The sequence below is a fragment of the Saccopteryx leptura genome, chromosome 3 (genome assembly GCF_036850995.1).
Source record: "Saccopteryx leptura isolate mSacLep1 chromosome 3, mSacLep1_pri_phased_curated, whole genome shotgun sequence".
In the NCBI taxonomy this organism is placed as follows: Eukaryota; Metazoa; Chordata; class Mammalia; order Chiroptera; family Emballonuridae; genus Saccopteryx; species Saccopteryx leptura.
Genome location: NC_089505.1, coordinates 217,195,200 through 217,339,378, shown reverse-complemented (window position 1 = coordinate 217,339,378; position 144,179 = coordinate 217,195,200). Strand labels below are relative to the sequence as shown.

At 39.2% G+C, this 144,179-nt stretch overlaps 1 protein-coding gene across 2 annotated transcripts; it reads right to left on the bottom strand.

Annotated features, from left to right (window-relative positions):
* Positions 1-54,547: 54,547 nt before the first annotated feature.
* Positions 54,548-118,064, bottom strand: MRPS9 (mitochondrial ribosomal protein S9). Of its 2 annotated transcripts, XM_066377515.1 has the most exons (11): positions 117,884-118,064; positions 110,283-110,462; positions 97,630-97,692; positions 97,515-97,545; positions 75,520-75,599; positions 65,357-65,442; positions 64,447-64,522; positions 62,046-62,214; positions 61,015-61,123; positions 57,039-57,208; positions 54,548-54,826 (listed from the first exon to the last, which is right to left on the bottom strand). In XM_066377515.1, the coding sequence occupies exons 1-11, from the start codon at positions 118,016-118,018 to the stop codon at positions 54,735-54,737; spliced, it is 1,191 nt and encodes a 396-aa protein (XP_066233612.1). In that variant the 5' UTR covers positions 118,019-118,064; the 3' UTR covers positions 54,548-54,734. The 2 variants fall into 2 exon arrangements, with proteins under 2 accessions (XP_066233612.1, XP_066233613.1); XM_066377516.1 differs by lacking the exons at positions 75,520-75,599; positions 97,515-97,545; positions 97,630-97,692.
* Positions 118,065-144,179: the final 26,115 nt, after the last annotated feature.

Sequence of the window (144,179 nt, the reverse complement as noted above, 5' to 3'; positions counted from 1 at the left end):
AAAAATCTGTGAGCATAATAAAATGGTTGTTTAATGCCACTAAGTCTGAGTCATTATTTTGTAGGTAACAGGTATATCAAATAATAAGCAAAAATAGGACAGATTCAGTGAGACAGAGTTTGCCTTTAGGAAGTTAGTCTCTCCAGGAGGGATCAGTGGGATATCAGTGAACTAGAAGGTTGGGCTCGCTGAATTCCAAGCTGTACTCTGCCCCTCCTAGCTGCATGATCCTAAGAAAGTCCTCGTCTCTGTGCCCAGTGTCCTCATTTACAAAATAAGAATAGCAATAGTTCCTGCCTTACAGGCGGGCTGTAAAGAGTGAACACACGTGAAGCACTTAGACCATGATGAGCTCCATAAATGCATGTTATCATGCATGTGGGATACCACACAGGACAAAGGGCTCCTGAACCTGGTCACATTACCAGGTGGTATCTGATTCAAGAAAAGTAGATGCATGCTCTATAGTTTTACAATAAATTCACAACAACTTTCTTAAAATCAGAGTTTTACAATCTTTTTTGGACTATGACTCACAGTGAGAAACATATTTCTTCTTGTGACCTAGTACACACAGCTCCTACCTCTATAAAACCACATTAAAAGTTTGATGAAACCCTTACTATTTGTAATGCACTCTGATATTTTTCATTCTATTCTATTTTAATTTTTCAAAATCCATAACCCTGGCCAGTTACTCAGTGGAGTAACTGGCATGTGGACGTCCCAATTTTGATTCCTGGTCAGGGCACACAGGGGAACAATCCCAACTACTTCTCCTCCCACACACACCCTCTCCCCCTTCTCTCTCTCTCTTCCTCTCTCACAGCCAGCGACTTGATTGGTTCAAGAGTAGACCCTGGGCACTGAGGATAGCTCAGTTCATCTGAGAGTCAGCCTCGGGCACTGAGGATAGGTTGGTTGACTCGAGCATTGGCCCCAGGTGGGGTGGTGCCAGGTGGATCCCAGTTGGGGAGCATGCAAGAGTCTGTCTCACTATCTCCCTACCTCTCACCTAAAAAAAAATATCCACTAAATTGATTTTATAACCCACTAAATGGGTCAAATCGGTGCCTTAAAAATAATTTTTATATGGTTTCCTTGTCCTAAACTTGTGCTGCTTTTTCCTTTGTTCATCTAACTCACTCTCCATTTTCCAGAGTCACACTTTTTCAGAAGGCCCAGGTCTGCCTTCCATTCAGGTGGGCAATTCTGAATTCCAGCGGAGCCTCTATCCGGTATGATGCTGACGTCCCGCAGGGCGTGTCTCTGATGGCTCTTTCAGGGCACTCCTGCTGTCCCCAGAGGAGCTAGCATCCTGCTGGCACGTGCCAGATGCCAGACAGAATTTTTTATCTTTTTGTTCATGTTTTATGTGTGCTAAGCATTTAATTCTTAGATGATTTAAACTTTGATGTTACTGATAATGATGTCACTTGAGTTCCAGGGAGGAGAGATTTGACTAGCATCTGCATTCTGGGTGTCCTGGGCAAACTTTGAAACAGTTCCAAATTGTAACCCTGCTCATAAGGACTGTCTTTCTTGAAAGGTGTTTTCACTTTATAACCACAGGACATTTAAAATCGGACTCCAGGAAGTGCCGCCCAGTTAAACTGTCACACTGCTGCAGCTTTCGTCTCTGCCTGCTGTAAATAATGACCCTAGCATGTGCTTTGTTACCAGAGCCATTAGCCCAACACAGCGCTCCGCTCACCTGAAACGAACCATATATCTGCTAACGTGACTCTGTGGGTAGTCTTTTCTGTACTCCCCCCCCCCCCCCGAATCTGAGTATAATCAATAAAATGAGCAAGTGAAAATTTTGGGGAAATGCAAATTAGAGGTACTGATCCTTCAGAGGTGTCTACATTTTGTTCATAGCACAAAACATTTTGTCCACGCTTGGGCTGCTGTACCAACAACATGTAGTTGTACCAGCACAGGGGTGTCCTATATTAATTTCATTTTATCTACAGGTGAAGAAAATCACCTTCTCCTCAAGGGGATCATGATGGAGAAGAAAGAGGTGGGCTTTGGTGTTACACAAACCAAAGTGTTGAAACGCTTCTCTACCATTAGCTCAGCAACTAGAAGCCAGTTGCCTTAGCTCTTTGAGCCTCAATTCTTTCATCGATAAAATTTGGAATAATAATGTACCTCTCAGGGTCATGGTACTACAAAAAAGTTCGTATAACATAAAGTGGTGAGGAACCATTTCTCGTTCATGTGAGTGATGCCTATCTTTTATCGTGGCATTCTGGCTTCCTGGCCAAATTGAAGGACCAAGCACTGATGGCCATGCCAATAGCAGCTCAGTAGAAGCTGGCTGGTGATCATGCCATGCTGGGGCCAACTACAAAGCCCATAGATAGTGATGGAGAGGCCAATCAATTTAATTTTATAAATAGGTTTATTTGAAAATACCAAAAGGGTTCAGATAGTGGATATGACAGAATAATTGCAACCAAAGATGTTCATATCCTAACCCCTGGAATTTGTTAATATGTCAAGTTACACTGGTAAAAGGGGCTTGCAATGTGATTAAATGAAGGATCTTGAGATGGGGTGATTATAGTGGATTATCTGGGTGAGCCCCCTGTAATCATGGGGGTCCTTTTAAGAGGGAGGGAGACAGAAGGGCAGAGTAAGAGAAGATTTGAGGACAAAGACAGATTCAAGTGATGTGGGGCATGAGCCAAGAACTGCAGGCCGCCCCCAGAAACTGGAAAAGGCAAAAAATTGATTTTCTCCAAGAGCCTCCCAAAAGGAAACAGCTTTGCCAAAACCTTGATTTTAGCTTGTAGAATCCATTTTTAGACTTTTGATTGCCAGAACTGTAAGCTAATGAAGTTGTGTTGTTTTAATCCACTAAATTGTGGTAATTTGTAATAGTAGCAATAAAACACTATCTGGGCCCTGGCCAGGTAGCTCTGTTGGCTAGAATGTAGTCCTGACATACCGAGGTTGCAGGTTCAACCTCTGGTCAGGACACATATAGGATTCAACCAGCAATGGCATGAATAAGTGAAACAACAAATTGATGCTCTCTCTCTCTCTCTCTCTCTCTAAAAATAAAAAAGAAATCAATAAATAACAAATAAGTTATCTGGATGAAGGAAGGGGATTGTTATGGGAAAAACATACAAGGTCTGGTGCGCTCCTAAAATGCTGGTCATGTTCATGTTCTTGTTCTTGATTTGGGTGATGGTAACATGAGTGTTTAATTTATAACTATGTATTCAAGGTTAGATATATGTTATATACACTTTTCTTCATGTAAGTTGTATTTCACAATTTAAAACATAGTTTCAATGTCTTTTCTTATTTGGGAAAATGTGGAATGTAGCAGGAAATAGACAATACCGTCAAACCAAGTAACTGAGGAAAGTTTAAAGAAACAGATATATACAGAGGTGTTGCTAAAGGTTGGAGAAAATAATCGGTAGATGGAAGTCATCACCACTGTCAGGGCTAGAAAAGAAATGGAAGAGGGTGGTCACCACCAGACCCCAGAAGAGCAGATTTGTGGAGAGGATTTTGACAGAACTGCCAGCGAAGGAAACAGCAGTGGGGAAGGTGGGGAATACGTAGTCCAACCTTCGACGTCTTGCTGGTGCTGCCTATTGGTTGATCTAATCTAAAAACCTGAGTACAATGAACCTGGTTGATGCCTGTCAGCCATAAAGTAGGGTGGAGAAGGTGGAGTGTGGTTGTAAAAGGGCCAAAAGAAAATGCCCTGTACAGGCTATCCCCTCTTGTCTTTTGCTCAGGTAAAAAATTCATGGTCTGCACGGAGGGGACCACAAAGTCTCATCAGATATCATCATGGGCGATGTCAGCTCAGCCATATGCCCACATATATTTTAGTCCTCCCAGTGCTCGTCATGTATTATAATGTAGGCAGTGGAACAGATGGAGAAAGAAAACAATTTATATAAACATTTCTGCTACTCATTCTCTTCTGTAGACGGTGATGAGGCATAACTTGGCATTAGAAGCCGATTGCTCCCTTCTCCCACACGGTGTCCCTTTCCCTCTCTTCCAGTGCCTCAGGTGGATGAGGAGGTTGCATGATGGTGACACAAAGCTTTAATCCTGGAGGACTGGAGTCCTTAGTGGCCTTGATTTTACTGCAGTTGTCTGTGGATCAGAACTGTTACAAAGGATGTCCTAAGAGACTGTAGCCCCCAGGAATCCCTTGAGCAACCCACATCATCTTCCCTTGCCCTGCTTGTATAGCAACAATCCAATTTTTTTCCTGGTAATTCAGATCAATCACCCTTCTCAGTTCAGTGATCCTTTCTAGGCTTTTTGGTTCCGCAGCATAAGGGACCCTAAGTGGATCAGTTCCAGTATCAGCTTCTAATAGAATAGTGCTGTGGTGATATTCCCTAGTGACATGGTCTTCTTGTGGGCTCGAAGACTTCCAGATTCAACAATTTCAAGGTCACAGGATGAGAAGCAAAATGTCCTTCAATGAGTTTTTGGGTGCGATAGACTCAGGGACACTGCTGCCTCTACCTGTTCAATTCTAGACACATGTATCTGGCTATAGGAAGAAGGCACCACACATTGACCGTTGGTTGGAGGCAGATTCTGAATCCTGTAAGACAGCTTTCAACAGCTCTCAGGGTATTGCCTCCCATCTGCTACCATATAAACTTTCAAAGGCGATTCTACTATTCCATTAAAGCTGCTTCTGGGTGGTGTGGGGCATGGAGTAAGACTGGCACCGTTCATGAACTTTTATCATCATAAACATATGTCTCCTGTTTGGAGTCGGTGTTGTAAGGAATATTATGGCTATGAATAAGAAATTCTTTAAGCCACAGTGGTGGGTCTGGCAGGGCACTGAGGAAAGAAAAGGCGAGTTCATATCCAGTTTATAAGTTTATCAATTTGAAGAGAGATTGCTGCCTCCTCCATTATAAAAAAGTAGGCATTGAGCCCTGGCCGGTTGGCTCAGCGGTAGAGCGTCGGCCTAGCGTGCGGAGGACCCGGGTTCGATTCCCGGCCAGGGCACACAGGAGAAGCACCCATTTGCTTCTCCACCCCTCCGCCGCGCTTTCCTCTCTGTCTCTCTCTTCCCCTCCCGCAGCCAAGGCTCCACTGGAGCAAAGATGGCCCGGGCGCTGGGCATGGCTCTGTGGCCTCTGCCTCAGGCGCTGGAGTGGCTCTGGTCGCAACATGGCGACGCCCAGGATGGGCAGAGCATCGCCCCCTGGTGGGCAGAGCGTCGCCCCTGGTGGGCGTGCCGGGTGGATCCCGGTCGGGCGCATGCGGGAGTCTGTCTGACTGTCTCTCCCTGTTTCCAGCTTCAGAAAAATGAAAAAACAAAACAAAACAACAACAAAAAAAAAGTAGGCATTGATTGAGAGTGATTTGACTTTGGGTGATAGGCACACAACATAATCAACAGTTCAAATACCATAGAGAGATTCACCTGAAACCTATGCACTCTTATTGATCAATGTCACCCTGTTAAATTTAATTTTCTAAATTAAAAAAAAAATAAAAAGAATAGAAAACTACAACTCTTAAAAAAATTCTGATGTCTTGACATCTGGAGCCTTGCTGACTCTAGGGAGATTCCATTTCCAGAGTTATCTAATTCCTAGAGAAAGTAAATGGCTTGTGAGCATGCCTGCCAATCCAGAACCCATCCCTCACCTGCCTCCTCCATTGGCTCCTATATGGAGCCAATATTCCTCTGCCATAATCACCCAAGGGACACACACCAGACAACTCAGAACAGCCCTTACTCCACAGAACCCAGGGACATTATTCAAATTAGTCTATCTTAATTTAAGCCTGTTTACCCTGCCTCACCCATTCTTTTAAAAATAAAGGTCCTTTCTCACATCCTCCAAACTTCTCTTTGTCACTCTGCTTCCTGATTAGCCCTGTGCTCTTCTGTGTGGCTTTGCATGGTGTGGTATGGCCCCTCCTCTTGGGAAATGCAACACATTATTTTTTCAAAGACAATCATTTCTTTATTTGTTAATATCACTATACCTGAATAAAAATAAAGCCTACATTTAAACCAGATCCCACACAGCATCAGACTAGGGGGCCCACTTTACAGCAAAGCAGTGAGCATGGAGTAAGTCCATGACCATGAACTCCACCAGTGCAAAGCACATCACCCAGAAGCTGCCAGCCTGCTGAAGAGATAGTCAAAGCACCAGCTCAAAGACAATTCTGGAAAGGGGAAGTGCCATCCTTCAGCATGCAGTATTCACATAGACAACCTCATATGGTGCTGTGTCCCCAATGGTTAGAACATGTAAGCACACAAGAACTTTATTTCTTTATTGTTTTTTTATCTTATTTTTATTAATTTTAATGCAGTGACACTGATAAATCAGGGTACATATGTTCCGAGAAAACATTTCCAGATTATTTTGACCTTTGATTATGCTGCATACCCCTCACTCAAAGTCAAATCGTCCTCCGTCACCTTCTATCTGGTTTTCTTTGTGCCCCTACCCACCCCCCCACTCCCTCCCTCTCCTTCCTCCCCCCTTCCCCACCCCTCCACCCCACTCCCTGTTACCATCACATTCTTGTCCATGTCTCTGAGTCTTATTTTTATGTCCCATCTATGCATTGGTTCATATAGTTCTTAGTTTTTTTCTGATTTACTTATTTCACTCCGTATAATGTTATCAAGGTCCATCTATGTTATTGTAAATGATCCAATGTCATCATTTCTTATGGCTGAGTAGTATTCCATAGTATATATATGTACCAAAGCTTTTTAATCCACTCATCCTCTGACGGACACTTGGCTGTTTCCAGACCTTCGCTATTGTGAACAATGCTGCTATAAACATGGGGGTGCATTTCTCCTTCTGGAACCATTCTATGGTGTCCTTGGGGTATATTCCTAAAAGTGGGATGGTTGGGTCAAAAGGCAGTTCAATTTTCAATTTTTTGAGGAATCTCCATACTGTTTTCCACAGAGGCTGCACCAGTCTGCATTCCCACCAGCAATGCAGGAGGGTTCCCTTTTCTCCACATCCTCACCAGCACTTATTCTGTGTTGTTTTGTTGATGAGCGCCATTCTAACCGGTGTGAGGTGATATCTCATTGTGGTTTTAATTTGCATTTCTCTAATGATTAATGATGTTGAGCATTTTTTCATATGCCTATTGGCCATCTGTATATCCTCTTTGGAGAAGTGTCTATTCATTTGCTTTGCCCATTTTTTGATTGGATTGTTTGTCTGTCTGGTGTTGAGATTTACAAGTTCTTTATAAATTTTGGTTATTAACCCCTTATCAGACATACTGTCAAATCTGTTCTCCCATTGTGTAGTTTGTCTTTTTATTCTGTTCTTATTGTCTTTGGCCGTGCAAAAGATTTTTAGTTTGATATAATCCCATTTGTTTATCCTGTCTTTTATTTCCCTTGCCCGTGGAGATAAATCAGCAAATATATCGCTGCGAGAGATGTCGGAGAGCTTACTGCCTATGTTTTCTTCTAAGATGCTTATGGTTTCACGCCTTACATTTAAATCTTTTATCCATTTTGAGTTTATTTTTGTGAATGGTGTAAGTTGGTGATCTAGTTCCATTTTTTTGCAGGTTTCTGTCCAATTTTCCCAACACCATTTGTTGAAGAGGCTGTCTTTATTCCATTGTATTTCCTTACCTCCTTTGTCAAATATCAGTTGTCCATAGAGCTGTGGGTTTATTTCTGGGTTCTCTGTTCTGTTCCATTGATCTATGTGCCTGTTCTTATGCCAGTACCAGGCTGTTTTGAGTACAATGGCCTTGTAGTATAGCTTGATATCAGGAAGTGTGATACCTCCCCCTTTATTCTTTTTTTTTTTTTTTTTAAGATTGCTGAGGCTATTCGTGTTCCCTTTTGGTTCCATATAAATTTTTGGAATATGTGATCTATATCTTTAAAGTATGTCACTGGTATTTTAATTGGTATTGCATTGAATTTATAAATTACTTTGTGTAATATAGACATTTTAATGATGTTTATTCTTCCTAACCATGAGCATGGTATATGCTTCCACTTGTTTGTATCTTCCTTGATTTCTTTTATCAATGTTTTATAATTTTCCGAGTACAAGTCTTTAGTCTCCTTGGTTAAATGTACTCCTAGGTATTTTATTTTTTTTGGTTGTAATAGTGAAGGGGATTGTTTCCTTAATTTCTCTTTCTGATTGTTCATTGTTGGTGTATAAAAATGCCTCTGATTTCTGAGTATTAATTTTATATCCTGCCACTTTGCTGAGTTCATTTATCAGGTCCAGTAGTTTTTGGACTGAGACTTTAGGAGTTTCTATATACAATATCATATCATCTGCAAATAATGATAACTTCACTTCTTCTTTTCCAACTTGAATGCCTTTTATTTCTTCTTCTTGTCTGATTGCTATGGCTAGGACTTCCAGGACTACGTTGAATAAGAGTGGTGAAAGGGGGCACCCCTGCCTTGTTCCTGATCTTAAGGGGATTGCTTTTAATTTTTGCCCATTGAGTATGATGTTGGCTGTGGGTTTCTCATAGATGGCTTTTATCATGTTGAGGTATGTTCCCTGTATTCCCAGTTTGCTGAGAGTTTTGATCATGAATGAGTGCTGGATTTTATCAAATGCTTTTTCTGCATCTATTGAAATTATCATGTGGTTTTTCTCCTTCCTTTCATTTATGTGATGAATAACATTGATAGATTTGCGAATATTGTACCAGCCTTGCCTCCCCAGAATAAATCCCACTTGATCATGGTGTATGATTTTTTCCATATATTGTTGGATCCAGTTTGCTAATATTTTGTTGAGGATTTTAGCATCTATATTCATCAGGGATATTGGCCTATAATTTTCTTTCTTTGTGTTATCTTTGCCTGGTTTTGGAATCAGAATTATGCTTGCCTCATAAAAGGAGCTTAGAAGTCTTCCTTCCTCTTGAATTTTTTGAAATAGCTTGAGAACGATAGGATAGGAGTTAGTTCTTTGAATAGTTGGTAAAATTCACTTGTGAAGCCATCTGGCCCAGGATTTTTCTTTTTTGAGAGTTTTTTGATAACTGTTTTGATCTCATTTGGTGTAATCAGTCTGTTTAGGTTTTCTGATTCTTCCAGACTGATTTTTGGAAGATTGTATGTTTCAAGGAATTTGTCTATTTTATCTAGGTTGTCTAGTTTTTTGGCATACAGTTCTTCATAGTATTTTCTTACAATCCTTTGTATTTCTGTTGTGTCAGTTGTTATTTCTCCACTCTCATTTCTAATTTTATTTATTTGAGTCCTTTCTCTCTTTTTCTTGGTGAGTCTAGTTAAAGGTTCATCAATCTTGTTTACCTTTTCAAAAAACTAGCTCCTAGTTTCATTGATCCTCTGTATTGTTTCTTTAGTCTCTATGTCATTTATTTCTGCTCTGATCTTTATTATTTCCTTCCTTCTACTACATTTAGGCTTTACTTGCTGTTCTTTTTCTAGTTCTTTTAGATGCAGGATTAAGTTGTTTATTTGAACTTTTTCTAGCCTCTTAAAGTGTGCTTGTAGTCCTATGAACTCCCCTCTCAGTACTGCTTTTGCTGTGTCCCATAAATTTTGAGTTGTTGTATGCTCGTTATCATTCGTTTCTAGGAATTTTTTTGTTTCTTCTTTGATCTCATTCTTAATCCATTTGTTATTTAACAATGTGCTATTTAGTTTCCGTGTGTTTGAGAATTTTTGAGCTTTTCTGTTGTGGTTGATTTCTAGTTTTATGCCATTGTGATCAGAGAAAGTGTTTGATATGATTTCAATCTTCTTAAATTTGTTGAGACCACTTTTGTGCCCTAACATGTAGTCTATCCTAGAGAATGTACCATGAGCACTTGAAAAGAATGTATATTCTGCTGCTTTAGGGTGAAAGGTTCTGTAGATATCTATTAAATCGAGTTGATCTAGTGTGTCCTTTAAGTCTGCTGTTTCTTTGTTAATTTTCTTTCTTGAGGATCTATATAGTGATGTTGAAATCCCCTACTATTATAGTGTTGCTGTTGATCTTGCTCTTTATATCCATCAAAGTCTGCTTTATATATTTAGGTGCTCCTATATTAGGTGCGTAGATATTTATAATAGTTATATCTTCCTGTTGGATTGCTCCCTTTATCATTATGTAGTGGCCTTCTTTATCTCTTACTATATCCTTTGTTTTAAAGTCCATTTTGTCTGATATAAGTATTGCTACCCCAGCTTTTTTTTTCATTTCCATTTGCATGAAATGTTTTTTTCCATCCTTTTACCTTCAACCTATGTGCATCTTTTGTTTTAAGGTGTGTCTCTTGTAGACAGCATATGTATGGGTCCTGTTTTCTTATCCATGCAGCTACCCGATGTCTTTTGATTGGATCATTTAATCCATTTACATTTAAGGTTATTATTGACATGTAGTAGTTTATTGCCATTTTATTCTTTAATGCTGTATTCCTCTTTTGCTATATTCTTTTCTCACTTTGATCTGTTTATACCATGCCCCTTAACATTTCCTGCAGCATTGGTTTGGTTGTAATGAATTCCTTGAGGTTTTTTTTTGTTTTTGTTTTTTTTGTTTTTTTTTGTCTGGGAAACTTTTCATTTCTCCTTCAATTTTAAATGATAGCCTTGCTGGATAAAGTAGTCTTGGTTGTAGGTTCTTGTTCTGCATTACCTTGAATATTTCTTGCTATTCCCTTCTGGCTTCAAGTGTTTCTGTTGAGAAGTCTGATGTCATCCTTATGGGGGCTCCTTTGTAGGTGATAGTCTTTTCTTCTCTCACAGCTTTTAATATTTTCTCTTTATCACTTAGCTTTGGTATTTTAATTATGATGTGTCTTGGTGTAGGTTTCTTTGGGTTTCTTTTTAGTGGAATTCTCTGTGCTTCTTGAATTTGTGAGAGTTTCTCCTGCATTAATTTAGGGAAGTTTTCAGCTATATATGATTGAACAAAGCCTCTATCCCTTGTTCTTTCTCTTCTTCTTCAGGAACCCCTATGATGCGGATGTTATTTCTCTTTATATTTTCACAGAGCTCTCTAAGAGTTTCCTCAGAATTTTTGAGTCTCTTTTTTTTTTTCTTCTCTGCTTTCATGCCTTCATTCCAGTTGTCCTCCAACTCGCTGATTCGATCCTCAGCTGTATCCATCCTGTTTTTAATTTCTTCCATTGTGGTCTTCATTTCTGATATTGTATTTGTCATCTCCTACTGATTCTTTTTTAATATTTCAATATCCTTTTTTATTTTTATTTTTTGTATTTTTCTGAAGCTGGAAATGGGGAGAGACAGTCAGACAGACTCCCGCATGCGCCTGACCGGGATCCACCCGGCACGCCCACCAGGGGCGACGCTCTGCCCACCAGGGGACGATGCTCTGCCCCTCCAGGGCGTCGCTCTGCCATGACCAGAGCCACTCTAGCGCCTGGGGCAGAGGCAAGGAGCCATCCCCAGCACCCGGGCCATCTTTGCTCCAATGGAGCCTTGGCTGCGGGAGGGGAAGAGAGAGACAGAGAGGAAGGAGGGGGGCTGGAGAAGCAAATGGGCGCTTCTCCTATGTGCCCTGGCCAGAAATTGAACCCGGGTCCCCCGCAGATCAGGCCGACGCTCTACCACTGAGCCAACTGGCCAGGGCCAATATCCTTTTTTATACTTGCTATTTCTTTATTTAGGTGTTCATGATGACCATCCATTGTTGTTCTAAGATCCCTATGCATCCTTACAATCATTATTTTAAACTCCGCATCCGGAAGTTTGATTATTTCCATATCACTCAGTTCATCTCCTGAAGGTTTTTCTTGTGGTTTCATTTGGATTGCACTTCTTTGTCTTCTCATTGTGCCTGGGTGTCTGGGTGTTTTCTTTGTAGAGCTGGTTGAGTCTAGGCTTGGTGTTGTCTGCCTCTAGTTTTTACTTGTGTTGTTTCTAAGTCTTCTTGGGTTGGGATCAGCTATTATTTGTAATCCACTTTAGGATTTGGACTGCTTTGAAGTCTTGATTTGTTTGTTTTCTTAAAGGTGATTGTCTGATCTCAGCAGGGGGCTTATTTGAAACTGTATCCAGGAATGCGGTGGGTGTGACCTGAGGCTCTGAAGTCCTCTTCTGCCAGTTAATCTCTCTGGGGGTGGGTTGCTTTCTCAGCTTCAGTAGGGGGAGGTGTATCTCAGATTTCCAAGGAGACCTGAGTTACTGCCCCTCCTCCCCACTTCTTGTTTTCAGCTGTGTCTTCTTGCGCTGATTGGAGCTGGAGAGATGTCTGTATCTCTGTGACCTGGAAGTACTTTTGTATTTTGCTTTGTGGAAGGATCAGCCCCTCCCCCAGTTATGGCCGCCTCCAGCCCTGAATGAGTCAGCTTTTATGTCATCACCTATATTCCTCTCCCCCTCACCATCTGTCTCTCTCTTTCTCCTTTCTTTTTGAAAGACAAGCGGGCCCTTTCAACACACCTTGTTCCCTGGTCACCAGGTAAGTGGTTGTGAGCAGTATATACTGCTCTTTTCCTTGGAAATGAGAGCCCAGCCTCACCCCCCCCCCATTCCTGTAAGCAGGGGAGATTCAGGTGCTCTCTACCAGGTTTGTTGTGGCTTCTTCTTTGCTCCTTGATTTTTGAAAGCTTTTCTTGTAGTCTAGATTTGTGTAAGGTATTTTTCCCCGCCGAGAAGGAAGGAAGAGGGCCAGAGCCACAAAGTGTGGAATAATAAACGGCTTTATTGAGTACAGAGCGCACATCCCGCCCGGCAAGGTTCCCTGGCCCCAAGGAAAGAAAAATAGAGGCTAGGGAAGTTGCGCAGATTAAACCCCATGGGAGATATTTAAAGGGTCCCTCTAGGGAAGTGGAGCTACTAGGATGTGGTGAAATTTCACTGGCTGGCAGACGATCGTTTCTTTCCAAATGGTTCCTGGGAAGCTTCCTTTGGAGGGCTTGATTGTGGGCGGTCCTAGCCAAAGTGGGCGGGTCTGAGTTACCCACATGACCATCCCTCATTATCCACCAACCTTACAATTTGGTTTTTCATGCTGATTGTTCATAAATTAGTTTATAATCCAGTTCAGTGGTGTGAGCTGGAAGTCTGTGCGTCTGCCTACTCCGTTGCCATCTTCAGGTCTTTCATTTGTTTAATATGACTTTCTTCTTAATTAAAACTAGCCTTGTCCAGTCTAATAGGGTCATGTTTCACTTGCCTCCTTTCATCCAGATCCCTTCACTTTGTACATACTGCTGTCCACTTCTTAATCATTAAGCTCTCAAGACATCAAACTGTCTTAAGAATGAAGTCTCAGGTCTATTGACCATGAAAACAGAGTTTTGATCAAACTAAAGATAACATTTTGACCTCGGTTGTGTTTCAGCCCTAGGACCCTGAAAGCAGAATGACCCTTCTGACCACACCCTTGTGAAGGCAGACAGAATGACTACCTGACACAGTGATCAACTCCTCCCTCCCTCATTCCCAACCAATCAAAAGAGCCCACAACCCCAACTCCCTCAGACCCCATGGTTAAGAATTTTTCCTGTACATAATTTGTCCCCGTGCAAGCAGGCCATCTGGAAGCCAGGTCTTAGGCAGTAGCTCACCTGTGTCTCTGGGCCTGGAACCATTTCTTTACATAAACCTTTATTTTCTTTGCTGCAAACTCTTTTTCACATTTGATTGGATTTGATGTGTGCAGGCAAGTGAACCCCTTTGGTTCAGTAACAAATACATGGGTCCAAGAACCAAGAAGGAGTAGAAGTAGTCCCATTGACCATCTTTTCAATAACTTACAGAGGAACTTTGTGCTTCCTGTTCTTACAACTCTGAGCTCAGTAGGGTTACAGGTCCTAGTCCCCAAGTAGAGAACATAGGAGACACAGCAAAGGTCCCATTGAACTACAAACCATATCTGCTGCTTTAGTTTCTCTGTTTCTAGTGACCGCAAGAAAAGAAGGTAATTACGTTTGGTAGGAGTAGTTAATCCTGATCATTAGGAGACTCAAGGCAAGTTCTTACACAATGAAGGCAGGGAAGGATGTGCAGGGAATCTAGATGGTCCACATGGATTCTTCTTGGTACTCCTTTGCTAACTTTGACTGTAATTGAACAAGTACAACCACCTTGGCTTGAGGAAGCCATGGCAGCCAAGGGCCACTGAGGTCAGCAGAGGTGGTAGTTGAGGGTGAGAGAAACCTAAGTGCTGTGAATTTAATGTTTGTGTCCTTCAAATTCAAATGTTGAAGCCCCAGTCCCCAATGTGTTGATATTTAGAGATGGGGTAGTTAGAAGTTATTTAGGTCATCAGGTGGAGCCCTCATCATGGGATTAGTGCCCTTTGAAGAAACTACATGAAAGAGCTTTTTTTCTTTCTCTTCTTTGTCTCTGTCTTTGTCTGCCATCTGAGAAATAAATATTAAGTCACACAGTCTGTGGTATTTTTGTTATAGCAGCCCAAATAGACTAAGACACTAAGCAAATGACAAGTATTAGTTGTGGCTTTGAGACCAAATACAGTAGTATAGTTCTCACCTACTTCCCTCTTCTAAGCTTCCTCACAGGGATAGAGATCCCTTGGAATCTCAGAAGGGCTGTTTCCCTGACATGCATAGAGAGCAGGTATATGAGCAAGGAAAGGGGTGACTATGACAGATGTGGAGATGTGCCACTTGCTTCATGGTAGCACCTGTGCCCAGTGGGGGGAGCATGGGAAGAGGAGAGCTGCCACTCATCACCTCCTCTGGACCCATATCAGCTGCAGAGAGCCACCTTGCCTAAGGTCACACCCCTATGATGGCAGCCCTTATCTGGTGACTGAGTGAAGTAGAATACGAAGGCAGTTGTTTTTTGATCCTGGTGAATTTTTTCTGTTCCTGAGTCCCTGCCAGGTTAGCTGAGGGTTTGTGGACTTACATTGCAGTCCAATTTCTTTCTCTGGGACCTGTCTGGTTGGCTCAATGGGTAGAGCATTGGTCTGGTGTGCAGACGTCCCAGGTTCAATCCACAGTCAGGGCACACCTGAGTAGTGACCATCTGCATCTCTCCCCCCTCTTCTCCCCTCTCTTTGTCTCTTCCCCTCTCACAGCCAGTGGCTTGATTGGTCAAAGCTTTGTTCCTGGGCGCTGAGGATGGCTCAGTTGATTCAAACATCAGCCCCAAATGGGGTTGCCAGGTCTGTGCAGTCCTGGGCTTGTGCAGAAGTCTGTTTCACTATCTCCCCTTCTCTCGCTTAAAAAAATTTTTTTCTCTACTCAATCCTTTCCCCTCCCATTCACAGGTGCTGGTCTCTGTAGTGGTTGTCTAAGGCTGCCATAACAATGTACCAGAGACTGGGGAGAAATACACCTAAAATGTGTTTCCTCACAGTCTTGGAGGCTGGAAGGCCAAAGCAAGGATTTGGCAGCACTGTTTTATTTTTGAGGCCTCTCTTCTTGGTTCATAGATGGTCATGTTCTTCCTATTTCTTCATGTTGTATTCCCTCTGTATGTGTCTGTGTGCTAATCTTCTTTTCTTATATGGACACCAGTCATATTAGATTCAGGCCCACTCTAATAACCTCATTGTAACTTCATCACCTCTTTAAAGCCCCTATCTTTAAACACTGTCACATTCTGAGGTACTAGGGATTAGGGCTTCAACATATAAATTTAGAGGAACATATTCATGCCATAATAATCTCTAATGAGCATCTTGTACCCCAAGCTCCATCTCAGTATCTGTTTCCATAAAATCCAGTCTGGTATACTGAGCCAACACACAAACCCTGATTCTCAATGTTAGTGAACTTAGCCAGATGGAGTCTAATATTTCTTCCCTTTGGTCTACTGCCCCAGCTATGCTCTTGCCCCTCCCCTACACTCTTTTTCTCCTATAAATTAATTTATTAAAGTTGATGAAATTGCAGTCTAAACTGTAATTTCTTCCCAAGAGCAGACACATGAGACGGAAGGTAGAAGAAGAAACACATAGACCCACAGAATAAAAATGGAGCCAGTCTCAGGAGATGATACAGCAGAGTAAAGATGGCATTACAGGTAAATGGGCAGTGATTGACAGATAATTGCAAGTAATGGCAAATCACTAGGTAACAGCAAGATTTCAAATCAAAAGAATTTGATGATTTAAGAATTTGAGGCCTTGGCTGGTTGACTTAGACAGAGTGTCAGCCCAGTGTGCTGATGTTCTGTGTTCGATCCCTGGTCAGGGCACACAAGAGAAGCGACCATCTGCTTCTCTCCTCCTTCTGCTCCCCCTTCTTTCCTTTTTCCCCTCTCGCAGCCAGTAGTCTGAACGTCAACCTCAGGCACTGAGGATAGTTCAGTTGATTTAAGCATTGGCCCCAGACAGGGGTTGCTGGGTGGATCCTGGTTGGGGTGCATGCGGGAGTCTATCTCACTATCGTCCCTTCTCTCTCTTGAAAGAAAAAGAATTTAAATTTAAAAAAACCTACAAAATAATTAGAAGTTAATGTAAGTGAAGAGCTCTATGGAATCAGTATAACTATCTTTCCAAAATGCCATGAAACTCAGAAGCCATAGAAGCAAACATGGTTGCACTTGGACATATAACAATTATATACATTCTTGTAACAAAGCTGCCTCCTTCTGAAACAAACAACCATGGGTGAAGCCTTATTGTCTTGATCTTAATATTAATATCTTAATACTTCTTTAATTTATCTCTTTTCTATTGCAGCACCACTGCCTTCATTAAACCCATTGTGGTCCTTTGCCTGGTGTTCACCCCAGCTCCCTAAGTAACCTCACTGTCTCCTGTCTTGTCCAGGTTTAATTCATTTCCCATGCTGCAGCTGAGGGATCTTTCTGAAAAATTCTGCAGTCATATTATTTTTGTGATATTAACTAATGTGTCTTTCCTTCCATTGAATTTGTGGCATTCGGAGTTTGTAAGAGAGGCTGAGAAATACCTAGAAAAAGGGATATCTGCTTAGGTCTACAGGACAAATGAAAGAAATATCTTACCTCTATGGCAGGAATGTATTCTTATAAACCTGGTTGGAGCGAGAAAGAAAAGCATTATTTGTTTTAAGTTTCCTTCTCTGTTTCAAAATTGTTCCATTACACATGAGGAGCCAAGCTGAGATTCCTGAGCACAGAGGGTGCTGAGAAGAGTATCAGCCATGCAAGTTCTCACATGGAAGCTGTCCTGGCTGCAGGACCACAGAGAGGTCTGCAGGCAGAGAGAGCAGAGCAGGAGTTCAGATGTGGGATTCTCATTAACTCTGGCGTTAGTCCTAAAACCAGAAAATGACCCGCAGATCTGGCCACTCATTGCCATGAAAACCAATTACATGACACAGGTGCTGGTGCAAAGGAAAGAGGTTTATTTAAACGCTGGCTACCTAGGAAGATGGGGGGCTTCTGTCCTCAAAAACCCATCTCACTCTTTTGGTGCAGGCAGGGGTTTTCATAAAGAGAAAGATAGAGGAGGGAATGAACAAAATAGAACAAAAGAATCAAAAGGAGGAGTTTGAGAGTTTTTTGGTGAAAGGGGTGGGTGGGGCTATTGCAAGCTAGCTCAGAGTGTTTAGCTAACAAATTAAAGGTTACATATCTTCTGGAGCTGGTATATCTGAAAGTTGGAGTCTGTTCTTTCCTTTAGTTGTTGCAGCAACTGAAGCTAGCAAGTAACATATAAACTAGGGTTTTTGTTTCATGCAACAAGTGTCCACAGATTCCCACAGTCAGGTTATCTTCTTGGCCTTGAACGAGATTAAGAATTGCAAGCTTCAGTGTGGTGGCAGTGAGGAGACGTGGTTATTCTTCTTGCTTGGATGCTAAGCCTTGATGTGCATCAAGTTGAGGGAAATAGGCCTTTTAACTGTATCATGAAGTTTGCCAGAGGTGAAAGCACAGTTTTGATTATATACTTTTGATTTGTTAAAGAATACATAATAAAACTAATAATTCTGGATCATGGTTAAAAGAGCAACTATATAGATTTAAAATTTTACAGGAATCTTTTCATAAACTTACTTTATTAGTACATTCTTTTTTTAGTGAGGGTGTGGGGGGCAGACAAGGATACACAGACAGACAGGGAGGGAGAGAGATGAGAAAGAAAGACAAGAAGCATCAAGTCATAGTTGTGGCACCTTAGTTGTTCATTGATTGCTTTCTCATACATTACTTGATGGGGGGGAGGGCTCCAGCTGAGCTAATGACCCCTTGCTCAAGCCAGCAACCTTGTGCCCAAGCCAGTGACCTTGGGCTTCAAGCTAGCAACCTGTGGGCTCAAGCGAGTGGGTCATGTCTATGATCCCACACTCAAACCAGTGACCCTGTGCTCAAGCTGGTGAGCCCGCGCTCAAGCTTGTGACCTCAAGGTTTTGAACCTGGGTCCTCAACATCCCAGTCTGATGCTCTGTCCACTGTGCCATCACCTGGCTAGGCAGTCCATTCTTGTTTGGATCTGTTTTATGGCTAGTCAGACTAATATCAGTAAATCAGTAATAGAGCATATTTATTCCTGGTTATAGTCTCACCCACCCCCACTAGAAGCTTCTAGACTGCTTTGGAGGAAACCATAAAGCAGGAAGGGTTTCTTTTTCATCCCTTGGGCACAGGTTTGTGACTAGAAGAACTCTTCCCGGTGAAGAGTAGAAAAGAAAGGCTTGCAACATAAATAATTTTTGGCAAACTGACTTTCTCTAAAAACAAAGAGACTTTTAGGAGAACTTACTTTTTCTGAAAGTAAGTTACTCCCTATTGGCCTTGAGGCTGGTTTCCCAGGCTGTGGCCTTGGACTAGCTTTGCGAAGTAGCAGGTCTTCTCAGAACTAACCCTATAGATAAACATTGTAAAAAAGCTTGTTTCATTGCTTTGTTTTACTGCTATGCTTTCTCTCCTCCCCATTCCTCAATCAGTATGTAATTCTCCCTATAAAACCTAACTCCAAACTGTATTCACTGCTGCATTGATTTGAACAATTTAGGTTTCCATGCTGTCTGCATAGCTGGCTAATTAAAGACTCCTAATTTCTTAAGTTGGCTAGTTGATTGATTGTGTGGCAAGATGTCTTATCTCGCTGTTCCGATACAACACCGGAAAGTACTAGCTCCTTGTTCCCATTCGTGGCATATGAAGGAAAGAAAATGGCTGAGAGAAGACTGAAGAGCCCCAGAGTCAAGGTGAGCAGGTCTCCTCATGGAAGAGGTTGAGTCAAGCTGTGCATTTGGGTGGCTGTTGGCAGCCTGATGTCCAGAGTGCAGACCAGAGGCCTGTGTCTGTGACGCAGAAGAAAATACGTGCACCTGAGGGCTCTCTTCCAACCCATGGGAATAAGAGTTGAGCTGAGCTTCCCCTGCACCCAGATCATGTGGGGAGAAGGGAGAAGCGAGATGTGCTGAGAAGAGAAGCTGGTGGAAGGGCACTTCCAACTTGGGCAAGTGCTTCCTGCCTCCTGTCCCCCATGGTCAGTCCATCAGTGGGAAGACAGAGGACAATGAGGGGTCAGTTACAGAAGAGTTTCTCTCTGCCTCCCACCTTCTCTCTGATCTCTCCTTCCCACCCTTACTGCCTCTCTCCCTCTCTTTCCCTCTCTCTCTTTCTCTTTCCTCTTTCTCCCCCTTCCTTTTCTGTCCTTTTTTTCCTTTTCACCCCTCAAACTGTAATTCAAGGGTAAAATTTGACCCGTTTGATAGCTGCTGATCATGTCAGTTTCCTCCAAAATCCTTCAGTTCTCTCTTAGTGTTAAAAGCCCAGCACATGCCTTAGCTAGCAAAGAAAGCTGGGAGAGTGGATAGTAGATTCACAATGTCTACAATGGAAAGTGCAAAGGAGAAGGAAGGTGGGAGGGATTGTGGTGTCTGCTACAGAGAAATTGGTTTGCCAGGCCTGACAAGGGGCATAACATGGTTAGATTCCAGGAAGACCCAGAGGTGCCAACGCAGAGCAAGCTGTTTGCTCCTGGCTTTGTTTTACCCAATGTGCTCACTACGGGGACAGATTGATTATAAATGTGAAAATTGTTGTGAACAGACTCTACGCTGTTCTCCCAAGATCCCTGCCTCCTAGCATATAATCTGGTCCCCTTGAGTATAGGCGGGACCTGTGCCAACAGCTGACAGGGCTGGTCAGGGAGGAATGACCAGAAAAGGAATTATTCAGACCAGGAAAAGGCCATCTTCCTGGTGGCGACACTCCGTTTCCTGGATATTATCAGCAGGTACTATACTTGCTCTCAGAGGATGAGCAGTATCTGGGGTACACAGAGAACCCAGGAAGCCCTGAGAAGCACAGGCTGCCCTTGCCTCGGGGAAGAGAGTGAGAAGTCGGTAGGCTAGAAGGGTGTCATTTGTCCTGTCAGGAATCATACTCCCTGTCCTCTGGGCTGAGATGTTGGCTCAGGAGGGGACCTTGGGACCCAGGGGGGCAGTTTCCACTTTTTCCATTAGATATTATCTTATGACTCATTTGTTTTGTCTGAACTGAATCCTCAGACTATCAAACATAACCATAATCCTATGTAACTACAAGTCCACATTTGAAAGTCAAATATAGAAGGTTTCTGGATTTATATCATTTTTGCATTATACAGGTTTCTGCTTTCCTCCACCAGAATGAATAAATAAGGCTTGTCTGAGAACAAAATAATTTTCTGGGCAAAGCAGAATAATGTTAAAATGAAGGGAGGGAAATTATCTGACGAAAAAAGGTTTTTACCCAAGATTGTGCTGGGAGAGATGGAATCTGCTTGTTTCCAATTTATATCATCCAGCCTTTTTTATCTAGCTAATGAGAGGGACGTGCAGAACATGATAGAGAGGAGAAAGAAAGAAAGCAGGAATAAACAGCAGCGTTCACCAGTTAGCGTCAGCGGGCACCGCCAGGTTCTCGGACAGGAACCTCAATATGCATTAGGCAATAATCAGTTCTCTTCAAGGTGCTAATCAAACTCCTTTTTATGAAGATCAAATTTGTTTTGATACCTTAATTAATTTTCAGAGAGAGCTTGAGAAGGAACCCCACTTCCAACCCTGAGTTAGCTGGCTGTCTTTATTCCATCTCCTCCTTCTCTTCCCAGGAAAACAGGAAAGATTTCAACGCTCATGGAATTTTTGACGCCTTCTAAAGAGAGGAAAGAGAAATTAGAAAGCCTTTTCTCTTCTGACAACTTGATGTTTCTCATCTTTGATTATCTGAGAATTTGTAGTTTAAAAAAATGGTTTGCTTGGTAACATTTATGTAAAAATTAGTTCTATTTTAAATTACATATATGTCTTTCTCTTGAGAGAAATGGAATCCATGGATTGAAATAGCAGTATTTTAAATAGGCTACTTGGGTTTTTGCTGCTTCTTGGAACAGAGGGCACACTTTTTATAATGAAATATAATATCAGCCCTGGCTGGATAGCTTGGCTGGTTAGAGCATTGTCCTGAAGCACAGAGGTTGCCAGTTTGAGACCCAGTCAGGGTACATGCAGGAACAGATTGATGTTCTTGTCTTTCTCTATCTCTCCCTTCTTCCATTGCTAAGATCAATAAAAATTAAAAAAAAAAAAAGAAATATAACATCCATTCAGACATATGCAGTTTAACAGATAAATTAAAAGTGAATAGTAGATATAATGAGTGCCTGAATCAAGAAATAGAACATTATAAGCCTCCTCTGGGCTTGCCCATCACCGTAACCCCTGACTTCACCAACCATCATTTTCTTGTGAAGGGGTTCCAAAGACTCCCCCTAGATCTGCCACTTTGGCACGTGGATTATTTGAGCTGAAAGAAATCAAGACCATACAGGTTCAGGAGAAACTTTTTTTACCTCTCTTTTAAATAATTTAAATTAGGGGCCTTGCTCATAATGCGTTATCACTAGAATTAACTCTTTATAATCTGTCTATAGGGCAGGGCAAACATCTAATCACTGAACACCTGCTCTTCTCATCACCCTGTGAATGATATCTCTCCCCCTGAAGCCCCAGGTGCTGTACCCCATCCTTAGCTCAGAGTGTCATATACACCCCGTTTTCCCTTTCATGGATGTGGGGTTCCCATACATCATTCTGAAATTAAATGTTGATATTTCTTCTTGTTAACCTGTCTCCTGTAGATTTCACTATTAGGCCAGCCCAAAGAGCTTTGAGAGCAGAGGGGCATTTCTTCTTTCCCCATAGCTGCCTTCATGTGTTCATTTCCTACACGTGGGTTCCTGAAAAAAGACAATCCCCCCATCCTTGTCCTGTAAAAGCCAGTGGACCTCACATCTGTTCCACACCTTTTTTACTCAACATACTCTCTTCTCCAAGCAGGGATCATTCACTCTCCTGACTTCAAAGACTACCTGCATGCCTCCAAATCCATGTAGCTGGCTCTAACATCTCTCCTGGACTCCGACCCTTCCCCTCTCCACCTACCAGACATTGGCACGTGTTTGGCACAGTGATGGCCTCCACAGAAATACTGGCCCCCTCTTTAACTCCTCTTTCTGTCCCCCACCCAACCTACAATCCAATTGCCAAGCATCAAGATTCTATCTTCCAACCACCTCTCCAGGCCCTCCTGTTTCCTCTGGAGTATGTGTGACACTGATTTGTAATAAGAAATATATATTTGGTCTTCATTCTTGTTTCTGGCACAGAGGTCCTAAAACCTTGGGATTTTCTAAGTGATGAGAGCCCTGAAGATGTCTTTTGCTATTCATAAGGAGCCCCCTTTAGCACACCTGAGTTATGCTGATCAGGTGACTTAGGTTGGACCTAGTTACGAGAAGGACCAAGTAATTTGAAGATTGGAGCTTCCAGCCTCACCCACCAACCTTTGTAAGAGGCAGAGGGTTGAGGGGCTGCAGATTAAGCTTTAAGATGACTCTTAAACAGTGAGATTTGATGAGTGTCTGAGTTGGTATATGTATCCATAAACCTGGAGGATGTAGTACCCCAATGCCATGGGGATAGAAACTCCTATGTTGAGGACACTTCCAGACCTCTCCATTTGGCTGTTTATCTGTACCCTTTATAATAAACTGATAAATGTAAATAAATGTTTTCCCATGCTTTGTTAGCCATTCTAGCAAACTATCAAACCCAAGGAGAAGGTTGTGAGAATTCTGATTTTAACCAGGTGATAACCTGGACTTTTCCTTTTTTTTTTTTTTTGACAGAGACAGAGAGAGAGTCAGAGAGAAGGACAGTTAGGGACAGACAGACAAGAAGGAAGAGAGATGAAGCATCAACTCTTCATTGCCGCTCCTTAGCCGTTCAGTGATTGCTTTCTCATACGTGCTTTGACTGGGGGGCTACAGCAGAGTGAATAACCCCCTGCTCAAGCCAGCAACCTTGGGCTCAAGCCAGCGATCTTGGGCTTCAAGCCAATGTCCATGGGGTCGTGTCTATGACCCCACACTCAAGCCAGTGACCCCACACTCAAGCTGGTGATCTCAGGGTTTCGAACCTGGGTGCCCTGCATCCCAGTCCGATTTTCTATCCACTGTGCCACCACCTGGTCAAGCGATAACCTGGACTTTTGATTGGTGTCTGAAGTAAGAGCAGACTGTGGAACTGAACGTTTATCTTTGGGATCTGATGCTATGTCCAGGTAGACAGTATCAGTGAAACACCCGCTCTGCCCATTGAGAATAGGAGGATTCTTTGATGGTGCTGAACAACACTTTAGAACATGCTAAATCTTCAGAAAACCTAGCAATTACAGGACTTAGTATTATTTGCAATTATTGTATTCATGAACTTTTAAAATAAGTACTGATTATTTATCTCCATTATTAAAATAAGCTCCGTGGGACAGAGACCTTGCCTGGTTTATAAGACATAGTCTCAGCACCAAGAAAACTGCCTGGCAAAAAGGAAGGGAGGGAGGGGAAAGGAAGTATAGAATAATGTGTGATCAAATTTATTAAGAAGAAGAGGAAAAGCCAAAATTTTTCTTCAGATATGATACAGAAGAATCTAGTCAAGCATGAGGAGGTGTGGATATTATCAAGGGCTTTGAGTGGCAAGGCCCTGGACACTAGATTTAGGCTACATTCACCTAAACCTTTGTGGGACAGAGTAGAGAATTTGACTAGATAACTTACATGCCCTCTATTACAATAAGTATGTTTTTTCCCCTGCTTCCACATCGACCAAATATACCCAAGTCAATTCATCCCTCTGGGTTTAGCTTTTCCTTTTTTTTTTCTTTTTTAAATTTATTTTATTATTTTTAGTTTTATTTATTTATTTGTTTTTTATTCAGTGAGAGGAGAGGAGAGGAGGCAGAGACAGACTCCTGCATGCATCCAGACTGGGATCCACCTGGCAAGCACTCTAGGGGGCAATGCTCTGCCCATTTGAGGCATTGCTCCTTGCTCAGCAATTGAACTTTTCTTAATGCCTGAGGTGGAGGCCATGGAACCATCCTCAGCATCTGGGGCCAACTTGTTCCAACTGAGCCATGGCTGCAGGAGAAGAGAGAGAGAGAGAAAGAGAGAGGAGCAAGAGGGGGAGGGGTAGAGAAGCAGATGGGTGCTTCTTCTCTGTGCCCTGACCAAGAATCGACCTGGGACTTCCACATGCTGGGCCAACACTCTTCCACTGAGCCAACTGGCCAGGGCCTGGATTTAGCTTTTCCATTTCTTCCCGGTAATGTGTTCCATAGCACCTATCACTCCAACTGTAATTGTCTGCACCCCATTCACTTGTAAGCTCCCTGCCAAACAGATCCCACCTCCTTGGTTCTCCACGACATCTGATTACGGTTCCTGAGCCTGGCAAGGAGTAAATGCTTAACAAAATTGGAGGAACCTGAAGGTCAGAGGTTAAAGTACTAACCCAAGTCATGATGGTTGTAGGAATTTGAACTTTTATAGTAAAAACGATACTCTTTCTTCTCTACATGGCTACCAGTTCTGTGCACTAAATTTTAAATATTCGCCGTTCATATTTTCACCAGCCCTACCTACAGCAGACCCACCTGTTTTTTGTCCTGTCTTATGAGTGAATGGTAACAGGGGAATCATATAAATACAGAATTTGCATTATTTGGAATTCTCTTACTTTTTTTCATACTTTGGTTCAAGATGCAAGCTATCAAGGTAAAATGGAAGTTGTTACCCAGATTTCTCTGAGACTGTTTCTGACTTTGTTGCTTTACTCTTTGTTTTAAATTGTATTACTTTTCAAAATATTCACACACATCTGCCCCTCACCGCTTTCCTGTGGGAGAATCATACTTCCCCACCCCACTGAGGTCAGATGTGGCCACAGGACATGCTTTGGCCATGAAACCTGGAGCTGAGTCACGTGTTGTACTTCTGAGTAGATGCACAAAGCATGTCCTGTGGTTCTCTGCCATTTTCCCCCTCTGCCACAGGGCCAGCCATGTCCCAGGTAGGAGCTGCTCTGCCAGCTGGGTCTGCAGCGGAGAAGTCTTGGAGCCGTGGTATGGCCAACCTGTGATGGCCACCTGACATGAGTGAGCTGCTGGGAACCATGAGATTTACACTCATTACTGTAGTATAATATAGTGCATGCTCACTGATAACGCTTTTACAGTTTATCTTATTTGTAGTCAGAAAAAATAAATTTTGCCAAGTGGCCCTTATCTCCTGTCTCAAAGCTTTTTACCTTTAGATAATGGGATAGAATAACAACAACTTAGCATCCATGACTTTCAGCAGCAATTAACTGTGTGTTTTCTCTTTGTTGATGGCATTGGGTGCTGCGGTACAGCCGGAGGGATTTGAGGTTCAGATTCAAAATCTTACATTTAATGTGTGGTGTGACTTTGAGCTTTAATTTCTTCTTCTCCTGGAAGGGTTAGTATGAAGACTTTCTGCACACTGTTAATATACAGTATGTTCATAATATATTCTGGGCATTCTTGAGGGTGGAGAGATTGAGTTTCCACAGAAACTCCAACTTTCACTGGGCTCATTCTATCATTAAGTTATATTTTTATTTTTTATTTTTTTGTATTTTTCCGAAGCTAGAAACAGGGAGGCAGTCAGACAGACTCCCACATGTGCCTGACTGGGATCCACCTGGCATGCCCACCAGGGGGCAATGCTCTGCCCATCTGGGGCGTCGCTCTGCTGCATCCAGAGCCATTCTAGCGCCTGAGGCAGAGGCCATGGAGTCATCCTCAGTGCCCGTGCCAACTTTTCTCCAATGGAGCCTTGGCTGCGGGAGGGGAAGAGAGAGACAGAGAGGAAGGAGAGGGGGAGGGGTAGAGAAGCAGATGGGCGCTTCTCCTGTGTGCCCTGGCCGGGAATCGAACCCGGGACTCCTGCACGCCAGGCCGACGCTCTACCACTGAGCCAACCAGCCAGGGGCAGTTATATTTTTCTTAATTCAAAAATTTACCTCTTCTAAGAAACCTCCCTTGGTTAATATTAATTACATTTGAAACTTTCCTTGTCTTCCACTATCCCTTAGTCCCCTCGGCATGTTTGAATAGCACTTACATATGTATTCTTATGCAATAATAGGACTTCAATAGAAATTTGTTGTACTAAATTGACTTTTATGTTTTACATATTCATGTGAATAGTGTGCATATATGCATCAGGTGTGAATATAAGTCATCAAGACTAATTTTTAAAGACAATTTATTGTGTAACATTTGATTTATGGAAAATAATTTGTGTAATATATATTAATAATAATAAAAAAAAACATTTGTCAACTCACCATCCAACTTCACCAGCACATTCCCAATAGCATCAAATTTTATATCTGCTCCTGGCCCACCCCCAGAGGTGATTACTATCTTGAGTTCTATATTTATTATTGAAATATTTTGTCAACAAACATGTCAGACATTACATAATCCATGAGTGGTCACCCCTTCAAAATAATCACCTCATACTGCTCAAAATATTTTTGGTTGTCTTTTATGGAATTATTTTAAAATCCTTAATCATATTTTTTGAATGTACTCACAAAGATTTAATTTTGAAAACAGTCTAAAGCACTAAAATACTGGTTATCCTTTATTAAACATTTATTATGTGTCAGGCACTATACTATGCCCCCTGAAAATATAGTTTCCCTAGTCCTCACCTCTGAGTCCATTCTCAGCTAAGCCAATGAAACTCAGCAAGGTCAGTAGCTCATCCAAAACCAGCTTGCCAGTAAGAAGAATGGCTGGGCAAGTCCTTCACTTGTGAACCTTTCTAATTACTGCAGTGATTTGCAGACACCAACTTGTAAACAAAGTAAAGGGTGGGAGGCGGTATCAGGATAGGAAGTACCATCTATGATTAAAAACAAAAGCAAGACTCCTCTAGTTTGAGACTGATTTCCTCCAGTGGTCCTGGTTTTGCAAGAAAGCCCACAGAAGGGGTTCAGGGTTTAAGAAATGGTCCCACGGTGACTGCCTGGAAGGGCTCAGCATGACTTGAAATGTTAGCATTAGGTTGGTTAAAGTTGTAATACCATTTACATAGCTGTTCCACAATATGCTCACCTAGTACATAAACCACTCCCTTTGCTATCCCAGCACTTCGTGAGAAACTTTTGTTGATAAAGAGGAAAAACCATACAATGTTTGATCCCTCATAAATTAAATAGACAACTACTATGCCACCCAGCAATTAAACTCTTGCACATCTGTCCCAGACAAATGAAGACTTAGGGTCACACAGAAGCATGCACACAGTATTCACAGCAGTTTTACTTGACCTCAAATTGGAGTGAAAGACATTTTAAGCTAGAGGAAAAAAAAATTAATTAGCCATATTCATCAGCATTTGCAAAAATAACCCAACCCCACTTAACAAATTAAAATTAGTAGCTAAAAATGCCTTTTATGAAATTCCTACTTTGTAGATGAAGCAAATTAGTGGATGATCAAGACAAGCTCTTGTATGATAAGAAAGGAAGTTTTCTATTTAATTTATTAATATTCAAAGGAGATATTCTAACACTTAAGATGACTTTTTTTTTTTAGAAAGGTTTTTTTTTAGATTTTATTTATCCATTTTTATTGGAGAGAGAGAGAGAGAGAGGAAAGAGAGAGAGAGAACGGGGGAGGAGCGGGAAGCATCAACTCCCATATGTGCCTTGACCAGGCAAGCCCAGGGTTTTGAACCGGCAACCTCAGCATTGCAGGTCGACACTTTATCCACTGCGCCACCACAGGTCAGGCAAGATGACTTTTGAGAGATAGAAGGAGAGAGAAATCCCTCTGGTTTACATGCAGAGGCTCTGCAACCTCAGCTCAGAGGGCCACACTTCACCCTGAAAACACACTAATGCCTCTTCTTATTTAGGTAAATCATTAGAAATTACCATGTGGCTTTTTTCTTGCTTTTCTCATTAGAAAAATCCATAAACTTTAAGTTTTACTTATGCTTCTGTTTTTAAACAAACTTTACTGTCATATTTGCATAATATCAAACTATTGTTTAAAATCTTACATGCATTTATCTTAGTTAATTTCAAGCTCAGAGATACATGGGTACTAAGATGAACTGAAACCCTCTGTGATCCCCACAGCCCTCCTCTCTGAAACGTGGGTCTCTCTGCCTGACATGTAGACACATTCATTACATTGCTACTCACAATGCCAACAGAGGTGGGAGATGAGCTCAAACCTACTAGCATGTACATTATTTTGAAGTATTTCTCTCTCAATTTGTTGCTAAATCAAAGATTTGTACAACCTACTATGTGGCGGGCACTGTTCTATGCATTTTATATATGTTATTTCTTATAATCACCCTATGAAGTAAATAATGTTTTTCCATTTTACAGACAAGAAAAGTGAGGCATAAGGTGGCAAATAACCCGTTCATGATCACACAAATAGATGGCAGAGATAGAATTCAAACCAAGCATTTCAGATCTAGACTCAGCTATGCCTCCTGCCACTGGAATGAAACAATGGATGGGTGATTAACAGATGGATATACACACAATTAAATGAACACATTTATCTAAGTTGCCAATAGCTTCTCCATTGGCCTGGGAGCTATTCCAAGGCCTGCCTGGCCTCTGCATGTCAGTATCTGGTCTCGTTCTCTGCCCAGGACAAGCTTTTCATGAATACCATGGTTTTGAAGTATATACAGGAGTTCAGGGTTGGGAGACAGGATACCTGGGTTCTTTTTTTGGCTGTGCCACCAACTTGCTGCATGTTCTCAGGTAAATTGATGACCTATTTCCCTATCAGTAAAGGTGAGTTCAACTAGAATAATTTCTAATATTACACAATCCTATGTTTTATTTTGTCCAAATGAAACTCCATCAGCAAGACCAGAAGGACAGGAAGACAAGGTATTTGAAAGCCTTGCAAAGTCTGAGTGTGGTTCAAATTTACAGCCCAAGAGAACACAGTAGTGTCATGTGGCTGCAGCTCAGGGAGCAGTAGAAGAGACGAGAACAAATGGATTGAGACAGCCTTAGAGGCATGGACCACATTCTTTAGCATTGCAGCTTTGTGGTAGTTGGGGAGACATTGAGGGTTTTTAAATTTTTTTTTTTTTTTCTGAAACTGGAAATGGGGAGAGACAGTCAGACAGACTCCTGCACGCACCTGACCGGGATCCACCTGGCACGCCCACCAGGGGGCGATGCTCTGCCCCTCCAGGGCTTCGCTCTGTTGTGACCAGAGCCACTCTAGCACCTGGGGCAGAGGCCAAGTAGCCATCCCCAGCGCCTGGGCCATCTTTGCTCCAATGGAGCCTCGGCTGTGGGAGGGGAAGAGAGAGACAGAGAGGAAGGAGAGGGGGAGGGGTGGAGAAGCAAATGCGCGCTTCTCCTCTGTGCCCTGTCCGGGAATCGAACCCGGGACTTCTGCACGCCAGGCCAACGCTCTACCACTGAGCCAACCGGCCAGGGCGAGGGTTTTTAAAATTTTGATGATAATGATTACATAAATTTTACCCTTTTGACCATTTTTACTAGTACAGTTTAATGGTATTGAGTACATTCACATTGCAGTGCAACTGTCACTGCCATCCATCTCCAGAACTTTTTCATTTTCCCAAACTTAAACTCTGTCCCCATTATACACTAGCTACTAATCCCTCCCCAGCCCCTAGAACTTCCATTCTACTTTCTGTCTCTATGAATTTGACTACTCTAGGGACCTCATGTAAGTAGAATCATACAGTAGTTGTCTTTTGTGACTGGCTTACTTTACTTAGTATAAGCTCATGCATACTGTAACATGTGTCAGATTCTCCTTCCTTTTTTTGAGTGGGTGGGGGAGGAGAGAGATGAGAAGCATAAACTCATAGTTGCTTTACTTGAGTTGTTCACTGATTGCTTCTCATATGTGCCTTGACAGAGGGGTTGGAGGCTCAAGCTGAGCCAGTGACACTTTGGTCAAGCCAGCAATCTTGGGCTTAGGCCAGTGACCCTGGGCTCCAAGTCAGCAATTTTTGGGCTCAAGCCAGCAACCTTGGATTGTGTTGATGATCCCATGCTCAAACTGGCAAGCCCATGCTCAGGCCGGTGACCTTGGAGTTTCGAACTGGGGAACTCAGCATCCCAAGTCAACACCCTTATCTACTGTGCCACCACTGGTCAGGCCAGAATTTCTTTCCTTTTTAAGAATGAATAATATTCTGTTGTATGTATAGATCACATTTTGTTTTTCTCTTTATCTGTCAATGGACATGTGTTTTTTGTGTTGTTGTTTTTTGTTTTTTTTTAATATTTTGGCTATTGAGAATAATGCTGCCATGAACATGGGTGTACAAATACCTGTTTGAACTAAGTGGCTTTGAGTAGAATCTCAGTTGGATCAGATTTTTTCTTTAGAAGATCCCCTAGTGGTGCAGATGATGATGATGATGATGGTGATGACAACAGCAACTAACATCTATGGATGCTCAATATGTGCCAGGTACTGTCCCAAGTACTTGACCTGTATTGATTCTTCTAATCCTCACCCCATCCTCACACCTACTCTTCTGAGGTAGATGGTATTATTGCCTCCATCCTCCATATGCAAAAATGGAGAGACATCAAAGAACCTGCCCAAAGCAGCACTGATAGCTGAAGACAGAGTGTAGTTGAATATGGAAAGTCCCGGATGACGTCAGAGTAATGGTAGAGTAGGAAGCGATACCGATAAATCTCCCCCAAAACTCAACAAGATCTTCAACCAGAAACAGAAAAACCTATCCTTGGAGCCTCCAGATGTTTCGCAATACACCCAAAGGTATGATCGAGCGAAAAATTGGCTAAATATATAACCAAACCCCGAAGGAAATAGGGAGTAAGAAATGCTCTGCCTTCCTCACTAACCTAAACAGGGCGATTTTCACTGGAAACTGAGAATATAGAAACTAAGGCGGGCAAAGGGGGTAAATAGATCCAGGCCGCGGCACAAACGGCCGAACCAGGCTGTGGCATGGAGATCTAAGCCAAGGAAAAACTGTTCCTGTGACAACCTGGGCAATACAGCTAACACTCGCGCCAAACCCAGACAAAGAAAGACAAGCGGGGCAGCCATTTTACCTGATTCCCTGGTAGGCGCATAGTGGGCAAGAGATTCCTTCCAAAGCCCCCGGAGGGTACGCCTGTGTTACTCCACAGAGAGGCAGAGTCAGAGACCTTTGTGTGGGCCGAAAGCCTCCGGGCTGCCCCAGCACCCGGGGAGAGCCGCACACGGGGAGGAAGCTAGAGCTGATTCCAACACTGGAACTTTTCAGTGCGGGCGGGAGGTTTCACTCAGAGGGCGAGACTCCGGCCTCACATCCTGGTCTGCGTGGAGAGTGGGAAGGAGACTCCTCCCAGCACCTCCAGAGTGGGAGCCCGTGTTGTCCCACGGAGGGGCAGAATTGGGGGCCTTTGTGTGGGCCGAGGGCGGAGTCACGGGCTGCCCCAGCACCTTGAAAGAGCGGCACACGGGGACAAGCGAGAGCCAATTCCAACATTGGAACTTTTCAGTGCGGGCGGGGGGTTTCACTCAGAGGGCGAGACTTCTGGTCTAACATCCTGGTCTGCGCACACAGACCTGCCCATGTTACCGGACAGAGTGACAGAGCCAGAGGTCTTTGAGTAGGCAAAAGCCCCGGCTGATTATGCTAGCAGCTCTGACTGACTGAGCCTTACCCAGAGCCCTGTGCTGAGTGGAAACAAGAGTGGGGAGTTACCCACTCTTTGAGCCTCTTACTATCCAGGCAGAGGCAGCAGCAACCCCATAGCTGGATTCTCAGGCTGCTGGTTGAGGAAGGAAAGACTAGGAGAAAGGCTCCTGGAACACAGACTCTCTCACTGTCGGAGCCTATAAACGCTAATGAGCCTCGACTGCCAACGAGACTGAAGCACAATACATGACATCGCCATAGAGACTTATCAACTGCAAACCTCTACCTGAGCGTGCCAAAGGGGCAGAACCCGGGGTACAGAGTCGCTGACCAGGAAGAGGGAGAGAAAAGAAAAAGCAAGAAGATAACCTCTCAAAATCAGAATAATCCGCAGACTTTATAACCTATCCCATTTTATTATATTTGTTCGTTTGTTTCTCTTATCTTCATCCTTGATTTTTTTTTTTTCTTTTTTTTTTTCCTCCTCCAATTTGGTCGTTTAACTCCCTTCCAGTCTTACTCTCTCCTCTCCTTGAACTACACTACCCATAAGTGTTATATCTCCCATTATCTTTTCTTTCCTCTTCCTTTCTCTCTATGAGGGTTGCACTCCAAAACCCTTAACTCTCTCTCTCTCTCTCTCTCCTCTTTTTTCTTCTTTTAGTGGTTCCCTCTTTTTTTCTCTCTCTCTCTCTTCTTTTCTCCCTCTATATTAGTTTCTTCCTTTTTCCTTTATATCTCCTCTCATTCAAACCTCAATAACAAACAAATTATTTTATCTGGGACTCAAACTTATGTTTGTGGCATTTTGGGGGGTTTTTACTTCACCTTTTTAACTTACTAGCAGTGCTCCCATCCCTGGCTCTCCATTTTATCAAGCTCTTGTTACACTAAATAGTAATTTTTTAATTTGTCCCCCCATTTTCCTGTTTCCCTCTTACTCCTCTCATCATAACTCTTAGTCAACCAATACCTAAATGCAAATCATTTTATTCTTGATCCAAATTTTTTCATTATTTGCTTTTTGTGGGTCCATACCCCCACCCCTTTATTTATTTATTTATTTATTTCTTGCCCCTTTATTACTTTTTCCCAATTCAGGCCCTCCATTACAGGCATTGTTTGTTCTATTAAATACAATATAATTCACAGTTCACCACAAGATTTTCTCAAGAAAGAGGGGAGAGGAGAGGAGAGAAAAAAAAGAGGGGGGAATAATTTCCTTTTTTTAAATTTTTATTTTATTTTATTTTTCTTTATTTCATTATTAATTTTTTTTTAAAAAAACAACTTTTTTCAATTTTTTATTTTTTTAACTTTTTATTTTTTATTAAATCTCATTAATACTATCAACAAAACCACACTCTGATACAATTAAGGAAGAGAAAATCGAATATCATGGATACAAAAGAAAGAGAGGTAACACAGATAGAAGAGGAAAAATCTATGGAGAAAAAATTTAATATATTGGAAACCTTGGAGTTAAATGACAGAGAATTCAAGATAGAAATCCTAAAAATACTCAGAGATATACAAGAAAACACAGAAAGGCAATTTAGGGAGCTCAGAAAACAACTCAATGAACACAAAGAATATATGTCCAAGGAAATGGAAACTATAAAAACAAATCAAACAGAGATGAAAAACTCAATTCACGAGCTGAAAAACGAGGTAACAAGCTTGGCTAATAGAACAGGCCAGATAGAAGAGAGGATTAGTGAAATAGAAGACAAGCAACTTGAGGCACAACAGAGAGAGGAAGAAAGAGACTCAAAAATTAAAAAAAATGAGATAGCCCTACAAGAATTATCTGACTCCATCAGAAAGAATAACATAAGAATAATAGGTATATCAGAGGGAGAAGAGAGAGAAAATGGATTGGAGAACATACTCAAACAAATAATAGATGAGAACTTCCCAAGCCTGTGGAAAGAACTAAAGCCTCAAGTTCAAGAAGTAAACAGAACTCTGAGTTTTCTTAACCCCAACAAACCTACTCCAAGGCATATCATAATGAAATTGACACAAACCAACAGCAAAGAAAAAATTCTCAAGGCAGCCAGGGAAAAGAAGAATACAACATATAAAGGAAGGCCCATTAGATTATCACCAGATTTCTCAGCAGAAACTCTACAAGCTAGAAGAGAGTGGACCCCAATATTTAAAGTCCTGAAAGAGAGGAACTTTCAGCCACGAATACTATACCCATCAAAGCTATCCTTCAAATATGAAGGAGAAATAAAAACATTCACAGATACAGAAAAGATGAGGGAATTTATCATCAGAAAACCCCCACTCCAGGAATTACTAAAGGGGGTTCTCCAATCAGATACAAAGAACAAAAAAAAACAGAGCCACAAGTAAAAGCTCCAAGAAGAACACAATAAAACCAAATTTAAACTGTGACAACAACAAAAAGAAAGAGGGGGAGAAGATGGAGATTAACAGTAGCAAAGGACGATGGAGTGCAAAAGTACTCACAAAATAGTTCGCTACAATGAACAGGGTAGGGAACCTTTTCATTACTCAAAGGTAACCACCATTGAAAAAACCACCACAGTAGCACATGAGATAAAAAAGATAGCAACAGAGGAAAGATGTATGTAATACAACCAAATAAAAACAAAAGATAAAAATTGAAAGAGAAGGATCAAACAAGACACAAAACTAACAGAAAGCAATCTATAAAATGGCAATAGGGAACTCACAAGTGTCAATAATTACACTAAATGTAAATGGATTAAACTCACCAATAAAAAGACACAGAGTAGCAGAATGGATTAAAAAAGAAAATCCAACTGTATGCTGCCTACAGGAAGCACATCTAAGTAACAAGGATAAAAACAAACTCAAAGTGAAAGGCTGGAAAACAATACTCCAAGCAAATAACATCCCAAAAAAAAAGCAGGCGTAGCAATACTCATATCTGATAATGCTGACTACAAGACAACAAAAGTACTCAGAGACAAAAATGGCCATTTCATAATGGCTAAGGGGACACTGAATCAAGAAGACATAACAATTCTTAATATATATGCACCAAACCAAGGAGCACCAAAATATATAAGACAGCTATTTATTGACCTTAAAACAAAAACTGACAAAAATACAATCATATTTGGAGACCTCAATACACCGCCGACGGCTCTAGATTGGTCATCCAAACAGAGAATCAACAAAGATATAGTGGCCTTAAACAAAACACTAGAGCACCTGGATATGATAGACATCTACAGGACATTTCATCCCAAAGTGACTGAGTATACATTTTTCTCCAGTGTACATGGATCATTCTCAAGAATTGACCATATGTTGGGCCACAAAAACAACATCAGCAAATTCAGAAAAATCAAAGTTGTACCAAGCATATTTTCTGATCATAAAGCCTTGAAACTAGAATTCAACTGCAAAAAGGAGGAAAAAAATCCCACAAAAATGTGGAAACTAAACAACATACTTTTAAAAAATGAATGGGTCAAAGAAGAAATAAGTGCAGAGATCAAAAGATATATACAGACTAATGAAAATGACAATACGACATATCAGAATCTATGGGATGCAGCAAAAGCAGTGATAAGAGGGAAGTTCATATCACTTCAGGCATATATGAACAAACAAGAGACAGCCCAAGTGAACCACTTAACTTCACACCTTAAGGAACTAGAAAAAGAAGAACAAAAACAACCCAAAACTAGCCGAAGAAAGGAGATAATAAAAATCAGAGCAGAAATAAATGAAATAGAGAACAGTAAAACTATAGAAAAAATTAATAGAACAAAGAGCTGGTTCTTTGAAAAGATCAATAAAATTGACAAACCCTTGGCAAGACTTACCAAGGAAAAAAGAGAAAGAACTCATATAAACAAAATCCAAAATGAAAGAGGAGAAATCACCACGGACACAGTAGATATACAAAGAATTATTGTAGAATACTATGAAAAACTTTATGCCACTAAATTCAACAATCTAGAAGAAATGGATAAATTCCTAGAACAATACAACCTTCCTAGACTGAGTCAAGAAGAAGCAGAAAGCCTAAACAGACCTATTAGTAGAGAAGAAATAGAAAAAACCATTAAAAACCTCCCCAAAAATAAAAGTCCAGGACCTGACGGCTATACCAGCGAATTTTATCAAACATTCAAAGAAGACTTGGTTCCTATTCTACTGAACATCTTCCAAAAAATTGAAGAAGAAGCAATACTTCCAAACACATTTTATGAGGCCAACATAACCCTCATACCAAAACCAGGCAAGGATGGCACAAAAAAAGAAAACTACAGACCAATATCTCTAATGAATACAGATGCTAAAATACTAAACAAAATACTAGCAAATCGAATACAACAACATATTAAAAAAATAATACATCACGATCAAGTGGGATTCATCCCAGAATCTCAAGGATGGTTCAACATACGTAAAACGGTTAACGTAATACACCATATCAACAAAACAAAGAACAAAAACCACACGATCTTATCAATAGACGCAGAAAAGGCTTTTGATAAAATACAACACAATTTTATGTTTAAGACTCTCAACAAAATGGGTATAGAAGGAAAATATCTCAACATGATAAAGGCTATATATGATAAACCATCAGCTAACATCATATTAAATGGCACAAAACTGAAGGCTTTCCCCCTTAAATCAGGAACAAGACAAGGTTGTCCACTCTCTCCACTGTTATTTAATGTGGTACTAGAGGTTCTAGCCAGAGCAATCAGACGAGACAAAGAAATAAAAGGCATCCATATCGGAAAAGAAGAAGTAAAGGTATCACTTTTTGCAGATGATATGATCCTATACATCGAAAACCCCAAAGAATCCACAAAAAGACTACTAGAAACAATAAGCCAATACAGTAAGGTCGCAGGATACAAAATTAACGTACAGAAGTCAATAGCCTTTCTATATGCCAACAATGAAACAATTGAGAATGAACTCAAAAGAATAATCCCCTTCACAATTGCAACAAAAAAAATAAAATACTTAGGAATAAACATAACAAAGAATGTAAAGGACTTATATAATGAAAACTATAAACCATTGTTAAGAGAAATTGAGAAAGATATAATGAGATGGAAGAATATTCCTTGTTCTTGGTTAGGAAGAATAAATATAATCAAGATGGCTATATTACCCAAAGCAATATACAAATTTAATGCAATTCCCATCAAAATTCCAATGACATTTTTTAAAGAAATAGAGCAAAAAATCATCAGATTTATATGGAACTATAAAAAACCCCGAATAGCCAAAGCAATCCTAAAGAAAAAGAATGAAGCTGGGGGCATTACAATACCTGACTTCAAACTCTATTATAGGGCCACGACAATCAAAACAGCATGGTATTGGCAGAAAAATAGACACTCAGACCAATGGAACAGAATAGAAAGTCCAGAAATAAAACCACATATATATAGTCAAATAATTTTTGCTAAAGGGGCCAAGAACATACAATGGAGAAAAGAAAGCCTCTTCAATAAATGGTGCTGGGAAAGCTGGAAAGCCACATGCAAAAGAATGAAACTGGACTACAGTTTGTCCCCCTGTACTAAAATTAACTCAAAATGGATCAAAGATCTAAACATAAGACCTGAAACAATAAAGTACATAGAAGAAGACATAGGTACTCAACTCATGGACCTGGGTTTTAAAGAGCATTTTATGAATTTGACTCCAATGGCAAGAGAAGTGAAGGCAAAAATTAATGAATGGGACTACATCAGACTAAGAAGTTTTTGCTCAGCAAGAGAAACTGATAACAAAATAAACAGAAAGCCAACTAAATGGGAAATGATATTTTCAAACAACAGCTCAGATAAGGGCCTAATATCCAAAATATACAAAGAACTCATAAAACTCAACAACAAACAAACCAACAAACAATCCAATAAAAAAATGGGAAGAGGACATGAACAGACACTTCTCCCAGGAGGAAATACAAATGGCCAACAGATATATGAAAAGATGCTCATCTTCGTTAGTTATTAGAGAAATGCAAATCAAAACTGCAATGAGATACCACCTCACACCTGTTAGATTAGCTATTATCAACAAGACGGGTAATAGCAAATGTTGGAGAGGCTGTGGAGAAAAAGGAACCCTCATACACTGTTGGTGGGAATGTAAAGTAGTACAACCATTATGGAAGAAAGTATGGTGGTTCCTCAAAAAACTGAAAATAGAACTACCTTATGACCCAGCAATCCCTCTACTGGGTATATACCCCAAAAACTCAGAAACATTGATACGTAAAGACACATGCAGCCCCATGTTCATTGCAGCATTGTTCACAGTGGCCAGGACATGGAAACAACCAAAAAGCCCATCAATAGACGACTGGATAAAGAAGATGTGGCACATATACACTATGGAATACTACTCAGCCATAAGAAATGATGACATCGGATCATTTACAGCAAAATGGTGGGATCTTGATAACATTATACGAAGTGAAATAAGTAAATCAGAAAAAAACAGGAACTGCATTATTCCATACATAGGTGGGACAGAAAAGTGAAACTAAGAGACATTGATAAGAGTGTGGTGGTTACGGGGGGAGGGGGGAAAGGGAGAGGGAAAGGGGGAGGGGGAGGGGGAGGGGCACAAAGAAAACTAGATAGAAGGTGACAGAGGACAATCTGACTTTGGGTGATGGGTATGCAACATAATTGAAAGAAAAGATAACCTGGACTTGTTGATCTTTGAATATATGTAACCTGATTTATTGATGTCACCCCATTAAAAAAATAAAATTATAATTAAAAAAAAAAAAAAAAGACAGTCCCACCTACCCACCCTGCACCACGTCCCTTCTGCTTACGGACCAGGAGGGATGACCTTTACAATGGAAGCCATTTGTGGGGCAGTTGGGATAATACAGGCAGGAGCTGACAAGAACTATGAAGCAGTGAAGGATGAATGTGAGGGGAAAGAATGGAAACTTTGGGCCGAACAAGCTCCCAGAGGGCAAGTGACTATGGATATGATAAGCTCCCAAGTAGTAAGAGACCATGGATGCGAAGAAGGGGCAGGAGTATGAAGTGATGGACAGAGTTTGAACCTGAGAGTGAAGAGTGGTGCCACTCACTAGGAGAACATGGGTACATCAGCAGGTTAAGGGGGAAATAATGCTTTTATTTGGTACGTGCTGAACCTGAGGTGCCTGTAGGACATTCATACACAGGTGTCCAGTAGGCCAGACAGATACAAGTCAAACTCAGCAGAAAGATCTTGTTGGGGCACAGATTGGGAAGCTGTTAGCATAAGGAAAGGTTAAAATTTTGAAAGCAGCTGAGCCTGTCCATGGATCGTGTGTGTAGAATGAAAAGAAGGTGGAGACTGAAACCAATGGTTTAGGAAGTCACAAAGCTAGGGCAGAGGACACCATGTGGCTTGCAAGTTTTAGAACCAACATAAGAGCATGGAGAGAAGGGATGAGGCCTCATTGCCTTTCCCCCTGGGCCATTTACCTCCTGTGCTCCTACCTGGGGCCATACCCTTGACCGGGGGCTGAGTCAACAAAGAGAAGATGGCAGACACTTGGAGAGGAGTGTCAGAAGGGTAGGAGGACATGGAAGCAAAACAGAAGAAAGTTTCCAGGAGGATGGTATCAATGCCTCAAGCACATCAAACAAAAGGGCCTGAAAGATGTGCACCGACTTTTGTGTGTCATACAGAACCATTCAGTCAGAGAGGTAGAAGCAGGAGCCAAGATTGCCTTGGACTGATGTTGGGGACCGAAATATAAACAGGGTATTTTTACAATCTGGGGACAGAGGTGCTGGGCCTAACCCCCTACCTCACCTGCCTAGTTAACAAAGAGCTATACCTGATTCTTGTTTGTCCCACTCATGTTCTCCGGAAGAGGCTGGAAGCTAGTTTCTTATTGGTGTAATGTTAGATTTGAATGGTATGGTAGGGGTTGTCTTTGAGTTGTCTTGGAAACAATTGAATTGCTAATGGACCACGTTTTTCCATGAATAAAGATGGATGCGGATGTGTCTTTGGGAGCAGCCCTGTTACAGCTGAAGAACAGTAGAGACTGTTCTCCGTGCCATCCTCCTGAACCCATCTGTATGTATATATCTTTAAGTCTCTATCATTTATTCAATTTCATACCTTTTCCCATTCAAGACCCCGGAATAGACTCATGACGGCTGGACTGCGACAATTGGCGCCTATACGTGTGGCCATCGAAAAAGGGAAAGAGGAGAGGTAATGGAACCTCCAAGAAGTGTGCACACGAAGTAAGTATAAAGCTTTTAGAGAGTGAAGCTTTTAAGTAGAGTTTCAGGGGAGAGTATAAAAAGTAATTTGGGAGTAAATAATCATGGGACAGATAGGTTCAAAAGTGAGGGACCTTTTTCTTTTTGTACAAATGTTTTTATTTAAGAATAAGTTGTTTGATCAGAATGAGGTAGAAACAGAGGAATGTAAATATGAGAAGAACTTGGGAGTCTGAGAATAACTTGGGAGATGAGAATATCACGGCTGTGGCCATTTTAAACTTTGTGCCTCTGCCACCCTCTGCTCCCAAGGTCTTTGTCTCAGATACTTGGAGATTCCCACTCCAACAAGCTTTGGATCAAGCTCAAGATGTAGGGGAAGAAATGGAGGAATTCAGCAATATTAGGCAAGGTCCTGATGAGCTATATCAAGAATTTGTTTCATGGCTGGTTCCAGAAGTTGAAAGAACAGTGGTAAAAAAAGTTTATATGTGCCAATGTTGGAACTTCATACATGCAAGTTCTTGCTTTTGCCATAGGTGTTAAGGCAAGAATTCCAGGGTATTTTGATAAAAGGCAAAACAAACAAAAGAAGGAAAATCAGGGAATTATTTATGCCAGTGGATTTTGTTTCCAATGTGGGGATTTGGGACATTTTGCTAGAAACTGCCTTGCTCCCCCCCAATATCATCCTCGGCCTCTTTTTCAAGCCCGGCTGGCTTCTAAGGATCCAGACCTTGCCCACGCTATAAGAAAGGGAAACACTGGGCGAACGAGTGTAATTCTAAATATAATACCAAGGGGCAAAGGATTCAGAGAAGCCGCAGAAGCTACTGCCGCCTTGAGCCCAAGCAGCCACCAGCGCGGCCCAGCCATGGTCCCCTCTTGGAAGCGCAAGCTGCAGCGATCTGCGTGTGGAGCAGGGTCCCAGCGCAGGGCCTGTTGGCGACTCCCAGCCACAATGGGTGGGGCAGGCCCAGAATGGCCACTGCGCTACGGAGGGATGACCTTTGTATGGGTAGAGCACGGCTCTGCCCAGGAGGCCCAGCCCTGAGAGGGGAGTGGGGAAGCTTTCCCCTGCCTTTCAGTGGATGTTGAAATGGAGGGATTTAGGCTGCCAGACGCAGCAGCTATTAGAATTTAAGAATGTTTAGAAGACTCAGATGCTTTTTAAAGTTGTATTATTATCTGATTTTCTTTAGTAAATAAAAAAACTTAAGAGTTTGAGAAAATTACAGCTTTTTCCCGTTTTTCTCTAACTTTCTCTAAACTGTCATTTTAGTTCTTTCCTGTTCCATGCCTGGAAAGAGGGCAAAGGGAACACCTTTTTGGATATGGCTAAACAGAGATTTCATACGGCCGTCTTGAGATTTTTCGAGAGAGATTTCTGTTTGGTATTTATCCTTACTACGTTCCTTAAAATAGCCCTATGTAAGATCAAGCAGGCCACCACGTTCTAATCTCTAAAATCCCGGGTTTCACTCTTGATTTGTGTAATTCTTGTATGTGAAGTCTTTGTTTAATGTCTAAATGTGTCTGTTTTTAAGGCCTGAATTAAGTTCTTGCATGCAAAATTTGGAAATGCTGGCTCTAATATTGAAAAAATAAAATGACATCATCCCTACAAATTTTTTATTTTAATTAGAATAAATAAAGTGTGCTCATTTAAATTTAAATAAAATGGAATGTGGATCCTAAAGATTTGCTAATTTGGCCAAACTGCTCCAAGCTGCAAACTGCAAACTGTAAGCTGAAAAGCTTGAAGCAGGGTGGATTTGCTTAATATTGGAAGATAATGAAAGTCACACTGGCCTGACCTGGTGGTGGCGCAGTGGATAGAGCATCAGACTGGGATGCGGAAGGACCCAGGTTCGAGACGTCGCCAGCTTGAGTGCGGGCTCATCTGGTTTGAGCGAGGCTCACCAGCTTGGACCCAAGGTCACTGGCTCCAGCAAGGGGTTGCTCAGCCTGCTGAAGGCCCGCGGTCAAGGCACATGTGAGAAAGCAATCAATGAACAACTAAGGTGTTGCAATGCGCAATGAAAAACTAATGATTGATGCTTCTCATCTCTCTCTGTTACTGTCTGTCTGTCCCTGTCTATCCCTCTCTCTGACTCACTCTCTGTCTCTGTAAAAAATAAATAAATAAATAAAATTTTAAGAAAGTCACACTGGAATTTTCCAGCTTTAATATACTCTTTAAATTGCCTGTTAATTAATGGGGTAGAAATGTTTTGGTAAGTATAGGAATATTACTTGAAAATGCATTTACTATATTTTGTTAGAAGTTAACATAAAGACAAGTATTTCTTACAATTTTTGAAGTCAAGGTATTATAAAGTGTGCTAAACAAATGCTTAAAGGTCAATTGTAAATAATATAAAAAAGGGGGGGAGTCATATCCTGGAACTCCTGAAAATCTTTTTTATCATTTTTTAAGCTTTTTACTTTAAAAAATTTCTTTTGAATGGTGATATACAGAGTTATTCAGCAGCAGAGAGACTCTGGAATCCTACAAGAGACACCAAACCTCTTTCTCTTGCAAATTTCTACCCTCTTTTATTTGATCCAGCTAATAATGCTGTTTTGTCTTTTCCCAAATAGCTCCAGATATATAGAAAAAGTTTATATAGGTGGATGAGGACCCTCAAACCCCTCAGAGAGATCTTCTGAGCATGGTTTTTAAGGTCTATAATGACCAAGAGGAACAGAAAAGGCAAACAAAGCCCAAAAGAGATCAGGCAAAATACCAGCTCTTGGCATAGGCCCTTAAAGGCTCCAACACCCCAAAGGAGCCTCATAGGACTCCATCAGGGCCCTGCTTCAAGAGTGGAAAAAAAGGTCACTGAACTAAGGCCTGCCAGGCTTCTCGGCCCACACTAGGGCCATGCCTTTGCTGTGGAAAAAAGGGACACTGAAAGGTAAGCTGCCCCCTCTCTCCTCTAAGGGAGGGTCCAGTCTCCTCTAGGCCTGCTCCAGCCACCTGTGACCTGACCTTGCCTAGCCTGCTGGGACTTGCCACTGAAGGCTAAAGGTGCCCAGGGTCATCAGCCCCATCTCACGTCACTGTGGATGAGCCTAGGTTATTTCTTTCAAGTAGCAGGTAAACTGATCTCATTTCTTATGGACATGAGAGCCACTTACTATGCCTTGCCTGAATATTTGGGGTTTTATTCATCCCTCAAAGATCTCTGTTGGGGGTGTTGATAGTCTTATTTTCTGCTGCTTTGTTTAATATATAGTGTCTCCTTTATTCCTCATGCCTCAATGCCCCATGCCTATTTTAGGCTGGGACCTGCTCCTAATTTAGACAAATTTACCTCTGCCACCCAGCATAGTGTATCCCAAGGTTCTCTTCAACATGCCATGGTTGCAGAGCTCCAGGGAAAGGCACCCTGGGCTCATCTCTCCAGTTTAAAGAAAACGAAAGCTCCATCTCCGTATGTGCTGCAGATGGCTTTTCCAGTTTATCTGAATCATTGCCAGCTAGAAGCATTGGTCATTGGGACTTGGATTCTAGCTGCAATGTGTGGAAATGTGACCACAACTCCAGTGCCTTGTGGACTTTTCCTGAATGTGTGTGACTCCTGCTCCTTGGGACAGTTCTCAGACTGAAGTGGGGTTGGGTTACATTTACAAATAATATGAAGCGGTGATGGTGTCAACATGGACTTGGTGACATTACATTAACATGTTAAGGACATTTAAGACTGTAAGAATTTTATTTTACATCCTGTTGTATTAGTTAAGACTTTGCTTGATAATCTAATAGGCTTTAATCACATCATTGTATTAGGACACTTGCTATAGTATCTGTTATCATTGGCTATTTTAATTTTCTTGTTTATTTTATATTTTTCCAGTCTGCCTCCAAATCAGAACATGGGAATTCAGATGAGTATGAATTACAACACACAAATCAAAGTTTTAAAAAATACAAAAGGGGGATTTGTTGGGACCAAAATATAAACAGGGTAGTTTGCAATTTGAATATATCTTAAGGACAAAAGTGCTGGGCCTAACCCCCCACCTCACCTGCCTAGTTAACAAAGAGCTACACCTAATTCTCACTTGTCCCATCCATGTTCTCTGGAAGAGGCTGGAAGCTAGTTCCTTATTGGTGTAAAGTTAGATTTGAATGGTATGGTGGGGGTTGCCTTGGAAACAATTGAATTACTAATGAACCATGTTTTTTCCATGAATAAAGATGGGTGTGTCTTTGGGAGCAGCCCTGTTACGGCTCAGGAACAGTAGAGACTGTTGGCTGTGCCATCCTCCCGAACCCATCTATATGTATATATCTTTAAGTCTCTTTTATTCAATTTCATACTTTTCCCCATTCAAGACCCTGGAATAGACTCATATATGGCTGGACCGCAACAGACTGAGGCATGACAGAGAGGTGCAGAGCAATCATGGGGTACCAAAGAGTGGAGATGCCCCTGGGGAGGAGAGGATGCGGGCCACATACAGTGTGGCCCAGGGCCTCTGGACGGCTACTGGGAAACACTGAACACATTCACGACCAAGGAGGACCAGTGCAGAGGGTCCAGAGGTCAGCCAGCAGGGCCAGGCTTGAGAGTTGGGAATGTGGCCATGAGATGAGGGCACAAGCAGCATTTGCCTTCCATGCAAGGGCAGCCTGTGTCAGTAGAGTGGAGAAGCATAGCCCTGTGTCCACTGGGCAGACACTCTGGGGGAAGCTGGTGCCTTTCAAGATGAAAACACTCAATGCTAATTTAGACACAGTGACGTGGGTACACTCACACCCTGGAAGTGGCACATTGCATTTAGGAAGTCATTTGGTGATAGGTATAAAGTCACAGATCATGCCCATCCATTCAATGAAGTTAGTTCTGGGGCTTACCCACAGGATAAATTAATGAAAAAGCCCGCATACAAACCAAGGTGCTTGTGGCACAGTATTTACAGTATTATTTTATTTATTTATTTATTTATTTATTTATTTATTTATTTATTTTTTGTATTTTTCTGAAGCTGGAAACGGGGAGAGACAGACAGACTCCCGCATGCGCCCGACCGGGATCCACCCGGCATGCCCACCAGGAGGCAACGCTCTGCCCACCAGGGGGCGATGCTCTGCCCCTCCAGGGCATCGCTCTGTTGCGACCAGAGCCACTCCAGCACCTGGGGCAGAGGCCAGGAGCCATCCCCAGCGCCCGGGCCATCTTTGCTCCAATGGAGCCTCGGCTGCGGGAGGGGAAGAGAGAGACAGAGAGGAAGGAGAGGGGGAGGGGTGGAGAAGCAGGTGGGCGCTTCTCCTGTGTGCCCTGGCCAGGAATCGAACCCGGGACTTCTGCACGCCAGGCCAATGCTCTACCACTGAGGCAACCAGCCAGGGCCTAGAGTATTATTTTTAAAAGCATATGTGGTTAATGGTATGGAAATTAGTTAAGTAAATTATGGGACATATATTCTCAATGGATTGATTATTACGAGGTTATTAAAATCATAATTACGAACTTCATAGCTACATAGAAAAATGGTTATGATAGTCAATGGATAATCAATTTTAAACTTGCACGTACCCTCTAATTACAATGACAGGAAACGTGCTTTCCTATGAAAACATATTGCAATGGAATTCCTAACAATGGCACTAGCTACTGGCTGGGATAATGGTAAAATTATTGGTGATTTTTTATTTTATTTCTCCATTTGTAAAACTCATATTGAATCCTAATGCTGCCATCCTGGTTAGAACAAACAAGTAGCCTTATATCTTACTAGTTATTGCCCTACTGTAAAGAGAACATACTGAACTCTTTTCCTTTGTACTCTGATGGTACTGAGGTCCAATAAGATGAATTTTATGTGATGTAATGATTGCATCAGAAGCCTCTCCCATCTGATGCTGAGATTGAGGTTTGGTAGTAGTGGGTGCCCCCTCCTGACCACTGCAGCCTCACTCATACCTCAGTGCATGGGGAGCTTGATGCTTTTGATAGAATATATACTGGCAACACTTAGCAACTTTCTTGGACCACATGTCAAGCCAGGATGGGCTGAGTGGGGGGGCAGGGAAGGGAGCAGAGGGTTGTTCCTCCCATCTGTGCACAGCAGGGCCAGGGTAGCCTTGCTGCTACAGGGCACGTTCTGGAAGAACCTACAACCACACGCTCATTTGATGCTATATCCTTCTCACCCAAGTCACAGGGTGGAATGCAGTTCTAAACACAGTTTATGAGCCTGTCTCTTAATATTTGTCTTCCTGTCTTTTGTTAAAGTCTCTACTTTTTTTTTTTTTTGTATACCAACATTTAGAGGGTTTATTAATGGTTGTCAAATGAAAAACTTTTATGGCTGAAAGCTTTTTCTGAAAAAAAAAGGGGGGTTTATTGAGCCATATGCTAGTCAGGAAGGTCCATGTCCTGGGCATGCAGCCTAAGCCACCAGCTGCTGGGCTAGTGGAGAAGGCAACACGTCCCCTATACTTGGCTTGACAGGCTCTCAACAGAAACAGTTTGGGGAAGGAAGATGTCAGCTGTTTGAAGAAATCTGCATTGGCTTAGACATGGAGTGGAAGAAGGTGAAGCGGGGCTAGTTCTGGGACAGGCTAGGGTCTGTATGGAAGCAGTGTTTGCTCTTGCAGGTTGGTTGTGGGCAACAGTCCAGAAAGTTCATGTGTAAAGAAGATGTGGAGGCACCTGGTGGTTGGTGGCATCTGGCTATTTTCTTTAGTTAACTGCAAAAATAGCCAACTGAAAATTGATTCAAAGTTCCAACATGCAGTCAGGAATATGAGCAGTCTTGTTGGATTTGCCCCAGTTGACTAACCCTTCTTTGTCTCTTCCCCACTCTAGCCTGCTGTAACTTAATTTCGGGCATCTCATGTTTTCCTTGTTAGGGTTCAAAGCATTGATATAAATGCACATTTTGGAATGGCAACTAAATCAAATGGTAGCTATTCCATATGGGAGCAGGACAGCTAGAGGTGCAAGTAATGGATACTACACTTTTGTTTGAAAGAATTTTCCTTCATTAGAAGCTGTTACTGAGTAAGTGTGTATTAAAACTTTGGTTTCTAGTCTTCTCTAACAATTTACATTTATTAAAAGGGATCAATTTAATATGTAAGAAAATTATAAATTATAATGTATATGTAAAAAAATAAATTGGGAGTTTAGTGTCAGTGGCAATAAGATATAATCAATATGCCTTGATGTTTCAAGATGCATCACAATGTACATGACTCACCTAGATTGAATTTGGGGTGGGCGCAGGAATCCCACCCCCTCTCACGTTTCTCTGCATTTAGTTGCTTATTTAGTTGTAAACTACGCCATCTTGTGGCTAAACAAGAAAACTAATAACTAGAAATCTGAACACTTTTTTTGACAGCAAAAATCACTGTATTCTCCTGTTATAGATGTTATGAATGAGCTTCAAACAATTCAAGCCATACATAAAGAAGAAAGTTGGCCTGACCTGTGGTGGCGCAGTGGGATAAAGCGTCGACCTGGAACACTGAGGTCGCCGGTTCGAAACCTTGGGCTTGCCTGGTCAAGGCACATATGGGAGTTGATGCTTCCTGCTCCTCCCCCTTCTCTCTCTCTCTGTCTCTCTCTCTCACTCCTCTCTCTCTAAAAAAATCAATAAATAAAATTTAAAAAAAAGTAAAAAATTATCAATTTTATTGTCTAGAGATATTTATGTATACGTACATTTTAAAAATCAAATATAGGCATATGTACATTTTCTTTTATGTAAAAGAAATAGTTATCATTGACTTTTTTTTACTTCAAATGAATCACTGTCTCAACACAATTCAGGAATGACAGCCACTCAGTTTTACATTAGGTTAGCAGATTAGAAAAACTCAAAATATTTTCATAGAAATTAGGGTAACCACAACCTCCTTGGGCCTTGGCTTCCCTATCTGTTCAAGGAGGTGGGTGAATGTCTGAGGTCGTACACCCATGGGACCCTGACTGCTGCCAGACCTCTGGTGCCCTTGACCTTACACTGCTCCACGTTGTGGTCTTCCTGGGGAAGCATTTGGTTTGCAAATTGGATTAAATGTTCCCTAAGTCCTGTCTGCTTGAGACATTTAATAACTCCATTCCTGTCCTGAGAAATCTTCATAAGCCAGAGCAGTGCTTCTCCAAGTGTGGTCCTGGCCTGGTCACATCAGAATTCACTGGGTACTTACTACTTGGCAATGCAGATTCTCAGGCCCACTCTCAGACTCCTGCACCAGCAACTCTGGGGCTGGTGATTAAGTTTGAGAACCATTGATCTAGAACAGCAATGAAAACATCTCATTCTTTCTTATTCACTTAACATTCAGCTTCACATTAGTAATTTTCAAAATTTTTCTTCTGTACAGGATTAGACAACTACAGTTCAACTGATCACAAATACGGGTTTTAGTATTAACTCATCTGTCAGTTATGGACAATCCTGATAAAGTAACAGGGTGGGATAAGATGAACTTTAGATAAATCAAGAATGACATGATTTTGAATTTGGCTTCCAAACTCCAGGGTCGAATCCCTTTCCCTACCTCCACTGCTAGCACTCCAGCCCAAGCCACCATCACCTGTCATCTGACTCGGTGAAGAAGCCTTATATCCGGCCTCCCTGGGCTCCCCAATGCCACCACTACCTTATGCAGTTGCTCCCTTACACGAGCACACGAAACTGCTCTCAGTGCCCAGTGACTCCTTTCTCCCTCTAAAAAACCTCCTGACTTAAATAAGCTGGCTGACCTCACCTCCTACTACCATCCACCCACCCTTCTGCGACAACCACAACTGCCACTTTCCTCTTCCTGGTCCCCTCAGGGCCTTTGCATGAATCCAGACATTTGGTCCAGAGTATGCTGCCCACTGCCATCATTAAATTGCAACCTCTCAGCCCACTCTCATGACACTTTCCACCCTGTCCAACAGCAGGAACATGACTTTTCTCCCCGCTGGACCATGAAACCAGTGAGAGCTGGAATCTAGTTTCTGCTCACTGGGATGTCCTCATGCATTTACCAGGCTGTAGACAGCAGTGGTCAAGAATTGCTTGTCAGGGGAAGCTCTGGCTGAGCGAGCTCTGACCTCACTGGGTGTGTGTGTGTGTGGGGTGTTAGGGGGCCAGCCTCAGCCTGCACTAGCCTGGGGACAAGAAATGTTACTGTGGCTGCAGTCAGGCAGTTATCTAAAATCCAGCAGGACTATTTCCCTTCTGGCCCTACTTGGATGGACAGTCTCCCAGTCGAGGTCCAGGAGGTTGCACCAACCCGTTCCTCCATGAGCCATGCCTACGACTTTGGTTGAGAGGGGCTGATCAAGTATCATGTGTGGGCAAAACCTTTCATTTTCTTGATTTTGATTTAAACTTTATACATCACAGAATTTCTTTCCTAAATTAAGTCATATGGGGTGTCTATTCACAATGAAATACGGTTATATTTACATCTGGTACAACAGTACACAGCCCTAAAACAATCGAATTTATTAATTCTTTAAGAGTGAGAACATACACATTGACAAGATGTGAAGTCAAATAATATACTTCCCTGTTATAAATAACATTAACATAAGTGTAGTCTGCCAATCCTGCTGGTGAGCTGTAATGTTACCTGTGATTTATGAGTGATTTCCCTTGGTTAACTTTTAAATTACTTTCTACTCTATTTTGAAACAACATTAAAGTTAGAGAATGTCCAAAAAAAATACTACAAGGAACGTCCCTCCCTCCCCCTGAATTAACTTGAGAGCAATTTGTTGACATAATCCAATACTTTGGGTCAACAAGCAAGAGCATTATAACTAAAAGTTAGCATGGCTAAGGTGTGATGGGCCAGTTGCAGAATAATGCCAGAAAATGCTTGATACTTCCTGTGACAAATACTGCATTGTCCTATTGTTATTATTACCAGTATAGTTTTATGTTTTTATGTTTGGGTACATATGGATTTGTAACATTTTTGCTCGTTTTCTTTCTTTTATTTTTTCAAGTGAGAGGAGGGGAGATAGTGAGGCAGACTCCTTCCTGCATGTGTCCCAACCAGTATCCACCTGGCAACCCCCATCTGGGGCTGATGCTCTTCCCATCTGGGGCCATGCTCACAACCAAGCTATTTTTAGCGCCCGAGGCTGATGCACTCCACAGCAACCAGCCCACACTCAATCGAGCCACTGGCTGCAGCGGGGAAGAAAGAGAGAAGGGGGAGCAGGAGGGGAGAGAAGCAGACGGGTGCTTCTGTGCGCCCTGACTGGGAATTGAGCCTGGGATGTCCATACGCCAGGCTGATGTTCTATCCACGGAGACCCCAGCCAGGGCTGGTTGTTTTTGTAAACACATATGAAAATATAGTTCACATGTCTTTTGTGTTCTATTAAATTCATGTGGTCTACAAAGACAGTGTAAAAAAAAAAAAAGAATACATCTTTATGGCAGAACCATCAGGAGGTATAAAATTACCCACACAAACTCTTCCTCAGGCCTCTCGACCATAGAAATGTCCTAAGAGAAGTCTGTCTCCTTGAGTTGCATTTGGCAATTCGGTGCACAGAGTTTTTGCAGAATTCCTTGCCTCTTGACTCCCTGACATTTGGAACAGAAACCTGGGACCTCTGCCAGCACCTTGTTCTTGCACCAGCCTGATTTCTTTCTGACATGAGTATAAAAGTAACATCATATATTCTGTACACATCTGTGTTAGCTCTCTATGGTTGCTGTGACAAGTTACTACAAGCTTAATGGCTGAAAACAGCATAAATTTATCACCTTACAGTTCTGTGGGTTACAAGTCCAGCCCAGAAGGTTTAGTCTCATTGGGATAAAATCTGGATGTGGGCAAGACATGTCCCTTCCACAGGTCACTCCACCTTAATATTAAGTCTAGAGATTGATGATGCTGGTTAGATTAAAAGTACAGAATATGATTTAATTTAACATTATATGAATATAATTAAAACTTAGAAAAATTTTAATTTCCTTTTTCTAATTTCAGAGAAACAAATAGGTTTACTGAGCCACAAGCAAGTTATTGCTACTCTGCTTATTAAGCTCAGAACTTAGGCAGCTCAGGTAAGCAGAGACTAAGACTTTAGTACTATCATGAAATGAGTAGTCATAGCCACATACAAGGTATGTTAGAAATAGAAAATACTCATCAATTTACTGCCAAGCCACTCTGGTCTTGTTACCCCTGAAACCTCACTAGCACTACATCCCGCTCCCTGCACAGTATGACCCCAACTCCCATTCTTGTGTGACCCATGTGTGGACTCCACTCCAGGTGGGAGCTAAGTTTGTAACTTAAAGATCTGCTTCAGATTTTTGGAAGTCCTTATTATTGGTCTTGGAATTCTCCCTTCAAATTCTGTGGGATCCAAAATTTCTACCAATAAGAAACTCTCAAAGCAGCAGCACGTGGAGATGAGGGTAAGACATTGGTGTAAGTTGCCCCTTTGCCCAACGTACCACCCATTTTTCCATTTGGATCCCAAATGCAGAAAGTGGCCTGTCGGGGAGGAAAGTGGAAGGAGAGAATTTGGTATTTTGGGACAGGAAAAGACCTTAGATGTGATGCCTCACAGGCAGTTAGAAATAGCATATGATGATATCTAGGGCTTATACTACAGGTACTCAAACAACATTAAGTTCAAGTCATTTCAATATAATGATGAGATGCCATAGGAACTTAACTCTTATTTATATCAATTAATCTATGGTAATATTGGATTCCTTATACATCATTTCGCTTAAAGTCGTAGAACCTATTGATGACATTGAGGATTTAGTATATTCAGGGAGCTTATGTATAAAGACCAAAATTACTCCAATATGCTTTTTAAACAAATATTTTAAAGATAGGAACAAGGAAATCATAAGTTGAATATAAAATTTTGCATCTGTCCCATAGTAATAATGAACGAAACAGGTATTCTTTTTTTCTTGCGAGACAGAAAGGGAGAGAGATGAGAAGTAACAACTCATAGTTGCATCCCTTTAGTTGTTCACTGATCGCTTCTCTTATGTGTCTTGACTGGGGGCCAGACTGAGCCAGTGACCCCTTGCTCAAGCCAGTGACCTTGGGCTTCAAGCCAGTAACCTCACGCCTAAGCTGGTGAGCCTGCAATGAACTTGCTCAGAAGCCGGCAATCTGGGGTGACCAGGATTCTTAACTCAGTGGTGTGTAGATCCCCCACTCCACAGACGAACTTCAGGGGCACTGTGAGCCCGTACATTGATGTTTGGTATTGTTTGTATATAATGTCTATCCAGGGTAAAAGTCCTTTGCTTTGGTCTAATTTTATTACTCCACCATGGATTAGAAGAACTTTTGTGTTTTAAATTCCTATCTTTTTGAAAGAAAACAAGTGCTGACTATGGCACAATGGCCTGTAGCCTGAACATCTGTTTGCAAAGATGAGTTACGGCCTTTCAATTAATGGCACTTGACTCAATATTTGTAAAACATAACATACCGAACCGATCCTTTCTCGCTGGTGGCTACCCTCCTGTGGTTCTGAGGGCTTGTGAGAGCCACCACTTTCCATGTCTGTGGGGCTTCCTGATCGAGTCTAGCCTACAGATTTAATAGAGATGAAAACACTTGCTCTAGAACATCAAATTATCCAACATTTATATCACATTTTGTTTTTTCTGCAGTCAAGTCAATGAACTTTAGGCTACAAGAGGAGGAAAGTTATATGAAAGGACTGTCATTCATTCTCACGGAAACCACCTCTTTCCACCATATCTCTATCCCTCCATCTTCCAAACTCTTGGATCACTGTCCACTTCTGTTGGACAGAGGTCAAGGGATTTTTTTGATGAGAATCAAAACCAACGTTTACAAAGCATTTCCTCTGGACTATATCACTTACGTGGACTCTACTAAACCATCGTCATACTTGGAGAGGCACCGCCATTCTTCCCACTTCACATGAGCAGTCAAGGTGTAGAGGTCGGCTTGCCCAAGGTCACACATGAACTCCAGAGACTGTGTTCTGAAACCTCCATCAGGTCTTCCGGATGGCCTTTTATTTACTTTTATCATGTGATAGCTTATAATGGAGATCATAAGAACCACATGCAGAAGGTATAATCAAGTGGATATTCATATACCCACATGATAAAGATCACTACCAATACCCTGACCACCTGCTCCCACCTGGTGTAGGAGTTCTACCGACATCTGCTCTGCTTCACCGCTTGATTCAGTGTTGCACAGAAAGGCCAGTGTTCTTAACATCACAGAGGTGACACCTTGCGGGCATCTGTGAGAGCAACAAATCAAAAGAACCCAGAAACAAAGCACAAGTAAAACTTTGGAAAGCATTTCAAAGTTTCACACATCTAAATCTGCAAGTGACCGTATCACTTACATTCAAGCCAGGACACTTTGGAGAGTAGAGGGAGGAACTCTTCAGCAGCTGCACTGAGGTAACCGGTGTAAGAGTGGCCAGCCAAGCTAACTGGTCGCGGATTCACCTCGCTGTGGCTTCATCACTAGACTCTTGCGTCTGCTGCTCCCTCACCCAGAACCTACTCCTCCAGTCATGACTCACTCATTATCCTCATAATAATCCTATCTCAATGGATTGGCATGCTGTCTTTCTTCTACCCAGCCTTACTGAAGTATAAAGTGACAAATCTACATTTGAAGTGTACAACGTGATAATGTGACACATGTATAAATTGTGAAAGGAGTCCAACCATCAAGTTAATTAGCACATCCATCATTTCATATAGTTATCTTTTTTTTAAGTGAGAATGCTTAAAGGTCTACCCTCTTAACAAATTTCAATAATACAATATAGTATTATCAACCAGTCACCATGCTGTGTATTAGATCCTCAAAACTAACTTGCCTTATAACTGAAAGTTTGTACCCAACTTTGAGGGTGTTATACTAAGTAAAATAAGCCAGACACAGAAAGATGAAGACTGCATGATATCAATTATATGTAGAATGTTAAAAAAAAAAAAGTCAGAGCCAAAGAGCCATGGCTGGTGGGAGCTGAGGACAGGGAGACTGGCTGCTGTCTCTGGGCCAGCCTCTCCAGCTCACTGAGCTCCTGACAAAGGCAGTCACCTGACTCCACTCTTCTGAATCAGCACGCTCATCTCTCCATGCTGAAAACTACTGTCACAACGGCCATGTGGGCAAACAACAGACTCGGGAAAGGAGTCTCGTCTACTTCTATAATTAGACTGGCAACGTGGCTGAATCTGAAACTGGGGGTGGGCCTGCTTGTCCATAAAGTGAAGTTACTTGGCTGCATCTTGCTCAACGTTCCCTTTAGGACTTGTATGCCAAGGTTCTATGAGTTATGCTTCTAAAACAATCTTCTGAAAAAGTTTAAAAAATAAAGAGCAGACTGAAGTTAAACATTTTTTATAATTATTTTTAAAGGTAACCTTTACAAAGTAGCATTTAAAAATAATCTCACAACTCAAGTGTCTGATAGGGAGGCCCTCATACTGGCCAGCAAATATGTGTGGTGTGTGTCCACAGGCGGGCACACGTGCTGGCACACATGCATGGCCCTCCTTCCTGTGCAAGTGTTCAGCGCTTCTTCCAGGTGAACTTCCTGCGGGCACCCTCCTGGCCAGGCTTCTTCCGCTCCCTGACCCGAGGGTCTGTAGTAAGTAGTCCCGCTGCAGTGTAAGAAGAAAAGCCATTACAAACAAAGAAAAATGCATGTTGCCAAGCAGAAAAGAAGTAAACCACATGAACTCATAGGTACTATTACCAGAGAAAAAAACCAGAGAGCAAGCATACTTATAACGATTTACCAGCTGGATATAAATATCAAGCCCTGGCCGGCTGGCTCAGTGGTAGAGCATCGGCCTTCGTGTGCATGTCCCGATTCGATTCCCAGTCAGGGAACACAGAAGCACCCATCTGCTTCTCTACCCCTCCCCCTCTCACTTCACTATCTCTCTTCCCTTCCTGCAGCCATAGCTCGATTAGAACAAGTTGGCCCTGGGTGCTGAGGATGGCTCCATGGCCTCACTTTAGGCACTAAGAAGAGCTCAGTTGCTGAGCAATGGAGCAAGCCTCAGATGGGAAGAGCATCGCCTCCTAGTGGGCTTGTCAGGTAGATCGCAGTCGGGCACATGCGGGAGTCTATCTCTGCTTCTCCTCCTCTCACTGAATTAAAAAAAAAAAATCAAGACAGCCGTTTGCTTTCACTCTTTTAGGACATTTTCCCAATTTCTAGGACAAATGCCAGTTACATTTCTCGGTCTGCTTTCCTTTTTGGTTTTTAAACTTGTTCAACTTATGACAAAGCTGCTCGTGTGGACAGCCAGTATTCACCGCAATGGAAACTACTTTGCATACTCATTATCACAGACGTGAGAGTTTTAATGAAAACGAGAGGTAGAGAAGAAACACTGGTATGCTGAAGTATGAGGAAGTATATAGACACAATATAGTAACAGCACACATGAATATAGATATATTTAAACATATTTGAGAAATAAATCTTATTATTCTAATTTGTGTAATAATAGTATCTCTGGTATTTTGTTTCCAAATCTAAAAAATAAATTTCAGGGTTGTATTCTCACCATAAGGAACTTACTTGAGAAGGATAAAGTTGGTTTAAATTAGAAAAGCATGTGCCCTCTTAATCAACAGAAGCAATTATGATTTCTCGGCAATTAAGATACTCTTAGTATATGGCCCAGATGAAGCATCCCTGTCGTGGATGGAGTCACAGTGCACTAGTAAAGACTATAGATTTCAAAAATACCAGTGACGTGAAAGCTCTTAAATTGTTTTTATAAATATGTAAATAAACTAGTTTTTCTTTTCCTTTTTTTCTCTTCCAACACTGGCATGTCTTTTTATTGTATACAAGGCTTAAGTACAATATTTTACTCGAGGTCTTCTTCTATTGGCCATAGCAAAGGCAAATTCAGGTGTTTATGATATACCCACAGCTTTTGCAATTTACTTGTGCTTAAATGGCATGGAATAAAACAGTAGTTTGGACAAAATGCAGACAGACCTATCTACATTCTACTTTAAGTTGTAAGTTATAATTATAATGCTTTATTACTAACTCAAACTAGCAGAATTGTTCAGATCCTATCATTTTAGTGATGAGATATAAATCCCACAAAATGGTGAATGTTTATAAACAGATGGATTATTAAGAGGCTTGAGAAGGTAAGGAGCCTAAAGCCTCGGGAGGCAGGGCGGCAGGCCCCAGGCTGGGGGAGGCAGGGAGCAGGGAGAGCCGTGGCCTACAGGCTGCAAGGCACTGGCCGGCCAGCAGCCCCTGCAGCGTGTCTTCCTCACAAAGAGTGTAAAGAAAAATCTTCAGCAGAACCGCCTCATTTATTATAAATGCTAAAACAGTGCCCTAACAAATAAGTTGATTGCATATTCATTATCACACCTGTATCCACAACTAGGTCATGGAGTCACACAAAGTAAGACATCATAAAATTTGAACTAACATCACAATGCAAAAATGGAAATCTGTAAAAAAAATACTTTAAGGGCTTTACCATGAAATCAAATATTATAATTTTCCATGATAAAACAAAAACAACCAATCTGTCTGTTACATACACTGAGCAGTACTTGTGAAACTGGTGATGCTTTCAGAGCAAAATAAATTTCCCCTGATGCTAGCAGAGCCCCTTTTCCTTTTTCTAATTCAAGTTCACTTTGTAAAAATTAACACTGAAAAATACTGTGATGATTCTGGAGCATGAAAAGAGAAGCCAGCAAATTGTCAATACTGCATATTTAATGGAGTGTTTTCTCACTGATTCCAGTTAAGTGCACAAGAATAAAACAAACAATGATAAACAGTATGGGGCCAAGCAGGCCCTCCCACCACAGCCGTACCTTGTCTCATCCACTCGACCTCTTCCTCTGTGACAAAACTGCACAGAGCTCTGGCCATTGCCAAGCGTATGGCTCCAGCCTGCGCCGACCTTCCGCCCCCCGAGACAGTGCAGGTCACATCGTGTTTTCCGAGTCGGTCAAGGAAGTGAAAAGGGAACATCAACTGTTCTCTAAAGTACATCACAAGAAATGCAATTAAGTTTTCTATAAAATACATGGTTTTATAAATGGTTCACATTCTGACCACTTATGAAAGCTATACTAGGCACACAGCAGTCATACTTCTTCTCGATGAATCCATTTAGTACATTTTTCATACTTTCTGATCAATCCATTCCATGAAGAAACACTGATATTTCTAATATTTAGAATATTTTGCTGACAGCAAGGTTTATTTCTCCTTTTCTTTGTTATAGCAATATACTATCACACTGCTGAGTCCTTTTATCTTCATAAGAACTTTCTGATGTTTGGAAATAACCTTGTAAAGAAGTCTTAAAGCTGGGAAACTCCATTAATCAGCTGAGTCCATCTCTGGAGTCAAGGATCAGATGTGATAGCAATAGGCTTTTCTATGCAGTTATCAAATGCCATCTGGACTCACTAAATAAAGTATACTATAATGTATAATGCATATATAATGCTCATCCTGAGACAGCTAGCTCACATTCAACTCCCCCACTCGTCCACCCCACTGGAACACATTGCTATTAACAGTTCTCTAAACTGCCAGGCCCTGCCACCTGCCTGATTCCAGGTGATGCACTGCACAGCCCCAGTCAGGCCTGCTCCCCTCAGTAGTGAGTGCTCATGTGGTCCCAGGCAGGCAGCACAGGATCAGAGAATGGGACAGACAGAACATGTCCCTGTACCTACCCTTGCTCAACTGAACAAGTACTGGTTGAACATCACTTACATGCCAGGCACAATGTTCACCACCATTTTGTCAAGTAGTTTAATTTTGCTATTTTGTCTTAATATCTCTGCTGAGTGTTTATTTAGAAAAGTCGATTTATGCAGTATTTGCTTGCTTTGCCTGACACTGTAGCTTTCTAGACTCCAAACAGAGCTTATTATAATACAGTGAAGCTGAAAGATGGATACAGACAGAACATTGGAGTGTCACTCCATGGAACTACATTATCAAGTAATCATGTGTAGAAAGATGTATGGGAAAGGACCTTCAAGAGTATAGGTTCATGGAATTTGAAACAATATTGTTTCAATAGGGATGTTGTTTCAATAGGGAAACAACATAAATCCATGTTGTTTTCGAACAAATGTTCCAAAGCAAACAAATAAAAAAAGGAATGTTATAAAAATAGTAGAGTTGTAAGTAACAGCCATATTATAATAAGTAAAGAAAATTTAGAGATTGATAATCTAGCCAATTCCACCATTTTGCTTTTTCCAGCAAGACAAAATCTGTAGGAATGTTACGTGCATGTTGTGTTAGGTCTCTGCATTGCCCAACAAGGTGAGTTACTGCACAATGATGTTACAAAGACAAGCTCTGGTCACACACCTGTTTGGGACTTAAACATTTACCTACCTTAATTTATAAAATTTTAAGATTTCCCAAAATATGCTTTTTAAGGAAACTTAGACTAAAACTCAGAAAAGAAAAACAAAAATTTTATACATTATTTGAGATATATCACTAGAGAGTCAAGGTAAGAAAGAATCACTAAGTCTAGATAGTTGAGAAGTTGATGTACACTGAGGTACAATACTAAATTTATAAACAGATGAAAAAATACCTAAAGGGTAATAATAAAAAATATATAGCTATTGATTTTAATTAATCTAACTATAAACGGGTACATGCAAAAATAGTTACAAAGCTTAAAAATACTTCACAATTCATCTTCTATCCTCTCAGGGATTCCAAATGAAATCCTGAGTTAAAATAATCAAATTTATTTTGTTCCCTGTTATATAATAAAAGTTGTTTTGAGAAAAAAATTAACAATTTTCTCATTTCTATCTTCTCTGAATGCTACACCTAGGGCGCAAATCCTATTATCAGTTGACTTAAAAGTACATATAATAGCAGTGTCTTTTCTTTTTCTATAATTGCTTAAAATGCTAACCATATCTTGTCGGCTGTGGTTAGTGCTGTGTGAGGAATGTATCCCCTTAGTACAGAGGATTAGTTAGAGCTGCTTTACTGTTTGATGGATAGGGCAAAGGCCTTTCCAAATCAGAAAGGTTATCAATCTTTTTATTCCATAGTACCAGGCACATAGTAATAAATGGTTGTTGTGTAAGTGAATGAATGAATAAAAAATTTCTGTGATGTTGGGAAGGCAACATAGTCATCATTCCCAATGATCTGTTGTTGCTTGTGTAAAAGCAGTCTAGAGAAAGGTCCCTGGGAAGATGAGTAAGCAGTTCAATCGACTTTCAGTCATTTTAGAGATCATCTAGTTCAACTCTGTCTCACCCATTAGAAGTGACCTTTAAGCATCTTGGCTGAAGTCACACTGCTAGGAAACAGCTAGAATCAAGTTCATCCAACTTTTAGTTTAGTAGTCTTCCACCGGTCATCGTTACCTCAGTGCTGCACTGTAAGCTCCCAAGCTGCCCCTGCAAGAGGAAAGGCAGTCCATGGCTAGTATGGCTGCCAAAATTCTACAGCCACTTACATGGTGAGATGGTTGACCTGCCCACTGCCAGCAAGGTCAACCTTAGGCTTCCTGATCGGACAGAAAGCTTCTGAATGACAGAAATCAGATCTTAAATAGCAATGATGCCTTCATGATATCCAGACCAAAGCTGGACTCACAAATAATCCTTATTAAATGAATGCAAAATAAAGAATAAGTTCTAAGAATATATTTTAATTGTGAGATCAAGCCAAAATTGAGACTTTGTATAAAATCATCACAGTTATATCCAAAAACAAGTTAACAGACAAGTATCAGTCAAATGCCATTCCTCCTAGCGGTCCCCAATGCTGAAGTTATGGGGCACTCTGGCGATGAAGGCAGAATTAGTTCATATTAAGTGGAGTTAGAGTGGACTACTTCTGGGTACACAGACGCGCGCGCACGCACACACAAATAAAATAAACATGCATTTCATGAAGTAAACTACTCTGTCCAGGTGCTCACACTACTTACAAGGCCCTCTTCCCCTTACACAAGCCCTGGGAACAGAGTTTTACCCTACTGATCTTAAAACCACTGCATAGCAGCGAACAGGAGGAGGATTAGGAAGGAGGAGCTAATCATGCACAACTTGTTACTTGTGGGTAACAACAGTAAATAGGGGAAAAGTAGTAACTGTCTCAAGAAGAGGCCTTTGCATGGGACTCCCAGAGAGACTGAGATGAGTCTTAAAGGATTTGAATTGTAACACTTGTTAATCACCCAGGGGACTCACATCTGTTATCACATGAGATACAAAGTTCAAAAGATAAAACTGCCACAATTAACTCCAAGAACTAACCAAAGCCTTATTAGCTCTTACTTTAAGGCATCAATGGCAGGTTTCTCAGGCAGCTCTGTATAGATCTAATCAATTTCCTCTGAGGAGGAAAAGCTCTGAAGGGACAGCAGACTTTTTCTAATTTTGAAGGCTGTTTTTTTTTTTTAATTGTTGTTTTGTGTGTGTCCACCCCTATACTAGGGAGAAAGTGCAGACTGACTCTTCTTACATGTTGGCAGTCTGTATTTCCGAACACATATACCCGAGATACTCAAATTCCAGCAGGATGTGATGAAAAGAGGAAGAAGATTCAATTGATGAGGGCTTTTTAGAAATGCTTTTTAAAAACCTGGAAAACTATGTAAAAAAGAGTAATAGTTTCCTTCTAGCTAGTTTGATCAATTTAATCATTGGTAAAGACAAACATATTGGTAAAGACAACTACAATAAAAAAACACAAGCCCTGATGAACTGATCACAATGTATAATGAAGTGTATTTTTTAAAAAACAAAAAGCAGAAGCAGAAGCAGCAGCAGTGCTGACCTGTCCTGAGTCACGGGGAAGTAGAGCAGGTAATCCATCCCATTGACTTGTACTCCGCCACTCCCGCACTCATAAACAACTGCTTCTGCTTTGGCACTCTTTCTTTTACCTTAAAAGTATAAAAATCTCTTTAGTAAAATAAAAACTAAAAGACTAGGGCTTTGAGACATTAACGATGCATTAAAATTCTTTTCTATATAACAATATATAGCCAGTATGCAGGAAAGTTCTAGGACTACTGCAAATCAAACAAAAATAAAGCAAGTAAACTATACCACAATCAGTGTAATAAAGATCACAAGGTAATTTTGTTCTTCAATCCCATTTGAAGGACACTACAATGATTTTTAAATTAATTTTCACAAAGTCATTCATATTTATATTACCCTTTAAAAAAAAATCAACCCATTTACATAGCATTTTTATATTCAACAGGAATATATCTAATTATATAATTTGAAAAGTATGATAAAATATAATTGATAGAAATGAAAGCAATACTCAGGAAATGTCAATTTCTCTGACAAACAGCTCTGAAAATGACAAAGCAACGATGTTAAATTTTTAAGACTTGCAGATACATTATTTAATACATTAATTTAAAAAAGTTACACCATGTCAAATGTCTTTGCATACCTACAGGGAAAATGTGAGGGCCTTAAGTTTTCATGTTTCATAGTCTTAGCATCTAACATACAAATTCACTGAGCATTCTCATTTTCTCTAAGAAACCTTTATTACAAATATTGCATCAACCAGCTGCAAATGTAAAAATTAAAATGTTAACATAAATATGTGAAAATAAAAAGGCCTATTATGATTGTGTAGGAATGGGTCTACATTTTTTTCTTGGGATAGTAATAAGGTTTTGCTTTTAAAAATTTCAATAGAATCTTTAAAATGAGGAAATCCAATGTAGCAATAGCAAAAATAAACCAGTCGAATCAATACCATAGAGTAGAGGTAAATAAAAATAATTGTCGTTTCTCAATCGTCATGGAATTTACTTTTTCTCCACGGAATGTCATTACCGTGGCTTGTACTGAAGGCCCTTCCCTGCTTGTCATGCTGCACAGGCTCGATCAGCTGCTTGTTTGACTGAACGGTGACACTCCTGCGGAATCTCTGCACAAATTCTTCACCAGTGGCACCACCCGGCACCGCCAACAACCTTTCCAGCAGCTGGATGAACTGCGTGTACTGCAGACAAAAATTCATTAGGAGAGGCAAGAGTAATTGCATTTGCTAAGTTTTTTCTATTTTTATAGACTCGATCTTCCCAGTGTTGCTGTTCTTGATGAATTTTGACAGGCTGACACTTCTGCACCTTCATGCTGCGTCTGAAATAGCGTGCAGATGCAGCACTTGCCCCGTGGATCTCCGGTGCTCAATCTTTTTTTTTCAAGAAACAAAGAGATCTATCAATCAAAGAAAAGTCAATTCCTTCATATTTCCACAACATGAGATTGAGATTTAAATTCATTAAAAAAAATTATTTAGATGATCTTCAAGTGTAATTTTCCTCTTTTATTTAGAGGAACTTCATAAATAATTTCCAGAAAGTTATATATAGTAAAATGGAAAAAATGGAAGAGTTTGATTCTGAGGCAATGTACCTCTTAAATTATATTTCATAATACATTTGGCAAATATATCTTTTAGCTTTTCAAGCTGTGTTACTTTAATGTTTATGATTTCTTTTAAAACTGAACAATCAAGCTATTTAAAAATTCAAGAGATACTTGACTTAAAGGGCAACCTCTTGAAATAAATTATCCTTGCTACTCTGTGTATTTTTTTTAATAGTTCTTGAACATGTGATTAGAAATTAAACAACTTGGTATTAACCCCTTAAAATTAGAAGCCAGAATAATCATTCTAAAGTGTTTATGCAGAAGGAAACAACTAATACTTGAGATCCTTAGTTAATATGAAGTTTAAAACTCAATTTTTTATAATCTTATTTATGTTTTTGCCAACCCTAAAAGTTACACTCGCCTTTGTTACCATTGCCTTTAGTGTGAAAAGCTGCCATTAATAACTCAAAATATATATAAATCTCACAGTAAGATAGAAAGGACTCTTCAATTCTGCTTCCTGTGTCACTCCAGTAAAGAAGGAACTTTCTAAGCAAGGGTGAAAGATTTAGCCACCTCTGGTACCAGCCTGATAATGCTCCACGTCTCCTGCTCCCAAGTACAGGATTATACGCTTTGTTTCCAGCTATTCTTTCAATTCCACAGCACAGAGCGTGACTGCTGGTGAACCTACCAAGGGGTGGCTACAGGTATGACACAGCCTTGCTTGTGAACTAAGCAGTTTAAGAAGTCACTCACCACCCCTGCCTCCCTTATCTTGATACCAGACTTCAGCTCCAGGATTTCTTCTATAGCCTGTACCCCGAAAGTATGTAAGACATAGGAGCATACATATACATGCACACCTGTAATAATTAAGTCTTTGGGATGTTTTCAAAATGAAAAGACATCCACTGCATTATAAAATTCAAAGCAGCCAGAAAACAGAGGAAACAAGAAAATGGCATGTTCAATGAAGAGGCAAAGGGAGATTTTTCAGTTGGATCCAAACGTGGCAGTTCGAGTATTAGAAACTGACTCCCAGACCTGTCACTCACTCACCAAATACCTCGCGCACCTCGGTTAAGCAAAATTGCAACTTTCCAAGTCATTAATTTATCCAATATGTTAAATGAGAAATAGGGCAATTTCAGTACATGCCTTAAAACCTACATCGCGGCAAGGTACTGATAATGTTAGCCACTGTGAGGAAAGAAAAAAACTCTCTGAACAATTTTGAAATTAATCTACACTGAAATCTTTCAAAAATAATCTAAATTTAGAATATCAAAATACTTAAAACATCAAATTTCCTCTGATGACACTAGCATATATTAGAAATACTTAGCAAAGTGGGAACATAACTGAGACCTACAGCAGGGTTCACACAAGAGGATGTAACATTCCCCTGGGGAGCTTGCTAAAAAACACTGATTCCTGGTGACACTCCTAGAAATTCCGTCTGAATCTTCAGATTGCACTTTGTAACCAGCACTCCCAGTGACTCTGACACAGGTGGTTCTGCAGATTCAGATACTGCACACACGAAAGCCAAAAAGCAGTAAATTGGATGAAGGTCTAACCAGGTGCTTCACTCCTTCTCTCCCTAACCTGTAACAGCTGCTTCCACTTCCCCAGGATGACTAGCAGAGAACACGAGGGCACACACATAAGGAGGTCTAGAGACTAGGCAGGTCACATCCTCCCATTGCAGAAATCAACTATAAATATGTTTTAAAAAGTAAAATTTTCTCAGAAACAACGGCTTCTGAGAAAATTTCTATTAGAATCCTAAAGGCAGTAATTGCATTGTTATGGCACAGGTCCCCTTGAATTAAAAAGATTAATTACTCACATCTTGATCTGACAGTTTTTCCACTAACATTTCTTCTAGTTCCTCCTTAATCAGCCATCTGCTGCCAATCAAGTCCCTGTTAAAATATCACAGTTTCTCTTTTAAATTAACCATGCAATTAGAGTTATAGCACAAAAGATCCCACGTGCAGTCTCAATTCTTGATTGATAAACAAATTTTTGTATATAGCTGTAAAATTTCATCCAAGTAAACTTTTTTCGGATATAACATTTCATTTCCTTAATCTACTCTAGAAAAGATACCCAATCTAGCAAATGTTTTGTTTGAAGAGTTAATATGCCATTGTGGAATTCATTTGATATTAAAAGGCACCAGATTTCTTAAAAATTAAAATTTCACTGTTTTTCACAATTTACTTCCAAGGAGATATTATAAATGCAGAGTTAATCTGTCAATGGGCTAAAGTGGTAATCAAGTCCCAATACAAGGCTAGGCATAGTACTTGAAACTCAAACAAGATATTCTCAAAGACGTGTGTAAAATATGTGAATAACCAGGCTGAAATTTAAAACTGGTTGCTCAGGATGATGAACTATCACTATTTGCTAAATAAAAGCACAAACCTTGAAATACTAAAATAAAATAAAATAAAATAATAAAAGTATGTAAAACTTAAGTGTATAGCTATATACACACAAATTCTGAGGACATCATACTCAAATATAGTTATTAATCATTTAATATATAAATATGAAATGAAGTAACAAAATAATAACCTAATATTTACTCTCAAAAAAATCATCTATTATGTTAACCTCTAACTTTAATGATTAATGCTGAAATACTGAATCAATTTTTAGGTTTAAGGTATACTTTAAAAACACCAATGATAAGTGGTATGTTTTTAGTTCAAATTTTTCATCTATTTGAATACATGAAAAAAACTTACTTGGTTTTAGCTTTTTCTGAAAATAGATCTTTGGCTTGCAACTGATTTTTATGTTTTTCTACATTGAGCAGCTTTCCATATGTGTCCTGTGGCAAATAAAACACACACACTAAAATAAGAGGTGGTACATTATTATTTCTACTTTAAATTTTCTTTGCATACCTTTTCCTTTGAAAGTCACCTCCTCAAATAATCTAACTGCATAGCAAGTAATACTGAAAATGTTTTCTAATAATACTATTTCTCATTAAAACTCAAGAATAGCCTGACCTGCGGTGGCGCAGTGGGTAAAAGCATCGACCTGGAACACTGAGGTCGCTGGTTCGAAACCCCGGGCTTCCCTAGTCAAGGTACATATGGGAGTTGATGCTTTCTGCTCCTCCCTCCCTTCTCTCTGTCTCTCTCTCTGTGTGTGTGTTTCCTCTCTAAAGTGAATAAATAAAATCTAAATAAATAAATAAATAAATAAAAGTTCTTCTCAATGAAAATGTGTCCCTTGTTTAAAAAAAACAAAAAAACTCAAGAATGGGAGAGTAATTTCAATGAGAATTTAGTATAATGCTTACATTAACTGATTTTTAAATAATTCTATAAAAAACTCCATGAGGTTAGTAAAAACAAAACAAAGCTATATATATAATATTTTTTTTAATTTATTTTTTTTAAGTGAGAGGAGGGGAGATATTGAGAAAGAGTCCCATATGTGCCCTAACGGGATCTACCAGCTGATGCTCAAATCAACCGAGCTATTTTTTGCCCCTGAGACCGACAGATCAACCGAGCTATCCTCAGCGCAAAGGTGATGCTCAAACCAATCGAGCCACTGGCTGCGAGAAGGAAGAGAGAAAGAAGGGGGAGAGAAAGGGGAAGAGAAGCAGTTATGCTTCTCTTGTGTACCCTGAGTGGGGATCGAACCCCAAGACCCAAACACTGGGTGGATACAGGATGCTCTATCCACTGAGCCAATTGGCCAAGGCCCTAATATATTTCCATAATATTTAAGTCCTCAGCATTCAGTTTATATTTTAGAAAGTTTTCTATTATATTTCTTTTTCAGTATCTGATTTCTTTTGTTAATTTACTTCCTAACAAAATTTGTGAATGTATGACACCTGTTAGACTGTAATTCAAATGGGAAATTTGTCATTTTGTTAGAACTTGGCAATAAAGGTTATCAATGAAATACATTTTCCAGGAAATGCATTCACTACAAATAGAATAATGCAACTGCCTCCCAATTTTTTTGTCTGAGCAAACTTAAGTATGTAAAGACTCACATCCGATGTGAGTCTTCATTTATAATTTACATATAATTTACCATATGAATACCTAATGAACAAATAGGCATTTTCAAAGGATGAGTTAGACATGATACAAATGACTTTTTTTTTTTGCTAACCATGACATCTTCCAGTGCCATTAGCTAATGTTGGAAGACACAACTTGTTATTGATAAAGATGTTCATCCATATCTCAGTCTTAATTAATCATTTCAAATTCGAGGGGCAATTTCTTATGGGTTCTGATTAGATTCGATTCCCATACGAACATGGCCTATCACCACGTTGCTAACACAGAGCTTGTCCTAACAGAAGTGTCCCTTTGCCACTGTCTCTGCACTTATCAGAGCTTTCATTTTATTATCTTCATTCTGTAACCTCTTTTCAGGAATCCATTTCTCACATGGAGAAAAAATGTTGAAAAAATAAAAGAAAGCAAGAAAGATGTAAATGATGAGTCTCTACTCAACAGGCTGAGTGGTAAGGATGTGAACATCCATTTCTCGTGGCTGGGGAGGCTCAGAAGAGCATGTTTTGCTCTGTTTTTCAACAGGGTTAGTAGAATTGACCACTGAGCAGAGACAAAGAGAAGCAGCATCAGTCAGAAGTTATAAAACGAGCTGAGCTATGGATTCTCACAGTGGACACGAGTATTGCCAACAATCTGACACAATCACTAGTTCAGGAACTGTAAAGGTATGTTCCCAGGGCAGCAGCAACATCCATACCTAAAACTGGTCAGAGATGCAGATTCGCAGGCCCTATGATCAGTTTTAATGAAGACCTCAAAGAGATGTGCAGTCTTTGGATTTACACACTAGACTACGGAGAGCCTCATTCAGTGTGATAGCAAAAGGACAAATTAAGTTAATTTGATTCTATAGTCCTTATTAAGGACAATGGTCTCTACAACAAAATACCCAGAGTACAAATTCATCATTTGTAGCAGCAGCAGCAGAATGTGTGTGACAATTTAAAACAAATAACTGTCATCCCTGAAGAAACCAAGAACTATTGTGAACCATCCACATATAAAACATACCTGCTGTTAAACTTAAAATAAAAATTTAAAACTTTTTTCCCAAGAACTGGTAAGTCTCATTTGACCGTGTGTGGTGAGGATACTTCTGACTCATTTCTGAAGGCTCAGAGAGTGGGCTATAACCCCCACTGAATAGTGCATCAGAAAAATTTCTAGGCACCTGTTTTGAGAAAGCAATTCTCAAGTGTTCTGAACAGGTAAAATAAAGGAAAAACCCACAAAATGAATCCTCCCCCTTTCCCACTTCTATGAGGTGGGCAGACACAGTGCAAAAAGCATTGCATGGTGCACTGGACCCCAGCCAGATGCTACGTAGGGGACGCTGGTACGAGGATGACACCAGTAAGGTTCTGACTGCATAAGTCAGAGACACTGTGTCTTTCAAATCTAAAATAAAAATCCAAGATAACACTAACCACAGTGATAAGATACCCACCCCTGCTTGTTGGGATCTATTTAATTTTCTGGAATGATCAAGTGAACTAAAATAAAAATATTCTACTTCACAGGTAAATTTCAAGTCAAAGTTTGGGCTGCTAAATTAATCCATCATTTTCCAGTGACTTTTGAGCAATTTTAACTTTAATTCCATATCTTTCTTAAAATTTTCTTTCACTAACTATTACTGTTCAGTATTATATTTAGCTCAATAATATATAAATATCGCAAGCAAAATAATCAGAAAAAATGCAGTATATAAGAATACCCATAAAAAGGACATGTCAAATTTTAAACATGGTAAATCCTATTCATTTATGACAATGTTAACACTTTGATGGTTGTAATCCATCAAATTAAATAATGCTTATTAAGCCACCCCTAAGCTTCTTTAAATAGCAAAATATGTATATGTAAACTACTTAGTACAGTGCTGACCTGTACTAATGGTTAAGAAATGATAGCAGGGGTGAGGCATGGCATTCAAGAGTGTAATAATCGAGAAAATTTTATTGGTGCACCATTTCTATGTTTTTCTACATAATAAAACCACTCTTGAGATTATATCTTGGTTAGAAACAACAGTTCTCTGAAATGCAGCTTCTATAGCTTCCACTCCCTGAAGAGATATGTACTAATTTACATTAAAAAATCCTTGAGGGTATAAAATATGCCAGGAACTGTCAACATCACAGATTATCACTGGTAGTTTCTGGTATATTGTTAAATTTCCACTTAATTTTTAAGGGACACTGGAGAATTAGTATGACCCATCTACATTAAGTTTGTATACTATATTTAATAGTGTAATTTTCAAAGATGACAGGAATAACCCAGATGTGAAATGCTGAATCATTAATCACAGCCATGATTAATATTTCATAAAATCAAAGTGAGCCTATCCACCCTTGTGTCATCAGATTTCCATAATGTATGAGCCAAATTTAGAAGGCACCTAATTTGAAAATACCAGATGCTCAGGTTGCAGAGAAGAAATGCTGAAACTAAATCCTTCCAAGAGCATGAGCAATATGATTTTTGATCTAAAAATCTGACTTTACTCTTCTAAAATCTGTTTTGGTTATATTAATCATGTAGAAATTCCAATTTTAGGAAAGGCACACAAATAATATTTCTTGGGAGAGTAGTATAGGAAAAGTCAATTGTATTTTGATATACAAACATACAATAACATACTACTAATAATTATCTTACACACTAGATCAAAAACAGAAAATACACTTAAAAATATGTATTTGCTTTTTAAAAAAGAATCACAGAAAATCAACTTCCTGAATAACATTCTTCTCAATTTTTTGGCCACTGGCATATACAAAATCAAATGAAACACATGTAAATATAATTCATGTATCATGGTTTCTGCTACTTACCTAAAGTTTCAAGTGACATACTCCTATTGCAGACCCTTGTAAAAACAACATGCTATGTGTGTTTGCACACCACATAATGCTAGTAATAAGCATCAGAGAAATGGTCTCCAAGATAGGACACACAGAAAATACTCTGGGAAAGTGCACACCCACGAGTAAGTATATACAAGTATTACAAGTATATATGCAAATGCTTGTAACTCAGATACTATATGTTTTTACTACTCAAAGAAATGCTCCACTACATATTATAACAATTATACCAATATAAAAGTAATCTGATCGCCTGACCTGTGGTGGTGCAGTGGATCAAGTATCAACCTGGAACGCTGAGGCTGCCTGTTCAAAACCCCTAGCCTGTCCAGTCAAGGAACATGCCAGAAGCAACTATGAGTTGATGCTTCCTGCTCCTTCCTACAACCCCAACTTTCTCCCTCTCTCTCTCTCTAAAATCAATAAATCAGTTTTAAAATTTTTCTTACTTGTTACATGCAAGATATACAATGGTGACTATTCTTATGTGAAGAAAACGTATTAAAGATACTTCTGGAACAAATTCTATTGCTAAATTAATTCCTGAATTAACTTCTCTTGTCAAGAAAAAACTTGGCCCTGGCCGGTTGGCTCAGCGGTAGAGCGTCGGCCTAGCGTGCGGGGGACCCGGGTTCGATTCCCAGCCAGGGCAAATAGGAGACGCGCCCATTTGCTTCTCCACCCTCCCCCCCTTCCTCTCTGTCTCTCTCTTCCCCTCCTGCAGCCAAGGCTCCATTGGAGCAAAGATGGCCCGGGCGCTGGGGATGGCTCCTTGGCCTCTGCCCCAGGCGCTAGAGTGGCTCTGGTCGCGCAGAGCGACGCCCCGGAGGGGCAGAGCATCGCCCCCTGGTGGGCAGAGCATCGCCCCTGGTGGGTGTTCCGGGTGGATCCCGGTCGGGCGCATGGGGGAGTCTGTCTGACTGTCTCTCCCCGTTTCCAGCTTCAGAAAAATACAAAAAAAAAAAAAAGAAAAAAAGAAAAAGAAAAAAAAAAAAGAAAAAACTTAAAACAGCATGAGATGTGTCAGCATTAGTATGTAGATTTCTAAAAATAAGCACTTTACATAGTTGTGGTTATTTCACAATACCTCACTGTGAGAAGAGTCACTATTTTAATCCCACTTTAACAGAGAAAAGCACTACATCAAGAGTTTTAAATATTCACCACAAGGTTACAAAGACGATGTAAAGGAAGTCAGAACTCTGTGGCTCTCAAGTCTCCAGGACCTATGCTTTCCCAGGTCTGGGATCCGCACCTAATGAGCCACCTGCCTCCCTGGGGCTGCTCTTCTGCCTATGAACACAGTCATGGAAGGTCACTTACATCATTTAAAACAATCGAGAATTTCTAAACAAGCCAGGAGCTTCTTTCAAAAGGCAGATCAATCCTATTTATACATAAGTTATCAGAATTAGAATTTTAATTTTTTTAAATTTAGCAAAGTAGTTTAAGTACATAATGGTATACTTATTCCCTGACTTCATACATTTTTTGGTAAAAAATGTCATCTCTGGCCAGTAATTCCTTCAACTTATAAAGATACTTTGAAAATCCTCCACTATTTACTATAAAACTCGTCCTAAAATATGAGATTTCTCTAAGATGCTAAATTATTATTATCACTGCAGTTTGTAGAGCCAACTTCAACTTAAAAATTGGGGAGGGGAGCTTACATGAAATTTTAATGAACACTTAATGTACTTAATGACTTATAGCGTTTTTAATATGCTAGTGAGATTTTTTTAAAAGGGGTCTGGGTAGAAAGGGTTCCGTGATCCAGTACGTTTGAGCAGCAGTGGGTTAATGCAATGGGTTTCTTTACTGAGGGACTTCAGAGATTTTTATTTTATTTATTATTATTATTATTTAAGTGAGAGAATGGAAGATAGACAGATTCCAGCATGTGCCCTGAACCAGGCTCCATCAGCAACCCCATTTGGGGCTGATGCTCTGCCCATCTGGGACCATGTTTGCAACCAAGCTATTTTTAGTGCCTGAGGCAGAGCCTCCACAGAGCCATCCTCAGTGCCTGTTGCAGCATTCCCAAATAAATTTCAAAGACCCTTTCTTGAAGAATATTTTACATTGTGTTCCTCAGAAAGCACTTTAGAAAAAGGCTGCATTATAGATATGCCTAGACTTCATGTTTACAAAAGGGTTCCCATTTCAGAGTAAAATAATCACCTCCCATGAATTTCAATAACTTTCAACTTATTTTTCATGAGTGAATTAAAAAAATTTCAGAAATGTATATATTAATAAAATAAGCCAATCTGAATATTTTTTTCTAAAAATTAAAGGTCCTGTACAAATTCAACCATGACTACCCAGGTTGCCAATACTTATGAACGTAGCCCACTTTCTCCTTAACCAGCTTGGCCAGCCTGACAAGGCTGCACTGCCATGGAGATAAGGTGCCTGACAGGCTGGTTCACCCAAGGGGCATGCCCCTGGCCCTATTCCTTCCGAGTCCTTCATCTAGACCAGGGGTCTCAAACTCGCGGCCCGCCCACCAATTTTGTGCGGCCTGCAGACTAATCAAACTTCGTGGATTAGTCTGCGTGCCAGTCTGTGGGCCGCACAAAATTGGTGGGCGGGCCGCGAGTTTGAGACCCCTGATCTAGACCAAGGCCATGCACAGCTCAGTGTTCAATGGCATAGTGTTTTCTTTAGAGCACACACATTCCTTTTTAAAAAGTATTCCCTTTCCATGTATTTCTGCTCAGCTGTTTGAGGAAACTTTGTTTATTCATTCTCTACTTCTTCATTCTGCTCCTGAAACTCTAAATCTGACCTGAAAAGTATACAAGTTCTACTGGGTAACTGGCTATTAAAGAAATGGAAAGCCATCCATTTTGGGTAAAACAAAGAGACATAGAGCTCACTTCTCAGTAATCAAACATCTTTTGATAAACTCTTCAAAGCCTTTCATGTCTTTCCACTTCAACTATATTTTAATACTTAAGAAATTAGTTGTTAGTATTGTTTTATACTTATTTCATTACATAAGTCTACCATATTTGCTATTGTATAAGTGGTTTGTTACTGACTTTCCCAGGAATTTGAAGAAGTACATCACTGTCCACAGGAAAATGGAGTTCTAACTCAGGTGGCTAAGGAACCTTCAGAATGTAACAGGTTTACAAAGTCTGAGATCCTGGGGGTCTTCACTTTACTCTTTCCTACACTACTTCATTTCTGGGCAGGACCAATAAATTGCTTCTTCCTTCTCATCTTAATCTTCCCTCAGAGATCTCCCTGCCTCTCCACAAAAATTAGATGGGCCAATTACAGGCCAATTGGAAAGTGCTCACTAAAGCATTATATATTGTATTATTCTTAACTATGAGCTGCATTGGGACTATCTTTTATTAGTTGTTATTATGTCATATATAAGCTTAATATGCAAACAGTGACCAAATACTAAAAAGACTTGTCAAAGGAGACAAAAACGTTAACTGACATCAGAAACGTCTCCCAGCATCACTGCAACTGTGCTCTAGAGCTGTTCTTTTGTCAAAAAGCTTGGCCGATGACTACCATGCCTCAGTTATTGCTGGTCAACGATATGGAGAAAACTGATGTGGATCAGTGTCTTTTACCCAGTCACATGGGAAGAAATTACATCAACAAAAAGAAATGGTAACAACAATCATTCATTTTCAAGTATTTAACATCCACCACAGTCTCTCTGGGGACCAATTCCCTTGCTGCAGTGGGAGGGCAGCAGTGGGTTCACTGTCACACAGAATGGAACAGCAGCCCCCACCACCGAGAGGAGGCAAAGGAGAGAGCAAACACAGGAAGCAGTTTCAACTTTATCTTTTTACTTTATATGCAATGTTGACTTCAATCCAAAACCACTGTCGTAAGCCCAACAGTGAGCACTGAGTCACATGGTATTTCAAAATGCAAAAGGAATCTAGGATGATGTTGGTTTGCATGATCTAAGGAATGAGACTGGTGTGACTACAGTTGTGATTAAAACAATTGTCTTACATGATGCTAAAATGATTGGCATATATTTAGGAAAACATCCTTTTCCCCATACATTTAATTACTTTAAAATTCCATAGAACACATTTTTTTAAAATACAAGGTTTTATTAATTATCTGAATTAAAATGCTCAATTTAACCCTAGATACCTGTAACCCTACACATACTGTTCTGAGGAACAATAAAACAAATGCTAAACCCCATACAGACTGGGGAATCAAAACGCCCAGAACACCTGACCTAAATTACTATATTTAACTAAAACATAAAAGCCCAAAGAACTCTCCTATATGTAACAGATACTATATTATTCAAAAAGACCTTATTAATCAGATATAATTTGACTTTTCCATCAGAGTATACTAATATTTTACTCACTGAAAAACTGACCAGTTTCTTGAGCAATATCTTTTAAAAGACATCAACAAACTAAAAATAAAATTAGGCCTCTCCTATAATGTAATTTCTTCATTATGCTGGAATGCAACAAAATATCTTGCCTTTGGCTTGCTCAGTTTCAGCCAAAACAAATGCAAATGGCTTGTTAGATGACAGCTGTTTGATAGGGCTCCTCCAAAAGACCTGCATGCTTTACTCTTTTCTGTGAAACTTGGGATGAAAGGCAGAAGGCAGGAAGAGAATTAATGTAGCATACAGTCTAAAGGCAATGCTACAACCGTGATTAAGTAGAAAAGTTAAAAGGCACAGATTTTCCACAGCTTCGCTGCGTGCAGCCCATCCGTGTAACAAGTTGACAGGCCTAGCGCATCAGCTCCATCATCCCCTCCGACAGCTAAAACGCAGCTCTGCATCCCTTTTCAGAGAAAATCTGCGTCTGTACCATGAAGCGTTGTACATTATTTCTCCACACTGCGGGGGGCTTAAGTCCATATGGAACCTTCACAAATATTACCACAGATCAAACCGACGCATTCGCAGGCAGATTTGACATAGCTATTTAAATGAACAGCAGGGGTCCCTAGGCAGCCCCGGGCTGTACGGACAACCTCAGAGGAAAGCCTGAGCAACAGCTCCATCACTCAGCAAAGACACACTCTACATTCATCATTCAGTTCATTTCTGCCAGGGCAAGAAGCTCATTTGCCCAAGGTCAAGAAACAACGAAAGGAAGGTTCCCCCCACAAGAAATAAATGTACCTGACAAGTGGGGATCTTGTCCTTTTGGGTTTGTGGAGGACCAAAACATCAGACAGTGCTAAAACCAGAGGGAATGTGTGCATGGGATTTGAGCAACCTGAAATCTGACTGTGGATGGGAAACCACAGTGAATATTTCTGTAACTTTAAAAAATCACAGTGAATAAAACTAAAACCTGACAAATTCGAAGAATAAAACGGATTCTGTTACTTACAACTGGACATTAGCAGCCAGGGTTTCCTGCACAGTCACTCAAGGGAACTCCCAAATCTGCGCACTGTCAAACACTAGGGCTCTGAGACAACAACTCCCCAGGACACTCCACTGCAGATGGAAGTCAGTGTGGAATAAAAACTGTCTTAGCTCATTTTCCTAGACTGTCCAGACTCACACACTACATTAGCCTGTGAAAAGAAACAACTGTATCTGAATAACACAAAGTACAGTTAATTATCTGCCTCTCTCCCAAGGTACATACAGCCCCTGACTTGGTACACACTCGGCCCCTTCCCTGCTTCAACCTTCAATTGGACTGCACAGTCACCACTGAGACTGAATTAAGCATCCATCTCCTAACATGATCTCAATTTGTCACTAAAAGCATTTTAAGGACAAATCATTCTGTTAAAAATTATATAATGTTTACCTTTAGAAAAATGAATTAATAAACTATAAAGCCTTTTCACTATTGTTTTACCTCTACAAGTCTTACTTTTGTCCATTATGAAACATACTATGTAAATTGTGAAGCTTGGCAAAATCTCTGGAATATCAGTTACTTAGCTTACAGTTCAAATTATTGATCATAAATGTAATATACTTACATGCATTAATGAATAATAAGACTGTTTGCCAGTATAAAAGAGAAAATGAAATGGACGGCCATCTTCTCCCCACTGGATAGCTAATAAAAAGCCAGAAAGCAAAGATAAAAATATATACAGAGAAAGACTAAATATAATAGATGTATTAAATTGCAGTTATGCGATTCATTTATAATTGGTTAACTTTTAAAATAACAAAAAACATTAATATTTAGAATTTTAATATTTAGTTTAGGATGTTTAACATGTAAATATTTAGAATATTCAATACTCACTGACATAAAACAATGTTTGAATTTGAACAAATATTCCTAAATATCTCACCATGAGAATTTCTATAACCATTTTAAATGAACACACATAAAAATTCCCAATATCAACCTTTTAGGATAAAGAAATTTAGGTTTGGCTGTAAATACGTTTGATGACAAAAACTGATAAAGTCAATAACGTAATTCATTCAGAAAATTAGAAACAGGCACTGTGGATGGCTCCATGGTCTCTGCCTCAGGTGCTAAGAAGAGCTCTTTTGCTGAGCAATGGAGCAATGCCCCAGATGGGCTGAGCATCACCCCCTAGTGGGCTTGCTGGGTGGATCCTGGTCAACGTACAGGTGGGAGTTTGTCTCTTTGCCTTCCCTCCTCTCACTGAATAAAAAAAGAAAATGTGAGCTTTGAGAGGGCACAGTTCATTGTCTGTTCACAATTGCACCTCAAGGGCAAGACCAGAGCATGCCTGACACATAGAATGTGCTCAATAAATAGTTGCTACAACTTCCTAGTGGATATTTCTACCTAAATGTTCCACAAACTAACGGGCAACTAAAACTAAATGTGTTCAGAAAGAAATGTATCAAAGAAGTATATTACAGAAACTAGATTCTTCCCCCATATTTCCAATGTACCATCACCCACCCATTTTGTAGATCTAATAAATTTAAGGGTCATCCTTGAATCCTCACCTGTCAAATACCAAGTTGTGTTTTTACTTTGCAGATATCTTTCAGTTCCCTCCATTTCCACCATTTCTATCGCCACTGCCTAGTCCAGGCCACCTGTCTCTCACCATGGCAGCCTCCTGTCTAGTCCCTCATATAATCTCCCCACCACACAACAGTCAGCTGAGAAATCAGATGTCATCCTGCCACAGCCACCACTGAAGCCTGGCCATTCTTAGTCCTAAAAGCAAGCACTAGTTCTTGACATAAACTCAGTCTGATGGAGACCCTACTAACTCTCCAGCTATATTTCACATTCTTCTCCACCAGCCATGAACTCCAATTATCTCCAGCTTAATTTTGTTCCTCAAACCATCCATGCTCTTCTGAGTGTGGATGAAAAAGGAGACACCATGTGAAAAGGCACGTATTATTTATAGCGACTTGAAGAAGAAAGAACCATCAACCTCAAAAGAGGCAGCAGAAGATATGTTTAAGGCAAGTCACAGCTGGTTTGAAAATTTCAAGAAGAGATCTGGCATCCACTCAGTGGTGAGGCATGGTGAAGCTGCGAGTGCTGACATCGTTAAAGGCAGCTGAGGAGTACATCACATGTTTTGCTGCGCTTATCACAAAGGAAGGTTACATCCCCCAACAAGTGTTCAACTGTGACAGAACAGGATTGTTTCAGGAAAAAAAAATGCCCCGGAGGACTTTCATCACCGCAGGGGAGAAGCTGCCAGGCCATAAACCCATGAATCCTTGCACTGTGTGCAAATGTTAGCGGTGACTGTAAAGTCACTGCTAGTGTATCATTCCAAAAATCCTCGAGCCTTTTAGACTCACAAGATTCTTCAAGAAAAACTGCAGGTTATGTGGTGCGCCAATGCTAGGGCATGGGTTACGTGGCAGTTTTTTATTGAATGGGTAAATCTCGCCTTTGGTCTTGCAGTGAAGAAATATCTCCAAGAAACTCCTGATAAAAGCGTTACTAATCCTTGATAATGCTCCAGCCCACCCACCTGGTCTTGAAGATGACATTCTCGATGAGTTCAAATTCATGAAAGTCGTCTATCTCCCAACCAATACGACTTCAATCTTGCAAACTATGGATCAGCAGGTCATTTCCAATTTTAAAAAGCTTTATACAAAGAACTTGTTCCGCTGCTGCTTTGAGGTGACTGAGAATACAATTATAACCCTTCGAGAGTTTTGGAAAGATCACTACAACATCATGATATGTTTACACATTAGTGACTTGGCATGGCAAGAGGTTACAAGAACCTTGAACTCGGCATGGAAAAAGTTATGGCCTGATGTTCTTGCAGACAGGGACTTTGAAAGATTCGAACCAGAGACCAAGACTGAGGTAGAAGTGTTGGAGGAGATTGTGTCCCTCGGAAAGTCGATGGGTCTGGAGGTAGATGAGGGTGATGTAAATGAGCTCATCAAGGAACAGGAGGAGGAACTCTCAACTGAGGAGTTGGAGGAGCTACAGATAATGCAACGTAAGGAGCTTCTGCAAGAGATTAGTAGTGAGGAGGACGTAGTCGGAGGAAGTGATTTCTACAAGTGAAATTAAAGACATGCTGGCAATGTGAGAGAAGCTTTCAAGTTTCACTGAAATGAAACACCCAGAAAAAGTTTCAACTGGTCATGCTTCAGCACTTTTTTTTTTTTTTTTTTTTTTCATTTTTCTGAAGCTGGAAACAGGGAGAGACAGTCAGACAGACTCCCACATGCGCCCGACCGGGATCCACCCGGCACGCCCACCAGGGGCGATGCTCTGCCCACCAGGGGGCGATGCTCTGCCCATCCTGGGCGTCGCCATATTGCGACCAGAGCCACTCTAGCGCCTGAGGCAGAGGCCACAGAGCCATCCCCAGCACCCGGGCCATCTTTGCTCCAATGGAGCCTTGGCTGCGGGAGGGGAAGAGAGAGACAGAGAGGAAAGCGCGGCGGAGGGGTGGAGAAGCAAATGGGCGCTTCTCCTATGTGCCCTGGCCGGGAATCGAACCCGGGTCCTCCGCACGCTAGGCCGACGCTCTACCGCTGAGCCAACCGGCCAGGGCAGCACTTTTTAATGATACTTGTTTGTCACATTTCTGTAACATTTTAAAAGGCAGGCAAAAGCAAACCCTCTTTGGATAGATTTTTACTCAAAAGTCCTGCAAGTGAAAGTGCCGAAAGTGCAGCCAAAAAGGCAAAAACAGGTGATGATTAAATGAAAGATACGTAATGTTAAGCTTAGGTTAAGTTTAAAGTTAAGAAAGTGCATTTTTTTACAATTAAGTTTTTGTGGTTTCATTTTAAGTAAAGAAAGTGCATTTTTAGTTTTGTTTAAAGAAAATGCAGTTTTAGTTTACATTTAGTGTTAAGAAAGTACAGTTTTAGTTTACGTGTCTACAGTGCCTGCATCCCTTTCTCCCTCCCTCCTCCTGCGCCATTCACCTCCGTTAGCTGCACTCGTCTGTCTCCAAGTTAAGAATACAGTACTAAATAACACTTTTTTCTTTTATTTCATATATTTTGTTATGCACTGGTAAAGTATACATGTGTGTTTCTTAATTAAAAGCATGTCTTTTTCATAATTAAGGATGGTCTGGAGATGTTTCAGAGGGCTGGAACGGATTAAATCTATTTCAGTTATTTTAAATGGGATAAATTTGTTTGATATACGAGTTGACTGACTTATAAGCTCGGTTACAAAACGAATTAAACTCATATCTCAAGGTACCACTGTACTAAACCTGACAGGCTCAGGGAAGGCCTGTGTGGTGGCCTTACAAACTAAGAGGCTGAGAGTAACCATGCAGGTTGGTCTTACATGGTTACTTTCTAACTAAAAGAGAGTCATGACCAGTAGACATGTTAGGGTGTGTCTTCTTCCCTATAACAGACAATCTTTATCTTACTGAGCCTGCCTATTGTCTATGTGTATCTAGTTCAGACCTTTTGAATGTCAGGATAAATTTTTTTCAGGATCTCTCACAGCACCAGAGCAGAGACCACAAAACCCCTCCTTGTTATTATTAATGTGTTCATTGTTAACTGTTAACTATCCTATACTCACAAATGTAAAAGTAGTATGTGTCTGTTCTTTCTACCTTTTATCCAATCCCAGAGAATTCCCTTCTTTGCTTTCTCCTGCCTAATTTATCACCAGTGGATTTTATATAACCCGACTCCTCCACTGCTTGTAATGTATAAAATAAGGTGCAAAGCTGCCATCCTCTGGAGTATTTCCTCAATCCTCTGAGGTTTTGCTTTTCCAGCTATTGTCGTAAGTCTGACTCAAATAACCTCATAAAAATTCTCTACAGGTTTAAACGTTTCTTACGTTGACATGAGCCATAACTCATGACATTCCTTCCAGCTGGAATCCTCTCCCTTCCCTCCGTCCACTTGTTTCAGCTGACTACTTTCTACTTAATTTCTAGTTCTCAACTTAAAAATTGACATCCTCCAAGAAACCTTCCTTTTACCCTTCAAAACACAAAACACCCCCAAGATTGGGATGGCGGCTGCCTTGAGCTCCTCCACCCTCTGTTTGTACGTGCAATAATACCCATTTCTTTAATTACCTGCCTCATTTGCCTCTTCAGGGGAAGGCTCCTGTCCACACAGTAGTGCTGGGCTTATGGCCTGGTTTCTCATATTTGCTAAAGGAATAGGCTAACTGGATTAAAGGGGGGCAAATTTAATAGAAATTATTTAAAAACTATTTTAAAAGAAATTATGTTTCTGTGTTGACATCAGCCAGGGTAGTGGTGTGTCTGGGAAGTGGCAGAGGGAACTCTCTGGGACAGTGAAAATATTCTGTGCCCTGTTCTGGTGTTGGTTACATGGGGGAATGCAGAGGAAAAATTCATAAAGCCATACACTGAAGAACTGAATTTTATGTATGTAAATCATTACTCAATAAAAAGAAATGAACTCTTTTTTAATTATAATATAATTCATATAAGGATATAAATATTCATATGGGCTAGAACAATTCATGTGGGTTATAACAATATAATTCAGTAACAACTAAAAGCATCAAAGTTACTTAAGATGCTAAGTACCTCCCAAAGATCCAGAATTATAAACATTGTAAAGTGATTCAAGTCTTTGTTCTGAAAATGTGATTGTTTTAGATCCACTCCACTTTACTTAAATTTGAGGCCCTAAAATATTTTTAGAAAAGAAAATTATTTCAAAGTCATTCTCCACTGAATGAGATAATGAAGTACAGTTAAAATTACAGCATTTGAGGTATCTTAAACTACAGAAACAATGACTGCTGTTCAGTTGGGTCTGCATTATTGTTAGCTGATATTACAGTGTGTCCGTCAAGTCATGGTGCACTTTTGACCAGTCACAGGAAAGCAACAAAAGACGATAGAAATGTAAAATCTGCACCAAATAAAAGGAAAACCCTCCCAGTTTCTGTAGGATGATGTGGCAGCATGTGTGCATGTGCAGATGATGATGTAACACCGTGTATACAGCGGAGCAACCCATGGCCATGCCAGTCAAGATGTTGATGGTACAGAGGAAAGTTCAGTGTTCTGTGGCTCACTAAATTCGAATCCGTGACCAAAGTGCAACGTGAATATTGGTGCGTTTATAACGAAGCACCACCACATAGGAATAACATTACTCAGTGGGATAAGCAGTTGAAGGAAACCGGCAGTTTGGTGGAGAAACCCTGTTCTGGTAGGTCATCAGTCAGTGACGAGTCTGTAGAGGCTATACGGGATAGCTACCTAAAGAGCCCTAAAAAATATGTGCGTGAGCCCACATCGAACTGCACTGAATAGGTATAAAACTGGGAGAGTTTTCCCAGTATTTTGCCCAGCAAAGTGAGTCATTACCCACTGATTTTTGTTTTGTTTTGTTTTACAGAGACAGAAAGAAAGAGGAAGTCAGAGATGAGAAGCCTCAACTAGTAGTTGCAGCACTTTAGTTGTTCATTTATTGCTTCTCATAAGTGCCTTGATTGGGGCAGGGGCCTCAAGCCAGTGACCTTGGCATCATGTAGATCAGGGTAGTCAACCTTTTTATACCTATTGCCCACTTTTGTCTCTCTGTTAGTAGTAAAATTTTCTAACCGCCCACCGGTTCCACAGTAATGGTGATTTATAAAGTAGGGAAGTAACTTTACTTTATAAAATTTATAAAGCAGTTACAGCAAGTTAAAGCATATAATAATTACTTACCAAGAACTTTATGTCAGATTTTCATTGTTTGGCAGAATAAATCTTTATAAAACAACTTACTATAGTTAAACCTATCTTTTTATTTATACTTTGGTTGCTCCACTACCGCCCACCATGAAAGCTGGAACGCCCACTAGTGGGTGGTAGGGACCAGGTTGACTACCACTGATGTACATGATCCCATGCTCAGGCTGGTGACACCACACTCAAGTCAAGGACCTCGAGCTCTAGCTGGGACATCGGGGTTTTGAACTGGGGCCCTTAGCGTCCCAGGTGATGCTCTATCCACTGCACTACCACTGGTCAGGTCTATCCATTAGTTTTTTAAATACTACACTCTTTCTGTTGAAATACCACCTACAGAATATGCAAGTAATCGTTCTCTGAGAACTGGCATTACATATATGGGCCACTTTAAGTGAATACACTTAAAGAGACAATAAAAATGTCATAGCCTGACCAGGTGGTGGCCCATTGGATTGAGCATAGGACGGGGACACAGAGGACCCAGGTTCAAAACCCTACGGTCACTGGCTTGAGTGTGGGGTCATAGATATGACCCCATGGTTGCTGGCGTGAGCAAGGGATCATTTGCTTTGCTGTAGTCCTCCCGCCTCAGCCCTCCCCTGGTCAAGGCACATATGAGAAAACAATCAATGAACAACTAAGGAGCTGCAACAAAGAATTGATGTTCCTCATCTCTCTCCCTTCCTGTCTGTTCCTATCTGTCCCTCTCTCTGTCTCTTTCTCTCTCTCTCTCTCTCTCTCTCTCTCTCACACACACACACACACACATTCACAGTAAATGGTGAAAAAAATCCTGATGGGTAGTTTAGCTTGAAAAAATAAAACAAGTTTATTTGCCAATGGCTTGTGGATGAATTAAATACTTCTCCAACATCAGTTTCATAGACTTTATAAAATCTTACATATTTTCTAATATTCATAACTTTACTATGCAATCAATTTTCACTGTATTGTTAATGCAGTCAGAAAGTGAGCAAGAAAGACAAACATGGTTGCAGATACGACTTTACATAGAGATTGGAGGGATTTTTGAATTGGGTTTCATTTCATGTGAGTATGAGAGTGTCTGAGCATGTGTATACTTGATTTCAAAATGTACGCAAGTAAATGCATACTTTGTACATACATATACTTGATTTCATTCAACCTAATATGTCACAGATTTTAAGATACCCCATTATGCATCTTTTACAAAGAAAAAAAGCTGATGCATACTTCATAGTTTACATTACTTGTATAATGAATCCTGTTGTCAAAGATGTTAAAATTTGAAAAATTGTGTCTTAGAACTTACAAAATATGGCCTAAACAGATGTTGACACAGAATACCCTAACTTGATCTATTCTGCAACACTACCACCATTTAATTAAAATCAGCTTTTTGTTGATTTTGATACCTGGTCATCTAAGCTTCCTTTATTGTTTTTGTTTTTTTTAAAAAAACTTCTTGCTGATTGTCACACATTTATTTTTTTCAAATAAACTTTACAAGTTTCTCCTAAAAGTCCTATCTGGGCTTTGATTAAAATTATATAAAAATAGCTTGCAATCTTTCCTTACACAAACATGAAATCATTTTCCAGCTATTTATATTTTTACTTGTGACTGACCTATTAAGTTTTATAATTTTCTATATAAATCTCATGTATTTTTTAAATTTTATTTGTATTTTAGCTTTTGTTGTTCTCGATAACTTCTTCTTCAGTTATCTATGTTTTCTATAACATTAATTACATAAGTAATAAACTCTTTTATTATTGTTTAAGTAGACTATTTTTTAGAGCAGTCTCAGGTTCACAGCAAAACTGAGAGGAAGATACACAGATTTCCAATCATTATCACTCAAAGTCCATGGTTACATTACGGTTCATTCTTGGTGTTGCCCATTCTATGGGTTTGGACACATATCTACCATTATAGTAAACAGAGTAGTTTCACTGCCCTAAAAATCCTCTGTGTTCTACCTATTCATTCCTCCCTCCCCACCCAACTCCTGGTGACCAGTAACCTTTTTATTGTCTACAGAGTTCTGTCTTTCTCAGAAATTCATATAGTTGGAATCATACATGCAACCTTTTCAGGTTGTATTTTTTCACTTAACAATACACATTTAAGTTTCCTCTATGTCTGCGGTTCTAAACCTGTGGGTCGCGACCCCGGCGTGGTCGCCTAAAGTCATCGGAAAATACATAATGCATATCAGGTATTTACATTCCGAATCATAACTGTAGCAAAATTACAGTTATGAAATAGCCACCAAAATTATTTTTTGGTTTGGGGTCACCGCAACATGAGGAACTATACTGCGGGGTCACAGCATTAGAAAGGTTGAGAACCGCTGCTCTATGTCTTTCCATGGCTTGATAGCTCATTAGGGCTGAACAATATTCCATTACGTATTTGAATATATCAGTTTAATTATCAACTCACCAGTTACAGGGCATCTTCCAGGTTTTGACACATATGAATAAAGCTGCTATAAACATGTGTCAGGTTTCTGTGAAGAAATATTTCCAACTCCTCTGGGCAAAGAACACACTGCTGGATTGTATGGTAAAAATGTTCAGTTCTGTAAAACTGCCAAACTATCTCCCAAAGTAGCTACACTATTGTGCATTCCCACTCACAATGTATTCATTCCTGTTGTTACAAAACCTTACAATAATTGGTGGTGTCCGTGTTTGAAGTTTGGCCACTCTACGGGGTGTGTAGTGGTATATCGCTATTGCTTTAACTTGGATTTCCCTGATGTGGAGCATCTTTTCATATGTATATACAGCCTCTCTAGTCAGGTGTCTGTTAAAAGGGTCTTTGGCCCATTTCTAAATTGTGTTGTTTTCTACTGTTGAGTTTCAAGAGTTGTATATTTTGGATAATGGTCTTTTACCAGAAAGTTCTTTTCCAAAGAACTTTATTTTTACCACTCTGTGGCTTATCTTTTCATAGTCTTGACAGTGTCTTTTGCAGAACAGAACTTTTTTATTTTAAGGAAATCATCTTATCAATTCTATTTTTTATGGATCATGCCTTTGATGTTATATCTAAAAAGCCATGATCAAACTCATCGTCTTCTAAGTTATTAATTAGTGATTAAATTTCTTTAATGGGTATAGGCCTATCCAAATTATCTCTTATTCTCATGTAAGTTTTGGTACATTTGTGTATGGTGTTTTTCAAGGAGCTGATCCATTTCATCTAGGCTATTAAATCTGTGGGCACAGCGCTGTTCCCAGTAGCCTTGGATCTCCCTTTACTGTCCATGGCATATACAGCAGGGTTGCCTCTTTCATTTCTGATGTTAGTAATGTGTATCCTCTCTCCTTATTTTTTTATTTTTAACTTTTTTAGTTAACCTGGCTAGAGACTTCTAGATTTTACTGATATTTTCAAAGAACCAGCTTTTGGTTTTATTGATTTTCTCCAATGATTTCCTGCTTTAAATTTCATTGATTTCTGCTCTAATTTTTATTACTTCTTTTCTTCTGCTTACTTTGAATGTAATTTGCTCTATTCTAGTTTCCTTAGAAGCTTCAACGATTAATTTTAGATCTCTCATCTCTTTGTAATATATGCATTCAATACTATAAATTTCCCTCCAAATACTGCTTTTGCTCACTCCTCTTCTAGAGGTTAAGTCAGGGGTCCCCAAACTACGGCCCGCGGGCCACATGCGGCCCCCTGAGGCCATTTATCTGGCCCCCGCCGCACTTCTGGAAGGGGCACCTCTTTCATAGGTGGTCAGTGGAGGAGCATAGTTCCCATTGAAATACGGGTCAGTTTGTTGATTTAAATTTACTTGTTTGTTATTTTAAATATTATATTTCTTCCCGTTTTGTTTTTTTACTTTAAAATAAGATATGTGCAGTGTGCATAGGGATTTGTTCATAGTTTTTTTTGTAGTCCGGCCCTCCAACGGTCTGAGGGACGGTGAACTGGCCCCCTGTGTAAAAAGTTTGGGGACCCCTAGGTTAAGTATTAGAATTTTCTCACCAGAGGCAAGGCAGAGTCCATTGTTCTGGACTACTGTAGTACACTTACATATCTATACCTACTGAAATATGAGATTTTTTTACATGTTTTTAAAAGCACAAGTATTTTTAACCTATGTTTATCCTATATATTTGCTATAAACTGAGTATCTGTGTCTTTCCCAGAACTCATATATTGAAGCCTAATCCCCAGGGTGCTGGTATTTGCATGTGAGATCTTTGGGAGCTAATTAAGGTTTTGCCCTCTTGACTAGGATTAGTGCTCTCATAAAAGGAATCCAAAGAGATTCCTGGTCCTTCTACCACATGAGGACACAGGAGAAGACTTAGCTGTCTATGAACCAAGAAGCAGGCACTCACCAGACACTGAATCCCAAGGTAAGTAGAAAGAAGGTAATAATAAAGATTGAAGGGGAAACAATTAAAAAGATCAATGAAACAAAAAGCTGATTCTCTGCAAGAATAGACAAACCTCTAGCAATACTCGTCAAGCAAAAGAGAGAGCCCAAATAAATAAAATCAGAAATAAAAGAGATTATAGTTGACTCCACAGAAATACAAAAGATCATTAACGAATACTAAGAATCATTATATGCCAACAAATTGGACAATCTAGAAGAAATGGAAAATTTCTAGAAACATACAATCTTTCAAGACTAAGTCAGCAAGAAAATGATATTATGAACAGACATATGACTAGCAACTAAGTTAAAGCAGAAATCAAAACTAAATTGAAGCAAAGGTCATCAAAAAACTCCTAACAATTAGAAAAGTCCAGGACGAAATGCTTTCACAGGTGAATTCTACCATTCAAAAAAATGATAAATACCTATCTTTCTCAAACTATTTCAAAAAATTGAAGAGGAAGGAACTTTTCCAAACTCATACTATGAGGTTGACATTACCCAGATACCCAAACCAGACAAAGAAACTACAAAAAAAAAAAAAAAAGAATTATAGGCCAATTTCTCTGATAAACACAGATGTAAAAATTCTCAACAAAATACTACTAAACCAAATTCACTAATATTAAAAGATCATACTCCATGGGATTTTTATCATGGAGGCAAAAATGGTTCAAAATATACAAAACAATTTATGTGATTCATAACATCAACAAATCCAAGGGTAAAAACCTATGATCATCTCAACAGATGCAGAAAAGAATTTGACAAACTTCAACATTCATTTATGATAAAAACTCAACAAAGTGAATATAAAAGAAACTTATTTCAAAATGATAAAGCCCACAGCTAACATCATCCTCAATGCTGAAAAGATGAATGCTTTTTTTCTAAGATCTGAAACAAGACAAGGATACCCATTCTCACTACTATTATCCAACATAATAGGGGACTACTTGCCAAAGCTAACAGACAAGAAAAAAAAGTAAAAGACATCCAAACTGGAAAGAAGAAGTATCACTATTTGCAGATTACATACTATATAGAGAATTTTAAAGATTCCACCAAAGAACTGTTAAAATAAATAAATTCAATAAAGTGGCAGGATACATAATTAATACATAGAAATCCATCATGTTTCTACACACTAATAATAAACAATCATAAGAAGAAATTAAGAAAACAATCCCATTTATAAGTATATCAAAAAGAATAAAATACCTAGGAATAAATTTAACCAAGGAGATGAAAGACCTGTACTCTGAAAACTGTAAGACACTGAAGAGAGAAATTGAAGAGGGCACAAATAAATGGAAGGATATACCATGCTCTTAGATAGAAAGTATTATTTTCATTAAAACAACCATACTGCATAAAGTAATCTACAGATTCAATGCAATCCCTATCAAAATACCAATGGCATTCCTTTCAAAACTAGAACAATAATCCTAAAATTTATACGATTTACAAAAAAACACAAATAGCCCAAACAATCTTGACAAGGAAGAACAAAGTTGAAATAAACCCTTGCCAATGTAATCAACCGATCTAAGACAAAGAGGGAAAAATACACAATGGAGAAATGACGGTCTCTTAAACAAGAGAAACTGGGACTACTGAACATATGTAAAAAAATAAAATAGGACCAATCTCTTAAACTATATATAAAAATAGATTCAAAATAAATTAAAGTCTTAAATGTAAGACCCGAAACCACACAACTCCCAGAAAAAAACATAGGTAAAAAATTATTTAACATCAGTCTTAATAATATCTCTTTGGGTATGTCTCCTCAGGCAATGAAAATAAAAGCAAAAATAAACACATGAGACTTCAACAAACTAAAAAGCATCTATATAGTGAGGGATACTATCAACAAAACCAAAAGAAGCCCGACCAGGTGGTGGCACAGTGGATAGAGTGTTGGACTGGAACTCAAAAGACCCAGGTTTGAAAAACGAGGTTGCCAGCATGAGCTTAGGCTCACCAGCTTGAGCACGAGATTGATGGTTTGAGTGTAGGATCATAGACATAACCCCATGGTCGCTGGCTTGAGCCCGAGCCCAAGATTGCTGGCATAAGCAAGGGGTCCCTCACTATGCTGGAGCCCCCCCCCCCACTCCTGTCAAGGCACATGAGAAAGCAATCAATAAACAACTAAGGAGCTGCAACTATGAGTTGATGCTTCTTATCTCTCTCCTTTCCTGTCTGTCTGTCCCTATCTGTCCCTCTGTTTGTCTTTCTCTGTCAAAAACAACAAACCACCAAAAGAAAACCTACTGAATGGGAGAATATATTTGTAAATGATATATTCAATAAGCGGTTGAGACTCAGTTGTTCATATGGAAAATAATACAATAATTTATAAAAATACAAGAATAAAGTTCATTTGCATACTCACAACTATAACCCTACTTTTGTCCAGCCCTGTATTATTGGCTATTTTCTCCTTCCCGTTTTTCTCCCAGCCTCCCCTTCGGCAAGCATCAGTTTCTTCTTTGTTTTTATGAATCTGTTTTTGTTTTGTTTGGATTTAAAAAAAAATCCACAATTAAGTGAAATCATGTGTTATTTGCCTGTCGGTTAAATAAGTTTGTAAATATGATATATGTTTGCTCACTTATAGTTTGCATTGGGTGTGGGGGACAGGCTGTAAGCCGGCAAAGTCATTATAGCCTAAGGCTTAGTTTTTAAGACTAAGCCTTTCCCACCCTTTTAATACTAACATCTTTTCAAAACTAAGTTTTTTCCCACACCCTTGACTGTTGCATGATGTAGGGTGATACACTCTTATGAGGAATCCCATTATGCCTCAGATAAGTGGCTTTGTATCAGAAACTTCCTTATTTGTATATTGGCTTAAAGGTTTTGATTTCTACACAATAAAATAAGGGAGACTGGGGCTCTCTCTCTCTCTCTCAGTTCCTGAAATTAGCATTACAGAGGAGAGGCAGCCAAAATGGTGGAGTGCGGAAGGAGAAGCCAGTTTGTGCAGTTTGTGTAGAGAGAAGAAGATGGGGAACAGAGGTGAATAAGGCTGGTGAGGTAGAAACCTTTGATTCTAGGAAACTCGGTAAGTCAGTGGCTCTGGGAGCGTTGGATGGAAAGGGAATTTTCCCACTGTGTGTATTTCTCGACTGCTGGGTGCGAGCTAGGATTAAATGTAATGGCCCACCAGTTCTTGGCTCCGTTGTTTCATTACCATCTATCCCAGGGGTCCCCAAACTACGGCCCGCGGGCCGCATGCAGCCCCCTGAGGCCATTTATCCGGCCCCTACGGCACTTCTGGAAGGGGCACCTCTTTCATTGGTGGTCAGTGAGAGGAGCATAGTTCCCATTGAAATACTGGTCAGTTTGTTGATTTAAATTTACTTGTTCTTTATTTTAAATATTGTATTTATTTCAGTTTTGTCTTTTTACTTTAAAATAAGATATGTGCAGTGTGCATAGGGATTTGTTCATAGTTTTTTTTATAGTCCGGCCCTCCAACGGTCTGAGGCACAGTGAACTGGCCCCCTGTGAAAAAAGTTTGGGGACCCCTGATCTATCCAAATCAAATTCGAACCTACACAGGCCAGGTAGCTGTGATGGTGGCCATGGCTACAGGCTTTACATTTGCCTTTCTCTGTCTAGCTTATTCTATTTAGCATAATACTCGCTGGGTCCATCCATGTTGTTGCAAATGGCAGGATTTGATTCTTTTTTTTAATTGCTGAATAATACTGCATTGTATACATATCTACACCAATCCTTCTTTATCCATTCATTATACATCACATCTTCTTTATTCATTCATCTATCGATGAACCTATGTTGCTTCCATATCTTGGCTATTTTAATGCTGCAACGAACACAGTAGTGCACATATCTTTTTGAATTAGTGTTTTCACTTCTATGGATAAATACCCAGAAGTACTGCTGAGTCTTGTGCAGATTTAGTTTTTCAAAGACTGTTTTCCACAGGGCTACACTCATTTGCAGTCATATCAATAGTGCACAAGGGTTCCTTTTTCTGCATATCCTTGCAAGCACTTGCTATTCTGAGAACTCTTTCATGACAACCATTCTGACAGGTGCAAGATGGTATCTCACTGCAGTTTTGATGTGTATTTCCTTGATGATTAGTTGAGCATCTCTTCATATGTCTATTGGCCATCTGTATTATCTTTTTTGGAGAAATGTCTCTTCATGTCATCCACACAATACTTAATCAGATTATTTTTTGTTATCAAGTTGTATGAGTACCTTATACATGGTGGGACAAAAGTAGGGTTACAGTTGTAAGTATGCAAAAGAGTTTATTCTTTCATTCTTTATTAATTATATTATTTTCCATATGAACAACTGTAACCCTACTTTTGCCCCATCTATATTTATAGTCTGTAATCTCAATTTTGTTCCTCTTTAACCCAACAGTTTTATGGTTCTGCTAACTTTAATCTATATAATACTTACTATTTGCAATTTGTTAGGTTTTCACTATTACCTATACCATGGTATTAATTTTCCATTGGCTTTTCCATTGGCATCTGCATATCAAATGTATTCTTTGCACTTGTATCTGTAGCTGTAAAATCATGCTGTGTTATTCAAATTCTTTAGAAACTAGTTAACATCTTTTGCTTTAAACATTTCAATGTTAGATGCTTGGTGCAAAAAGGTTCATCGTCATCGAATTCACTTAACAGATATTAGGTTTTATCAATATAAACTAACATTCTTGTATCATCAAACCATTCCCCAATCTCTCTGAATTCCATTTTGTCTAGTATTAGGGGCCACTTCTTGCTTCTGTCATCAATCTGTATATACATATATCTCTATTTTTCCTAATATTTTTATCACTTAAACAGAATTTTTACTTTCACTCAATCTGAAATGTTTCATCTTTTAATCAGAGAAGCAACAGCACATTGCTTCCATGAAAACTATCTTTAATGTTTTAGACTCAAAGGCAAGTTATTTTAAAAAGTCTGTTAAATTTTAGTGTATTGAGAGGAAAAGCCTGTACAGATACAAAAATATTCCGCACTCAGATTTTTTAGGAAGTTTAAGTTCTTACATAAAGAAATCAACACACACACACACAAAAAAAACTCTGATAATGCAACAGGATAGGATTATGTAAAAAAAAAGAGGAACAGATATATATGCAAAAAAAAAAACACTTCTAGGGTTACAGCAAAAGAACAATGAATAAGTATAAATTTATATTTTGAGTGTTTTTAAGAAATAATATCTTGCTTTAATACATTTTAAATTAACCCACAACTACCACCAACTCAAACTAAATAAGAGGTTTCAAATGTAAATGAGAAAATAGTAAATATATTATTTCCCGGAAAACTTAAAGCCTTTTGTATGTTTTACTTAAGATTTTATTTATAGATTTAAAAATCAAAGTCTTAGAAAAGCCAAATCCGACAATGGATTACAAACAACAGCTGATGCCAACCCAAGAAGACCTAGAAATAACACAACTGAAAATTGGAGGGAGACAACACCAATCCTAGACTTAACCAGCTTTAAAAAAACACACCCAAACACAGAGACTTAATGGGAAGACAGAGAAGTGCAATCCAAATGAATCAACAAGAGAAACTTCCAGAAAAATGAACTGAGTGATATGAAAATAACCAAACTACCAGATGCAGAGTTTAAAATAATGATTATAGAATGCTGAAAGATCTTAGAACAACAACAAAGGACATAATGAGCACATAAACAAAGCGATTACAAGCATCAAAAAGGACAGTGAAATAATGAAGAACCAGTCGGAAATGACAAATACAATATCAGAAATGAAGACTACACTAGAAGCAATTAATAGCAGGCTAGATGAAGCAGAGAATTGAATCAGCAATTTAGAAGACAAGATAAATGAAAACACAGAAGCAGAGCAGCAAAAAGAAAAGAGGCTGAAAAAATCTGAGAAAACTCTGAGAACTCTGTGACAACCGAGAAACAACATCCGCATCATATGGGTTCCTGAAGAAGAAAAAGAACAAGGGATAGAGACATTGTTCAATGAAATCATAGCTGAAAATTTCCCTAAATTGATGCAGAAAGTCACACAGTTCAAGAGACACAGAGAATTCCATTAAAAAGAAATCCAAAGAAGTCTACACCAAGACACATCATAAAATACCAAACCTAAGAGATAAAGAGAAAATATTAAAAGCTGCTAGAGAAAAAAAGGTTATCACCTACAAAGAAGCCCCCATAAGGACGACATCTGACTTCTCAACAGAAACACTTGAGGCCCAAAGGGAATGGCAAGAAATATTCAAAGTAATGGAGAACAAGAGCCTACAACCAAGACTTCTTTATCCAGCAAGGCTATAGTTTAAAATTGAAGGAGAAATAAAAAGCTTTCCAGACCAAAAAAAACCCAAAAAACAAAAAACTTAAGGAATTCATTACAACCAAACCAATGCTGCAAGAAATGTTAAGGGGCCTGTAGTAAACAGAACAAAAAGGGAAAGAATATAGTAAAAGAGGAATAAAGCTTTAAAGAATAGAATGGCAATATCAACTATATATAAATAATAACCTTAAATGTAAATGGATTAAATGAGTCAATCAAAAGACATAGGGTAGCTGCATGGATTAAAAAAACAGAACCCATACATATGCTGTCTATAAGAGACACACCACAAAACAAAAGATACACAAAGACTGAAGGTAAAAGGATAAAAAAAAAAAATTTCATGCAAATGGAAATGAAGAAAAAGCCAGGGTAGCAATACTTGTATCAGACAAAATGGAATTTAAAACAAAGGCTATAGTAAGAGATAAAGAAGGTCACTACATAATGATAAAAGGAGCAATCCAACAGAAAGATATAACCATTATAAATATCTACGCACCTAATATAGGAGTATCTAAATATATAAAGCAGACTTTGATGGATATAAAGAGCAAGATCAACAGCAATACTATAATAGTAGGATATTTCAATACCCCACTAACATCACTAGATAGACCCTCAAGAAAGAAAATTAACAAAGAAACAGCAGAATTAAAAGACAAACTAAATCAATTCAATTTAATATCTTCAGAACGTTTCAACCTAAAGCAGCAGAATATAAATTCTTTTCAAGTGCTCATGTTACATTCTCTAGGATAGACTACATGTTAGGGCACAAAAGCGGTCTCAACAAATTTAAGAAGATTGAAATCATATCAAGCACTTTCTCTGATCACAATGGCATAAAACTAGAAATCAACCACAACAGAAAAACTCAAAATTCTCAAACACATGGAAACTAAATAGCAGGTTGTTAAATAACGAATGGATTAACAATGAGATCAAAGAAGAAATAAAAAAATTCCTAGAAACAAATGATAAAAAGCATACAACAAATCAAAATTTATGAGACACAGCAAAAGCAGTACTGAGAGGGAAGTTCATAGCACTACAGGCATACTTTAAGAAGCTAGAAAAAGCTCAAATAAACAACTTAAACCTGCATCTAAAAGAAGTAGACAAGAACAGCAAGTAAAGCCTAGAGGTAGGAGAAGGAAGGAAATAATAAAGATCAGAGAAGAAATAAATGACATAGAGGCTAAAGAAACAATACAGAGGATCAATGAAACCAAGAGCTGGTTCTTTGAAAGGATAAACAAGATTGATGAACTTTTGACCAGACTCATCAAGAAAAAAAGAGAGAGGACTCAAATAAATAAAATTAGAAATAAAAATGGAGAAGTAACTGACATTACAGAAATACAAAGGATTGTAAGAAAATACTATGAAGATCTGTATGCCAAAAAATTAGACAACCTAACAAGTGAAATGAATAAATTCCTTGAAACATATAACCTTTCAAAAATCAATCTGGAAGAATCAGAAAACCTAAACAGACTGACTACAACAAATGAGATCGAAACAGTTATCAAAAACTCCCAACAAACAAGAGCCCTGGGCCAGATGGCTTCACAGGTGAATTCCACCAAATACTCCTATCATTCTCAAGCTATTTCAAAATATTCAAGAGAAAGGAAGACTTCCAAGCTTCTTTAATGAGGCGAGCATAATTCTGATTCCAAAACCAGGCAAATACAACACAAAGAAAGAAAATTATAGGCCAATATCCCTGATGAACTTAGATGCAAAAATGCTCAACAAAATATTAGCAAACCAGACACAGCAATACATAAAAAAGGTATACATTTTGATCAAGTGGGATTCATTCTGGGGAGGCAAGGATGGTCCAATATTTGTAAATCAATCAATGTGATTCATTACATAAACAAAAGGATGGAGAAAAACCACATGATAATATCAATAGATGCAGAAAAAGCATTTGATAAAATCCAGCACCTATTTATGATCAAAACTCTCAGCAAAGTGGGAATAAAGGGAACATACCTCAACATGATAAACACCATCTATGACAAACCCACAGCCAACATCATACTCAATGGGCAAAAGTTAAAAGCAATCCCCTTAAGATGAGAAACAAGGCAGGGTTGCCCCTTTTCACCACTATTATTCAATATAGTCCTGAAGTCCTAGCCACAGCAATCAGACAAGAAGAAGAAATAAAAGGCATCCAAATTGGAAAAGAAGAAGTAAAACTATCATTATTTGCAGATGATACGATACTATATATAGAAAACCCTAAAGTCTCAGTCAAAAAACTACCTGATAAATAAACTCAGCTAAGTGGCAGGATATAAAATTAATACGCAGAAATCAGAGGCATTTTTATACACCAACAATGAACAATCAGAAAGAGAAATTAAGAAAACAATACCCTTCACCATTGCAACCAAAAAAATAAAGTACCTAGGAGTAAATTTTTTTTTTTTTTGTATTTTTCTGAAGCTGGAAATGGGGAGAGACAGTCAGACAGACTCCCGCATGCGCCCGACCGGGATCCACCCGGCACGCCCACCAGGGGGCGATGCTCTGCCCACCAGGGGGCGATGCTCTGTTGCGACCAGAGCCACTCTAGCGCTTGGGGCAGAGGCCAAGGAGCCATCCCCAGCGCCCAGGCCATCTTTGCTCCAATGGAGCCTCGCTGCGGGAGGGGAAGAGAGAGACAGAGAGGAAGGAGAGGGGGAGGGGTGGAGAAGCAGATGGGCGCTTCTCCTGTGTGCCCTGGCCGGGAATCAAATCCGGGACTTCTGCACGCCAGGCCGATGCTCTACCACTGAGCCAACTGGCCAGGGCCCTAGGAGTAAATTTAACCAAGGAGGTTAAAGACTTGTATTTGGAAAATTATAAAACATTAATAAAAGAAACCAAGGAAGATACAAACAAGTGGAAGCATACACTGTGTTAACGGTTAGGAAGAATAAATATCATTAAAATGTCTATATTACCCAAAGTAATGTACAATAAATTCAATGCAATACCAATTAAAATACCAATGACATACTTCAAAGTAATAGAACTCATATTCCAAAAATTTATATGGAACCAAAAAAGAACATGAATAGCTTCAGCAATCTTGAAGAAGAATAATCAAGTGGGAGGTATCACACTTACTGATATCAAGTTATACTACAAGGCCACTGTCCTCAAAACAGCCTGGTACTGGCATAAGAACAGGCATACAAATCAATGGAACAGAACAGAGAACCCAGAAATAAACCCACACCTTTATGGACAATTGATATTTGACAAAGGAGGTAAGAGCATACAATGGAGTAAAGACAGTCTCTTTATCAAATGGTGTTGTGAAAATTGGACAGCTAACTGCAAAAAAAATGAAACTAGACCACCAACTTACACCATTCACAAAAAAAAACTCAAAATGGATAAAAGACTCTAAGTCATGAAACCATAAGCATCTTAGAAGAAAACATAGGCAGTAAGCTCTCCGACAGCTCTCGCAACAATATATTTGCAGATTTATTTCCACGGGCAAGTGAAATAAGACAGGATAAACAAATGGGACTATATCATACCAAAATGCTTTTGTACAGCTAAAGACAATATGAACAGAAAAAAAAGACAAACCACACAGTGGGAGAACATATTCGACAATACATCTGATAAGGGGTTAATAACCAAAATTTATAAAGAACTTGTAAAATTAAACACCAGGAAGACAAACAATCTAATCAAAAAATGGGCAAAAGAAATGAATAGACACTTTTCCAAAGAGGACATACAGATGGCCAATACTCATATGAAAAAATGTTCAAGGTCACTAATCATCAGAGAAATGCAAATTAAACCCACAATGAGATATCACCTCACACCAGTCAGAATGGCGCTCATTAACAGAACAACACAGGATAGGTGCTGGGGAGGATGTGGAGAAAGGGGAACCTTCCTGCATTGCTGGTGGGAATGCAGACTGGTGCAGCCACTGTGGAAAACAGTATGGAGATTCCTCAAAAAATTAAAAATGGATCTGCATTTAGACTCAGCCATCCCACTTTTAGGAATATATCCCAAGAACACCATATCACCGACTGAAAAAAAGAAATGCACCCCCATGTTTATGGCAGCATTGTTCACAATAGCGAAGATCTGGAAACAGCCCAAGTGTCCGTCAGTGGATGAGTGAATTAAAAAGCAATAGTCCATATATTCAATAAAATACGATAGAGCCATGAAAAAGAAGGAAATATTACCTTTTGCAACAACACTGATGGACCTGGAAACTATTATGTTAACTGAAATAAGCCAGGCAGAGAAAGAAAAATACCATATGACCTCACTCATTTGAGGAATCCAATGAACAATGTGAACTGAGAAACAGAATTGAGACAGAGGAGGGAGCAAAGGGACCAGAGGAAAAGAGGACAGAGGGAAAGGGGATGATAGGATGGGATAAACCTGAAGGGAAGGGGGGAGGGCGCTGTAGAGAAGGAGGAAAGAGAGATGTACAGGGGACAAGGGGAAGAGTAGATGCATTCGGAGCAATCCTAGAATTCATATAAACACAATTAAATAAAAAGAAAAAGAGAAAAAAAATTAAAGTCTTAAAAGAAGCCAGAGAAAACAAGGGCCAGATAGGAATGATGTTTAACCACTCATTAGAAACAATGCAAGATAAAACACAATGGGATTACATCAATAAAATAACAAAAAACCAAAAACGGGAGTAGGGGGAACCTACATTCAGTGAAAAGATACTTTCAAAATGAAGATACATTAAAAATGTTCATATAAAACAGTTAAACTACTCTCCAGCAGATCTGTACCACACTATTCCTCACAAAGCCCTATTAGAATGCAAATAAATTAATGTGACATTAGTATAAGCATATACTCTAACTTGATCTAATTTTAATATTATTTAATTAAAAAGAGATTGGTTGTAATCTCCAGTATTAGTTATAAAATATATTTTTACCTACTACATGATCACCATGATACGAGTTCATTTTTGCAATATGTGACTACTTATATGTATAACATAACACTACAGCAAAAAGAACTATTTACTACACTCATGAGCAAACTTACATTTTTGTTTTGGAAAAATCTGTTCAGGATGCTGTAAAAAAATTAAAAGTATATTAAATAATTATTATAACATAAAACTAAATAAAAAATTTAAAATATTAATTAAGATAATTACCTTCATTATTGGCCTGGCTCGCTTCTCAAACAAACCACTAGGAAAAAGGTAAGCAATAGCTCTCTGAAAACATACATAAAGGTTAATTAACAACTGTCATAAAAACCAGTTAAGGTTATGATTAACAGCTACTGAGTGCCTACTATGTGCCAGGCATCACACTAACAGTTTCATATACATCACCTCATTTCAAATTATTCTAAATCAGTGGTAGTCAACCTGGTCCCTACCGCCCACTAGTGGGTGTTCCAGCTTTCATGGTGGGCGGTAGCGGAGCAACCAAAGTATAAATGAAAAGATAGATTTCAACAACTATAGTAAGTTGTTTTATAAAGATTTATTCTGCCAACCTTAGCGAAAATCCAACATAAAGTACTTAGTAAGGAATTATTATATGCTTTAACTTGCTGTAACTCTGCTTTATAAATTTTATAAAGTAAAGTTACTTCCCTACTTTATAAATCACCATTACTGTGGAACCCATGGGTGGTTAGAAAATTTTACTACTAACAGATACAAAAGTGGGCGGTAGATATAAAAAGGTTGACTACTGTTGCTCTAAATGAAAGAATAAGTTACCACATACACATCTCCCAAAAGAAAAAAGTTGTAAGGAAAGTAGTCCCTAGTTCCACAACCCCCAGTAGATGCCTGAAACCACGGCTGGTACCCAACCTTATGCGTGCTGTTTTTTCCTATACATACATAGCTATGGTAAAGTTTACAGCCTCTCTTTGGCATGTCTGAATTGCCAGCATTACCACTCCTACACTTTGGAGTCGTTATTAAGTAAAATAATGGTTCCTAAACACAAGCACTGTGATACCTCAGCAGTAGACCTGATACTAAGTGACTAGAGGATCTGATAACTAAGATGCTAAGTAACTAATGAGAAGAGAGCAAACAGAGCTGGACAAAAGGACTCACATCCCTAGTTAGGTTGAGTGGGACAGCAATTTCAAATTTTCCATTTCATATTTTTGGATTCAAACAGTCGATAGGTAGCTGAAAGTGAGGAGAGTGAAACTGCAGATAAGGGGTGGGGCCTACTGTGTTAGTAAACTAGCTATTAACGATTTTCAAGTATTACTTCAAACAAGAAGGTGCTAACACACACAATATCTCTCTCTCTCTCTCTCTCTCTCTCTCTCTCTCTCTCTTGTGAAAGAGACAGAGACAGAGAGAAGGACAGATAGGGACAGACAGACTAGAAGGGAGAGAGATAAGAAGCATCAATTCTTTGTTGCAGCACCTTAGTTGCTCATTGATTGCTTTCTCATCATATGTGCCTTGATCCGGGAGCTACAGCAGACCAAATGACTCTTTGCTCAAGCTAGCAACTTTGGGCTCAAGCAAGTAAGCTTTGCTCAAACCAGATGAGCCCATGCTCAAGCTGGCGACCTCAGGGTTTCAAACCTGGGTCCTCCACATCCCAGTCCGACACACTATCCACTGAGCCACTGCCTAATCAGGCTTTTTTAAGTTATTGAGAGATAGGGAGGCAGAGAGAGCAGATTCCCACATGCGCCCCAATGGGGATCCACCTGGTAAGCCCCCCTATAATGGGATGCTCTGTCCATATGGGCCTGCTGCTCCGTTACTTGGAAACCAAGCAATTTTTAGCACCTGAGGGGAGGCCATGGTACCATCCTTAGCACCTGGGGCCAACTTGCTCAAATGAGCCATGGCTGGGAGAGCGGAAGGGAGAGAGAGAAAGGGGAGGAAGGGGTAAAGAAGCAGATGGTTGCTTCTCCTGTGTGCCCTGATCCAGAATTGAACCCAGAACTTCCACACGCTGCGTTGACACTCTACCACTAAGCCAACTGGCCAAGGCCTCCAAATATAATTTTAACTCTCCATCTCGACACTTACCCCCGTGAATTCACCCCTCTGGCTTCCTTACACAGTTTTTCTCAAAAGCTACACCCTCAAGAGACTTCCCCAAGCTTTCCTTGGCGATGGTAGACAACCTCATCCTCATTCTTACACCTGACAGCCTCTGCCTCACACTGGGAAACATTTCATGGAAGATAAGAGTTTTCCACCGGCAGATTTGAGTCGTTAGGGCTTCTCAAAATATGCCATATAAAAATACAATTTTCTAATTCAACACAAAGCTAAAGAGGGTATTTAAAATAAGAATTTCACATAAAATTTTAATTAAAGGTAGAGATTTGGTCAAGAAAGGTATAGGAGTACAGATAGAAAAGAAAATGAAAGGCAAAGAAAGCGTTAAAGCCCTGGCCATTGGCTCAGCAGCAGAGCGTCAGACAGGCATGCAAAAGTCCCAGGTTTGATTCCTGGTCAGGGCACACAGGAGAAGGAACCACCTGCTTCTCCACTCCTCCCCATTCTCTCTCTTACTCTACTCTCTCTTCCCCTCCCACAGCCATGGCTCAAACGGTCTGAGCAAGTTGTCCACGGGTGCTGAGGATGGCTCCATGGCCTTGCCTCAGGTATTAAAAATGACTTGGTTGCCAAGCAACAACGCAGAGGCCCCAGATGGGTAGAGCATCACCCCATAGGGGGTTTGAGAGGTGGGTCCTGGCCTGGGTGCATGTGGGAGTCTGTCTCTGCCTCCCTGCCTCTCACTTAATTTAAAAAAGAAAAGAGAAGAGAAGTGTTAAAATAGGTCAGTCTTTTTTTTTTTTTTTTTAGCAGTTTTCTGATACATTATTCAGAAATAGCTATTTGGCATGACAAAATATGCAGACTTTAAATATTCCAATAGGTGAAATGAAGTCAGGCAGAGAACCGCTGGAGGAGGTACTTGACTCTCCAACATTGCTATGAGCTATATATACTCTCTGGCTCGTGTGGCACACACCAGGCAATAGGGGGAAACCACCAGCAGCAAATGTCTTTGGGTGCCTTAATTATCCAGGAAAACTGGCATTTCACATCTGAACTGGGGTTTGGCCCACTTGGACCAAGTTTATCAACCACAACAGAATTAACAAAAATTTCATGATTATCTAAAATAAAATAAGTACATTTTTACTTATAGGCAATCTACCTGAAAAACTAGTATTTAAACAAGAAGTCCAGCCCTTGCATACACACAAAAATATGTATGTTTGTTAGATCTCGATTTTTTAAGAGGCTTCAACACAGCATTACTAACCTAATATTTTTACTTATTTTAGGGTTAGCATTTGTGTTTAAAGAGATCTTTTCTCAGTCTAGGAACCAGACTTTGGATGTAGCCTATAGTTACCACACTGGTATTCAAACATCAACATCCATGTCTGTGCATCTGAAATATATACCAAATCAATGCCTTACTCTGATTTAAGGTTGTTGATGCCTTGAATCCTTCAGTTTTAAATTCACTCAGAAAAGAAATCTGAGCTACAGAAATAGAAAACAAAGAACATTTTCCTGGAAGTTCTACTGTAACAATTCCTATATTAAGTAATTGAATTTGTATGAAATTCAACTTGGCAAAGTCCTTAGTGTTTTAAACTCATCTCACATTTGAAAAAATTGTTACATATATGGCTTCGGTTCAATGGTTGGCGTCACAAAAACAGTAACAAAAAAACTCGGCTTCTTCTGGGAAAAAATGATGAAGTACAAACAGTCCCCAACTTAGGATGGTTAACTTAACTTTTCCAATTATACAGTGGTGCAAAAGTAATACAGAACAGTAGAAACCATACTCTGAATTTTTATCTTTTCCCAGGATAGTGACAAGCAATAGGATACTCTCTCACGAAGCTGGGCAGTGACAGTGCCCACAGTTCTCAGTTGTCACGCAATCACGAGGATAAACCAACACACTGCCACATGTTCATTATGTGAAATGATTTCGCCCAACTGAAGACTAAGGTAAGTGTGCTGAGCATGTTTAAGGTAGGCTAGGCTAAGCTATGATGTTCAGTAGGTTAGCTATAGTAATTGTCTTTTTCTAAAAACATACTATTTCTGACTTGTGGTATTTTCAACTTAACAACAGGTCTATTAAGATGTAACATTTCCCTAAGTCGGAAATCATCTATATACATTTAATGATAAGTAGTGATAGAATCCTTTAAACATTTATTAGTAAGTAAGGCTTACCTAAATCCAAAACAAAAATATTGATTAAAAATAAAGAATGCAAATTTTACAAAATAAATCATGGAATAAGATAATTCTCATTTCCTTTTTAAGATTTTAACTAGAATGTTGGTAACTAAAAGGTTCCCTGAAATGAAGGCAAAGTATTTAACTATATTCTTAGGTTTGTGTCAAAGTATAAAAGGATTATAGACTCAACCCAGGAGAAGCGTTGGGTCAGGAATGCAATCCCAATTAATTAGGTATCCCAGCTGGGCAGTGGGTTCGCAGCTGTTAACTTGATCAATGACTTACCTAAATGTCATCTCTACTGATTCGCTTATAAATTACCAGCAAGTGAGACTAATGTACAGGTGCTAATTTATTTAAACTGTTCTCCACATTTCTACATAGCTTTATAAACTGCATCTGGCCCCTAATGTTAGCCGTCAGCTGTACTTAGACATGCCTGTCCTAACGACTCTGTTCATTAGAAGTGAGCACAAATTATGAAATATTGTGAAAAATGATACATCAAATGGAATGGGCACAGCAAATCAATTAGAGAAACTTCATATAGCATATTCACACTTAGGAGAATAAAACATTCTCGTTTCAGAATGAGGTCTAAAATGCCAATTAAAAAGTAATTGGTAGACTTCAGCAGTGTTATATATCAAAGTGCTGGCTTTTTTCCTGAAATTCTATGGTAATGTAGAACTTAACTTTTAATTCCCAAATAAAGACATTAGTAAATGCAAGTGCAATTCCGTATTCATATTACTTAATATACCTGAAATGCCTCCAAAAAATTTATAACTGATACTGCTTAATTCAAAAAGGAAAATGCAAAATATCAGCAATCTTCAACCTTTTTGTTTTTACAGCATGATTTTGAGAAAAATAATTTTTGATGGCACATGTAAATGGATGAAAAGACTCAATGAGCCCTGGCCAGATAGCTCAGATGGTTAGAGCTTCGTCCTGAGGCGCAGAGGTGGCTGGTTCAGTCCCCATCAGGGCACATACAGGAACAGATTGATATTCCTGTCCCTCTCCCTTCCTCTCTCGCTAAAATCAATACTATTACTACTACTACCACTACTATTAAAGTTAAGAAAAAAAGACTCAATGATACTACACATAGTAGCAAAAATTGTAACCCAGTGTCCACTCTAGCATAACAATGAGTTATAATGTCTATAAAATTCTATGGGCAATGACTGCACGATTCCCCTGCCATTCTTTCGCCTTGGGTCACTATTTGAAGACAACTGTTTCCTGTCCTGGGTTTGTTACAGACTTGAGGCTTAATTCTTTAGTCTCTATACATAAGATTTTCTTTTGACCAAAGTGAAACTGCTTTACACTGAATTACAAAACCCACTCAAGCTGAATGTTCGGTTCACAGGTTCCTCCTCACAGAAACATACACTGTTACAGCCAAATAAACTTCTTATATGTACACTGATCAGCATTTGGCAGTTGTGGGTGAAAGGTTTATGGAACAGCAGATGAGAACCACAGCATTAAGTGCTCTTTTCAAAATATCCAGCATGCATTTTAAGTACTTTCAGCAGAACCTGTTTTTGGACTGTTTAAGCTTCTCAAGGTTATCAGCAGCACCCTAATGGTTGTTCAGTGGGAAAGAGTAACAGGTGGTTTCTTTCTTTCTCTTCAATATACTTTTAAAAAAATCAGGCAAAAATTAAACTTTTTAAAACGGAGGAAATCTATACATACTCATGACTAATTTCTTTTTAATTTGGTATTTTACCAACTAAAATAATTTTTCATATAGATTTAATACCAAGAGTATGCATTAAATATAGCAAAATATCAACAGTGACAGGCAGAATTTTCATTCATAACATTTTATCTAATTTAAAAAAATTTAACCAAGATTTGAACTCTTCTAAAATCCTTGTTAAATTAAAAGAAGACTAGCATATAAGATTAGCTAAGTATAATGTTCACAACTGAGTTATATATAATACTGCACTTAGTGAGTCCAGGGGCCAGATTTCTATTCAAGGTCAATCTTCTGGACTAAAGTTGTAAACGTAGAAATCAACAATAACAAAAAAAGCTTCTCAAGAGCAGAAATCAGTGACATAAATTCATGATTTTACCTAGTAGGAAGTACATATGGGTTCTCATGTTGAGTCCAATGGCCCTTAGTTTTAAAATTCACATGCCTAACAAGTTTAGTTATGCCAGAAGTCATGAGTTTAGTTGGAAGTCATGAGAGAGAGGCTAGAGGAAGACACATACAGACATCTTGATAGGAAAGGAGCTGGCAGGCGTCAGAGTGAAGCATAGCCAGGCCATTCAGTACAGGGACATTCAATTAACTATGAGCCACAGTCGAAGTATCACAGTCTAAAACCATACTAAAAAGGACAATCCTTTAAAAGGTACTGTAAGGTTAAATTATACTCACCATACACTACTATATAAGGTTGGGGAAATTATAACTTATTTTAGAAAATGTTACCCAAAAAAATAATCTTTGAAAGTGTAGAAAAAGAGTTTGGGCAAAGAAGGACCTTGTACAACCTTCGTTTCTTCAACATTAAATACTTAACTACCTCATAAGGTTTTCATTAACATTAAAAGTGGTAGTGTGGATCAGGATTCCAGACAGCTTCCTGCATATATAGAAGAGGTGCTTAGTAAGTGGTGGTATTTTTAATTACAAATAATTAAAAATAGGTTTCCCTTATCTGGAAAATTCCCTTTTGTGAAATAGCTAATTTCCTGATCATATTAAATAAAAGAAAAATTACTGTACCTAGTTTTATTTATATATTAAAAGCCAAACATATTATAAAATGTATTATAACTTCTAAATATATAACAGCAATCACAATGTTCTTCCAAAGTCTATCTGGAAGCTTAAAATATTTTCCTGATTTTGGATATCAAACTATTTATTTTTCTGTTCAGAACAAGCTAAATAAGAATGACCAGCTATAATGTCTCTCTTCCAAGTTACACATATAACATAATAATAGTTTCAAAAACATAAATAAAAACAAACCATAATAGCTGTGTAATTTTAACACCCTGATAACAGTAGGCTGTCAATGCCTTCTTTGTTTTTATATCTACTCAGGTGCCAAAGTGAGTCCCCTAAATTTAATAAAATGCCATAGGGTTAATTGATAAAATAAGTGAGACTCAGTGAAGCAGGTCCATCACTTGCAGGAAAGTCCAGCACAGCATAATTATGTCACTGGTATCAGGGAAATGGCTAACACTCCCTCCCAAACAGGCCTTTAGATAGTGAGCGGGGTGAGACAAAATAACAACCTACTATATACAATGTTACCTCCAGTATAATTCACTCAATGATTAACCCATGTACTTAACAGTATTTCAGATTATTCTACCCAACATTCAGTCTTAGGTGACATGGAAAATTTGCATGACAAGGCAATTAGAAAACTAGTAAGTGATTCAAGCTATAGTAAATTTTACTTATTACAATTAATAGTAATGAGAATAACACATTGCATTAATCTCATGTTCCTTCGTTATATTCTTAGGTGGGCAAGCAGCTGTAACTACTTTAGAGATGCGAAAATCAAGTGATAGTGTACCATGACTTGCTAAATATTGCAATGATAGTTAGTGAGACTGTAATTCATCTCTTCATCCCAGGTTCTGCATCTTACTACAACATCAACTGCAATTATAGTGGTTTAAAAAAAAAAAAAAAAAGATCCGTTTCACAACCAAGTTCTACATGTTCTGCATCTATACTCCTCACAATATAAGAAATCCAGCTTCTTTTAAAGTCCAGATTCTACATACTTTAAACAATTGGAGATTTTTTTCATATTAACTCATAATTTCATTACATTTTTTTCCTAAATCTAAGAAAGATTTATCATTATTTTTTATTAGCACAATGATACAAAATAACTTACTTTCACCATATATATACACACACACACACACACACACTCTCACATAGTTCTAAAAGTACAGAAAAGTTGTCACTTCTGACATTTACCTAGTGATTTTAAACATATCCTCTCTGGAAAACAATTCTACATTTTAAAAACCATAACTAAACATATTGTTTCTCATTGAATGATAAAATCCTTTAAGGTTTCTCTAAATAATATAAAAAGGATACTCTAGATCCCTGATGGTGAACCTTTTTATAAAAACCGCCCACTTTTGCAGTGCTCCTCAACCTGGTCCCTCCCGCCCATTAGTGGGCGTTCCAGCTTTCATGGTGGGCTAATCGCGGCCCGGTTGCCAGTCAAGATGTGGATGGTGCAGAGGAAAGTTCAGTGTGTTCTGTGGCTCGCTAAATTCGAATCCGTGACCAAAGTGCAACATGAATGTCTGCGCGTTTATAACGAAGCGCCACCACATAGGAATAACATTACTCGGTGGGATAAGCAGTTGAAGGAAACTGGTAGCTTGGTGGAGAAACCCCGTTCTGGTAGGCCATCAGTCAGTGACGAGTCTGTAGAGGCTATACGGGATAGCTACCGAAGGAGCCCTAGAAAATCTGTGCGAGAGCCCACATCGAACTGCACTGAATAGGTATGAAACTGGGAGAGTTTTCCTTTTATTTGGTGCAGATTTCACATTTCTATCGTCTTTTGTTGCTTTCCTGTGACTGGTCAAAAGTGCACCATGACTTTACGGACACACCGTACAATGGCACCTAATTTACCTTTGTGAAAACTATATAGTGAGTCTAAACTTTTAACTAAGTAATTGAATTAAATTACAGGTCATGTCTATTCTGTAAAAATTAAATTCTCATGAAAATAATTTTAACTCCCAAACTAATATTCTGATTAAACATCCAAGCAATGAACTAACCATTCCAAACAACATAATTCATCTATAATACTTATGTTGTGAAAAGTTTATCCCTTCAGATTTAACTAAAAAACTGTTGACTGATTCTGTTTCTCTCAGTGAGCTAAAATACGCTGCATGTACCTCCCAAAAAGTTGTAAAGAGATGCTCAAAAATGCCTTGAGGTGAACTCATTTGGGAAGTGGGATCTTATTGCTGAGAACTCAGGAACACAAAGGTCACAGAAAAGAGGGGAAGGAACAGTTTCAAAAACAAACAGTAATAAAAAGGAAGTATCCCCACTCTCACCCCCTGCCCAAAATTCTAGGCCCAGATGGCTTCACTGATGAATTCAACCAAACATTTAAAGAATAATTAATACCAATTCTTCACAAACTCTTCCAGAAATCGAGAACATTTTCCAACTTATCCTGTGAGGCCAGTATTATTACCCTGATGTCAAAATCAGACAGAGACATTACAAGAAAACTACAGATCAGTATCAATTAGAAGCAAAATTCCTCAGCAAAATGCTAGCAAGCCTAATCTGGAAACACATAAAAAAAAAAAAAAAGATTATCCACACTGACAAAGTGGGGTTTACTCCAGGAACACAAAGTAAGTTTAACGCCCAAATCAATTAATGTAAAAAATAAACAAACAACCTGTATCCAAAGGAATGACTTTCAACCTTTTCCATCTCATGGCACACATAAACTAATTACTAAAATTCTGCAGCAAACCAAAAAATATATTTTTCATTGATCTGACCAAAAAAATAAGTATAATTTTGATTCATTCACACCAAATGGCTATTGTTATGTTGACTACTGTCATTTCTTATTTGACAATCTAAGAAAAAAGAGCTCAGTGCCCCTGAGTAAACAGTCAGGTATTTCATGCTTTAAAAATTCTTGTGGCACACCAGTTAAAAACTGCTGCTTTAAAATATTAAGTTTGATACAGGATAAAATCTGATTCTTATGAATCTTGATTGACATCCTACACTTTCTCTTAGCTCAAGGTCCTATTAAAAGTTTTACTATTAATAAGTAATGTTTCATTGAACAATATTAAAAAAAAAAAAGATCTGCATTTGTCTCTATTGTTCCCAGAACAAATCTATAGGTAAATAAGACTGTGTTTTATGACTGAATGATGTTATGTCATAAGTTTTTTTTTTGTGGCTTGTCTCTTTAGTCCTAACAGTAATATGAAAGTATTTGTTACTATTTCATTTTAATAAATATAAAGAAAATGAAAGAAAATCAATCATGATATACCTACCATACCAATAAAAGAAATAATCATCTATTAAGCAAATAAAAGCATTTGACAATATGCCACATCCCTTTATGATAAAAATGTTCACTAAAATAGATATGTAAGGAACTTCCTTTACCTGATAAAGAGTATCTACAAAAAACCCATGGCTGACAGCCTATTTGATGGAGAAAGACTGGAAACTTTCCCCTTAGATCATGAACAAGATGAGGGGGTCTACTCTTACCATGTCTAGTCACATTGTTGGAGGTGCTAGCCAGGGCAACTGGGCAGGAAAAAGAAATGAAAGGCATCCAGATAAAAAGAAAAAAAGTATAACTATTTCTATTTACAGGTGACATTTTGAACACACACAATTTGAAGGAATCCACTAAAAAACTGTAAGAATTAGTAAATGAGTTCAGCAAAGTTGAAGGATTCAAGATCAATATCCAAAAATTAATTTAAAAAAAAAACATAAGTGTAAATCTTCATGACTTTGGATTAGCAATAGTTTCTTAGGTACATACCCAAGAGAAGTGAAAACATAAGACCGCAGGAAAACTCTTACATGCATGTACAGAGTAGCACCACTCACAACAGCCAAAAATGGAAACAATCCAGATGCCCATCAACTGATGGATGGATTAAAAAGAAATGTAGCATATCCACACAATGGAAAGTATTTGGTAATAGAAAGGAATTACCAACTGACAAATGATAAAACATGGATAAATCTTGAAAACAATACGCTAAGTGAAAGAAGCCAGTCACAAAAGACCACTTATCATATGATTCTGTTTATATGAAATGTCTAGAGTAGGCAAATCTATAGAGACAGAGGGTAGAAAGCAGTTGCCTAGACAGACCTGAGGGTATGCAGGAAGTTGAAGAGCAGCTGGTACTAAGTACAAAGTTTTATTATGGGGTGATGAAAATGGTTTGCAATTAGATTTTGATGATGATTATACAAGTTTGTGGACAGACTTAAAACCAGTGAAGTGTACTCTTTAAACAATATGTGAAGTGTGTCTCAATAAAGCAGCCACTGAAAATAAAATAAAAAATAAACTGCAAATTTTCTCAAGAGAAAAATTTAGGAGCACAGAGATATGGAGATTGTATTTCTGAAAAACATAAACAAGTTATATGATTATAGTTTTACAGTATGACTACTGTGCCAAGATGCTCATTATTCTCTTATCTTTTTAAAGGATACATGATATTAAATGGGAAAGGAGAAAATCTTAGTTTTTGGTCCTTCAGTTCTTTAAAAAATAATAATTTTTTTCAGTACACAAACACTAGTTACTTTCTGTCCTTCTATTCTTGAAAATCATAATGCTTTGAATATGTAGCTAAAAATAATGTAATACATTCTAGATACTGTCAGATAGATGTCCATTATACATGAAATGAGTCATATGTGAAGAAGGAACACTAGGTTCAAAGTTTATAGTTTGAGTTCCCTTTATCCATAATTATACATTTAAATATAATGCTTATTCTTTTTGTACCTCAATCTCCTCTTCTAAAAATGGAACAATACCTTATGACCTTTGATAAAATCAATATTATAAAAACAGATTTCTTAATATCCCTAATACTGCCTATATCACTATAAGACTCAGAAAAATTACAGTAGCTATGAGATCCATAACTCCAAATCACCCAGATCTATAAGGGCAATAAGAAATCTGTCTAGATTAGTCAAAAATGTTGGTCTGGTGCCCTAAAGAGTACTGAAGTAACAAATAATTAAGAAAGATATACAAAAGGATGGGAAATAAACTAAAATGCCTAAAAACAAAAAATTTACAATAATTATATATTTAAAATTATATAAAATGTTAACTCTATACAAAAAAGATGTTATTCTTCAGTTAAATATGAATCACCATGAAATGTCACGTTACTTTTTTAAAAATAGAACAAGCTTCAAAACTGTTAAATTGTTCTTTTGCAAGCTATTCTAAATGTCTAGCAAAAAAAGTAATATTATTACTACTTTTATGGGATTATAGTAATTCAAGAGTGGTACAGGAATAGCATTCTAATCTAGTCTCAAATCACTTAAAACATGCCCTCACTTTGAAAATTCAGCTATACAGTTAGGAAACACTGGGCTTAGGTTTACTTACTGGATTTCCTTACAAACTTGACTATATTTCCATTACCATTTGTTTTATCTTTTTGTAAGAAAGCTAAATTTAAGACTACACTGCAGGATAAATGTTTCCAAATTGTGTATAAACATTCCTAGTAGCTCCTAACATTAAATCAAGGAAGGTATGCAATTCTAGTTAAAATCTAAAACTCACCATACTGTATTATGCTTTAAATACAGAGTAGCATCTGTCTGTGAAACCACAGGTTCAACTTGTAAAGTACAGTGGCTTTTTCCTTATTCTGACAGTTTGATTAAAATTTACAGAGCCAAAGGGCTTGGGCTGAAGAACAGTGCTTTCAATATCTAAAACGTCAGAGCAATTACTTTTCAACAGAATAACGGTACTTACATCAATATCCACTTGTGTCAAGGTTTCCGGATCTTCTCCCATCATGTTGGCTAAATGTCTCTTTCCTATGTTGAACTCCTCAATCTGCTTTTTAATAAAATCCACTGTGTAGGTTTCACGTCTTAAGGCTGCAACATTTTTCTTTGTTGTAACAACTGTGGTATGTCTTAGCCTTAATATCTAGCAGAAAATATAAAAGGAAAGAAAAGAAAAAATTTACATTAAACAAATCCTGTAGACCACTGTCTCTAAATAAAACAGAATTGCCTGACCTGTGGTGGCGCAATGGATAAAGCGTCGACCTGGAACGCTGAGGTCGCTGGTTCAAAACCCTGGGCTTGCCTGGTCAAGACACATATGGGAGTCGATGCTTCCTGCTCCTCCCTCCCCTTCTCTCTCTCTCTCTCTCACACTCTCTAAAAATTAATAAAAGAAAAATTAAAAAATAAATAAATAAAACAGAATATTCAAACAGCTGCCTTTTTCATTATGGTGGTTGGTTGGCAGGAGTCTACACAGGGAAGAAGCCTGTGAAGAAAGCTGTTAGAACTGCTCTCCACTCCAGAGCTAGCTTTGTAAAGCCTATGCCTTCAAAGTAGTTCAACCACTAGCATTTCAACACATTACAATCAAAAATACTTGTAAGTGATACGCTACTTCCTTATCTATTACAAACACTCATATCTGATACCCACTCGTCAACTTCAGCTAGTTCTGATATCTGACACATATGGAATGAAAAGTGACTTCACAAGAGGCATAGGTAGCAGCAAACAGAAACTAGCAAGCGGAAATGGGTGTACAGGGACATGTATTGTACTTGGAGCAGCACCCTTACACTACAGGCACTTACTTTGTTTAGGGTACAACTGTCTTAACATAATCGCTTTAGCTTAATTTGAAACTATTCCGTGGTCCTTATTTTAAACTGGCACAATGAAGAAACTGCTTCACTAAATATCAAGACATTTCTTCATATTAATTTGTTTCAATATGCTATGTAGAAATAAGGGCTTTCACATCCTTTTAAACTATCAGTAATGATATCACATTTGCTGCTATGAACCTTTTATGCTGTGGCATTAGGAATTCCCCCCGCAAGGCATTAGCATTTCACCTTCAATAAAGGAAAACAATCAGAAAAATGTTTTCAAATGACCACTCAATTGCACTCAGTAGCTGGAGACTACTAGAACAGGTCCTGGCTTTTCTCAATATCTGAAATTTTTGGTTCTCAACCTGATCCTTGCCTCAACAATTTAAACACTCTGAAGCAATATTCAGATTTAGTAACTCATTCATTTCTCTTTTCATAAGCATAAAGATCTCTTTCACATATACCACTACCAGCACTATCCCTCCCTCATCCATTCCCTACTCCTTTTTGAGAACTAGAGATTCAAATAATTCTATAGTAATTTGTCAGCACAGTCACAATTGAAAATGAAAGAAAAACTACAGGAAAAATAGTAAAATTCTCAATTAATAGTAAAAATTATGTTCTCAAACTCCCACAAATTAAAATAATAAAATAGTTGCTTGTTACTCTTTGGTGAGTAGTTAAAATTCCATGAAACTATGTATCAATAGTTCATTTTTTCTCAGGAGAGCACAGAGGAGTTTCTCTGTATTATGAACCAACAATTTTAATTTCTACACTGCTTTATGAAGCTGAAGTGTTACTATCAATGAGTAAAAACATGATCAAAACTGACCTAGGTGTATCATTAGCCTGCCTTGTCTAGACAGAGCCCATTTTTACACACCTGTAACCTCTCCCACAGCCAAGTACTGTCAGCACCAAATCCCATCTCAACAGTTCTGTGCAAAGCAGTTAGAGAACAGCAGAAAAAGAACTACAGACCAGGCACAGAAGGCCACTAGGGCAAAAAGCCCCAGGTGCCTACCAATGGGCAAATCTGGGAAAACAAGGACCTCACCACCCCCACCCCCGCCTCCCAGAGTGACCTTTCCTCCCTTAGCTGGTCATGTGGTTTAGACCCCCTGATTTCATATCACTGATCATGGGATTCAGACCCTCCCCTAACCTTTCCTCCCTGGCATATCACAAATCATGTGCTTTTAGACCCCCTTAGAGGAGGAACAAACAAAAAAGCCAAAAAACAGAGCTTAAGCATTAACCTCTAGAGATACAACATCTAGGCCTCAGTTGTGTTTCAGCTTCAGGTCCAGAAAAGCAGCAAAACAGGCAAAAGAAAGCCACAGCTGATCTCAGGACCAGCTGCATTGACTAATGAATGACCCCTTCTCTGGTACCAACCAATCAGTGGAGAATATGACCCTAAAAGAACACACCTAGAAACTGAATGAATATTCTTATTGGGATCCTCCTCTGGTACCACCCCTAAAATCCCCAGCCTTAAAATTCCTTTGGACAGTGTTCCAGTGCACCCTCCCTTCCCTGAGCGCACTGGTGCCTCTTCCTCCCCACTCTTTTTTCTCCTCGTCTTCCCCAGGCGCATATTCCTCCCCCTTCTCTTTCTCCTAAGCTCTGGGACCCCACAAGACTTGCAACCAGGGGAGCAGAGAGAGCAGCAGCTCATCCTGGGCTGACCCCTGAACCTGTCTCCAAGGTCTCCTTTCTCCTAACTTTCTTCCTATGTGGCCAATAAATTCTTCCTTTACTTGCTGCATTTTGTCTCTTGATTGAATTCTTTCTCTCAAGAAGGTAAGAACTGAGGTCTCTTCGCTCCCCCTGTAACAGTTTCACCATCTTGTTTTCACTTTTTCCAAGCTTTTCTTTATATTTTTTTGATTCCATGTCTTTTTTTTTTTCCATGTCTTCTTTGAACAATGCAGAAGGTTCTTCCCATATTCAAAGTGAAAACGCTTTTCTGCCTCAAGAAATATGGCAAAGGTATAAATTTGGGGAAGAAAATAGCAGTCATAGAGTAGAAGTAATTTTCCCAATGTTCTGTTGCCAAAACAATGATGACTGCTGGTTTTGTAAATATGACAAACTTTTTAGTCTACAGCTAAAACGATCAATTCAAATAACAGGTAAAGCCACTACCTTTCCATCAACCACAGAGAAAAAATGAGTCTTCCATTCAATGGAGTAATGAATTCTAGAGGAAGAGCAACACTAGGGAGGAACGTGATGTGTTCAATTTTGACAGGATGAATTCGAGATGCCTTATTATACAATACATTTTTAAATAAAATATGTATTTCCGATGGCTTTAGGCGACCCCTGTGTTTTGGTCGTTCGACCCCCGCCGGGGTCGTGACCCACAGGTTGAGAACCGCTGCCTTATTTCAGGAGAGGCGTTTAGGAAGCAGATGGCTCTGTGTGTGTGTGGCACAGGAGAGGTCTGAGCAAGAGATATGGTCTCTTAATAATCACACAGGACATGATATTGACACCATCAGAACAGGGGAAATAGCAGGCATCTGTGTTGGAATGAGAAACATCTCACCCTGGCTGGTTGGCTCTGTGGTAGAGCATCTGCCCAGCGTGTGGACGGATGTCTGGGTTCGATTCCCAGCCAGGGCACACATGAGAAGCGACCATCTGCTTCTCCACCCCTATTCCTCCCCCTTCTCTCTTTCTTTCTCTCTCTCTTTTCCCTTCCCGCAGCCATGGCTCAATTGATTTAAGTGGTTTGGCCCAGGAGCTGAGGATGGCTCCATGGAGCCTCCGCCTCAAGAGCGAAAAATAGCTCGGTTGCAAGCATGGCCCCAGATGGGGAAAGCATCGGGCCCAGATGGGGTTCGCCGGGTGGATTCCAGACAGAATGAGAAACATTTCTTTAAGGCAATGAAGCAAAATAGTTTGTTAGGGAGAGTAAGTGGAGAAAAAAGGTTACTTATGTCTTGTGAAGTAAGATATGAGATGGTCAGTCAGCAGGGAGGGTAAGGAATGACAGGTTTGATGGACTGAATACTTCTTATCCAAAGAGTGGTTGTAAGAGGTAGACAGAGTAAATAAAAAAAAAATTGGGAAAAAATTTTAAGTGGCTACTTCTACTCTGTGAGCCAAGAGAATCCCATAGAAAGAGGAATCTTCACTTATACATTATCTGCATTATTTTGTCAATTACCTTTGTTTCCTATATAGTTCTTTTGTATGTTTCAGTGGCGTCCTCAAGGCACTATTTAATTCAGAAGAGTTCTAGCTTAAGGCAGATTGTACCCTTCAGCGTTATAGTGTTCCATTCCCATGCAATCCTGAATTCCATTCTGATGAATCATAATACTGCAACCCTTTTAAACTCCCACTTGCACTTCCCTGTAATATCACTGCTCATATTTATTATTTAAATTGGGGTCATTTTAGGTTTTGTCCTGAAATGTTTTTTAATACATGAGACTATATCTTTAAAATGGCTTTAATAGATAGTCTGTCTTATTTTAATCCTTTTTTAAAAATATTTTTTATCCTCCCTTCCTGTTTTCTTTCTTTTGCTATATGGTCTGTACTTTTAAATTTTTATTTTTTGATCTGGCAATTTAGACAGTATACAGCCTGTTTTTATTTTACTAGTGAGGGTCCCAGGTGAGCACCCAAAAGTCATTGCTTAACAAAGCTTTTATCTTTCCCCTTGCTGCATGTTTCTCACTGTTTATACCACCACCCACTACACACACATATAAACAAAATGCAAAAAATCCTTATCCTATATTCGATGAACTTTGTTATTATTATTATTATTCTATTTGTCCTGCTCCCTTCATTAAGTCGTCTGTAACCTCTGAAGAGGTTTCATAAGAAATGGATTATGAAGCTACCCCCCAAAAAAACAGGCATAGTAGTTTAGCTACTCATGAAATGATTAAAAATTTTGTTTTATGAAGCACAACCCCTAAGAGAAATATAACCTTTAAGGTTGGAGGTGGAAGTGAAGAAACATTAACATTTAAAACAGACCTTAATCTACAATTAAGGGTCTGATGGGATCAGTTAAGTCCTCATGTGGTTAAACCTATACTGCGGTGGGATTCAGGAATCTGGGGCTTGCTAAGGGTTGATACTGCCTGGTAATTATTTGTTTTTGACTATTTGTTTACTTCACACTATCACCAGTAAAGTGCTCAGTAAATGTTTGCCATATGGATAAAAAAGGCTTTATTTCAATAATGGTCAGAGAGATGAAAATTGTAAGGAGAAATCATTTTCATCCATCTTATTGAAAAAATAGTAATACCTAATACAGGTAGAAAAAGGGGCGCACACTCATACATCAATGATGGGACGTGAATTGCTACAGCCTTTTTGGAAAGCTATGTAGGAATATCTATTAAAATTTAATATGTACATATCCTCTATAGCAGTAAGTTCAAAACTGGAACTCTCTCCCACAGAAATAAAAGCATCAGTACCTAAGGAACTATATATACCAAGATGTTTACTGAGCACTACCAGTAGGAGAAAATGGAAACAAAGCAAATGTCTACCAATTATTAGATTAGCTTTGATACACTCACACCACAGAATATTAGACAGCAGTGAGATATAATAGGTGATTTGGAGGGGTCTGTACTATATATGTAAGTTAAAGAAGTAAAACATACTATGGGATCTTTTTTTTTTTTTTTTGAGAGACAGACACAGAGAGAGAAAGACAAAGAGACAAGAACATCGAGCTATTCCTGTATGTGCTCTCACCAGAAATCACACCAACAACTCTTCTGTTCTTTGGGACCACACTCCAAATAACCGAGCTATCAGTAAGGGCAGCATCTATTTTTTTTCAAGTATGCATATGCGTGTATATTTGTATATGACTAACAGAATATAGAGGACATAGAGGATATATAGGCTCAGGAGTTCCATGGAGGGAAAGCTAGCAACTCTCCCCAAATGCACACACATTAAATGTCAACAAATAAAAATATTCTTGGTGGGTTTTTTTGTTTTGTTTTTGCGACTGACAGAGAGACAGAGAGAAGGACAGATAGGGACAGACAGACAGGGAGAGAGATGTGAAGCATCAACTCTTCCTTGCTGCCCCTTAACTGTTCATTGATTGCTTTTTATATGTGCTTTGAGGGAGGGAGGGTGGCTACAGCAGAATGAGTGACCCCTTGCTCAATCCAGCGACTTTGGGCTCAAGCCAGCGACCTTTGGGCTCAAGCCAGAGGCCATGGGGTCATGTCTATGATCCCACGCTCAAGCCAGCAACCCCGCACTCATGCTGGTGAGTCCGCACTCAAACCAGTGACTTCAGGATTTCGAACCTGGGTCCTCTGCTTCCCAGTAGGACACTACCTGGCCAGGCAAAAATATTCTAATATTCTGTACACTTGAGTCCCTTTATAGATAATTGTGTGTATACAGGAAAGACATACTCAAAAGTTATGCAAGAAAAAATAACTTCCAGAATATTTTCCAATAAAAAATAATAAAAACAAAAGGTTGATGGATAAATGAATAGATTGGATGATTTAAGTTAGTTTTATAAAAAATGGTAAAAAAAAATGATAGCATTCTTTTTTTTCAACAGTTTTTAGATCACAGTATTTGACTTTCACATTATTTGGTAATGTTTATCACTTTGCCTCATTGAAACATGACACCACACTGTTTTTCCCTTTTGCTCATTCTCAATCTCTTGGGAGCTCTTCTTCCTTGACTGTTTGTCCATCAGGGCTCTGTTCCTGTGCTTATTCCTCATTCAGTACACCCTCCCTAAGGGATCTATTTCATTTCCAAGGCCTCAATTACCACCTCTACAAGGTAACACAGGACTTGTAAATCAGTTCTCTTCTTGAACTATAGACTTTCCTATTTATAGACCTGCTGGAAATCTCCACTTGGGGGATAAAAGCATTGCCCTAGAACGCTGAGGTTGCTGGACTGAAACCCTGGGCTTACCTGGTCAAGGCACAGATGGAAGTTGATGCTTCCTGCTCCTCCCCCCTTCTTTCTTTCTCTCTCTCTCTCCTCTCTCTCTAAAAGTGAATAAATGAAATCTAAAATATATATATGTATATATACATATATATATATATATATCCCACAGATGCCTGAAATACAACTAGATCCAAAATTAACTTGTTTTCTTCCGACTCAACTCTGATCCTCCTTTTGAGATCCCATGTCAGTGAATGGCATTATCACCCAACCATCTGGGAAAGTGGCTTCCCACTTCCTTCAGCATAAAATGAAATGTGCAACTTCTGGTCTCCATCTCTTTCCCAAGTTTTGGGAAAATTATGAAAATAAAGATACAAGACCTTCAAAAAGTCAATATCTATCCTCTCCACTAAGCCTCCCAGGCCAGTGCCAGAGTCCAATTCTCATTCACCTGCTGTGGTGCGGCCCTCCTCCTCTCGGGGCAGCGGCGCAGGCGCGAAGGGTCGGACCCAGGCCCACACCTGCGCGGGGGACCCCTGAACTTGGAGGAGTGTCGCTGTAATAACTTTCCCCTCACCACCCCGAGAAACCCAGAAACAGCCTCCAGGGTGGCCGCTGAAAACCAACACGCACTTCTCTCTCAACCCCCGAACTCCACTAACCACCTGAGACCGTAGGGTCCCAGTCGAGGGCATGCGGAACAGCAGGGGGAGGTGGCGGCGTGCCTGCTCCAGGAACTCACGCTGAAGGGACCAGCATTTCCACTTCTCCCAGGCCTTACCTGACATCGGGAAACTGTTTGCAGCTCTATAGTCGAGGCTTTCCAGAGAGCTTGTCTCGGGGCCAGGCTAACCCTGACTCCGAGAAAAAGCCGACAGGAAGGCACTCCGCCGCAGGAGACACAGGATACCGCCATCTTGCGCGCCGGGCAGGAAGGCGGAGGAGCGGGACCTGGGGATTGCGCAGGCGCCAGTGGGTCGGTTAGGACGTGAGTGGGATGAAGCTCAAGGGAGACTTTTGAAGCAAGGGGCGTGTCTCACGGCTCGAGGTTGCCCATAGGGTGCATGAGCCCGCGGGGCGTGTCCGACCCCACCCCTGGTCCGCAGGGACAGCGGTTGGAGAGGTTGGGAGTCTTTCATCTTGGCCCCTTTCCTTTTCAGCGTCTTGAATTAAGTCGCTCTTCAAGTCTCGTGGGCACTGACTCCCATGTGACTCTATAACCCATCCTTCTTTCTCATGTCCCTGTGGCACCGTCTTCACCCGCTCTTCCTGGACGGGGCACCTTCGCAGCCCGCCCGCACCGCTCTCTCCCGTGGGTCTTCGTCACGCAGCAATGAACTCGAAGTCTTGCTTCCTGTCTGCTTTCCTAGCACGGGTTTTTCTTCCTCTCTACCTTTCCATATTTTTCATGGTCCAGGGTCTCCACCCTTCTCCTGCCACTACCAGACTGCTAGGTCCCGAGGCATATACTCTTAACGTTTTTTTAACAGTATGATGCAAACAGCCTAAACCGGAAACCGGTGAGGACGAAACGCTGTCTTAACTCGTCCTTGCTCCTCAGTGTTAGTACTTCGTTATTTGAAACCGGGTCAGAACTGAATAAATAGGGTTAAATACAGATAAGAATGCTTTGGCTTCTGAGACTTATGTCCTCCTGACAGTAATGCCAAAGTTGCTTTACACAGAATACCTATTAAATGATGTAGAAACAGCTCTGAGAGGATTTTCAAACATTAGTTTTGAAGGATCAGTAAAATTAAAACACAAACATGCACAGAAAATTTCAGGCCATACAAGTTTGTCAAATAAACTATCACCATCGTTTCTTAAAACAGAACATTTTAACATTAAAAGGTAGAACTGACATAATCTCAGAATAAACAGCAGTCCTTTAAATGGAATGCTTTTTGTGGTACAAAAAACTCTTTTGTTCTTTCTATTACTACCTTTTAAGCTACGGAAATTACTGCCATCAGAAATTGGCACAGGTCTATGAATTAGCACTTGGGAACCAAACTTCATAGGTTGTCTATTGTGTTTTAAAATTTAAACATCAGAGTTAATGGTCTTAAGTTTTGAGCTAATAATTGCTCTCTTTTTTGATATTTTTTCATTGAATTTATTGGGGTGACATTGGTTCATACAGGTTTCAAGTGTACAACTCAGCAAAACATTATCTGCAAGCTGCCTCATGTGCTCTCCACCCCAAAGTAAAGTCTCTGTCTCCATCCCCCCTCCCTTTGCCCACCTTCATCTAGCCACCCACTTTCCCTCTGGCTATCACTATACTGTTGTTTGTATCTATGTGTTATATATGGGGGGTTTTTTTGGCTTTATTATTTTACCTTTTTTCATCCAGCCCCCCTCAAAATAGATGTCTTTAAACAACAGTTTGTGTATTGTAAAGAATTTTTAACTTAATTGTGGAAATTTTCAACAGGTAGAGAACGATCAAATAAATATAGGGTGTCCTCTGGTTACGACAGAGTTCCGTTCTTACAACAGTGACGTAACCTGAATTTTGTTGTAAGTCGAAATACACCCTAGCTAGCCCAAGTCACTTACCTATCCTAACGCAGTTGTAAAATCATAATCTAGAACATAACACAACTCAGCCATAGAAAAAGGAAAAGGACATAAGTATACTGTACTGTAACCTGTACTGTAGTAATAGAAAAATGACAAAAAGTGATTGTAAAAAAATCCTTATCTTTATTCTTGTGGAAGGGGCATTGCAAGGTGGGAGAGAAAGGAAGCTGGAGAGGCAGGAGAACCTGCAGAAAATGCTGGAGATACTGGGTCAGATGAATCAGGATTGTCTAAGGAACATGCCGGAGACACTGGAGATGATTCTGCCTGTACTACAGGTGTTTCATCTCGAGAAGCAGCTGATGTAGAGTGTATAAGACCTGTTACAGGCCTCTCTACCTTCTTAAAGAATTGTTCCAGGCTAGTCTGAAAGGTTGATGACTTCTTCTCTTCCAAAATTTGCTGATCGCATTGCAAGGCATCTGTAACAGCTCTGTAAACCTGACTGAAACTGTCATCACTGGGGTCCTCAGCCTGAAACTTTGTCAACCTATCCTCTACCATAGAAACACCTTCTGCCAAACACTTGGTAGTAAACCTCTTGGGTTCTGGGGTTTCTATCTCTTCCTCTTCAATCAGCTACTTCTCCAGCTGAATGAGGTAATCAGCAGACAGCTCCTCTCCACGTGATTCCAGTAGCTCTGTGATATCCTCAGCCTCCACCTCCAAATAAAGCTGTTTACCCATGGCGACACCTTCTCTGTTACAGCCTCCACTGACTCCTCAAAGTCATGGAAGTCGTACACAATCTTGGGACACAGTTTTTCCACACACCATTTAACTTTATTCACCTTACTTCATCCCAAGCAATGTTTTATATAGCATTGTAAATGTTATAGGACTTCCAAAAGTTTTTGAGTGTCAGGTTCTTGTCCTTCTCAGTTGCATTAAAGGCCATAGAAAATGTCCTCCAGAGATAGTAGGCTATGAAAGAGGCAATGACACCTTGGTCCATGGGCCATAAAAGGGGAGTGGTATTAGGGTTAAAGTCACATAAGTGGGCAGGGTGACCAGAGACATTGTTCAGCACTAGCAACATCTTAAAAGATAGACCTTGCTAACACAGTAGTCCTTCACTGCTGGCACAAAATGGCTGGAAAACCACTCCTTAAAAATCTGAAGCATCACCCATGCCCTCTTGTTAGACCTCCAGACAAACGGCCCTTCCATATGCCATTTAGTGCCCTTGGATTCTCTTCCTGGTACACCAACAGAGGCTTGAGTTTGAAGTCACCTGCAGCCTTTCCTCCAAAAAGCAAAGTCAGTCTGTCCTTGACAGCTTAATGGCCTGGTGCTATCTTCTCCTCCTTGGCAATGTATGTCCTGCTAGGCATATGTCTCATCAACATTAAGCACTTGTTCAGCACAGTAGCCCCTCTCTTTAATTAATTCAGCCAACCTATTAGGAAATTTGCTTGCTTATTTCTCATCCCCACTAGCAGCTTCACCCTGCACCTTAAGGGTTTTGCAAGTTTGCATAAACTTTGAAGCATATGAACCAACCCCTACTAGCCACAAACTCTTCACTCCCTCCCCCCTTTTCACTAAAACAATCATTTAGCCTTGTCTTGAATCAACATTAAACTAACCGGTATATGCTGCTAATGCTGGTCTTCCAGCCACAAAACTAGCTTTCCATCTTAATCATTATGCTACTTCACTGTTTAGTAATCACGGTTGATTTCATAGGGGCTGATCCCTTTACATGCTCTGGGATATGCTTTTTATCCTTGACAATTGTTGCTACAGTAGAACAGCTAAGGTCTAGCACATGGCAATGTTTGTCGCTGATTCTCCTTTTTCTGATCTCTTTACAATGTCTAATTTCACTTTCATCATGATGGCTTTCCTCTTCTTTGAAGCACTACCATTAGAAGACTCTGACTTTCATTTAAGAGCCCTGATAAGGGCCAAAAAGTCACCAAAGCAACACAAACAGAACACTTGCACTTTTAACAGTCCAAAATGGCATAGGTAAGTGTACCGGGGACAACTCCCTCACTCATATGCTGCATTACTGTGTATTCTTCCGCTGCATGCAACCAAACTAGTTTGCCCACATAGTCCATAAGTACAACAGTAACGGTGTAAGCTGAAACACTCATGTCTCATTCATATTGTTTTGCAACCATTACCACCATCTATATCCAGAACTAATTCTTCTCAACTTGTGAAACAAACTCTAAACTCACAAAAACAATAGTTCTCCATCCCTCTCCCCCAACCCCTGACATCCACCTTTGTATTTTCTTTATGAATTTGACTTCCCAAGGAACCTCATATAAAGAGAATTATGTATATACTATCTGTTTTTTATGACTGGTTTATTCACACAGCATGTCCCCAAGGTTCATCCATGTTGTAGCATTTGTCAGAATTTTCTTCATTTTCAAGACCAAAAATATTTCATTGTGTCAGTTGACACTTGGGTTATTAACTATGTATTGTGAATAATACTGTCATGTAATTAGTATTTGCATGGAATACCTTTTTTCCATCTTTTCACTTTCAAGATACTTGTGACTTTGATCTAAAGTAAATTTCTTGTAGACAGCATATAGTTTGATCATGTTTTTTAATCTTCTCTGTCTTTTGAGTGGAGAGTTTGATCCATTTATACTTAATCACTGATAAGTTAGTTACTTCTCGCATTTGTTTTCTAAATGCATTATAACATTTTTGCCCCTCATTTTCCATGTTACTACCTTTCTTGTGTTTTGTTGATATTTTTTTCAATAAAATGTTTTAATGTTCTTTACTTTTACTATGGTGTATATTCTACAGATATTTTCTTTGTGGTTACCATGGGAATTACATTTAACATCCTAAAATTATACCACTCTAATTTGAAATTATTCTGGTTTAAATTCAGTAACACACAAAAACTCTGCTCCATCCCCACTCCCTTTTAGATATTGATGTCACAAAATTACAAATTTTTTTAAGTGAGGAGTGGGGAGGCAGACAGACAGGCTCCCGCATGCACCCTGACCAATTGGTATCCACCCTACCAGGCACTGCTCTGCCCATCTAGGGCTGCTGCTCTATCACTTGGCAACCAAGCTATTTTAGCACCTAAAGCAAGGCCAGGGAGCCATCCTCAGCACCCAGGGCCTTGGCTGTGGGGGGAACGAGGGGAGAGAGAAATAGAGAGAGAGAGAGAGAGAGAGGGGAAAATGGTAGAGAAGCAGATGGTTGCTTCTCCTGTGTGCCCTGACTGGGAATCAAATCCAGGATGTCCATATGCTGGGCCAACACTCTACTGCTGAGCCAACTGACCAGGGTCACAAAATTACATTTTTATACATTGTGTCCAAAAACATAAACTAATAATTTTTATTCATTGGTCTCTTAAATTATGTAGAAAACGAAATGTGGGGTTACAAACCAAAGTTAAAGTAATACTAGCTTTTAGACTAATAATTTTTAAAATATTAGTCTCTTCAATATGTAGAACAGCGGTCCCCAAACTATGGCCCGCGGGCCGCATGTGGCCCCCGCCGCACTTCCGGAAGGGGCACCTCTTGCATTGGTGGTCAGTGAGAGGAGCACTGTATGTGGTGGCACCGCGAAGCGTGGAGTCATTCATGTATAGTACTACTTCCGGTGATGCGAGATGCACGCATCAGGGCTACGGAAGCGCGTCATAGCACTTGTTATGGCTAGCAGTGACAAATATGGAACATTGACCATCTCATTAGCCAAAAGCAGGCCCATAGTTCCCATTGAAATACTGGTCAGTTTGTTGATTTAAATTTTCTTGTTCTTTATTTTAAATATTGTATTTGTTCCCATTTTGTTTTCTTTTTACTTTAAAATAAGGTGTGTGCAGTGTGCATAGGGATTTGTTCATAGTTTTTTTATAGTCTGGCCCTCCAACGGTCTGAAGGACAGTGAACTGGCCCCCTGTGTAAAAAGTTTGGGGACCCCTGATGTAGAAAATGCAAAGTAGAATTACAAACTGAAGTTACTAGCTTTTATAATTGGCCATGTCTTTAACTTCACTGAGTTCTTCATTTCTTCTTATGGCTCTGAGTTACTGTCTGTCTAGTGTCGTTCATTTCAACCTGCAGGACTCCGTTAAGCATTTCCTGCAGGACAGTTCTAACATGACAGATTCCCTCAGCTTTTGTTTATCTAGAAATGTCTTCATTTCTCCCTCACCTTTGAAGGACAGTCTTATCAAATATAGAATTCATCATGGACAGTTTTTTTCTTTAACCATTTTGAATATATCAGTTCACTGACTTCTGGCTTCAAAGTTTCTGATGAGAAAGCTGCTGAGTATTTTATTGGGAGTCATTGTGAAGAGTCACTTCTCTCTTGTTGCTTTCAAGATTCTCACTTTGTCTTAATTATAATGTATCTTGGTACAAGTTTCTTTGAGATTATTCGGTTTAGAGTTCATTGAACTTCTTGGATGTTTATAATCATGTCTTTTCAAATTTGAGAAGTTTTTGGCATTATTTCCTCAAATTATTTTTTTGTCTCTTTCTCCTATCTTCTCCTTCTGGGACTCCCAGATGTGTATATTGATCTGCTTGATGGTGTTCCTTTGGTCCCTTGGACTGTTCACTTTTCTTCAGTTTTTTTTTCTTTCCTCAGATTCAATACTTTTTTTTTTAATACAGAGACAGCGACAGAGTCAGAGAGAAGGATAGATAGGGACAGACAGAAACGGAGAGAGATGAGAAGCATCAATCATCAGTTTTTCGTTGCGACACCTTAGTTGTTCACTGATTGCTTTCTCATATGTGCCTTGACTGCGGGCCTTTAGCAGATTGAATAACCCCTTGCTCAAGCCAGAGACCTTGGGTCCGAGCTGGTGAGCTTTTTTGCTCAAGCCAGATGAGCCCACGCTCAAGCTGCCGACCTCGAGGTCTTGAACCTGGGTCCTCCGCATCCCAGTCCGACTCTCTATCCACTGCGCCACCACCTGGTCAGGCTGACTCAATACTTTTAATTGCCTTGTCTTTAACTTTACTGATTCTTTCTTCTGCCTGCCCAAAATTTTATTTAAACCCTCTAGTAAAATTTTTGTTTTAATTATTGTAATTTTTAGTTCCAGAATTTCTTTTCCTTTTGTTTTGTTTTGGGTTTTTATATTTTGGGGTTTTTTTTGTGTGTGTTTTTTTTTTTTGGTTTCTATTGCTTCTTTGATATTTTTATTTTCCTTATACATCCTTTCCTTGATCCTCTCCACATTTTCTTCAATTCTTTGAGTATCTTTAAAACAAGGGTTTTAAAGTATTTGTTTAAGAATTCCTCCATTGGTCTTTCTCAGGGATAGCTTTGTTGGTTTAGTTTTTCTCCTTTGAATGGGCCATAATTTCCTGTTTTATGCATGTCCTGCAAATTTATTGCCAAAAACTCATAATAGTAACTCTGGAAATCAGATTCTTCCTCTTACCCAGGTTTTCTAATTTTTGTGTTTCTTTTTTTGTTGTTGTTGTTATTGTAGGCTATCTCTGTGTTGGAGAGCAGCCTAAGATGTAAACTTAAGGTCTTCTTTTATGAATCTGTGCCTTTTTCTGGGTATGCATGATGACTTTCTAAATTTCTTCAGATATGTATTTGCTTTTGAATGTCCTAGACCTTAAATTCCTGCCTTCCAAAAGAGAAAGAAAAGGGAATAGGAGGAGGCAGTGAACACACGATACAGTTTACAGATTAGGTGTTATGGAATTGTGCATCTGAAACCTGTTTAATTTTTTAACCCATGTCACCCTGATAAATTCAATAAAAATGAAAAAAAGAAGGAAACCAAAAAGTGGGAGAAAAAGAAAAGAAATTTTTAAAAGAAACTCGCCCTTTAAACCCTCTGAAAGACATTTCTGTCTGAAGAGGAAAGGCTTTTAGCAGTAGAGGGAGTGTAACAATGACTGTGTCACACTTTGTGTCTGTACTTCAGTGATCAGAAGTCGCAATCAGAGATCAGAGTACAGATCCTTGATATGTGGAGGTAGAGTCCTTAATATTCACCCTGACTCCCTCAAGCTGTGTGCAAGCTGCTCCTGAAACATGTGCACAGCTGCCTGTTGTGGGGCCGGGGATAGGAGACGGATAGTTGCTACCATGAAGTTGATGGAAATTATGTGCAATTTACCATCTAAATTTTCCCCTGGAAGTTGCTAGCCTTTAGTTGACTCCAGAGCTACAAAATTATATTAGACAGATTCTGCCAATGCAATTGTTGTCTAGGTAGGGAGATAGTTTTCTATTGCTTTCTATTCTGCCATGTTTTGAGAATTCTCCCCTTTTTATAGGATAAAAGGTAGCTTATTATTTTTTGAAGTAATCTCATTTGGTTTGTACTTAAAATCAATACATAAATTCCCTGTAGATTTCTGCAAATCTCTTAAGAGCATGTCCTTGCACCAGTTAAACAATTTTTAAATAAATGCTAAATACTATAGTAACAAAGGAAAAGGCTGATTTTTTTGCCAAAAGTAAGACAGTTTTCAATTTACATGTTAGTATATCAAGGAGCAGAATGTTTTGTTTATAAACAAAAACCATTTTAAGAAAGGTAATCACAAACTTTTGGAAGTGCCATCAATATTGGGTTCATACTTTATGCCAAAGGTATTTAACATAGCTACCTGTTGAATAAGTTCTGATGTCTGGTCCCAGGCACAGGAATTCTGATTGAATGGTCAAGGGTATTGAATGACCTGGGCTTTGGGATTTTTTAAAACTCCCCAGGTGATTATAATGATCTCTTCTCTATGCCTTCTTTCTCTCATGGCAGTGAATATACTATTGAAAATATGACTGCTTAGACATTTTCATACCCTTCTAGGACAGAGATCATGATTTCTGAGTGAGCATTTGTCCTCACTTTACCATTCCAGGCATATTGTCTAACATCTCTACATGTATTAGACACTGTTGGGGCTTGGCCAGATTCAGTTAGGTCACTATTATTCTTGTGCTTTCCTCCCCTGGCTTCTGCATGTTTCTGCTTCTGCACCACACCTGTGTCATTCCTTGGAGGTCTGCCCCCAAGGTCTACTGAAGCCACTTTGGGTACAGTACAGAAAGCAGGAAATGCCTATGAGTTCAGGTCTCCTAGGGAAGTCCTTAGCTAATAGCTGAGTGGTGCAGCCCATGAAAGCCCAGCTCTCTTGCCTCCAGTTGGGATAAACTGAGGCAAAATCAGATAATCTAGTTCTCTTGCCAGATCAGGCTAGTTCTTTTCTCCAATGAACTTTGCCTGAGATCATACCCTTGTTTGCCTTTACCCTTTCCCTGTCTTGCTCCCCCCTGTACTGTATTGTTTTCTCTTGCAAGCACTTCTAAATAAATAATTTGCACATATATCTTTCTCTCAGGATTTACTTCTGGGGAAACCAAACTGGTCCATGGCTCCATGAGGGACCCACTGAGTAAGTAACTCTAGAAGTCTGTTTGTTAAGGGAGGAAGGAGAAAATAATAAAGAGTGAAACTTTAACTGGAAACAAATAAACATTCAGAAGCCAACAAAGCGAACTTTGATGTTTTAATGTTCATTTGAAAGTTAAAGGACTATTATTATTATTATTATTATTATTATTAAACTGCATGGCAATACCATACCATGGCTACCAATGTTTCCATCTATTAGGGAACAGCACCAACATCAAAATGTTTTCATATATTTGATTATCAGTATCAAATTTGTAAAGATGAGTACACAAAATCTGCCATCATGACTTAACCAGACAGACTTTTCTAAAATACACACCTTAGTTATGTTATTTGGTTACTAGTGTGGACCCTGAGAATAAAGGTACCTTCCAGGAAAGGTTCCTGATGGCTAACTAGGCTCAAATTTAAAAAAACAAATAACAGCAACACACACACACACACACACACACACACACACACACACACACACACACACACAAGTTTAGTAACCATTTCTACACCAGAGCCTCTCATACAAACTGCACTTCAGGAAGAAACCTGCACTGACATATCTCCCTTAGCACAGACCTGCCTCCTGCACTGAACTGCCATCTGAGCCAGCCCTTATAAAAGCATTCCTATAATACTATTTCAACCATTAGGCTTTCCCCAGCCAATCAGAGCTGTGCAGCTATATCTCCCCACCCATCAACATCTTCATGGACCAATCAGAGCAGCTCATTTCTAACCAATTAGGACAGTGCCTTTTGGACCAATCAAACTGTGAGGATTTGGAGTTCTCATTTGCATGAAGATGGACCAGGGGTGGGGACTTCTGTTTATAAAAGCCAGCTCTACTATGACTTCAAGAGCCACTTTACCTTTGCAGGGAGGTCTGAAGACTGTGTTTCCCAGAACTGAAGGCAAACTTGCAAAGAACAGAGAAAAGCAAACTAGACCAGATCAAAGCAAAGCAGAGCAGGGAGGGTCTAGCTGCCTAGCTGAAGAGAGGCCTGGCCTAACAGCCACACTGTATCACAACTTGAGCTGTTCCATAGCCATGCTGTATTACCATTGAGTTGTTCTGTACTTAATAAAGTTTCCTTCTTCACTGCACCTCAGATTGGGGATTTCTGTTGGTGTTGAATTGGTGCCAACAATCATTGGTTGACACTGCCATGAAACAAATTGTGACATGCCCATTCAGGGGCATGGTTGACATGTAAAGTCAGAGCAGACGGGAGTTTTCCTACATTCTCACAAAAAATATTGAATTACTGTTAAGTAGGTCATGGTAGTTCAAGAATCATTTTTGGGCCACTTGCAAACAGAAATACATTGTGGGTTCAATCTAGTTTTTGACACATGAGGAGAGAATACTACTACAAGAGCTGCACATTTTTACACTGAAGACTGAAACCTTAGCAAAGAGGCTAATGATAAATGACAGTTGAAAGTGACTTGAGTCTTCTCTTAAGAAGTTACCTCTAGTGAGGAATTGAGGCTACTAGTACACGAAAGCAGTTCTTTTCTGAACACATGGAATATAGACTGAATAAAACGCTTCATTTTCCAGGACTGTCAGTTTGATGCCTTTCTCAACAATTAGATTTACTAAAAATTTTATAGAGGAAAAGAAACAGAAATTAAGCAAAATGTCCAGATGTCATCTGTTAAAAATGTTTTATTGAGACAATAAACAAAAAGCATCAAGTACTAAAATTTTAATTAAAATATGATTTACAATGTTGCTATACACCACTAAAAGCATTCTTATTGATGGGAAATAAGATCGCACTGCTAGTATCCTTAGGACACTTGAACATCCTATTTGACTTTGCGGTCTTCCTCACCAGTAGTGTGCTCTTATGTCTTTTCTATGCCCGTGAGCATGAAAATTTTCAATACTTTAAAACACAACAACAATATCAAGAATTGCCTTTCATTGCTGGCTACATCCTTAAATAGATGTATATTATGTTCTTTTGCCTTCTGCTCAGAAAAATCTAAGTATTGCATTTCTGTCAATTCATTGATTGAAGAGCTTCCCCCTCAGAATGTTGACAGCTGTTTCAGACATTTATAAAATAACTTTGATAACAACTGAAAATGAATTGGATAAAGAAGATTTAGAACCATGTAATTAGCATTTATCAAATGCACACATTTCCTTTGAAAAGCCTTTTCCACCCAAAAGTTGACTATCAGGAAGCTGATTATTCTTGTTAAGTCTCAAAACAGGCCTTGCCAATGCTTAATTCTCCATTAGCTGATTTAAAATGGAACATAGTAATGTAGTTACTACTGAACAAGTTATTAGTGAATGCTATCTGTAACTAATACTGCTTTATTTTTGTCCTTTATGCATCAAACAGCCATGTGAGGCTGGTGGGCCATCTCTTAATGATATAATACACTGATAAATCCCTTGTACTTGATGCGATAGATGTAATACCCAAATATACGGTAGAAATAAACACAGTAACTAATTAATTATCTTTATGGACATAAAAATATTCTTTGCAAGAAACAACAATGTATATGTATTGTAGTCACCTTTGTGTTAAGAAGTGCATTAAAATCCAAGCAAACACCAGAATGTTATCAGTGGATGCTCAGTGTGGTGTGACTGTGGGAGATTTTTCCTTCTTCTTCTATGTTGTAAATGTTTAATTTGAACATGTAATTCTTATATAATTGAAAAATATAACTATATTAAAATGCTTTGAGTACTTAAAGGAAGCTATTAAGTGTATCTTCAAAGCCAAGTGGGATCACTAGTCTTACTTACCTTGAAACTCTCAGTTTAAAAAGGACTTCCAAGAAGTAGGCTTCTATGGATAGATGACTGCTGTGTGTGCAACATAAACATTGCAGTGCCACCAAAAGGATCTTCAATTTTTCCCTCATTTTGTTTTCTAGATTTATTTCATTAAATTAAATAGACTGTCCAAGGTAGTAGCTAATAATACAATGAGCATACTTGTCTTGTTACTGATGTTAGTCAGAATGCCTTTAAATTTTGAGAATTGTTCACTATTGATTTCTGATAAATACTGTTTAAAATATTTAAAGAGGCCTGACCTGTGGTGGCGCAGTGGATAAAGCGTCGACCTGGAAATGCTGAGGTCGCCGGTTCGAAACCCTGGGCTTGCCTGGTCAAGGCACATATGGGAGTTGATGCTTCCAGCTCCCCCCCTTCTCTTTCTCTGTCTCTCCTCTCTCTCTCTCCCTCTGTCTCTCCCTCTCCTCTCTAAAATGAATAATAATAATAAAAAATTTAAAAAAAAATTAAAAAAAGAAAAAAAATTACAGACCAATATCTCTAATGAATATAGATGCTAAAATCCTAAATAAAAAAAAGAAAAATAAAAATATTTAAATAAAAAATTTTAATTTCATTCAACACTTGTAATAAATGAATACAGAATTTTATTAAAATTTAGATCTATTGAAAAAATAAAATGACCACAAGTTTTTTGGCTTTTATTTTTGGTTTATTAATGTAGTACTTTTAGTTTTCTAATGTTGCTAAGTTAAAATGGGATCATTAGTGCCGCAGACCAGCGCGGCTCCAAATAACGGTGCGGAATTAAGGAAACACACTTTGTCAGAACAAAACCGATGGGACCGGGAGGACTCCTCAAACTGCCTGGCAGCATCTGAGTGCCTCACAGCCCCAGTTCGCTTTATTATATAGACCTATGCAAATCAAGGACCCTGATACAAAGTTGCACATCAAAGGCTAAGACAGGAACTCTCCCAAGGCAAAAACAGGATACATTAGTGAAATTTACACAGGATACATTAGTGAAATTTACAAACATCTGAAACAAACAAAGAGTCAGAGGAAGGGCATGTATATTGCTTCCTGCAACCCAAGGAAGGAAGTGGAGTGGGTGCAAACACTCAGCATCAAAGCCAAATATGGAGATGGAGGGGGTAGAACTTAGCCCCCTGCCAAGCCTCGAATCTCTAATGACTTTTTTGCCGTTAACGGTCCACAACAATTAGGGTGGGGTCTAGTTCAATATGACTGGTGTCCTTATCAGAAAAGGAGATTAGGACACAGACAGGTACAGAGGGAAGACCATGTGGACACAGAGGGAGAAGGCAGCCATCTACAAGCCTAGGAGACAGGCCTCAGAAGAAACCAACCCTGCTGACACCTTGATCTTAGCTAGATTTCCAGATTCCAGAATTTTAAGAAAACATATTTCTGTTAAGTAACCCAGTCTGTGGTACTTAGTTATGGTAGCCATGGTGAACTGTTGTATTTCTCAAAATTTATGTGAGTAGTTTAGTAAGTGCAGAAGTCAGTGAATAGTTTATATGCATAAATCAGAGTGGACAAGGTGAAAAACAGGCATCTTGTACAAAAGCCGAAGTCTAGAGCTAAAATTTGCCTTGAGAAATCTTGAAATCTGTAAAAACTGGGGAGGATTGGACATCCACAGGAAGTCAGGCCAGTGTTGCCTGGACTCAGCTGTCTGCAGTCTTCACTACCCTTCATATCCTGGGGCACTGATATTCATTTAGGCAAGTGCTTGTTTAGAGCAAACTCAGGCCCGTGGGCCAAATCCTTCTCACTGTCTGTTTTTGTATATAAAGTAAAATGTTACTGGCACACAGCCACTACTATTTGTTTACACTTTGCTGTGATGCTTTCACACAAAATGGCAAAACTGAGTAGTTGCGACAAATGCCTTATGGCCTGTAAGATCTAAAATAATTACTAAACTTTATAGAAAAAGTTTGGAAAATTTGAAATGAAATGAATAGTATAACAAAGTACCCCTTCTTTCCAAACACATGGTGGATTTGCAGACTGTTCAGGCCTCTTGAGTTTAGGGTAATTTACTTATACTTAAAATGAAACTATGTGAGCAGAGGTTCTAATGTGGCTTCATGAATCAGTGAGCTGGGAGAATGAGAAGAGCTGTGCTTGGGGAACTTTTTGGAAATGCTGACTTTTGACAACAGGAAGGGATGCTGATAAAGATGAAAGGCTGAATACAAGGTGGTTAACTGAGTAAAGTCTGAGGACTCAGGCCTAGAGAAAACATCTGTCAGAGGATTCCTACAGAAAGAAGCCAAGGCATAGGAGCCACTGTGGAGAGAGTTCTGTTTTGGAAGTGGAAGTACTATATTAAGCAGATTTCAGCTAAAATATCGTCTCTCAGGATCTAGTTATCCAGACAAGCTTGGCTCAAAACTCTGTGTAGGTCCTACTGTTAGAGTAGGTAGCTATTAGACATAAGCCAGGAAGGGGACAGAAATGGGAAAAGAATATTAACCTTAAACATAACCATCATCTGATAACCAGCTGACTGACCACAGTTCTTAAGCCTCTGATGGCCCAAGACAGTGACACACCTATGAGGAGCAGGTGCAATGGGACTGACAAACAGTGACCGATACGACTTTCCACTGGGGATGTTAGAAAACAGCATGACTGTGGCCTCAAAATATGAATAGTGCAGGCTTACCACCACCCGCTATTGGCAGAGGTGGGCACACGTGATGGGAAGGAAGGACACTGGCGGGGAGCAGGCAGGAGAAGTTCCCAGTTAAGCATAAAAATATCTGACTGTGTAACCATTGGGGCACTCAGATAGATCTGAGTTGCCTGCTTGGAAATCTTTTAAGTGTGCTTTCTCTTTGCTAAATGAACTGCTACCTGCTTTGCTATCATGTCTCTCATCTGAAATTGTTCTCTGAAGAAGACAAGAGCCAAGGAACCAAGAACAATATTGAAAAATCAGTGACACTACCCGCTTTCCCTTTAAGATTTCCAAAAATTCCTAGGAACTTATGTCCTTTTGGTCACCTATGACTTCTAGCTTCTCATTTAAGTGAGGCTGTCTTATTTATTACACATCAATTCAGATATTACATTCAACCTCTTTTATGAGTTCTACATACATACACACACACAGAGAGAGAGAGAGAGAGAGAGAGAGAAAGAAAGCATTCAGGATAGTCATATATTTCACTATAAGTTTCTGAAGTAAGGTGAGTGGACATTAGAGAGTAGTTTCCATGGAACAATGCAAATCACCTTAAGTTAAAGCTTGAAAATTGTTGTCCTCAAATATTCTTTGGCTACTTCACCAACTAGAAATTTTCCTCTGATCGCATCTCACCATACCCTCTCTAGCCTCAGACTGTCTTGTTTTCCACCACTACCTTCTCTCTCCATATCTTCCCACTCTTCCCTTCCTGCCCTTCAGAAATAAAAGGAAATCCCTTCCTATATTCTATGCAAACCCATTTAGCTATCTTCTTTGAATCTCTTTAAAGTCCCCATACTGTCTCCTTGTTGACATTAATTCTGTCAAGAAGTCTGATATATTTTGGTTCTTTGTATGTGGTTTGCTTTTTCTATACAAGATTTTGAGAATTGTCAGTCATTGTCAATTTTTTTATATGCATCCTTCCCCGTGATTGTTTTCCCCTGCCCTCCTATTATCATTATGCTGATCCTTTATGACTTCCTGATGCTTTCTGGGAGGATTCCTTGAACTTGTCTGCTCATGAAGCCTTCTTTCAGTGAAATATACTCTGAGATTCATACCATCCACTCAGTTTTTTATGTCAGCAATTATAATTTTCAATCATTATTACCATTTGGTTTCTTTTTTTTAATAACTGCCTGTTATTAAATAGAATTTAATGTTCCATTTTCTAGAAATATGAAAGACATCACAGAATGAAAGAGTCACAGGACGGTTAATAAAATCTTACATATAAATACAGTACCCTGCAAGTAAGATTAAAGGATCTCAAAGACAAAGAGAAAATTTATGTATCAATTCAACTAAACTTATTTTAAATTCTCATGTCCTATAAATTAACTTAGTAGAGTCAGTTAGTGTATTTTCTTATTTTGCTCTCAAAAGAGAGTAAATAATCTGTAGATAGCATTCATCTTTGACCTATTCTTTAATGATGTTCTCTTGGGTGATTTGTGAAAGTATAATATTGGCTGTTGTTTTAAGTTAGGCATTCTTTATCATGTCCAGGAGATAGCATTCTGTTTTTGGTTTTCTAAGAGTTTTTATTTTTTAAATTATTATTAGATATTAGTTTTCAATTATATACTTTCTAAAACATATAAAACTTGTATATAATAGATTATTTATAAATACTGCTGGCACCGATCACTTGCAATGAGCAACTTCTAATTCACATTCTTCAATTTATTAATAAATAAATCTTGAATTCTCTTATAGGAAAGAGCCAACACTCTTAGTCTGATCTTTTTCTTTAAGCCTAATTGAAATTTAATAGTTTTTACATTCATTTCTTAAAAGCAATGCAAATATAAGATTACTCCAACCCTACTAACTTTAGTCTGCTCTAATATTACAAACCACTTATTTAGACCCTCTGCTTGTTTGGTGTGCTTCTCTCTGCTTCTCTCTAGGAATGCTGCTGCAGAGTCAAAATCCACCTTTGAACCATCACACTTTGCTGTGACTCCCATCCTTTGTTGGATGACAATGGCCTAATGGTGAGAGTTCTCCCTGAGGCTCGAAGCCTCATTCTCTGTGCTCAGGAAAGGGCCCCTATGACTTTGAACTTCAGTTTGTGGGATGCAGAGTTCAATGTGTATATATTAATATGGTTGTATTTATTATATCATTCAAATATTCATTTTTCCCTCCCTCCCTCCCTCCCTCCCTCCTTTCTTTTTCTTTCTTTCTTTCTTTCTTTCTTTCTTTCTTTCTTTCTTTCTTTCTTTCTTTCTTTCTTTCTTTCTTTCTTTCAAGTGAAAGGGAAGGAGGCAGAGAGACGGATTCCCACATGCATCCCGACTGGAATCCATAGCTAACCCCTACTAGGTAATGCTCTACCCATCTGGGGTTGCTTGGCAACCAAGCCATTTCGGCACCTGAGGTGAGGCCATGGAGCCATCCTCAGCGCCCTTCTGGGGCCAGATTGCTTGAACCATTCAAGCCATGGAGGGTAGAAGAAGAGAGAGACGGAAAAAGCAGGGGGGGGGGTAGAGAAGCAGATGATCTCTTCTCCTGAGTGAGAATGGAACCTGGGACTTCCACACACTGGGCTGATACTCTACCACTGAGCCAACTGGCCAGGGATGCATTCATATCTTGTAAACTCCTTTTCATATTTTTCTTTCTTTATTTCTCTGTATTTTATACTATACCATTTCTTTGGCTCTTTCAGGTAATTCTTTAGCTATATCCATCTGCTCTGCTTCTAAATGGATCAATTGGATTTTCAAATTCCAGTTATTGTATTTTTCACTTCTGAAAATTATGCCTGTTTTTATTCAACAGTGTGCTTTTGTCATGTTTTCACACCTCTTTTGAGAAATATCAAACATATTTACACTACATATTGGGTTTTTAAATTTAATATTTAAAGTAATGGTTTCTAAATTTGGATGTGCATCAGAAGAATTACCCGAGAACTTGTTAAAACACAGATTGCTGAGTCTCACCCCTACATTTTGTAGGTCTGGAGTGAATGCCAGGAATTTATATTTCCAAGTTCCTAGGTAATGCTGGTGCTGTTTGTTTGGGAACTACACTCTGAGGAAAGGTGATCTCAGGTGTTCATAGGTCAAACTTTCCTAGCCACCACTGGCTTTCTCTCTCCCTCACTCTGCTTGTATTTTTGTTGCTCTGTTTTGAGCTGCTCATTTTCCTTGGTTGGTTTTTTGAGGAGGGAAATATTTGGGACCGGAGATAAAGGTACATTTCTGAAGAAAGGATTTGCCAAATTTCTGGGGACACTATACACACAGGACCATTCTAAATTAATTATTTGGCTTGAGGTTTTTTGAAACTGCTAGTTTAGATGAATTCAGGTTGTATGGGCACATTAAGAATGGGTTATCTTTATGCTAGTTGACATCAACTTTTGAGATTGGTAATATCTTTACAGTTCAAGGTAGTAGGGCCAGTGTTAGTTTTTAGTCTAACTCTACAGTGAAAATGTAGTCCCTTGATGTCCCATGGGATGGGAACAGTGTCCTATTCAGCCCCCACTTTTGGCCTTTTCTTCTAGCCACCCCCTGTTGAGCTATGGAAACTGGATGGCCAGGTTCACCAGGTTCATGGAATTTCAAGTTGAAAGCAGGTTTCAGCACCCTGCTGGCCGCTGTGTGTTATGGGAGTGGCAAACATTCTCTCCTAATCTGTAGTTTATCTTTTCATTTTGTCTATGGTATTTTTCAACATGAAGATAATTAAGTTTTAGTAGTAAAACCTAAGAATTATGTTCATTTGTTTTTTGTCTTCTCCACTTTATGTAGAAAATCATTCTCCAATAAGGATGTTTTTAAAATTCCTTAAATTTTTTCCTCATTGTCATATCAACCATGACTATTTCATATTTATACATCTCACAAGACAGAAATCTAACTTTAATAATTTACTAAAAATGGATATTCAGTTATTCTATACCCATATATTGAATAATTCATTCTTTACTTACTGATTTAAATGACACATTTTCCATGTATTAAATGCATATATATATTTCTATATTATATTCTGGCTCAATGAACTATTAGTCTATTCCTGATATAACATACTACTTTAATTATAATAGTTTTAAAGGACATTTTAGTGATAAGATACATCTCCTTCATTTTTCTGTTTTCAAATCTTTCTCAATAATTCTTATGTACTTATTGTTTCAGTTGAAATTGAGAATCAATTGATTAAGTTCTTCAAAACGACTTTGATAAAACACTATGTTAATATTACTCGGCCATACAAAAGAAGAAAATCTTACCTTTTGTGACAACATGGATGGACCTGGAGAGCATTATGCTAAGTGAAGTAAGCCAGTCAGAGACAAGCACCATGTGTTTTCACTTATATGCAGAATCTAATGAACAAAATTAACTAATAAACAAAATAGAAACAGATTTATAGATACAGAGAACATACTGACAGCTGTCAGAGGGGAAGAGGTTTGAGGGTGAAAAAGCTGAAGAAATTAAGCAAAGAAAAAACTCATAGTCTGGTGATTACTAGAGGAAAAGGCTGATGGGAAAGAGAAGTAGAAGTAGAAGAAGATATGAAGGGATAATGGTGATGGAGTGGTGAACACACAATGCAATATATACATGATATATAATGGAATTGTAACCCTGAAACCTGTATAATTTTATTAACCAAAGTAACCACAATAAATTCAATTTAAAAATAAAAAAAAAAGAAAAGAAAAAGCATATGTTTATATATTGTTTTTGGAAGAGTGACCCCTTTAGGCTATTTGAGTCTTTCTATTTAGGAGCATAATATGTTTTCCATTCAAATGTGGCCTCATTTTATGTTTCTGAGTACATTGCCATTGTTTTCTTTATGTTTCTATATTTTTTTTCTTTCTTGTTTTGTTGCCATTTTTTGTGAATGGGATTTTATTTTTCATTTCCTTTCTAGTTAGTTATGGACAATTGGAAGCAAAAATATTAACTTGTAAATACTTGTTTTTTAAAAGATTGAGATATAATTGACATATAATATTAGTTTCAGGTAGTTTTTTAAAGTTTGATCTATTGGATTTTTCTATAACATATTATGTCTTATGTAAATTGCATCTTCTTCAATTTTTCCCCCAATTTTATTTTCTATATTTATTCCATTAAATAGATTGTCCGAAGTAGTACTGAATAATAGAATGAGCACACTTGTCTTGTTTTCTGATGTTAGTCAGAATGCCTTTCAATTTTCAGAATTGCTCACTATTGATTTCTAATAAATACTGTTTAAAACATTTAAGAAAATTTTTATTTTTTAAGCATTTTAAATAAATACAAAATTTTATTTAAAATTTGGGTCTATTATAAAATAAAACAACCACCTGTTAATTAACTTTTAATTTTGGTTTACTAATGTAACAGTTTTAGTTTTTTAATGCTGAAGCATCAATTAAAAATAAATCTTATTTAGTTATTATTTCTACAATTTGAAAATGTACTACTTGACTTCATTTGCTAATATTTTTCTTAGAATTCTGATTATTCATTCTTATGCTGTTGTTTTCTCAAATAGGACATAGTATGTATCTGTATTTAACAATGTCAACTTCATTTAGGATTGCTGCTCACTGTTGAATGAGATGAGCTTTCCCTGGACCAGTTATCTAGGGAAGGTGTATGCATGCTCTGCTGACGAGTATTCCAGTGACAGAACCTGTGTGAGTGTTCTCTCAGTTGTGACTTCTCCCTGCACCAGGAACATCAGTGCTGCAGTCAGTCCACAAGGCCCATCCTCTTCTTTCCCTTCCAACTTCACCAACTGTGTTCTACGTGATGGTGTATCCAGCATCACCTTTTCTGCTTCTGGAAGCTTCACTTCAGACTCAGGTCAGGGACGTTCCATCAGCCAGCCCCCAGGAGTTATTAATTTTGCCCTTCACAGTGTATTCCTGCGAGCAAACAGAATTCTACCAGTTATTTTAAGAGTGAATTTAATGTAAGAAGTTGATTAAACAGATACTGGAAGATAGAAGGTGGAAAAAGGGACCACTGACTTAACCTAGAGATAGTAACTGTGAGTCAGCAACCACTCCTAGTCCTGAAGGAAGGAAGTGGACAGCTTGAGGTTAGTCAAGTCTAGAAGCTTGGTGGGACAGACCTCTGAGGAGGTGTGTCAGCCACTGGTGACTGATATTTCAGAGAGGATAAGATGAGGCTGATGTTCTAATAATGTAGAAAAACTGGAAACTGGAATAAACTGTTTCTGCAACCAACTGTCACCATTGGGATGAACTTCAGCCCTTGAAATTTTCATTTCTTTCCTTCTGTTTTTTTCTAGCACTCTCTACTGGCAGTCTCTAGCAGGAGAAACGTGATTTGCAGTGAATTTTATGAGTTCTTTGTATATTTTGGATATTAGGCCCTTATCTCCAGCAGCACAGAGCATAAGAAGGGCAGTCGCTTTTGAGGCTGAGTGGCTTCATAACCTGCTTGTGCCACCTGGGTTGGTCACTGGGGGCTGCCCTTCTCAGAAGTTCAGTTTGCTCTCTTTTTATTTATTTATGTATTTTGCCAGCCCTTCCTGTTATGTTGTGGTTCAAGGTTACATATGTCTTCTAGTTTCACTGAAAACGGATTTGTCTTCTGTTTCTTATGCTTTTTTTTTTTTTTGAATCCCAGTTGGGGCACATGCGGGAGTCTGTCTCTCTGCCTCTCCACTTCTCACTTAAGAAAAAAAAATTGGAAAAGTGAAAGAGTAAGCACATCTTAGATAAAGGGAACAGTATAAACAAAGGAAATTTGGGTAATGAGTAAGAAATGATGAGGTTAGTTTTCTTGAACGTTATAAGACTGAAAGAGAAAACTAGAAATGTAGATTGTTTCAAGAGCATAAGAATCTTTGAATGTTAGACAATGAGTTTTTTTTACTTTAATAAGGAACCAACTTTAATAATTATAATTCAGGGCCTGACCAAGCAGTGGCACAGTGGATAGAGCATCGAACTGGGATGCAGAGGACCCAGGCTCGAGACCCCGAGGTTGCCAGCTTAAGCACAGGCTCATCTGGCTTGAGCAAAAAGCTCACCAGCTTGGACCCAAGGTCACTAGCTCAAGCAAGGGGTTACTTGGTCTGCTGAAGGCCCATGGTCAAGGCACATATGAGAAAGCAATCAATGAACAACTAAGGTATCGCAACGAAAAACTGATTGATGTTTCTCATCTCTCTTCATTACTGTCTGTCTGTCCCTGTCTACCCCTCTCTCTGACTCTCTCTCTGTCCCTGTTAAAAAAAAAAATATATATATATATATATATATATATATATATATATATTTATAAAATTCAGGGGAAGTATATGGCAATGTTCCTCAGCCTTTTCTTCACTATTGCCCCTCTACAGAGTTTTTTTTTTGGGGGGGGGAATTTTCTTTTTTATTAATTTTAATGGGGTGACATTGATCAATCAGGGTACATAGGTTCAGAGAAAACATCTCCAGGTTATTTTGACATTTGATTATGTTGCATACCCATCACCCAAAGTCATATACTCTTCTGTAACCTTCTATCTGGTTTTCTTTATTCCTTTTCTGTATTTTTCTGAAGCCGGAAACGGGGAGAGACAGTCAGACAGACTCCTGCATGCACCTGACTGGGATCCACCCGGCACACCCACCAGGGGGCGACGCTCTGCCCACCAGGGGGCGATGCTCTGCCCCTCCGGGGCATCACTCTGTTGTGACCAGAGCCACTCTTGCGCCTGGGGCAGAGGCTGAGGAGCCATCCCCAGCGCCCGGGCCATCTTTGCTCCAATGGAGCCTCGGCTGCAGGAGGGGAAGAGAGAGACAGAGAGGAAGGAGAGGGGGAGGGGTGGAGAAGCAGATGGGCGCTTCTCCTGTGTGCCCTGGCCGGGAATTGAACCTGGGACTTCTGCACGCCAGGCCGACGCTCTACCACTGAGCCAACCGGCCAGGGCCTATCTGGTTTTCTTTATGCCCCTCCTCTCCCTCACCCCCTCTATTCCCTTCTGCCCCCCCCCCAGTAACCACCACACTCTTGTCCATGTCTCTAAGTCTCATTTTTATGTCCCACCTATGTATGGAATCATATAGTTCTTAGTTTTTTCCGATTTACTTATTTCACTCAGTATAATGTTATCAAGTCACATCCATGTTGTTGCAAATTATCTGATGTCATCATTTCTTATGGCTGAGTAGTGTTTCATAGTATATATGTACCACATCTTCTTTATGCAATCATCTATTAAAGGGCTTTTTGGTTGTTTCCATGTCTTGGCCACTGTGAACAATGCTGCAGTGAACATGGGGCTGCTTGTGTCTTTATGTAACAGTGTTTTTGAGTTATGGGGGTATATTCCCAGTAGAGGGATTGCTGGGTCATATGGTAGTTCTATTTTTATTTTTTGAGGAACCACCATACTTTCTTCCATAATGGTTGTACTACTTTACATTTCCACCAACAATGGATGAGGGTACCTTTTTCTCCACAGCCTCTTCAACACTTATTATTACCTGTCTTGTTGATAATAGCTAATCTAACAGGTATGAGGTGGTATCTCATTGCAGTTTTGATTTGCATTTCTCTAATAGCTAATGAAGATGAGCATCTTTTCATATATCTGTTGGCCATTTGTATTTCTTCCTGGGAGAAGTGTCTGTTCATGTCCTCTTCCCATTTTTTTATTGGATTGTTTGCTTGTTTGTTTTATGAGTTCTTTGTATATTTTGGATATTAGGCCCTTATCTGTGCTGTTGTTTGAAAATATCATCTCCCATTTAGTTGGCTGTCTGTTTTGTTGTCAGTTTCTTTTGCTGAGCAAAAACTTCTTAGTCTAATATAGTCCCATTCATTTATCTTTGCCTTCACTTCCCTTGCCTTTGGAGTCAAATTCATAAGTGTTCTTTGTAACCAAGGTCCATGAGTTTAGTACCTATGTTTTCTTCTATGTAATTTATTGTTTTAAGTCTTATATTTAGGTCTTTGATCCATTTTGAATTAATTTTAGTATAACGGGACAGACTGTAGTCGAGTTTCATTTTTTTGCATGTGGCTTTCCAGTTTTCCCAGCACCATTGGTTGAAGAGGCTTTCTTTTCTCCATTGTGTGTTGTTGGCCCCTTTATCAAAAATTATTTGACCATATACATGTGGTTTTATTTCTGGGCTTTCTATTCTGTTCCATTGGTCTGAGTGTCTATTTTTCTGCCAATATCATGCTGTTTTGATTGTCGTGGCTCTGTAATATAATTTGAAGTCAGGTATTGTAATGCCCCTAGCTTTGTTCTTTTTCCTAAGGACTGCTCTGGCTATTAAGGTTTTTTTATAGTTCCATATAAACCTGATGATTTTTTGTTCCATTTCTTTAAAAAATGACATTAGAATTTTGATGGGAATTGCATTAAATTTGTATAATTGCTTTGGATAATATAGTCATTTTTATTATATTTATTCTTCCTATCCAAGAACAAGGAATATTTTTCCATTTCATTATATCTTTTTTGATTTCCCTTAACAATGCTTTGTAGTTTTCATTATATAGGTCCTTTACATTCTTTGTTATGTTTATTCCTAGGTATTTTATTTTTTTGTTGTTGCAACCATGAAGGGGATTGTTTTTTTGAGCTCATTTTTTGATGTTTCATTGTTGGCATATAGGAAGGCAATTGACTTTTGTATATTAATTTTGTATCCTGCGACCTTACTGTATTGGTTTATTGTTTCTAGTTGTCTTTTTTTGGAGTCTTTGGGGTTTTCAATGTGTAGGCTCATCTCATCTGCAAAAAGTGAAACCTTTACTTCTTCTTTCCCAATATGAATGCCTTTTATTTCTTTCTCTTGTCTGATTGCTCTGGCTAGAACTTCCAGCACTATGTTGAATAAGAGTGGAGAGAGTGGATAACCTTGTCTTGTTCCTGATTTTAGGGGAAAAGTCCTCAGTATTATGCCATTTAATATGATGTTAGCTGATGGTTTATCATAGATGGCTGTTATTATGAGATATTTTCCTTCTATACCCATTTTGTTAAGTGTTTTAAACATAAAATGATGTATTTTATCGAATGCCTTTTCTGCATCTATTGATAAGATCATGTGGTTTTTGTTTTTTGTTTTGTTGATATGGTGTATTACATTAACCATTTTATGTATGTTGAACCATCCTTGTGATTCTGGGATGAATCCCACTTAATCATGATGAATTATTTTTTTAATGTGTTGTTGTATTCGATTTGCTAGTATTTTGTTTAGTATTTTAGCATCTGTATTAATTAGAGATATTGGTCTGTAGTTTTCTGTTTTTGTGTTGTCCTTGCCAGGTTTTGGTATGAGGGTTATGTTGGCCTTATAAAATGTATTTGGCAGTATTGCTTCTTCTTCAATTTTTTTGGAAGACTTTGAGTAGAATAGGAACCAAGTCTTCTTTGAATGTTTGATAGAATTCACTAGTATAACCGTCTGGCCCTGGACTTTTGTTTTGGGGGAAATTTTTAATAGTTGTTTCTATTTCCTCCCTACTTATGGGTCTGTTTAGGCTTTCTGCTTCTTCATGACTCAGTCTAGGAAGATTGTATTGTTCTAGGAATTTATCCATTTCTTCTATACTGTTAAATTTGGTGGCATATAGTTTTTCACAGTATTCTACAATAATTCTTTGTATATCTATAATATCTGTGGTGATTTCTCCTCTTTCATTTTGGATTTTGTTTATATGAATAAAAGCATATTTTCTGATCATAAAGCCTTGAAACTAGAATTCAACTGCAAAAAAGAGGTAAACAAACTCCCAAAAATGTGGAAACTAAACAACATACTTTTAAAAAATGAGTGGGTCAAAGAAGAAATAAGCGCAGAGATCAAAAGATACATACAAATAAAAATAACAATACAACATATCAGAATCTCTGGGATGCAGCAAAAGCAGTAATAAGAGGGAAGTTCATATCACTACAGGCCTATATGAACAAACAAGAGAGAGCCCAAGTAAACCATTTAACTTCACATCTTAAGAAACTAGAAAAAGAAGAACAAAGACAACCCAAAACCAGCAGAAGAAAGGAAATAATAAAAATCAGAGCAGAAATAAGTGAAATAGAGAACAGAAAAACTATAGAAAAAATTAATAAAATAAGGAGCTGTTTCTCTGAAAAGATCAATAAAATCAACAAATCTTTGGCAATGGCATAGTGAATATAACTGGCACCCTGGGCACAACACTTTATTGGCGCCACCCTTCCCTTCTACTATGCTTTTCTTGTTTGTCTTGGAGACCATTTGGCGCCCCTCTGCAAGTGGCTCCCAGGGCATGATAGACCCTCTTGTCCCCCCTCGCTAAGCTACTAACCCTTGGCAAGACTCACTAAGGAAAAAAGAGAAAGGACTCATATAAACAAAATTCTTATTCTTTTAATACAGAATAAATATTTAATTTAATACAGAATAAATAAAAATATGACTGGACATATATGCACTTCCTCCTAGAATGAGAAAGAACCCATCCAAGAGTTGGTTTCTGACAATGAACAGGGTATGCAGATCTCTCTGAGCCACAGGCATTGAGCATTTTTATCATAATAGACTCTTATTCTCATATATTATTCTAGAGGTTAGATTGAAATTCATT

What these genes read in the sequence shown, in the direction of transcription:
- MRPS9 (XM_066377515.1), bottom strand. Translation starts at nt 118,018, where the DNA reads ATGGCGGTATCCTGTGTCTCCTGCGGCGGAGTGCCTTCCTGTCGGCTT. An exon ending in TCAGAAAAAGCTAAAACCAA is followed by an intron (nt 64,523 to 65,356) that starts GTAAGTTTTTTT and finishes ATATTTTAACAG; the next exon opens with GGACTTGATTGGCAGCAGAT. An exon ending in TTCCCCGTGACTCAGGACAG is followed by an intron (nt 57,209 to 61,014) that starts GTCAGCACTGCT and finishes GATGTACTTTAG; the next exon opens with AGAACAGTTGATGTTCCCTT.